Source organism: Colletotrichum acutatum (genome assembly GCF_030867785.1).
Source record: "Colletotrichum acutatum strain CBS 112980 chromosome Unknown BDZ83scaffold_75, whole genome shotgun sequence".
Lineage (NCBI taxonomy): Eukaryota > Fungi > Ascomycota > Sordariomycetes > Glomerellales > Glomerellaceae > Colletotrichum > Colletotrichum acutatum.
This window is the reverse complement of record NW_026849069.1, coordinates 1-127,474: the sequence shown is the minus strand read 5'-3', so window position 1 is coordinate 127,474 and position 127,474 is coordinate 1. Positions and strand designations below refer to the sequence as shown.

Genomic DNA, 127,474 nt, shown 5'->3' with positions numbered 1-127,474 from the left:
CGTTGATCGGGACTGCGTCTGGTGTGTAACCCATATATTCAGGGGCTTGGAGAGCGGTCAAAATCCCAGGATTCGGGCTTGGGACAGAGAGCCACCTTTGCGGCCGATGTTTGGCGTAGTGCCCAGGGAAGGTCTGCGAACAGGTTTTCCAGGTGGAAAAGGAATCTTGAAGCTAGCTTAACAAGCAGGTTACCTTCCTGGTCCCATTTTCATTTCAATGAACTCTGACTCAAACTGTGTGATGAATGCCAAGAATGACTGATATTTGTCGGTTGTCGTCGGCTCAACTATCGACGGAGTAACCCGAATACCACATACCCAAGTGGTTGAATCTACATATTTGGAGACCGACATAGTTACAAGACAGCTCAAGGTTTTCGGCCATGACCATGGCGGGGAAGCTGCAGTAAGACTGGTCAAGATGACGTAGATGGAACTGTGGAGGCGGCAAACATCTATGAAGCTGACCATTCTCTTTGCAGGTTTGAAGAATTTGAAATTTTCACTCTGACATCAAACAAACAAGTAGTGGAGTTCAATTTCAGTTAGTGTGAAATGGCACATAACGAACCACAAGCAGTTCAAGTGACCAAATCATCCGATGGTATTACCACCATAACCATCAACCGAGAGCATCGAAGGAATGCAATCGATGGACCGACTGCTCGCAAACTTACCGACGCCTTCTTAGCCTTCGAAAACGACCCTATCCAGAAGGTTTGCGTCTTCTATGGAGCAAATGGCACTTTCTGTGCTGGTTTCGACCTCCATGAAGTCGCAAAGTATGGGCATGGTTTTGGGAAAGAAAGCTACAATGGGCCCATCATCGACGACAGTCATCAAGTTCAGAGCCGCAATATCGGGCCCATCGGCCCATCGCGAATGCAAATCAAGAAGCCAGTCATCAGTGCCGTATCAGGGTATGCCGTTGCCGGAGGCTTGGAACTTTCTCTTCTCGGGGACATCCGTGTTGCTGAAGATGATGCGGTCTTTGGAGTCTTTTGCCGACGGTTCGGCGTCCCTCTCATTGACGGCGGCACTGTTCGCTTGCAAGCCATCGTGGGCCTCGGTCGAGCTCTCGATATGATACTCACCGGCCGCGGAGTATCCGCACAAGAAGCGTTGCAGATGGGCCTGGCTAATCGGGTTGTGCCCAAGGGCCAGGCTCTGGCAGAAGCAACAAACATTGCTCGACAATTGCTGGCGTTCCCACAGGCCTGCATGAACACTGACAGAACGAGCTGTTACTACTCGACTTACAATGCTAGCTCATTCGAAGATGCTCTGAGCAACGAATTCGACCAGGGAATCAAAGTGATCAACATTGAGAGTGTCCGGGGTGCAAAGGAATTTTCCAAGGGAGCGGGAAGGCATGGAAAGTTCGAAAAGGCCAAGATTTGAGGCTTTGGCTAGACTGACGGCAGATTGGAAACTGGCCGGGTTCTATTGCCGACATCGGAACCTGCAAGCTTTAAGGAGCTGAGACAGCACAAGAGCCTGGCTGTTTTGGACTAGTAAAGGGCGCAGAATGTCATATGGAGACCTTGTCAAGAGTGCACTCATTTCGGTGACTGGGGCGCCAAGTGGCCCACGTATGGAGCAGGGTGAGCAATAGCCTTGAAGTTGGGAGTCAACTATGACTACCATCCATGAGAAATGTTTGAACTCTTCTTCATTGATTGGTAAGAAAGGTAGAGTAAGCAGGCGGGTTTGAGAACTCGGACAAGTTTACCTCGCCAACGGGTTGGATTGTGATATTGTTGCGGAGTAGTCGGCGTAATCGGCGTAGAGTCAAACACGTAAGTAGCGAAGTCTTTGCAGGCTTGCACACCTGTAAAAAACTGAACTAGCTAACCTATCTGAGACTAAAAGTGTATCGTGAGTCTTATTGTCACATCATACAAGATTGCTTTGGTGAAGGCCATGTGGTTTATCTTTTGTCCAATTTCATGAGCTTCGAAATGCTATCTTGCAGAATCCCTTCAACATGACAGCCAACCAAGGTGGCTCCAATCACCGATCCAAGCGATTAGCTTCAGCTTTTAGGCCCAGTACTTCTGCCGCACTGTCAGGCGGCATATTCAATGAGAAAGAAATCATGCGAGCAATGGGAAATAGTATGATGTCCATGGCAAAACTGATCGGCATATCAACGACAAGTGAGGTGGAAGTTCACATCGACCATCATTACACGTCGAAGATATACTCCGCAGGATCACAGGTTTCTGGCACCGTCAAAGTCAACACGCAGCAGGATACGGCTTTCGGATTCGTCGAGATCAATCTCTTGGGCAAAGCCATTGTTCGACGGGAAGATGTCCACGTCATGACCGAAACGATACAGACACTCCTCAAGCTATACATGCCTGTACCCGAATCAGCTTATCCTTCAACGAGGGTATTCAAACGTGGACACACTTACTCAATACCCTTTAGGTTCATCATTCCACATCAACTCACCAGTAACGTATGCCAATACGAAGTCCAAACAGAAGCAGTGCGGCACCACCATCTCCGCCTGCCGTCATCATTGACCGGATTTGAGAAGGATGACCTAGCAACAAACATGGCAAAGATCCAATACAGCGTGAGGGCCAGGGTTTTCAACATTGATGAAGGTAGTCCCGTACAACTACCGGCGCCGATTCTTGAGTCTGAGCACCCGATTAGCATCCTCGCACCATCCTCGGAAGATCCGCCCCTGATCCTTGATGAGCACGACCTTCATTACGTTCTCGAGAGTACCAAACCTGTCAGAAAGAGTATGTTTTCTGCACCCACAGGTCAGATCACGGCCAGGTCATCCCAACCACAAGCAGTGCGTTTGAGCTCTGATGGACACCGGGCATCCGGCTCGTCAGCCTACATCGACATTGCTTTCCGCCCCGCGGCGCCAGATATGCTACCGCCGCAGGTCAAGATCAAGTCTACAAGGATATTGGCACAAACCTGGGTTTCTACGCGACCGGCACAAACTTTTCCCAACTTTGGCGGAAATCGACAGCCAGTCACACTATCTACACTTGCTAGCATCGACGCCATGAACATTACACCCTGGATTCAACACGTCCACATTCTGGAGGATGAGAAATCAGAAAGAACGAAGGGAGGCAACCGAGGATCGAGAGACATCACGGTGATACGCAACAGCAGTATCCCGGATGATGGTATACCAATCACACATACGTGTTCGACGCAAGTCGACTTCAGACTACCAACCTCAAGTCACGTTTTCCCACCGACCTTTCACTCCTGCTTGATTTCGCGGACGTATATCCTCGAGATTAAGATTACGGCGGGAGGAGCCGAGCTTTCTCTACAGGTGCCTGTCCAGATATTCATGGAACAAGAAGGTGGGCGCTCTCAGGCATCCACAGAGTCGGAGTTGCCTAGCTGGGATGATGTTGGAGGCGAAGCTGTCTACGCACGTTTAAGGGAGCATCGCCGAGCGTTGTGAGGGAACATGAATGCACTAAGCGGACGAAGTCAACCGATGACGACGGCTGTTCCGATTCAAAGAGGAAGATAATCCATAGCGAGTTTCTTTATTTGGAGTTCGAAGTGGTGGGACGAAAACCACACCCATGATACGTGCCAGAAAACCAAAAGGCGTGGCTTAGCAAATGCAAGAGATACCAAGGGCAATGAGGGTGAATGATGCTGTATTAATATCTTGTGCACGAGTAAGTATGTCGAGTTCTGTAATCCGTTCCTGTCCAAATACGCCAGAGTCATTCATGATATTCGTTACCATCAAATCGCTGTCACCATCCTATCTATACATTGCCTTTCCTGCGCTTCAGCTCGATCTTTGCGTCAACAGGAGGAACAACAGTGACGCCGACCCACTGGTGCTTGGGCCTCTCAGCCAGCGGCTTAACGTCGTAGTTCAGGAACAAGTTGGCAACTACCATCTTCAGCTCGTGGGCGACGAAGAAGCGGCCAGGACTGCATATCGTTAGTTCTATGACGATGGCGGCAATGTGTGTGAGAGAGAGAGAGAGAGAGAGAGAGAGAGAGAGAGAGAGAGAGAGAGAGAGAGAGAGAGAGAGAGAGATAGACAGATGCTTACCAAGCGTGTCGTCCGTGTCCGAATGGCAGATGAGCATCACTCGTTGTGACCATGCCAAGGTTCTTCAACCTAAGCCCCTCGTCCAAGTTGCGTTCTGACTGCGGTTTCGCCTCGTACTCTTCCCTCTTCCTGCTCGTCCGGAACGCGTCGTACTCCCGAGCGTTGGGGTTCAGTTCGTCGTCGTGGTGAAGGCCTTCGAGGTTCACGGTGAGAAACGTGCCTCTCGGCAGATGCCACCCCTCCTGCTCGTTGGTGATGCCCTCCTTGGCAATGACCTTGCGCTCCATCAGGGTACAGCTAAAGTTGCTGAGCCTCTGGCTCTCACGGATTGCGCTGTCGAGGCGATACAGCCGCGAAAGTCCATTCTTTGTCCAGCTGCCGCCCTCCTCGCGAAGAACGCGTTCTGCCTCTTCCCGGATACCCTCGATATAGCCCTTCGCCGGGTCGGAGCTCAGCAAGTCTAAGACAATGCTATGGCCGGTAATGACGGTCGTGTGGATCGCGGCGAACTGGATGGGCAACAGTCGCTTTGAAATAACGTAGGGATCAAGTTCGAAGAACTTCTTCTCAGCCTTTGCCATGCGGATATCCCAGGTGATGAAGTCTTCGGGGGCAACCCAGCTCTCGTAGGCCGGATCCCCTGCCTCCTGCTTTGCCATGTCGTCGAGTCGTTTCCTGATTACTGGTAAGCTATGCTTCGAGGCTTTGCGCCAGAGCCACCAATTGGGTAATGCGATCAAGGGTCCGAGGATGGGCAGGATGGTCTGGGGAACCATGTGCAGCGCAAAACAGTTGAGAATGACCTGGTCGACGAACGAAACCATAGCCTTGCAGAACTCTTTGGTGCGGCATACGCCCTCTCCCACGAGCATGCGATTCGTCACGGGCGGCACAATCGTCAGCCAAGCGTCCCACAGGTTTAGGGTCTTCCAGTCCTCGGTATCCGTGCCAAAGGCCTCGTCGACAGCGACGGAGACCTCTTCTTCAATCGCGGGGATCAGTGTGCTCAGGTGGCGGGCCAGACTCTTGTGGATTACCAGAGTATGCCATACATCATCGGCGTAAACCTTTCCAAGGAAGTTGTAGTCGCTGTAGAGGACATCGTTATGCGCTTCATGGGCGGAAACGACCGAGTCAGGGTACTCGAGGAGCCATTTCGTGAGGGACTGCGGGAGGATGATGTCGGGCGCCCTGCTTGCGGCAGCGGGGACTACGAATGCGCGGTTCTGCTTGTTATACTACATTGTCCCATACCAAGTCAGTGTCTCTTCTGACCTCGCCAAGTTCCTCGCGCCGGGAATGATAGCATACCTTCTTGTAGCCCTCAATAACCCAGTCTCGGTAGCGAAACATGTAGTAGTAGAAGTTCTTGAAGCGTGCGACGGTGCCCTTCCCATAACCCACAACGGGGATGTTCTCCGGGTATGTGGGCTTCCATGTATGATCGAGGATGAGCAAACCAACAAAGACGACGAAGAGGGAGCTGAAGACGCGCCCAGGCGTCAGCGACTCGGTGATTTGGGCGTGAAGACTGCCCGCCATGGTGACGTAGTGTACAGTAGAGCTATCGTTCCCTGAGCATCGTCGTCTCTAGCTTGCAGAGAAAAGGAACTGAAATCAACACAGAGTATAGGAGTGAGACGAAGATGTGTAGGTGGAACATCGGACCTTAACAACAGACCGCTCAGGAGTCGACGATTGGTAATGCCGGTTTGGGCTTCAGGGTCATGACGCACTGGCTGCATTGGCGGCTAGGCTAGAGCCTGTCATTTGGACGGGACTTGAGCTGCCGGCGGATACCTACAGGCTACAGCTCTACTTTAATCAGGTAGCTACATTTCTTTTTCAGCTGTTTCCAATAGTCTCTGTCAATAAACGACATCCCCTCCAAAGTTCCCTTATGCCCCTCGCTGGGCACCGTTTGCTCCCCACAAGAGCTCTTGATTGGAACTTTGGGAGCATGTCTGTCGGATCCTGCGTGCTTAAGCGAGGCACGCTGTGACCTGTTTCAGGTACGTGCCGTCTCATCTTTGCTCTCGGTCGTGAGATGACCTAACACGATGGCACCAGATTCACATGCAGATCATGTTAGTGCAGGTTCGTGGAGGGGTGGAATAGCATATGCAGGGTATCGCTTCCTCTTGTCTCGAACCTTGCTTAGAAAGGCTAGTTGTGTCGTGGTGGTCTCCGCCGTCGCACTCGTATTGGTTGTGTTTCCCAAGGGCAAAGAAGTGGAAAAGACATAAGGCCATCCTTCCCACAAACCGAGAACTGTTGAATATCGAACGACAACGAGTCTATTTTACTCAATGCCTGTCTCCCGTGCAACACAGGGCAGTCATTGGCGAGCTTCTGAAGAATCGAGTTGGAAACTTCTATCCCTCCATGGATTCTTCTTGAGCGGTGAAGGCCTTCATCATCTCTGTTGCATATGGCCGTCCGTCATCATCTCAACGAAAGCTTGCCCACCCTTCCGGCTGAGCCGGACGCCCAGCAGACTCGGCCGTCAACGCACTCGACAGCGTCAAACGAGCCTGTGTCAAATGTAACCCAGGTGTTTCCAGCATCAAGCGTGATGTCGGACCCAGATGGTCCAACTGCGACAGCCACCCCACACAGCCCCGGGGCCCATGATGAGCCCGATCGGTATCCGCCCGGAAACACCTCCGACGCGGTCCAGGTCTTTCCGCCATCCTCGGACCATGCTGATGTATGAAGGGAACCATTGACCACGTTAAAGTCGCCTCCAGTTGCAATGCCGTTTTGCGCATCTCTGAATCGTACCAAGAACACCCCAGCCGAGGCACCACCCGCAATCGCACTGCCCGAGACATCCCACTCATTACCGTTTGCGCTCCGGAAGACCCTGCCAGGATCGATGCCACCCGATGCAAGATACCACCGACCCGCTGCGGTAGAGATGCAAGTTCCGCTGGCTGCGAATCCGAATTCTCCCTCTAATGCAGAGGGCATGCCGCTGGGGTCCACGATAGTCCAAGTGTTACCCCCATCGAGTGTCTCAATCAATCGAAACTTGCCATCGACTGGGTCGCTTACGGCAATGCCCCTCTCATCGTCTTCAAAGTCGACGCAGTTGAAAAACGCCGATGCCTCCTCATTGGCGAAAGTCTGTGTCCACGACTTTCCTCCATTCTTCGTGATGTACATGCGCGAGTCCGCTCCTTCGCCAATACTTAGGATGATTGCCTTTTCGGCCGAGAAGGCCTGTACGTCACGGAACTGTAGGTCGGCGTCTTCGGTCGACAAGTCGGGACCAACTGATTGCCACGAAGCACCGCCGTCGGTGGTGCGAAGAACCGTCCCTCCTGTACCGGATACCCAGGCTATTTGGCCCGACACAGGCGATAATCCTCGAAATTGCTGTTGACTGTTGGTCGGTAGAATGTCCCATTTCAGAGCCAGGTTCACGTTCCGCTCGTGGACACCTCTCGTCACTGCCAGAGGCGACGCGCTCGCCACAATAGTCAAGACGAGTGCAACGAGGTGCCTCATCATGGCGGTACAGAGTTGGGATTGATCGGTTCGATACGGGTAAGAAGAGATGATCGCTCAAGAGAATTAGGTCCGTACCTCAAGTGCGTGTAGCTATCAAGGCGGGGTTCGGGTTGGTTTGTGGCACACCAGCCTCCTCATTTCGTTGATTTCCATTTCAACATCCTTCTTGCAGATCATTGACGACCTTCCAATTCGGGCCACATCGTTTTGCGATGTTTCTTCGTTCGGACCCACTCACCAATCCCGTGGTCCTGGGATCTGTCATCCTAGAATCACCATCGCTTGGGTCCGCGATGCACCTATCCCCAGCTTGCAGTGTGTTTTCAAAACACTTGATTTGGGTCGTGGTTTGCGATTTTCTTTAATCGTTTGTTCACTCATTGGCTTTGGCTATATACTTTACTATCGCTGCGCAAGCTCGATAACTTTGTGCTTAGTGAATGTATCCAACCTCGGCTTTATGAATTCTCAGCTACCACAGTCACCCTTCGAATGATAGTATGTACACATGCACCAGATATCATCAAGTACTAACTCCTTTCTGCTCCCTGGGAACTTCGGAAGGTCGTCGTCTATTCATCTTCCCTCATTTACCTCCGGTAGTGAACTCGCCGTTCGCAATAGCGTCTGTGATCTCTTCGTCGGCGCTGAAGTAGACGTCTAGATCACTGCGTTTCTCTAACAAGAGGTCAACTACCATGCGGCCAAAGACGATCTCGCCAGCTTTCCCTAAGTGGGTTCTATCGGTGCTAGCCAGATTATAGTACTGGGCATCTTCCTCCCCGATTGCGTTGACGTAGTCGGTGCTCGCCAGGTTGAGATCAAGCCACCTAACGCTACTAGCCTTTGCCGCTGCGATCATTTTGCCCCTCCATTCAGCAAGATCTTGGACCACTTCGCCATCTTCGAAGCGACGGCGAGTAAGAGACGTGATGAAGATCTAGACATAGTATTAGTCGCCAGATTAGGTATACTGCACATGGAATGTAAATCCACCGGAGTCGCCCCAGCGTCCTTGAGCTCGGCAGCAATATCAACCAGATTGGCGCGGAACTCATCCAAAGTAAGACTCTTCTGGTCATTGTGGCCAAACTGGACAGTGACAATTGGCTCGTAGTCTGCCCTGGTGTCGTTGATGCCCTGCAAGAGCGAAGCCCAGCGGCCGTTCGACTTCCAGGAGACGGTGGTAGAACCACTCTTGCCCCTGTTCTCGCCCTTCGCGGGGTCTTTGAGGTAAGAAAGAAAGCCGTCACCCCAACCTCCATTGACCGCAACGGTGGAATCGCCGATGAGAAATAAATACGGAGGCTTCTTGGCTCGAGCCACGGGCGATCCCATGGCCATCGTCGCCGCCAACGCGAGCATTGATGTAAAGATGGTGGATCTCATGACGCAAAGCTTGTAGGCTGGAAAGCTAGTGATGGCGAAGCAATTGCAGCTTTGTTGACGATGCCTGAATGTACTTGTTTCATCAAGCTTGATGACCTCTGAGATTCTGAGAGTTCTTCGATCTTAGTTTCGACATTTTATAGCTTTGATAGTCCCCAATACGTCTCCCATGAGCATCACGATCTCTCATTTTTGAGGTCTCCCGTGATGGCCACGGATAATATGATGGCTTAGTCCACCAGTTGTGTCTCGACCTTTCGGCCGAGAAGACATGTCGAGCTGAACTGACGCCATCTCATCCACATTTTTGCGCGTAAACGCGGGACTCCATGGTGAACTTGCCGGCATGAATCGTTTTTCTCGGAGCAAAGGAAGCTTTCGCGTCTACGATCAACGCCTACCCGGGCAGAATACATTACCAACCCTTTATTGCAGCATTTGCAACAAGTTGGGGTTGCCCGCGCTCTGGAGGTGACGCCCGCACAAACATTGCCCCGAGGTGGCATACACATACTGAATTACATCCCTGTGAATGCGGTCTTCGGGCTAATGCGGGTCGCTCCGTTCAACCATACCAGGTTCCTAGCCACCGAGTGTGGGTGTTTTCAGGTGAGCCGTAGTGATCGTCGTCTGCACGTCCAAATCTGCCGAACTGACGGGGCAAGTTTGTCGGATTTCAGGACCAGCATTGGAAAACAAATTTTACATTCCGGGCGAGATGTTCGATACGTGCAGTTCGTCCATGACAAGATTCCTGGTCTGGAACATTGTTCCCAACAAGGCCATCTCCATGACCTGATATCCCACATCACGAAGATGAGATGGAAATTGATTTGTGGGATACACCAGTGTTGATGATCTGAAGTATGGATAAAGTAGAAGTACGGAACTTTTCTGCTTCGCCCTGCTTGGAAGCAAAAAGGTCAACTACTTGAGGTATTCATCGTGCCGTTTCTGACAACCAGATTCACTCAGCCAGGAAAACATATACTACAATCATCTTCTCATCTGAAGAAGGCATAGGAGCAGGTAGGTCGAGGTAACATAGGCTCTCAGGCCACTATACCACATGGGGACATGCACTTTGGCGTAGGCCCAAGGCAGATGCGAAGCGATGAAGACGTATCTTAACTGAAACCACATCTAATTAAACGCACCTAACGTAAAGAGGTTTCACGGATAAGAATGAAAGGAAAACAAGGTTCAATGATTAAAGCATGGCGTCCTCGTGGCAGTAGGCTAGGATCAACTCCAAAGTTACACTCGTGCTCCAACTGTCAGCGTGTAAGCGCGTAGAAATGACAATTTTAGGATCCGCGTAACGCCTGTTTACTGCATTCTGATGGGTTTCACCAATACGCTAAACTTCTGAAAGCGTGACTGTCATCCATCGGATGCCCACCTGGGCTCTTGGCGTGGAGATGACTATACCTTAATCAGACTCAAACCCCTGCTTTAGGAAGCGTGCCCCCGTCTCAACAGCGGACTGCTCCGTCGAACACACACAAGGGGCATCAAAGGGATATCGAGCGAAGAGATCCTAAGAATCATGATGGATACATATTGAGCCTCGAGGTAATAACTAATGGCCCAGCTTGATCAATGTCTTCAACTTTTTCTTTCACTCTTGGTCTTTCACTTTTCAGTGTCGTCGCTCTTTACACCAGCCTGCTTGCATCTTATTCGCTCATTTGAGAACCGACTTAAGCCGATCTTTCTATTCTTTTCTTCAATCTTCCTTTACCTTGGCAACATGAAGTTCGCAAATATCTTGGCAGTTGCCGGTGCAGCTGGAGCCTACACCGTCACTATCGTCGACAAGTTCATGTACAAGAATATCGATCCTGTGGTTATACCGGGCCAGTATGCCAGCCACATGCATACATTTTTCGGATCTGATGCTGTGACGTTGAACACAACCACCTCCAAAGAGTTACAAGCGGGCTGTGCCACAGCAGTCAACCCCAACGACTATTCCTCTTACTGTAAGTCAAGCTCTGTCAGGGAGATAACTCTATATTGGAAATGTCCGTTTGTTAATCCGAAATCAGGGGTGCCTACTCTTTTTTACAAAAACGAAACCGCGACTGGCCCAGTTCCCGTCAGTCGATTCAGTGCCTACTACGTTGCGATCGAAAAGGCAGAAGTCGCCATTCCTCAAGACTACAAGGCTGTTGTCGGCAACGCCTCCGCAAAGTCCGAGGCTGATACCGAGCCTCTGGCGGGCATCCAATGGTTTTGCGAGGGCGGCCCTAGCGCAGGGAAGGACGTCAATGGTTTTCCATCCAAGACCTGCAACACCCATCTGCAGACGATCCTCCTGTTCCACGACTGTGTCAACCAAGAGACACTCGAATCCACATACTCTGGAACCCAACACTGGACCGCAACCAGCAAGCCTGCCAACCGCTGCCCTCTTGGAATGAAGAGGATGCCCCAACTGCGCTTCAGCATCCGTTATGATCTTCGCAAGGCTTTGCCTGACGGCTGGGAGGGGACTGCCCCTCTGGAACTGGCTTGCGGCCCCGCCTACTGCACACACGGCGACTTCATCAACGGATGGCTTCCTGAAGCTGCCGAGAACATGTTGCTTGCAAATTCAAAGCGGGATTTCGCCGGTGTAGATGGTCCTGCGGGCAAATACAGTGCTGGATCTGTCTGTGGTGCTCAGAACGCGACGGACGCTGATCCGGAGAACGGCACTTCCGACTATTTGACGAGCAAGCAGATTCTCCAGAAGCTTACAGACGAAAAGGCTTGATCGAGTGGATTTTGTTTCACTTGTTCGGTTTATTCAAGTTTTGGTGTGTGCACTAGAATGCCGACTTTTCTTTTTTTTAATCAAACCTACTATCGTCCGGGACGAGGAGAGCGAAGGGGGTCTTTGCCTCTAAAGTGCTAAGACCCCTCACATCTGTTGAGAGTCTTCTTATAGACTATTAGATTTAGTCCTGTACCTCGTAAGTCGATAGAGGTCTTAGTTTTGTATTCTTTCACTGCTCTTGTATTACTCCTAGAACATTACTTACTTAAACCAATAATGACTGGGCCCATCCTCGTTCCATCCCCGAACACAGCTCTTGCAAAGACGGTGTGTGGTGTATCACCTATGTAAACCTGTGATTGAACTCAAAACGCAGATCTTTATGCGAATTGTGCCGGTGAAGCGTTTTGAGACTGGAAAACCGGATTTGGCTTGGTCGCGTTTAGGGAAGCGCTGGTGCCATATTCACTGTTTTATTGCTTACAACCATTCAGTACATGGAAAGGTGTCACTTATCTGGTACCGTATGGCTCACCAAGCTTTACAGTGTTTGGAATGCGATAGACCATGATCTATGCCATAGAGTGCTGTACCCATGTGGCGCCTTCACCACAATTAACCGATACATGCGTAAACGAACCTTATCGTCGGAAGGAAACGACACGATATCATCCTGTGGGTCTCTATTCCAACTTTTTGTGCAATTTTGCCCTGCACGGTCTAGTGAGGGCGGTACTAGATTTATGGGAGAATCATAGATCATATAAAGCCCGACAAAATGAGCCTATTCGGAAAAGTTCTCATAAGGTAGGTCAAGTGTCTAAGTTGGGTAATAATTCCCCGGGAAGAGAGACGGCGGTCAACGGTGGAGAGCGGCGGAGAACGGCCGGCGGATCCCTCCAAGCAAGGGCTGCTAAGCTGCTAAACCCTGCGCGTCGGCTGTTTTTTCTCTCTTGTCTGGTTTTACTGTTACTCAATGAGCAAGCCCACATTTGATCAGAGTTGCCCTCAATTACTCTCATGTGTATGCGAAATCTTCGCCTTGTGAATAATTCAAAGGATTGTTTCCCAAAAAGGTGGGCATAAGTTGAGCAGGGAGCCATAGAGTATGGCCCTGATTAAATGCGCTGTTGGCCTATAGTATTGGGGTATTTTCCTTGTTCTAGCTAGGTACGTCGTTACAAAAGCACTGATGAGCGACGTGGCCATCTTCGGTCTTAGTGCTAGATTGGCGACGTACTAAAGTACTGGCGATCCAAAGCAGAGAAAGATATTTTCCAGTAACCAGATGGGGCCAAAAGGACGCAACACGTGCATGTGGACCCAATTGTATTCTTGCTGACATGGAACTCGAAAACCGATTTTGAGTCAAACCTATCTTCTTTCATTAACAGAGCGTCAACTTTGTCTACTCACCACCACTGCAGTAGAGGAAACTGGCCTTCTTCGACAACCCCCGTCCTTTACGAAAGCCAAGCCAACTCAGGGCTAAGAAGTGGTGCGTTTAACATTCGCCTTTACAAGCAATTGACAGGATCTGCACGGAAAATGTCGCAAACGGCTGTAAAAACATCGTCTATACAATTGAGAAACATTCATGGCCCCATAACATCCTCACTTTCTACAGATTTTCACGACGACGAAGACAGGTCAAGGTCAAGAGATAGATCCGACTATCTTGAACATGATGCCTCGAGTCTCAACGAACTGACCTTCCCCGAGGGCGGCTGGCAGGCGTGGCTGGTGGTCTTTGGTTCATTTTGTGCAATGCTTTCGGTTTTCGGCCTCATTAACTCGGCTGCCGTCTTTGAGTCATATTTCTCTGAAAACCAACTCGCTGATCATTCTTCATCTGAAATCGGATGGATATTCAGCCTTTACCTTTTCATTGTCTTCTTTGTTGGCATCCAAGTTGGTCCCCTATTTGACCAGTACGGTCCCCGCGGCCTTGTTGTCGCTGGTGGCCTTTGCATGTCTGCAAGCCTTCTCTTATTGAGCTTATGCAAAGGTTTGCCCCTTCCCACAGTCTAACTTATCATTGCTTCTAACAACGGGTCACACACAGAGTACTATCAAATCCTTCTGGCGTACTCAATTCTAGGTGGCTTGGGTGGTGCCCTGCTAAACTCACCATCTTATGGCGCTATTGCTCACTTCTTTGACTCGCGTCGAGGCTTTGCCACGGGCATAGCAGCCACAGCTGGTTCGATAGGTGGAATAGTGTATCCCATCTTGCTTCAGAACCTGTTTCCGACTTTGGGATTTGGTCCAACAGCACGGATTCTTGGCTTCATTCTACTAGGACTCACAGTACCCGCGACTCTCTTTATTCGTTCTCGGCTGCCAAAGAAGGAGGGACCTGGATCCATCTGGCCTGACTTCACCGTCTTCCGAAATCTCAAGTTCACCCTATCGGCAGTCGGAATCTTCTTCATGGAATGGGGTCTCTTCGTTCCAATAACCTACATCATCTCTTATGCCGCAACTCTGCCCGGCAGCAACGTTCATTCGTATACAATTCTCTCCATCCTCAACGCAACATCAGCAGTTGGGAGGTTTTTGCCAGGCTTAGCTGCAGACAAGTACGGACGATTCAACGTCATTCTCATCACCATCGCTCTCTGCTTCATCACAGTTCTCGGTCTTTGGCTGCCCTCGGGCAACTCTCAACCAATGCTCTTAGCTTTTGTGGCTATATTCGGATTCGCAAGCGGAAGTAACCTGGGGCTGGTTCCGGTCTGTCTAGGCCAATTGTGTGACGCGAGGGAATATGGGCGATATTTGTCTACGGCGATGATGATGGCAAGCTTCGGCACTCTGAGCAGCTTGCCAATTGCTGGTGCCATCCTCGAGGCAAGGGAAGGAGGCCAAAATTGGAAGGGACTGATCTTGTTTTCCGGTGTCTCCTACTTTCTTGCTTTCATTTGCTACGCTGCGGTCAGGGCGCTGGCCGTGGGGTGGAAAATCTCAGCAAGGTTTTAAGAGAGCAGTCAACATAACTGGCAATGTCCTCGAGTTCAAACAAGAGCGACATTCTTAAGACTACATGACATTGCTACTTACTATATCACAAAAGATTTCTCCAATGAGTTCAATTGTCTACTTCTCAGCTTTAGTATGTGCAGCTATTCCTACCTGTGTTAACTCCTATTGTTGCGGGTTTGGTAGGCTCTGGATACTGCCAGTGATCCGTCTTCATGGTTTCTCTACGCAAGATGGGTGAATGATCCATGATCTGCTTAAGGTACATGATCATGGCAAATTCGGGCCGAAGCGCCGCGGAAAAGCCGATGTCAGGGCTGTCAGGGCTGTCAACTCTTCTTATCGAGTAAAGGAAGCCAGAAGCTGGACCTCATCATGGCGCTTGTCTCGATTCAGCATGTAGTAGCTACATTACTATCGCTAGTGAGTTCTCACTGAGTCATGATATAGCAGAAAAGGTTCAATGGCTTTACGGTGTAACGCGCGGGGAAGGTCGATTTAACCGACTCTAAGCTTGACCAAGTACAGCATATGTGAGCGGTGACAGGATTGTGAGGAAGGCAAATTTCGCCTTGTTTTCTTGGACGAGCTGGTAGTGTTACTGACCTGGTACTTTCTTTATGCGCCAGCTATAATGGCAGCCGCAAATCTCGGCGAAATGACTCAATAATAAGCCGTATCTGCTCAACGTCCGACTCAATGTTTCTCTTAGACCCCATGCTGAAGACTTAGAGAGTGACATGTGAGGACATGGAAGTAAGGCCCTCCCGCTGTGGAGGCACCGTGGCATCTGGCTTGCGGGTGTTACCGCCGAATCAAGCTAGTCCAGTTAGCTGGTTGACCGGTCTCTTCCCAGAAGAGGACGAAGGTGATTGACGACAAGCTAATTACTGAGTGACTTGATTCGGACACTCTTGGTCCGTGTTCCTTGGCATGGCCCCATCCAGATCATATATGCAGCTGAACGCTCAATGTCCTAGAGAATGTGGAGGAGTCTGCTGCCAACCGTAGTCAATGTTAGATATCGGTGTATCTGTATGGCTCTTCCAGCTATTGTCGACGGATTCTTGAGTCAAACAAAGTGTGGCCATCGCTTTTCATCGTGTAAGGGATTCTTTGATTGGGCCAAAGTTGTGGCTGGTATAAGCTCTGAATGCATCGACGGCGGGCTGCTCTGTGCCTTTCTGTTCATCTATCTACGGCTAGCCTAGTGGTCTGTGATTCTGCAGTGCAAATGCCATTGGAAAGAATAATCCTGCCGCTCACGGCCTGCTGTGGCGGCCTTACCCATATCTGCAGGATTGGAGGCGGGAGCATTATTTCGACTTTCATCTGCTCAGTCATAGCTAATCAGGAGTTCTCCAACGTCATGAGCGATCTATTTAGACTTATTTCCTCACCTGTTCATGAGACGTGGTCGGATCTCGGCACAGGCACAGCCTCACCTAGCGTGCAATGAACACTGGCCGGAAACTCACACTTCTGACGTCTGACGGGGCAAGGCCCGACCTCCCGACAATGATCGCCGTCATGAGTTTTTCTCGAGAATAACGAGGTCTATGATTGTGGCCAAATGTGGCTATCAAAGAAAGCATCACTATTTCCATATGGCCCGATGTCATAATATAGCCGCAACTGCCAGCGTCCCCAGATAGCCGCGGTGGGTAATAAGCCGTGGGGAGGCGTTGGGAGGCGTGAGACGGCAGAGGTTGCGACTGGTTGGACTTTCCCATCAACTCAATTTACAGTAAAAGTCATCTTGATAAAAGACTAAAGGTTCAGACGACAGAACGATGGAGGCTTTGTGTGAAACTGGAGATTTCTGCCCTCCTACCACACACCCGACCCTGGCATGAGAATAACGCCACGGCCGCTCCCGGTTGTGTGTTAACCCGGCGAGTTTTGTCATCTCGGGATATCCGGTCAGGTTCGACCCCTCCTTACAAAGAATGCGTGAGGGTTCTTACATGACGGATTGGCTCAACGTAGTCACTGTGTGAGATATGAAACGACCCGACATGACAAGGCCCCCTTTTTGGGCGAAATGGCATATTAAGGCTAGCGGAATATGCAATCACGAATAACGTATGCGGAAATACATGGAACGACCAGTTGACTCCTCATCGTAATTACTATGCTCATCTGTGTGGACTCAGCCAGGCCCAATTAGTCAAATTAATGGCATATGGAGCGTTGTCGGAGGGGCCCCTTTGAACTAGAAACGTTGACGCTATGTTGCTGTAGGCAATTCCAGAATGCTTGATATTACCAAGACTTCAGATGAGAAGCTCCGGCACACAGCAAGTACGCTAGGAGCAGCATAAGCTATTCTTCAGGTAGCCAATGCAAGATGAGGTGGCTATAGATGGGGACCGTGAACTTTTGCCTGCCGGACACTTGCACCTAGAACTTTACTGGGGAAGCGAACCGGTACCCCGCGGGACTGACAGTTCCCCGCGCGACCTTAGCGAAGTCGCGAGGCACTGAGTTTTTGTTTGCGTCAGCTCGCCCAATTGGGCTTTGCAATAAACTTTTTACGCCCAGTCATATGTGATCGAGGATTGCTGTTTGGTGAGGCTAGCATCCAGGCCATCGGATAGGGCTGAGGACAATACGACCAAGTACGAAAGCGGGCAGAACAAGGCCAAGCCCGTTCTAGCTGGCATGGGCTTGGTCTGGAATCAGGCCACGATGGTAATTTGTTGTGGCAAACGATGCAATCGACAAAGTTTAACATTACCGAAGATCTACCAAGCTTCGCTAGTTTCGACCTCAGGAGACTACAAGCAAGGGTTTAGCCTGCTTCAAACCACGAATTGGGCCATGAAGTAGAGTTCGCGCACCTGCGCCCGAGTCAACGCATGCATATGTTCCTCGACACTTGAGTTGTGACCCCAGCGGGAGGTCTAATCTTGTCCAACATTCATTCGGATAACATCACGGCAAGTCAAAGTCAGGCCATTTGTGCACTGTTTGAGTTCTTGGCCCTAGCGAAGTAATCCGGCTGGCAGCGCTGATACCATTTCCCATGGCGATCATCGATGCAAGTTGCGATGGCGATGGTAACAATGAACATCTCTCTCGTAAGTTACTCGCCTCAGACACTAGTTCTGACATCATTCAGAACCAGAAATCTGTCCGGGGCGACAAGGGAAAACAACGCCCAGACTCGGGAGTACATACGAAGTGACGATTCTATATCAGAGAGATATAGGGAAGGGGGCGACGAAAGGAAGCCGGCCGCCGCACAACAAAATCCGAGTGGGTGATCATCTTGTGAATTCAGCAAGCCACGCTACAATAAGATGAACAGATATTAACCCAGTGAAGAGAAGCTTTTGAATGTTTGACCTTAAGGTGTGAGATGGAAATCCGAAGTTGATCCACAAGTTTCTCTCAGACCTGCGGGTAATGCTCACCATCTGGAATAGTCAAGGAAGCCTTCTTCGGATAAAAGAATCTTCTGAAACAGATCATCACAACTCTTTCTCCAATGGAGTTCCGTGGCTGTGGCACTGAGCTTTTCGATAGGAACACGAAGTGAACGATGCGGCGGGTGGGGCCGACTCCAAAGAGGGGGAACGGAGGCCTTAACCGCCAGACATGTCTCTCTCGAGATATGCACCCAAGCTACTAGTATCCAGGAAATAGGAACGGGCCTAGAAACAATGAGGACCTGAGCTGGTAGATAGGGAGGGGAGGGGGGTCAAGCCATCAAAGTTCGGCTAGAAGTCCAGCAGAATCCATTCCACGAGGCGTCTGGATGATTGCAGGACTCAAGCGTTGCCTGTTCAAGGTTCAGTAGCGTCCTCCAGAGACATGATATTTGTTACATGTAGGCCAAGAACCATGGCCGGCTAGATCTTTCAGGACTCATTGGACAGGGATCGGGCTACCAGCCTACCTTACCTCAGATGGTCCTCGCGGGATGATCTCCTGCATCTCAACTCGGAAATCACGGCCCGGGGTCTATCAGTGCTTTGAACTACGCACAGCTGTGATGAACACGAAGCGGGGATGGTTTACATATTCCAAGACCCCCACAGCAAACCATGACCCCGACGATATAAGCTCTCCTGTGTCTGTTTCCTCTGCCATCCCATCCATCATATTCCATTCCAAGCTATTTCATGCGATGTCTTCACCGACTTCAGTAAACACCACGGACGTTGGCGGGAGAGTATACAAACGTCGACCTGGCGCTTGCGAAACTTGCAAAGTACGAAAGCGAAAATGTGGGTTGGGATGCTCGAACAAATAAATATTTACAATGCCAACCTAACATTTTATAGGCGACGGTGGCAGGCCAAGCTGCGATAAGTGCCTGGTAAGTGTACTGGTGCCTTGATAGTACCACTTGATGAATTCTCACGATCTGCAGTCATCCGCCTCCTTCTGCTTCTATGTCACACCGAAGAAGAGAGGAAGATCCAGCCAAAACAGTAGGAAGATCCAACCAGAATGCGTTGATTGCCATACAGCAACTAAGCACACTCACCCAGGCTTGAACGCAACAACCAGACAGAGTGCTTCATTCGAAGACTTCAGCTATACGTCACAGCAGTCCACATCACCCCCATCACCAACAGACCATCTACGTTACTTTGGGCCATCATCAACTCAGTCATCACTATCAAGTGTGAACCGGCTTTTGGATCTTGGGCAATTCCCGACTCCTTTGACAACCGAATCCCTCGAAGAACACTGGGGACCGTTGTCAAGTGGTCTGTTGAACTCGCCTGAAGCTCTAGGAACGCAAAGCACGGAGATCATCGCCAGTCCAGTCTCTTCGGCATTGGAGTATTGTTGGAGCACACAACCTTTGTCCAATGGACATAGTATTTCTGGTATACAGGATTTTGACGGTCTGGTAACAGCCGGCTGGAATCTTTCAAATCTGCAGACAGCCAACGATGAGAACACTGTCAACCATCCTGTTCGTGGTATGGTTACGTACCATGGTTTTTGGGATATCTGACCTTAGCTGACAAGATGATCAGCAACGTCTGCGTACTCAACAACCGATATGGTGAAGCTCCTCATAGGACGGGATCGGAGTTCTTGCAATTCTAAACAGTTCGGACAGAGCCTCATGGATCTTGTAGACGAATCTACCACCTGCTGTTACAGCCCAAAGCTTCCGGAGAGCACCTATCAAAGGGTTCAGCCCAGCCTTGAAACACTAGTTGAGTTTCTTCATGGTACACTGCTATCAGTTCCAAGAGCAGTCTAGATAGATATGGGGATTGGGGCTAACTTTGAGTATCAGCTTTCACCGCATCTGAACCATATCTGTGAGTCATTTGAAATTACAGCATACGATTTGTACAGACTGAGTGTTCTCTAACAATTTTGTAGTGGGTTGCGATACATAGAAGAGATTGAAATTTCACGACTCTTCGAAGATGTGGTTATAAAGGGGATGTCGGACCATGTCAATAGTTCGATAGTGTACGCGGCTCTTTCTATCGGATGCTTGATCTCGATGAGGCGATCCGGGACGTCACAAGAGACGGAGTCGCACATGAGATGCTTGTATAGCAACGCAATGGTGCACGTCGAAAAATTGCACATGTGCCCTTCAACAGCTCTGAGCTTCAAGGTACTTCTACACCCCGCGCTACTCAAGTACAGCGAGTCATTCTGACTGAAATATATAGGCGTTGATTACACTTGTAAGTATAGTAGAGGATTTAAAAGGCTTCTAAACACTAGTATGTGAAGGTTTCTATAGCTGACACTAATTGCAAAGCTTGTTGCCTCGGCCTTGTGGAAACCAGCGGACGCGGATTGGTTGCTTGGAGCTGCAGTTTCCTGCGCTCAATCCCTTAGACTAAACAATCTGGCATGCTTGAAGACAGTTTGTCAAAGGAACGAAGAAGTCGAATCATTAAAGCACGCTTTCTGGCTGCTGTACACCATCGAAAAGCCCTACCGGTTGCGAAACGGACAAGCTTCGGTAAGCCTGCCAACTTTATGCACTGCATTAGCCACAGCAGTCATACGCTAACCTACATACTATTGCCTACATGTAGGCTTTGAGTGATGCCTACATCGACCACGAGCCGATATCTTCCGGGATCGAAGCTAGAAAGCCATCGATGCAAGCCTTTGGGGTTCATTACCGTCTAGCTCAATGTTGTGCCAGGATAGCTGGCGAATTCGACTGCCAGAAAGCTCTATCACAGTCTACGATATTCACCTCAGAGAATCTAGACAACTGGTTGGAACAGCTTCAACGGCTGAGAGTTGACGTTTTCACGGCACGGCATCAATCCGCACCAGCCATGACGTTGGATCCGAGAATCGCCTCACCAAACAGTCCGTGTATGCCGCCTTCAGAGGGGGATATATCAGCAAGTCTACTCTACTTCGAGCTAGTATTGTGTGTCTCTGGACGATTTTCAGCTAGTTCATTGGGTGACTCAAGCTCTGACAAGATAGAACAAAAAGTTCTTGAGTCTGCCATTGATATTTTGAAATTACTCGTCGAGGTCGATCCCACTAAGGCGGGTACAGATCAGTATGCCTCCGTCGCTTTGTCTTCTTTGCTCTTAGCGCTGACCTGACGCTCTTCCAGGAATTTGGTGCGCATTGCTGTCAGTTCGTTCTGCCTCGTTGCGACTTTTATCTCAAGGGCGAATGAGCGAACCACGATCTTCAGATATCTAGTTTCGACGCTCGGTTTCTTTGCTCGAATGACTATTACTGCCCCACTCATGACTCTGGGGAAATTCAGCTCCGTGGTAGACTCAGTGCAAAACGTACTCAAGAACGACAGTTGTTAAGCTAGGAACTAGAGTAGCTTCTGATTTCCAAACTCAATACCCTTCAATAGATAAAGATTTAAGTTACCTAGAGACTTTGCCTTGGTATGATATGTTTGATTTTGCCCTTTCTAGTCTTTCTGATGGGCAAGTGTTGAAATCCCGGTGGCATCCAAACACCTCGTTGTAGCAGAAATGTATCGGTGAGTGATTTCTAAATGCTTTCATCTGAAAAGCATATCAGAATGCTGGTACATTTCATACATCAGCAGTCCTCCTATCTTATACTTGCTCTACGACTCTTTAGGCTTCATTTGTCTTCAGTGAATCAGCTACTTGTTGACATTGCTCTCTTCCAGTCGGCATTGGAGGATGGAAATGTTGTGGTGTCACAGTACCTACTTGAGGCAAGTCTAAGCGCCCGGATGAGGTTAGCCATGCCTTCACTCGACTCAACCAGCTCCTCTGCGGGGTAAACGGAGCACACCCCGTGGAGAAGCCACACATGACGTTACAGTACGGCGTGGACCTGGGTTTCGCCAGTTCGTCTCATTCGACATAGCTCAGGGTCCGATCGTCGGCCTCACGAGCGTGTCCAAGCCGATCCATGCTCTCACCCCTCGCCAAAGTTATCAATGTGCTACTTATCCCTACTCATGTGTCCCAGAATAATCGTCATTTTGACCACGAAGTTGTCTCACGTAACACCCTTATAACACCGTGGTGCGTTACTTCAGAGGATTGCTTTCGTGAACTGCGAACGCGGGCTATCAAATATCTGTCGATTAGCAGCTGGTCTTTCCATACTTCCGACGCATTCGGCGACATGACAGACCCCGCTAGGAAATCGATCCCGCCTTATAGCGTGGCCGGAAAGACGGCCATCATCACGGGGGCTGGCTCAGGTATCAACCCAGCGGATCTGTCACCATCGCATTGAAGAATATTTAGTAATTCAATTCAACCTAGGTATCAACTTTTCCTTTGCTGAGTTGCTCCTTGAGCGTGGTTGCAATGTCGTCATTGCTGACCTCGCTCTTCGGCCGGAGGCGGAGCAGCTCGTTTCGAGCAAACAAGACAAGTCCAACGCCAGGCCACGCGCAGTCTTCGTCAAGACCGATGTGACTTCGTGGCCGGCGCTATCCAACATGTTCAAAGTCGCCATTGAGGAATTTGGGAGTTTCGACATCTTCTGCCCCGGAGCGGGTGTCTATGAGCCGCACTGGTCAAACTTCTGGCACCCTCCTGGATCATCCGAGAGCAAGGACAGTGTAGACGGCGGAAAATACGCTCTGCTTGACATCAATATCACCCATCCAATCCGTTCTACGCAGCTGGCCATCTCATACTGGCTTCATCCCAAGGAGGCCACGAACGCCGTCTTGCCACCTCCTATCAAAGCGTCGCCCGAGAACCCAAAGCGCATAGTTCACATCTCATCAGTAGCTGGACAAGTTGCAAACATCAATGCTCCTCTCTACGCAGCATCCAAATTTGCTATCACTGGATTTGTCCGTAGTCTGGCTCGCTTGGAAGAGACGGATGGGGTCCGCGTCAACGCTGTTGCGCCGGGTGTCGTACGGACGCCGCTCTGGACCGAGCATCCGGAGAAGCTGGTCAATCTTGACGAAGCGCAGGACGGCTGGGTCACCCCGAGAGAGGTTGCTGAGGCAATGCTACGATGTGTCGAGGAGGAGGATCTTGTCGGAGGATCAATATTAGAAGTTGGCAAAGATAACACGCGCTTAGTCGAAGCATTCAACGCGCCGGGTCCAGACCCCAACCCAAAGAGAGGCCTCGTTGCCAGAAACGGGTCGAGAGGAACAGGCATGGTCTTTTCCTGGTTGAGGGATGCCACAAGATGGGCTGTTGGCAGAGATTGATATAGTGCAGGTGGTCTTTATTCCATGGGGCGCTAGAATTACATATATGTATGTTGAAAACTCACCCTATGGTCGTCATTTTGCGTTCTGCATATCCCGACGTGCCCGTACTTAACGGCCCCGGTTTCGCGACAAATATGGGTTGGACACCACATGTAAGTTTTCAGGTACCCAAGGTAGGCTAATGTCAAAGAAGCTCGTCCAGCGATACTGCGCAACCTTCGACTGTCTTCGACTAACTCACTTGTTGAGGTGCCTGGCACACCGACAGACGAAATGAGTTACGAGATCAGTTTTGGGTCGCCACACGAGGACGTGGTGAACAAAATCACCACATCATTCATGATCGCAGCAAACCATACCACAAATGTGCAGCTTTAGGTCTGAACAGTATCCGTACTTGTATCTGAAGAAGCGCGTGCTCTAAAGGGACCAAGCTGGAGGTATGGGACCACAAGTGCGGACCTGTAAGCCGTTTGACTTTCGACCCCCGGTCTAGCGGGCCTACGAGAGATGTTCCCCTCCTACGGCCGTTCGAACGAACAAATACGGACGTCTCGGCGTGGCCAGACCGGAGCGGGTACAGCCATGTATGGTTCGGTCGCCTGTTTTCACAGTGGAAACGTGTCTGGGATCTTGTGGGTGTCAGCTCATCGCACGGAAAGTTTGCTCAAGCAGAAATCCAATCTCAGTTTCCCAAGTCAATGCCGCGTTAAAAAACATGGAAGCATGGTCTGGCCACGTCAAGTCTAGATGCAAGAATCTGAGAACTACAATGACACTGTGCGTACTGCACTCTAAGAGTTCAGGTTGTCACTGGGCCAAAGGACGAGTGGACAGAACAGAAATCCAGGGCCAACCCCTTTATGCTATTTCTGTGGCAAGGCGCAAGAAGCGCGTCGAGGACCGTACATTAAGGCGTACGGAGAAGTCGGTAATTGCGCCCAATTTGTTAGAGTTCGACCACTGGGCAATTCGGCTTGTACCGAAAGCGAAAGCCCGTATTGCACTCTACAGTAGGGGCCAAGCGATGGTCTGCGCGAGTCAGGGGTCTTTCCCAGGGACCTCAGGTCTTTTATAAGGATTGAGGCGATTATTGATAGTGGTCGAAGGATCACGGTTGGAATTTTGTGGTTTACTCAGCTGTCCGCCAGACCATCATGAAGTCATTCGTTAAGCAGGCTGCCTTCGCAGCTTGCCTCCCATGGTTGGTTGTCTCTGGTTACGATGACGCCTTTGTTGTTGAGTTTGATGCATCCGTGCAATTGGTAAAGCCACCCCAGTAAATCCCGAGAGCGTAGATGCCACTAACCTGGCAACAGAGCCCAGGAGATCTCATCAGCCGGACTCAGGCATCTCTGGCAGCTTCTGGCTTGGACTGCACTGCATCTTCGCGATATCATTTCACTCACGCTGTGTTCCAAGGCGGATCTTTCAACGTCGACTGCACCAACACTGGAGTTTCTCAGAAGGCGGTGCTGTCGACCATACAGTCGATTGATGGCATTCAGAAGGCCTGGCCTGTAACTTCAGCAGCACCAGCCGTCCACATGCCGAGGATTCCAGGCATTTCTGACGGCGATTGGGGAAGCCGCACGCATGGATCATCCAAGCGCGACTTGTCCCAGATCTTGACTCTACACGCAAGAGACGGTATCGCAGCCGACACTTTGCCAACACACGTTGATACGGGGGTGTCGAAGCTACACGCCAGCAATATCACGGGTAAAGGCATCCGGGTGGCAGTCATTGACACTGGCTTCGACGTTGATACTCCGGGCCTCAGCAAGACCGACATTGTTTATGCCCACGACATGACAGACGGCGACAATGATGTTCGTGACAACTGTTCCTTCCATGGCACGCATGTTCTAGGCATTGTAGGAGCCAAGGGTGACGAGGGCAGATTTGGCGTCGTTGGCGTGGCGCCTGATGCTACCTACGAGCTTTACCGCATCACAGGTTGCACTTCAGGAACCCAGGATGACGCGATCATCAATTCGTTCCTTGAAGCTGCGGAAAGAGGCGTCGACGTTATTTCATGTTCGTATGGGGGTGACCTCACTTTTCCTGAAGGTAACTCAGCCCTAATCTCATCCTAATCTCAAAGAACACGAAGTACTGACTGGTTCAAGACCCCTGGTCTATCGTGGCTACTCGACTGTTCAACAACGGCACCTATGTTTCTCTTGTAGCTGGAAACGGTGGCCCTGGCATCTTCACAGGCGCCAGCCCTGGAGGTGCAGATGCTGTCGCCGCCGTTGGGTCTACCGACAACTCGCAAACTCCTTATTACAATTGGGGAGGCAATTGGACTGCAGGAGGTGAAAGCGGAGCGCTTCGTTTCGTCCCTGGCATGCCGTTCGACTTCCCATCAAACGAAGGGCTGACAGTCTGGACTTCAGACACACCCAACACCAATGGTTGCCAGCTACTCCCTGATAAGTCTACTTTGCCGGCCGACTTGTCCAAAGTCATTTTTCTCTCTCAGTTTGACCAATGCTGGATGGCAGCCGATAACTCTACAGTCTCTCTAACGAAAGAATTTGGCATCCCGTATGTCATGTACTACAGCTCGAGCAATTACACGGTCTCTGAAGGCCCGCTATTCCTGAAGGTCTCTGCAGCAAACCAGAAAGGGTCTGTCACGGTGGACTATGAAACAGCAAAGCAACTACTGGATGCGAAGGCAAAGTACGGCTCCGTGCAAGTGTTCCTTGCCAATGAGGTCTCTGTTGCAGATGTCAGTCTCACTTATAAGGCCAATAACCGCTCTGGTCTCATGAGCTCCGTATTCACCAGCTGGGGTCCAACTCTTCGAGCAGGATCCATGCCCGCATTCCATGCCCCCGGAGGAAACATCTTGAGTACTTTCCCTGGATGGCTTGGAGGCTACGGAGTAGTTAGCGGTAAGTTAAACGTCTATTCGCGAGCTATGCCGAGCTGTTATTGATGAGTATGCTACGTTAGGCACCAGCCAGGCCACTCCGTTTGTCGCCGGCATCGCTGCGCTCGTCAAACAGCAGCATCCAGATTACAGCGCTGAAGACATTAGGAATGTCATCGCAGCCACATCCCGCCCCGTCAAATGGTATGATGGAAGGGGTAACGCAGGAGACTTTCTAGCGCCCGTCTTCCAACAAGGGTCTGGTCTTGTCGACGCTCGACCACACTACTCAGCGCCTCTGCCCTTTCATTCAATGACACGGCCAACCGTCCCAAAGAGCTAACCTTCACAATCAAGAACACTGGGTTGGAGACTACCACCTACGACCTGAGTCATGTTGGAGCCAGCTCTGGCTATGTTCTCGAGAAGGCGGATAGCTACCAACTCACTGAAGCCGTGGTGTACCCAGTATATGCCGAAGTCAATATTAACCCCACAACTCTCTCAGTCGAGCCAGGAAAGACTGCCATTGTCTCGGTTTCAGTCTCAAAGGAGCCCGCTTTGTTAGAAGCTTCAACTCGTGTCTCCTACTTTGGAGGATACATTAACGTTGAAGCCAAGGGTGTAACCGACGTCAACAAACTCTCGCTACCCTATACCGGCTTCGGCGCGCCCCTGACTACATTACACAGCATCAACCGCGATAAATCTTACCTCTCGTCATACAATGTAACTGAAGGCAAGGCATCGCATGCCGAACCGGGCCGTATTTATACCTGCACGTTGAACATCACCGCAGATGTTCCAGCTTCGTTCCCAGGCCATGAGTATCCCGGCATCGAGGTCTTCCTCTTCTTGCAGTCACGCAACATGAGCATTCACATGGTGGACGCAAAGACTGGAAAGATAGTAGCCAATTCCTACCAGAGTACGTCAGAGGTCCCATGGAACGGTTCAACTTGGTACTGGGATGGTTCCGACGACAACAAGGCTCCCGTGCCGGCTGGTACTTACACCTGGCGTGTCAAGGCTCTCAAGTTGCTTGGAGACGCGGCGAAGGAAGAGGACTGGGAAACCTGGGAAGCCGGCACATGGGTTCTGGAATACACTGCTGACAGTATTTTCTCTTCGAGTTTAACGGTTCCGAAGACGTGACCCTATAATGCTGGAACGCCGAGGTAGATAAGGTCAATACAAACACGAGCTAATGGAGTATGGCGAAGATATGCTTTACATCCAGTCGCATTGAACTGAATCAGTTAAAGTAGACTTGTGAGGTCACAAAAGAAAAAAACCCGGTATGACTTGAGCCTCCGTTCCCCTCTTGAGCTCTCCAAAACGTTGCCTACCTTAACCTGGCGAGTCGCGACAGATTGGTCAACCCCTGCCTGTTAAGCTCGCTTGCGATGATGAGCCACGCTTGGCACTGGCCAGAGAAGTAAGACCTAGCGGAACAACCTTGCTGCTTTGCACGTACAGAGGACTTTTTACTTCCTAATTCGGGCAAGTTTGTCTCAATGAGCCGGAAAAGATCCAATCATATTATTCTTCCGCATATGTGTGCGGCGAAGTGCATCTATACATCATGTGCTATGTCTTGTCTTCTAACAATCCTATAAGGATCCTCCTGCTCAGTTCTCGGGGTTTAAGCAGCCGCCATGCCATCCACAGAGCTGTCGGTCTCTGTTTCTCTTCTCGTGCGACAACACATCGCTTGTCCTCTATCTAACACACAAAGACTTAAGCAAGATATCTCCAGATTTTTCACGCGCTGCGTTCTATTCTCACTATGGGCTGGTATGAAATTACCGACGATTACATCAAAGACTCGAAGATCAACTTCCCAGTGTGTGAAACTCTCCAAGTCAGAGATGTTTACGGCGGAACACAAAGAACCATATATCGCGTTGATCAGAGCGGACGTCAATTTCCAGTGTGGACTGTCAACGAGAACAATGAAAACGGCGTACTTGCGATTGTCTCCGCCGACCCCAGAGCGCGGGACCCCGCAGGCAATGCCGTGGGTATCATCAAATACCACACCATGTCCTCAAGAACACAAATCACCCTACGCGGTTCAGAACTGAGCCTGGGGCTTACGGACTACAGCCATGGACACGAAATCAACTTCAACGGCTGCAACTACCGATGGGTTATGTCCAAAAGTACCATGTCGACGACCACGCTTTACCTCAAGACCGACGGTAATCGAATTTTAGCAAGATGGTCGGGAAAGCCCGAGGGTCGAGCGGGCGACTCAAGTCCCGTTTTTGAACTGTTTGTCCCGCCTCAAACGCTGGACATGGATTTATTGGTAGTCACTGGTTTGGCGGCTGCAGGGTACTGGAAGAAGGCAGACAGGCTCAGGAGCCCGATAAGCAAGATTCTAAAGATAATGGGAGGCCTGGGTCCATAGCAACGTGTGGAATTGTCCTGGCAGATCTTATAGAGCAAAAAGGTGGCATTGAAGCTCATCATTCTTTCTTCGTTTAATCTTCAATTAAATAGACTGTTGCTGATGCGAGAATATCAATTGTTTACTTTAAGAAATTGTTTGATCCCACTCTTGGTCAGGTTCTAGATTGCCAAAGGACGTCTCTTGATGTGCACCACCAAAGGTGGTTTCTTCCAGATGGCCCAGGCCTTGTGCTTAGAATATGGCTGTGTCCACTCGCTGGAAGATGCATCGAGTCTCATGTCGAATTCCCATAGCAGTCGCGCAATGATAACGCGCATCTCATTATACGCCAAGTGCTTCCCGATGCAATTGCGAGGGCCATACGAGAATGGCTGGATAGCGTCCCGCTTATCCGCGTGAAATGGAGACGTAGTGTCCTGGACGACACTGGGAAGCCATCGTTCAGGAGCAAAGCTCTCCGGCTCAGCGAAGTTGGAAGCTGAAAGACCGGCAGCAGAGTGATGAACCCCAACACGAGTCTTCAACACGCCTCTGTTAGCAAATTTGCAAGTTCGAACGAGTAGAAGGGTAAAGACTTTCAAGCACTTACTCCTGGAGGGAAAAAAACTCCTTCAATGTACGTTGGTTCTTTCGTGTCTGGGACAATTCTCTCAAGTGAAGTCGGCACGGGTGGATAGAGCCTGAAGGTTTCGTTGAGCACGGCGAGAAGGTAAGGCAGACGTGCTGTAGCATCCGTAAAGTTGATTTCGCCGGGTGACTTGAACGCAGCTCTGACTTCTTCGACTGCTCTTCTGTGTGCATGAGGCGTTGATAAGAGGTAGAAAGTGCAAGCCGTCATTAAAGTTGCCGTGGTATCACTACCGGCGACGAAGAGGGTATTCGAGTTTGTGACAATCTCTTCGGTGGAATTAATAGTCTTCTCGTCTCTCCCACGGAGCAGGCCTTGCATAAAATCTTTGCGGGTCATTTCAGAATCATTATCCAATCGTTTGTTTACGGCTTTTCTGGTGTAGTCGAATTGGTCCATGAAGCCGTTCTGAACATCCCGCGCTAAAATCGGCAGAACGATCCACGATAGCGGACCAAGCAGTGTGTTGAGTTCGAAGAGCTTTCTAGCTCGCTCGATAAACATGAGGACAGAGGTTACCACATGATGGAACTCGTTATTATCGAGACCACCCAAAGACTCTCCAAACGTCAAGTCGCCGATGATGTCGAAGGAAGCAATATGGAACCACCTTCCCATCTCTGTCGGCATTCGGGATTCAGCCACATCTGATAACCTGCGTACGAGCTTATCGACATAGTCGTGAATGATTGGCTCTTGCTCAGCCAGGGACCGTGGTGAGAAAGCGTGGGCTACTCCTCGACGAATTCGAGCGTGGTTGACATCATCGGCGTCGAGGATGTTGGAGTCAGGGTCGAGTTGCTTCGAGGCACTGTACTTTGGAAACTGCCCGTGCCCATGGCCGTAAATAGTCTTCCAGGCCTGGCTTGTCGTAAACGTCACCGCATCCGGTGAGTAGCGTACAACGTTGCCGTATTTCCTGTGAAACTCGCGAATATCTTGGTCGATGGTGCCGAACAGTATCTTGAACTTGGGAATGAATGGGAGTATCGTCCACAACTTGGGGCCTGGAACGTGGCTCAACCGCGAGAAATACGCTTGATGAATGCCTCGAGCTAGATAAAAGAGCAACCAAGAACTGAGTGTCAACAAAGCAATGTGGGCAAGCGGCTGAGTTCCCATCAGCAAGAGGGAGCTCAGAGCCATTGTAATAATGTAGACTGAGTTGTCGGTCTAAGTTGCGTCCACGACTCGATTAACGCCAGGTCCAGCGCTGGAACTGATAGTCTTTATGTCCGCAAGATGTTACCGCAGAAGCCCCCTCTTGACGCCCATAAAGTCCCCAGTGCATCTGTAACATCATGACCCCACTCTACTACTCAGTTTCTTGGCATATTCTCTGTCGCTTGGTAAGATAGCGACGTTATTGCATGATTCGTTCAGTTGCACTACGTCACTTTTGATTCCGCCGCTCCCACGAACCGGATACGCCCCGAACCGGATACGGCCATCCTTGATCATCAAGTGCCGGACTAGAGCTGGAAGACACTACGGACCGGTCCATAGCCTGCAAGTGGCTGATCATTGATCGCACGGAGGAGACCGCACACCGCATCGGGGTTTCCTGTTGGCCGCGAACCCGATGTGACACCGCCGAGAAACATAACATGCACGCTGCCGCGCCGTGCAGCCGGCAAGAACGCCGCGTCGGCGCCGAGCTTCCTCAACGGGAAAGAAGAGATGGTATATTTCTATGTGCGACTCGCAAGCAAACAAAACCCCGCACATTTTCCCTCGATAATTGCTCTCTATCCCTGTTCACTGGACGATGAAATCCTGGAGGCCCGTGTTGAGCGAGTCATTGATGCGTCGAGTATACTCGACGACGCCGCCAAGGAAGTTGAGCATCTCTGATATGAAGTCAGCGGTTGTCTTTGAGTACTGAGCAAAAAGGGGAGATAGAATAACCTCTTACCTTTAGGCTTTCCTGGAATATTGGTTCCCATATACTCAGACTTGGTCTGGGGCAGCAGAGTCTCGTCTCCAATACGGTTGACAAGATCTCGCCACTCTTGCTCAACACCCGGACGAGGGTCAATGTAGCGTTTGCCGTTCTTTCGTAGGTGAACAAGCGTGTCGCGGATCCAACCGCCCTGGAGCTCAGCACACGTAGGTCCGTTGCAGAACGATGTCGGTCCCTGAGGCCCGTAGACGAACAGTGCGTTGGGGAACCCAGCAGTCATCATTCCAAGGTGCGTTTTCGTGCCCTTCGCCCACTTCTCCTTCAATGACTGCCCATCCTCGCCTTTGATATCGATCGCCAAGATACCTCCCGTCACTGAGTCAAAGCCGGTAGCAAGAATGAGAACGTCAAACTTGTGCAGCTCGCCATCGGCGGTGAAGACACCGTCGGGGACAATCTCCGCGATGGCATTGGCCTTGGTGTCAATCAGAGCCACGTTGTCACGGTTGTAGACCTCGTAGTATCTCTGCTCGAGAGTAGCCCGCTTGGTTCCGAAGTAGTATGGCGGATTCTCCGGGGCAAGAAGCTCCTGCATCGCGGGGTTGTGGACGCGCTCCAAGACCTTGCTGCGCCAGAATTCGTATGCATGTTGGTTGGCTTCCCTGTTCCTGATAACATCTTGATATGTCCCCAACCAGAAAGACAGTCCGCCCTTTGCCCAAATCTTCTCAAAGAATGCCTGGCGCTCCTCTGCGGTTGTTTCGGCACAGGCCTGAGGATTGAATTCGAAGTCGAGGCCGGCAAAAGTGTTCTTACGAAGCTCGTAAAGCTCCTTATATGTCTCTTTCTTCTGGTCCTCAATGGAGAGTGGTGTTTGTTGCATGGGAAGGGCGTAGGTTGGGCTGCGTTGAAATACGGTCAGGTGGTCAACTTCGGGGGCAATCTCTTGAATGACTTGGAGGCCGCTTGAGCCATTACCGACGACACCAACTCGCTTTCCCTTGAAATCAATTCCCTCCTGAGGCCACTTCGAGGTATGGCACGACACGCCAGCAAAAGAATCAAGGCCCTTGAATTCTGGGATGTTTGGCTTTGCAGCGAAGCCAGTACAGAGAATGAAGTATCGAGCGGTCAAGACGGACTTGTCGCCAGTAGTGATGGTCCAGCGGGAGCCGATTTTGTCGAAGTCGGCACTGACAACGCGGGTGTTGAACATAACGTCCTTCTTGAGGTGTAGCTTGGACTCGACATGCTGGAAGTAATTTCGGATCTCTTCTCTTCCGGGATACTTCTCGGACCAGGTCCATGGCCTCCAGATCTCTTCTTCAGAGAACTCATAGAGAGGTACGGGTGTATCGACACGTGCACCAGCGTAGCAGTTCCAGTACCAGACACCGCCAAGGTCGGCTGCGTCGTCGATCACAAGAGTCTTGAATCCGGCCCTTCGGAGTTGGTCAAGGGTGTAACATCCGGCGAAGCCACCACCAACAATGATGGCATCGTATTCGGGAGAGGACAAAGAGCCCATCTTGCTGGGAAGGAATTATAAACAAAACCGAGAAGAGACTCGATAGGGTAGGAAGTCTAGCTAATGAGACCAATGATCATGCAATTGACTGAAAAGAGAGATATGGGAAAGAACCGCATGCGCCTTTATGATGCAGTTGAAGAATGGCGCTGAATGTGAGAGCTCATCGCCCCACGAACTTACGTAGGTGCGGGCAAACTTCCGCAGGTTTTTCTCGATTGGCGGGCCTATTTGGTCCATTTGTCTTGGCTCTCTCTGAGACTATTATTTTCTAATTGGTTCTGGCATGTTTTGAAGTTTGCAAGTGGCCGCGAAACTTGCGAATAGTTATTCGTACGGACTAATTCATGGCTAGAATCTGTCCGCGACTGCGCGGGCGGCATGGCTAACCGCGGTGGTTTCTAGGCTCAAGGCGAAGTCTAAATATGGAGACACTGCTCTCTGTTGTCGCTCCCTTTCCCGCTGATTGCTAAAGTATTCACAGGATAGACACAATTTCTTGATTACTCTGCAAGCACACTCAACATGAACGATAAGGGCTTTGTCGAAGATGCTGTCAGTATCAACGAATTCCACGCGAGCAGATGAATCTGACTGGTAAAAGAGCAATTATGCCGAAGTTCGGAAACAGATTGAATTCCTCCACATGCCAGGCAGCAAAGTTTGTGATACCGCACCATTGTAATCCCATAGACAAGGCCTAGGCTGACCTATGCACTGAAGTATCACAAAGAAGAATTAGCGACAGAAGAGCAAGAAGTTATGGACCAGCTTTACCGCGGCTGGTTGCATTACTGGAACAAGGAGTCGCGCGAAGACTACTACAACGGAATGGTGGGCGCTCGGCGATTCTATGATTTTGATGACATGCTCAGCTACGACATGTTCGGCAACACCATCCGGGGCAGCTTCAAAGAGCACTTTGACTCCATCTTTCCGTATTGGAACGACGGCAACATGGAGTTCAAGGACATTGAGATCACGGCTCTGTCGAAAGAGTTTGCCTACTCCACCATGATACAGCATACTTGGGGAACAGCTGGCGGTGTGCCCTTTGACACAGCTTTTAGAAGGACGGGAATCGCGCGGAAGAACACAGAAGGGCAGTGGAGGTGGATTCACGAGCATTTGAGCTTCCCCACCGATATGGCCACCAAGACCGCCGACTTCACCAGCTCGCTGGATCCATTGAAGGCAACCAAGATGAAGTAAGACTACGTTTAGCCACAGCTTGTTAGACTTGTAGCCTTTGTTTGGAGCCAAGGTGTTATGATAGAACACGCCATTGTGAGAACTATCTTTTTGGAAGACTGGCAGGAAGCGGTGGAGGTTGACAAGGGGTAGAAAGAGATGACTGGCGAGAAATTGAGCAACGGTGGAGATCTAAAGCTTGGGAAGTTCATCAGTGATGGAGCGTGATGTACCAAATTAGCCCGTATTAAGATATTCAGATGGTGCTGTTGAACCCACGTACTCAGATGCTGAAGTCTTCAATGGCCTCCTCAAGCATCGTGAAGTGCACATGTATTCTCACAATGCTCCTGATATTAGCTACTTCTAACAAGTACTACTGGGGTACAGAAAGGTGAAATCATCAAAACTCAGCATCGCGCTACGTTGACCCGTCTTGAGGCCGCATATAAGGTACTTCTAGTAGCATGAATGGTCAGCAGAACCTGCATTGGCGTGGTTGATATTCTACGTAATATCCACAAGAGTGAAACGTACCATTCTCAGGCTTGATATGTTACAGAAGCCGGCCAAGACTGAGTTTTTCAAGGGAGGAACATCAAGTCAGGCACCCACATCTAAGTGAAGAGCGAACGCCCTTGTCTCGGTATTTTCTGACTATTCTGACATTCTACTCTTCAACTGTGAATCTCATGTGGATTGTTACTGAAGGTGATGTCATGAAGGCGCTCTATCGCGACATGTAGGATTCCTCACCTGGTTAGAATGGCGTCTTCCGTTCAGGACATGACGTATTTACTTGTGCATTGTGTCTCGGAATCCGATGAGGGAATCGCGATGTATTATATGTTGGGTAGCGGCCGACTGACGGGTATTCGGAGGGTTTGAGAGTCTAAGACAAGAGACCCAAGAACGAGACACGCCTAACTCGGAACAAGCACCTAGACATCAAAGAGGCCAAGGACACGGTTCGATCGACAGCATACCTACCTGCATGCTATCCTGCTTTCAACAAGGTTATAAGAACAGATGCGCTAGCATATGGAGAATGCATTGGGGCTGATGTCTCATTAGTTATGGCGGAGCTGAACGATCCAAGACATCACCAACCCGTAAAGGGTTATAAGTTTAGCGTTCCTGATGGGGCTCATCCCGATACATATGCCCTGTTCCAGGCTCGTTGCATGAAATCCCTGCAATTGAATACCGCGTTACGCGCGGCAATCGTTCTGCTCGGCCAAGGGGAAGCCAGCTGCGTTATCAAAGTTCGCCGATCCACGGATTCTGAACACCCGGGCTGAGACCGATCGGCGATGCGGGGCCGGGTCCGGCAAACGTCCACCGTCCGAAGCCGTCGTCCATCACCACAATCACATGCCTTCTAGTAGGTGAGTAGTTGATAGAGCAGTCAAGAAACTCCCTGATGCTATCGGGTATCTTGCTTGTCCTGGAGTTATAAGAAGCAGCCATCGTCGTCCCAATTTAACGGTCTCACCACACGCGCTTCACATATTTTTAACCTACTGCAAAAGTCAGAGCTTTTTCTAGAACATCTCATCATGTCCACTTCATATCAAAGTCAACCCTCTAGGTTAGCCAAGGCTACCAAAGGAGTGCAGTGGAACTCTTGGTCCATTGGTGCTGCTACAGTACTGGCAGGCCTGACGGCGCAGACCTACTTTGCTTCTGTGCCTGTCCACAAGCCCACCCCCTCGATCGAGTCGTGCCTGAGCAACGTCTGTGCAGGAAGGTCAGATTGCGTCCAGTTTCCTAGCCAAAAGAATGCTGGAGAAGCTACGTGGATGGCCCCTTTCAATCTCGGTCGCACAGTCACACCCGCGGCCATCGTCAGACCCAAAGACGTCCATGAAGTTGCCAACGTTGTAAGATGCGCAGCCAAGCATGGAGTCAAAGTCCAGGCCACTGCGGGAAGCCACGGCTGGGGGTGAGTTTGACCTTCAATACAGAGGCTCAGAGTTCTGTTACTAACTTTGATGGCAGCAACTATGGTTCGCTATTCCCATGCCTTGCCTATTGCTGCGCGCTGGGAAAACGAAGTATACCAATTGCTAACTGCCTTACCAGGCCTTGGAGGCAAAGACGGTGCCGTATCAGTAGACATGGAACACTTCCAATATACGCAAGACTCCAGCTCAAACAACATCAGAGTTGGTGGCGGTACGAGACTCGGCCAAATCGATGAGCACCTGGGCACTTCCCAGCGAGCGATTCCTCATGGAATGTGCTTCGGCATCGGCATCGGAGGCCACGCTACCGTTGTAAGTAGCTCAAGCAGATCAAGTTTTTCAGACGAACATTGACAAATTGTGTTCAGGGTGGAATTGGCCCAATGTCCCGTATGTGGGGTACCACCTTGGATCATGTGGTTGAAGTCGAGGTTGTCACGGCAAACGCGACGGTTGTACGCGCGAGCTCTGAGAAGAACTCGGACTTGTTCTTCGTAAGTTTCTCCCAACAGTAATTTTGCATGCTCCAATTACTGACATCTTTCTCCAGGCTATGAGGGGAGCTGGTGCTGGGTTCGGTATCGTCACCGAGTTCGTCATGAGTACTCATCCAGCGCCATCAAGTGTTATCCACCTTAGCCAAAGTCATTCGTATAACCACCCAGCAGAGGTTGTCGATGTCTTGCATGCCTGGCAATCTGTTGCCACCGACCCTGCCCTCGACAATCGCTTCAGTACAGAAATGATCTTCAGCCCGTCGGGTGCTCGCATCTCTTCTACATGGGTCGGCTCAGAGACGGAGCTTGAGCGGAGTGGTATACTCAGTCGCATTCAAATCGCTGATATCCCAATCACAACTCGTCAAGAGACCTGGGAGAGTTCTCTTGCTCACCTCGCTGCCGAAGAAGCTCTCCATACGGCTTCCACCCCGAACAAGCTTTACTCGAAGAGTTTGGGCTTGAGTAGCAGTGACGTTCTTTCCAGGACAGAGATCGCCAGTATTTTTGCCAGTCTGCCAGCTGAGCTCATGAAAGAAGACTGGTCTATCAAGTTCCAAGCTGCTGGCGGTGCTGTTGCAGAGGTTCCCGTTGGCAGTACATCCTATGCCCACAGAGACAAGGTAATGTTCTATCAATCGTACGCCCCGGATGCTTCAAAGACGACTCGCACCAGTCTTGCAGACTTTCACAGGAAGCTGATGAACACTCTTCCTGAGGCCACTGGCACTTACCCAGGATTTGTGGATACGGAGCTTAGGGATGCTCAGAGGTCATACTGGGGTTCGAGTCTTGCTGCTCTGGAAGATATCAAGACACATTGGGATCCCGAGGATATTTTTCACAACCCCCAGAGTGTTTCTGCTCGTACTTGAAAACCCAGCTAGTTGCTTACTTTGAGTATCTATAACGATTAAAGGGGCTTTACATGTTTGAATCTTATTTCACTTTGTGAGGTAATCTTCATAGCTACATGTATCAGCAGTCATGAAACGACGACTGGTTGTTCAAACGGGCCACAGCACCAAGATCTATACTAAGTCTCATTACCTTATGACTATTGTGACTTTGCGTAAAAGCCATGGTGTGACACGATTGAGTTGGACATGTTCTCATTGTGCTTGTCGAGGAACTTTGTGAGATCATCTCGACAGCAGGCGGAATGTGAAGCTATTCGCAAGTTGATGAAAATTCCTTCGAAACCAATGTGCCAGGATTGCCTGGGCAACGATCATCACTGCCAACACTTTTGCCACCATATCTCAGGGCGCATGTATTCCAAACATCAGGTTCACCCTTATAAGCCTTCGGCACAGTGCCGACCGTATCCTTGTCCATGCTGATCACCTCGAAAGGCTCTCTTGCAGTCAAAAGGTCCGGTTTGACAACCTCTGTGCCTGCTGATTCCCAACGCCACGGCTGGGCAATCCGGACGACGGGAAGATGATCCCACTCCAGAGGCTGAGCCTCCAAAAAGGGCGACCTTGGCGTTCCATTGCACGTGCAGTTCTCATAACGGTTTCCTGTCAACCAACCGTCAAGCTAGCATTGCAGGCCGAAGAGTTGGCTCTGGCCATTGGCGGGCCGAAGCCCATACCTCGGGCTTGGGCCACTAACACGGCAAGAAAGTCTAGAAGCCAGGTCTATTCATTATAAGTGGCTAGTTTGATGTCAATATCAGACTCGAACTATGGGTGTCAGATGAGGTCAATACTATAACCGACCGGGGCTATTGCACAAGGTGAACCCATGGCCACAGTGAAGACGTCCTTTCGTATCACCTAGCGGAAGTAATTAACCGGCGTGCAAGGTAAGCGTCAAATGCCATGCGCGGCAAAGGTGCATCCAAGCGACAGACCAGGGACGGGTAGTATCGTGTCCCGGCCGAGGCCACCGACTCTCATGTTTACAGTGTAACGCATCGTCGCGGAAAGTCTTTCGCGGCATCGGGTCCAGACCCCGACATTGGCGAGATGGGCGTGAACATCAAGGTGGTTGGGGACTGCGGCAGGCAAACCGCCCGCGCGCGGGGGAGGAGACCGGGGGGGCGTTGAAAGAAATGAGACGCAAATGTCAAAAGAACCCGGCCTTTCGGTGGCCAAGGCCGCAGAGTCTGGGTCAAACTAGCCGGGCAGGCAGATGAGGGTTGACAGATGTCCCGTGCGATGCATGCTCGCAAATGGATCGGCGCCATGAATGCCACCGAAATGAATAGGTCTTTTCCCACGGCTCTGGGGTCGTTCCCCTGAAAGCTTCATGTCACCATCTGCTGATGTTTGAACCGTGCCAAGTAACGTCTTGCCCCTCCCATCTATTACATACACGTCAATAACCATTTGAAAGGAGCGGCCTGTCTTTTCGAAAGGACCACTATGGAGCCAAGGGCAGAGTTTGCCGTCGCGCCGTAAGGCCCGTTGGGAATCGGCCCTGCTTCTAGCGTAATGTTTCAAGCCTCGGAATCGCAGTCCCGGCAGGGCCCTGCCAACTTCCCCCGGGACCCCGGTCGTCTCGATCCGCACACACCCATGACGATCCGGCGGCGGCATCCAGCACCAGTCTAACTGCCAGTTGGGGTAAATGGGAAAGTAGGCGAGCGGGGGACAGGTGAGATGAGGGGTTATGAATGGAACATCAGTCTTGAGGTGTCTGAGTGACCGCTGACGCGAGACGGGAAAGAGAAGCAAGGCGACGGGAATAATGATGATGGGGGACGGTATAGTTGCGGTGAATATAGCTATATGAAGGCTAAGGGCAGTTGAGTATTGTCCTCATATGGAACGAGGGGAGCCAGGATCGGGGGCTCGACAACCCCAATCTGGAGCTTTCCGCCACTCCTCCGCCAATATAGGTGATCTTCCTGCCGTCTGACGGTCGTCTATTACCCGATCCGATCATTGCCCAGTTCTCGTGCAGATGCCGCCTTCAGCGGGCTGTCCACCGTAAAAGAAAGAAATTTCTGTTCTCCAGCCACTCCTGGCGTAGGATGCGTTGTGAAATCTTTAGTACGGCGCGGCCTGGAGGCGAGGCGAGCCCGCCCGTTGCGGGATCACTAGGGGAGTGAGCCAACAGTCTGGCGCCCGTCTGCACCGTCTGGGGTTAGCTGATGGATAGCTTACCAACTTGCATATGCTTATCTCTGCATGTCGCTAAAGCATTCCGGCTGTGATGCCTGTTCATTGCCGTCACAGGAGGTGCCACTATGTACCTACTGCCAGGAGGACTTTTGGTTCAGGTCAAGTCGTATGTACCATATACATCTGGTGCCAGGGCGGTAGTGTGTATGTAGCTTGAAAATGACTGGAGAGGCTGGCTGGACAGACGAGGAACCCATGTCTGGCTTGTATCGGACAATGGCATCAGGGCGATCATCTAGATGATGCCGGGTGTGGAATATGTGAGATCTCGTCGCGTAATAGAGTAGCCGGGGGTTCAAGACCAGAAAGCAAAAAAAAAGAAAATATTCATACGATGGAGAGACCGATGATGAACGGCGCCAGGGGCTTGGCGGGCGGACCCGAACGAGGCCTATCAAATCCCTCGTAGACTCTGGTAGATTGTTCTACCCGCCAACCATGAGCATACTTCAGCGAAGTTCGGTCTTGGCTCGGGAGTGCCAGCAAAGTCAATTGAGCTCAGACCAAGGGATCGGAACGTCTCTCTGAAAGACTGAAAGAGTATTTTCGTATCTAGAGATGCAAGGTCTGTGCTGCGGGCGTGGGCAAACCGTAAAGCAGGGCGCTGTTGTCGAGTTGCGGCGTACGGCCCGAACGAGCGAGAATCAGAACAAGCATAACCAGCTCCCAGGAGGTGCAGTGAACGAGCGCACCGTCCGCCAAAGCTGAGTATTTCCAGCCCTGCTGACGGAAAACTTGAAACTGTCGCATCTGCCCGCGATGCGGCTAAAAAGTGCCATCTGGTATTAAGACGCCTGAAGATGGGACGAAAATCATGTAGCACCTTAGGTCGACATTCAGGGAGACAGAATAGAGGCTTCAATCATCTTGAACAGCAGGGAACGGCGGGCGTTCGACGGGTTGCCGGCAAGCAGCTTGATTTGACAATTATGTCCTCTCGAGATGTCTGGTTTGGAAATCTCTGAGCCTAATTGAGTATGCGTCAAATGCCGGATTACCAATCCGGACATCTGTCCGCTCGGGATCGCCGAATTGGAAAACGTCCGACGGCAGACAGGTTCTCTGACCACTGGAGGCCAAAAAATGTCTATACGAGTTGTGAGGATTCCGAATGCTTTTTCGGTGAGTTCCGGGATCTTTTCCGGAGGTCTTTAGCATGGGATGCTTGTTGAGACCTTCAACCGATTGCAATCTTCCGGTGGGAGAGTTCCGAGTGTAGCTCGGCCCAGGCACCGATGATGTGGGGTTTCAAGGCCGAGGAAGTCCGGTCCGTCACCGGGTTCTCTCATTTGAAATTCCGACCTTTCGCGTGTCACACTATTCGATTTGCTCGACATCTTGCTCTCTATGATGGCTCAAGATTCTCACCTCAAACAGAATGTGGCTGGAGTCCCGAACGCGATGGGTGCTGTGCCAACATTGGACATTCGGAACACTAATATCCGGAACTGCTGGATTAACTTTCCCGCGTCTAATTTTAAGGCTCTTTGAGGAGCTCTCTATTGCAATTCCGGCCGGCAAAAGTCTCCCGGGAAGGTCTGTGTCGTCGTGACATGCCATGTGTGATCGTCCGGCTTGTAGCATCTAAGTCCATGCGCTTCTTGAATGATTCCTTACCTGTGCTTTTTGGATGCCACCTAAGATCTAGAGGCTGATCGGGGTAGGTGCACAATGCACCTCGACCAGATGATAGGGAACAGGATTTAATTGACTACAATGTGGTCTTTGAGGGCTTCTTAGAATCACTATTATGTCTAAATGTTTGGCCTGAAGCAAGATCGATAAATGCACATGTGTATTTCGACGTACCTAAAGTGTTCTATGGGTAAGGTAGGTCGTATAAAGAGTGGCCAGACGACGCGGCCATGCTACTGTCTATCAGTAGGGTCCGCCAGGAATTGAAATGGGCATAATGCGATATCACCAAGACTGAACATAATAGCATCGCACAATCATTTGCAGTTTCTCTTTTGCGACATATCTAGTCAATGTGTACGAAGCAGTTAACTTTGCTAAATTTTACATCAGCCGTGCGAATCATAAACAAGGGTGCTAGATTTACCCTCCAAACTCGAGCTGCTGGCCATTGGCAAGTTCTCACACCCAAAATCACTCAAACTTCCGTGAAAGATTTAAAGTGTGTCGAATAGTGTTTCCATCTTCCTATCTCCCGACTTTGAAGCGGAATCGTGTTCATGCCGTGCTGGCAACCCTGGCCAATAGGTCTGATGACATCAGTGTCTGGTGCAGCAATCCTAGCCAATATCGTCTTTGCAAAGTACAGTCACACATCATCAAGTCTTTATTCTTTGAATGGTCCTTTTAGTTGTGCGTACCCGATCTATGGGAAGATTTGTGTCAAGAGGCCTCTGCGCGTATGATCGTCCGGATGCTGCCTTTCAAATCCATGCACGCAGTACTCCGAGATCCGAGGGGGCAATCTGGGCGGCAAGGGGTACATGAGATTGAAATTCGGACGGGAAACAGCAAGCTCGGGTGGCTGATGTTTGCCTTGCTCGCTATGCGATTCGCAACTCCAGCAGGCTGTTCACATTACCCTCGTCCCCAACTAACTAAATTAGATACGTCTCCCGAGACCGTTCATTGAGCCACTGTGTCGCGATCGCGGGCAAACTCTTTCGCTTTCTGGACTTGCTTCCTCGGTCTCGGACAGCCGAACTTGGAATTGTCCAAGAATCTCAAGCTAAACTTTCCTTCGATAAAAGTCCCCCCCTCTGCCGTCTTATTTCCATATCATATGTGACATGGACTTCTACCCTAGAACCCGCGCAGCAAAGCGTTAATACTCCAGAGGAGACAACGCAGTGGTTCATCAATGTATGATCGACCGGATCCTGCCCCTCAGCATTCAAGTGCCTCGAAACGCACGTCATGGTCGATCGATATCCCATACGTTGATGGGGTGTTCATCTGGACATGAGACGAATAAACGGCGAGGGGTAGTCGAGACGCACAGCACACGCCATGGATAGTCCTCAAATCTCACCTTTCAAGCACCGGGTTTTCCGAGATGCCCTGCCCAGAATGTAATGCCATAGGAAAGCCAATCCTATAAAAGTTCCAGACGTGAGGCGCAGGGTGTCAGGATATTTGCGTGATCACCACACTTCCCAGCTGCAGATCACGGGTGAACGAGGTGGTGGTGGGTAGGGTGAAGTTTGTGGACGGGCATGGATGCAGGCCTCACGTTCCGGAGTTCGGAAACCGTCTCAGTGAAGAAATCGGGGGTAGCATCTTCGGTACGTCGGATCACGAAAGAGCCGCATGAAGGTCCCGAGTGTGATGTGTCGACCAGGTCGTGATTGATCGTCGTGATCTCCGTCGGGATGAGGCGGCTGCGCCATCCGGCTCGGGTTTGCATCTTGGTTCATGGGACGACGGCCGAGTGACAGGAAATCGCGGCATTTTTTCTCGCTGTCGCCAAGTCGGATCATGGCAATGAGAGTGACCCTGATGTGAAGCTTTTTGGAATGGCCTGCTATGAGACATTGATGAGATGCCGCAGTAGGAAGATGAAAGTCGTCATGTCGAGGTTGAAGTTGAGTTGGTGGTGTGGAGTGAGAGTGAGACGAGGTGCCGGGAACTGGGCATGTGTTACAGATTCTCTCTCCCCGCACACAAGGACCCCGCGGCCTGTCAGACGTAGCCCCGCGCCGCCCCTCCATTGTGCGGGGAGCAGCTGCCAACTGCCCGTATCGCCGCAGAACCTCACAAGTTGACTTCATCTCACGATGCTCCATTTCATAGTAAGAGGTTCAAACGCCCGTAACTCGTCACTTTTTTGAGTTGGCGCGCTGATCCTGCCGCGTCTTCATTCCCGTGGCTCACTCGAGCCCGTCTCATCTTAGTCTCACACGCTAAGGCGCTGTGATGTGCTTAACTTTACATGGCACACGTGCGTGCCAACGCCACAACCAAGTTAAACCGCCACACGGCTCACGATGAACACCAGGACTCTGGTCAACCCGCAGTGAGCTCGAACTCAAAGATAGTCCAAAACCAAAAGATGCGGCATCCGTCACACTCGCAGAATCGATCGTCTGGTTGCGCTCACCATGGGACTTTTTACGCATGGCGGCAATTGACTTTGGTGTCGTACCTTAGCCTCATAGGGCTGGATTTAGATGAACCCATCGCATGAAGGCTGTCGGGCAAAGATGCTTCCAAACTTTGTGTTCACCTTGTTTGAACCTCACGATGTTGGTTTAAACCGGCAGTCAATTGTAACCGAGTTCTACTGAGAACTGGATTCACATTAACTCATCCTGATCCCCCCGGGAATAACCTCGGTCACACGTGTGCAATCACCTTCATGATTGAAAAAATCCTTCACCCGCCCGAGCCATGTCGCTGAGCCGAGACCGAGGCAATGGCGTCTTAGACGAACGGAATAATTGCGCGGATTCCGTGGGCTAACTCGTCACTCGATGCTCATGCTCAATGTTACGTTACTCAATCGAACGTCAATGCTTTTCTTTACGTTACTCAGTACCTCCTAGGTAGAATGTCAATGTCCCTATTACGAAATAACGTCGCTCAGAGTCTGAGGCATTTCAAGGCCCATGAACAAAAATTTTCAGCACCCATCCGATATCTACCTTACCACCTTACTAGCACCGCACCTCATGTACCTTACTTACCTTACGTGAAACCCCCAATCCGTCAGCCCCAAAAACCACAGAACCAGAAAACCCGTGCCCCCACGAAGCAAACCGCGCGGGATATTTCACTCATCGACCCTTCATTCCCTTAGCCAATACCACACAGACTAGTATCAATCCGTCGAAATCTGCTCATACGAACGGGTCCATCCCCATTGACATGTCCACATTCCCCAGCATACCTGTAGGCACCAAGCGTAAGGTAAGGTAAGGTAAGACACACCGTGATGGGGCCCTCCCCTCTCCCCCCCCTAAAGGCCCCACAACCCCAACACCCGGCCGGACGCCCGGCCCTCCGAAATGCCGCCGGACAAGCCTTACGGGGACGCACTGCGGTACCTGCGCCGCAAACTGGCCGCAGCAGCAGTCAGTGAGCATACGCCAGTGAAGCAAAACCATGACACACCAACACACACACACACACACACACACCACTTACACCAGACACGATGCACCCTCGCCGATATCCGAAACGGCATCTTCCGACAATAAGACATACTCCGTACACACACACACAGACAGAGCACATGCCCACCTACTCTAGTCCGGATACGCCAGAATCCTGACACATTTTGACACCTCCCTTGAATGCTTGGCGCTTGATAGCTTGGCAGGACTAGCTCCTCCCTCCCTTTCTAGTCCCTGAAAGGCTGAAAGGCTGAGGGCCTGAACTCCAATCAACTCTCTTCACGCCCTATTCTGACATTGCCCTGCCTCCAGTACACACCCTGACTCCATGTACCTTATGCTGTTGTCTGCCGTAGCTTGTCTTGTTTCAAGTAGCACCAGTGCGGGGATCGCGGTCTCTGCTGTCTGCCTGCTAAGTACCAAGGTCTATTTTTCGTGCATTGTAAGGAAAGTTGTGACGGGCAGGGGTCTAGTACAACACACTCAGAAAGTCTAATAGCGCGCTCCGTAGATATTCGGCCTAATGGCGCAAGGATTCCTGTCGCAGGGCCGCTCCGTCGAGAAACCAGGGCCCTGGGTTCTTCGCTACCTTGCGCCTCTGCCAATGGTTTAGTTGCCTAGTCTTGGTTTTCCTGCACTTGAAAGGACTAGCCAGCACACCATGGAAGGTATGGAAGGAAATAACTGTTATTGCTATGGACAAAGTCTAAAGTGATGACTTGCTTGAGATTCCATGCCCCTCTATGCTCCTGCTGCGCCACTGTGCTACCAACCAATGCCCGTTGAAAGAATCCCAAGGGTATCTTGTTCTCTGTTGAAGCCTTCGAAACCACCAACGCCGGATCGACCCATAGCCAGCAACTGTGCCTGGTGTTATGCAATGTCGCTTGAAGTAATTCCGTCTTTAGACACTCCTCGTCAATGTGCACAAAGCCATACAATTAACCAAAATAACCACCATATTGATGTTCCCGCCCAAGTCTCATCTTGAGAGCGGTTGGGCTCTTGCTGTTCAGCTGAACTCCTTTGCCCTCAACCTGAACCTTGATCATAGCTCTAGCACCTTAGCTTTGGCTATGGCCATGTCCGTGACTGTTGATCCTACTATCAGGGTCTCTTTCCCAATATTGTTCAGTCTTGTAAGGTTGGTGAGATTGTGGAAAGAAGGTGTCCCCTAAGCTGTTTTGGGTTGCTGTATAATCGTAGAGGCCTGCGTCAAGCCGATAGTACGAAGGAGTCACCAAGTCCGGGCTCTGCGTAGGCGAAGTCGAGGGAAGCGAAGCAACAGACAGTCCAGAAGATGGCGTTGGTGGCGGATACACTGACGAATGCGGTAATTGCATGCCCATTATCCCTGGCATGGAATGTGCCATCAAAGGCTGTGGATGCGCGTAGCTGACCGCCTGGACTTGGTGCCGACTCGTCTGTTGCATTATTGCCCCGGCGGACGCTTGCGCGCTTCCGTGAGAAGACGATGCCGGGCTGGGAACTCCCGTCGCAGAACCCTGGTGAGAGAAGCCCTGCTGCTGTGAGAGATCTTTCGAGCGCTGGGCTTGTTGGGCTAGTTGAGCCATGCCTTGGCGTTGCCGCACGTTGCGCATTTGCTCAGAGTCCATGCCGTATTGGAACTGTCGTTTGCGATTCTTGACAACTTGCGAATCTTTTCGAATCCGCAGTCGGCAGCCTTGATCGCTGAGATGACGGGTCAAATCCGTTGACGAACTCATGCCAGGATAGGACCGCGCCGTATGAACTTGGAAGCCGTGGGATTCCATCTCTGTCATGAAGTACACCTCGCCGCCCTTCATGTTATACAGCGCAAATCTCAGCTTGAAGAGGCCCTCCATCTTGACAGAGAGGTCGGGAAATACAAAGTAGCCTTCGTCTTGGCCATCGATGCTCTTATACTTTTGCAGGGAGGAAACTGTCGATCCCACCAAGCCTTTGGCACAGGTTTCGGGGTCCATTTTGGTTTTCTTATCGCCGGGCTTGAGGTAGACCTGGACGAACAAGCTAGGGCCTATTGCACAGTTAGCGTCCTCCACGCTTGGGTCGCAAACAGGGTTCAGGAGGATGATCTCGCAGCTTACTAGACAGAATGAAGTTTGCGTAATTTTGGTTGTGGCTTCTTAGGTCGATTTTGAGAATCGGTGGAGGGTCAATAGGTTTACGATCTGTGACATTGCATTAGATACACATCAGGGAGGATTGTCAACCGCGGACGAACCTTTTTCTTTGCCAGTTGCTACTTTCGCGTGCTGCGGTGCTTGTGCAATTACCAGACGTAACGAGTCCCTATCCCTCGTTATGCTGGGACTTGTCAGCTTCTACCCAGTCTTTTCCCACCCATCATGATGTTGAGAGCCTTAGACATACTCTTGGGGGTCGGGGGCCGGACCCGTGTGCCAACTGGATTGGTACGACATTTGTCGTTGTGTCTGATTGGTATGCGTCGGATGACAATGTAATGTGTGGTGAGGTGTCCCGCGGTTCGTTGTTCCTTGGTAGTAAGATGAATATTTGGTCTTTTATGTCCAGAATGTCCTGACACGTCGGAGATAGGGGCAGTTCGTTCGATGTTGGCCCAGCGTAGCAAGGTAGGTTTGATACCCGGGAAGATGGCCTGCCGCCGTGTCGACGAAAGACTTTTGTATCTCCGAAACGGGCGGCGCGGTGAGAAAGACGATAGTTGATTGTTCGAGTGCGAGGAGCCGTTGATGATGGAAGCGATTGGGCGAGGCTTATCTGATACGATACGTGACAGCAACAAGTGGTGAAAGAAGTACAAGTGGTGGGAGGAGGAGATTTAATGCGACAAAGAAATCGATGGTTGTTGAACCCCTGCCAGATGATGGTAGCGCGAAGTACTCCGTACAGTACCAGGCGCAGATCCCTCGAGGTGGGACGCAGGACAGGACAGCAGCAGGGGAGACTGATCGGAATGTTCCTGTGCGGAGGGGCAACAAGAGGAGAGTTGGAGGGTACGAAGCAATGATATTGCCAGTGTATCCAAGAAAGCGGCTCTTTTCTACTTTCTAAGTGGTCAGCGACAGCGGCCTTTTTCTCAGCATACCCACGCAGATACAGCATGTGCTGGTGATATAGACAGGGTCTGGCCTACCTATGGAAAAGCAAGCTACACCGTCCCTCTCAGTCGAGGAGCACAGTGGTACGTCAACAGCGCCGCGGCCGAAATGGACAAGTCGACCTCCACGAGTGGTGCGTAGCGGGCGCACGAAGCGTTGCGCGTGTACTTGTCCGACTTTGCTACGGCCACCGAAACGCAACCTAAACCTCTCTTTTTTTGATATCGCTTGGTATGGAATCAAATATCGAGTGTTGAGTAAGATTGGCGCTGTTGCGAAGAGCAAGAGATGGGAAAGAGGGCAGGAGGCTTCGGGAGAGTATCCGAGATGATATGCCGTTGAACCTGATGTGGTAGATAGATGGTTGATGAGAATGCAACTAGGAGGTAAAGCAGTGATCTTGATATAAAGTCGGGCAGGCCAACTAGGTCTCAATGGCCCTGGAAGCTGTTGTCAGGATCAGGGAAAGACGGGTGGAGCAGGAGAGGGTACCGTACCTCAGGGGTCGCATGAAGGGGCGTGTACAAGATGGAGACGTTTGGAGATGGAGAGGAGGCGTCCAACGACGGGGACTGGAACTGGGTGTATGGGATGAGGACTGGGAACTCTGTGAAAAGAAAACGGTCAGCCAAGCTGTGAGCACTGAGGAAGAGAGAAGCTTGGGGATGGTGGGGGGTGCCCCGAGCAATAAGACATGTCCGTCTCCCCAACCTGCCTCGCCATGAACCCTGCCCCAAGAGACGGTTGACTTGGCCAATGCTTGCCTGTTTCTTCTCTGACAGGACTGTCCGTACGGATACAGCAGAATGAAGGAGCATTGGAAGTGGGAGTGTGAGTGGGAGTGGGAGATGGAAGAGGGGTGGCAGTTCAAGGTGGGTTAGGATGCACGGTGTCGTACCAATGGATCCCCTTTTCTTTCTCTTTTGGAGGGGCTCTCAGATTATCGGGGACTTCAACCGCGATTTGGAGACGATGACGATACACAGGGAAACTCCAAGCCCATGTCTAGGTGCCGGACTGTCTAACCCAGGAACGAACAGTTCGATCTGAATGCAACGGGGTTGGCCTTCAAGCTTCAAAAAAAAAAAAAAAAAAAGGTGGGCAAGGGCGTAGTTCGGAAGAAAGAGTCAAATGGTAAGCGGGCGTCCGGCTCTGTTCTCTTGGTTGACTGTGGGTTGTAGAGCAGGCACTTTCTACACTTATCGGGATACTTGGAAGAACCGGATGCCAAATGCTAGACTAGGCCCAGGCCTTGGTTGCCATCCGGCGGGGGTAGAAAGAGTGAGGAGGAGAGACCGATGAAGAATCCCTGTGTCGCTCTGGTCTGTGCCGTGAGGTTCGAGTCTCTTGGCGGAGGCGTCCCTGGTCGTCCCGGGTCTGGTCAGTCGACAACCTTCGGCAAGAAGCGACCTGTCAAGCGGCGATTTGGGGGCGGTCAAGGAAGCCAAGTTGGCTTGGTCTGGACTCGGCTGAGTTGAATCTCGTGCGGGAGTCGTTTAGCAGTGGGCGGGTTGTGCCGAGTAACAGATATTGCGAGTGTTCTTATTACCGATGGATGATGATTAGTACTAGAGATGGGTTTGGTGATGTTGTTGAGCTTGGGTACTCCGATGTATCAAATGTGGATGCAAGGCGGGAAGTAATCCGAACATATGGTACGGAGTAAGCGTTTTTGCTGCCCATATGAGTCTTGGTGCCGTCTTGTTGTTGATGAGCAATTGATGACTTGAAGATGAAAAACGACGTGATAAAGAACGTGGCCCGGCCCTGAGACGAACGCGCAGATGAAAGAGAGATCCGGTCGGATTTAGAAGCAATTTCTGACGGGTCCAGACTTGCTCTGTGCGTTCATGCGGCGAGAAGGAAAAGACGATGATGGACAAAGTCAGACACGGCACGAGTACCGGAGATGGTCGGGAGGGAACTTTTGACGGGAGCATTCGCAGAGGGCCTCACCAAATCAGTCGGGATGTCCAAGTGGATCTCATGTAAGGTTGATGCCGGCCAAGGTGAGGGCCTTGTAAACGACGAAGTGTCAGACCAGGGCACTGTGAGGAGGAAAGATGCAGAGGAGGGGAAATGAAGTGAACGGAACAGATTTGATATTCATCAGTAAGGCAGAAAGGAAAACAAGGAGGTGAGGCGCGAGGCGCGAGAGTCAACGTCAAAGTGACTTGGTACCTTTCCTTTCCTTTCCTTATCTTAGGTGCCCAAGAATACCTCAGTGTACCTCGCAGACTCTTGGATAAATACCTTGGCAAAGGGAAGGAGTTATCGATTGGAACGGGGGAAGAAGGAGGTGGACGGGAGAAGGTGAAAGGCGTTCACCTGGCTGAATTGTTCACCTGGGACCTGGTCTCCCGTTCCTACCCTACCTTACCGTGCCTCCCCATGTCCTTTCCGCTCAGTCTCTGTAACCGTTCCATGTCGGTATTGGCCATAACCCATGCATATCAAAAAGATGGGGAAAGAGACACTGGCAGGCAATATCCAGATGCATCCACACACCCATTGGAACTATGGAGCAATGGAGCGTGCAGGTTGTGGAATGGCAGGCACGTCTGGATCGACGACCTATTACACTGGGTACGTATTCGCACACCTACTGCGTAGAGGCAAGGACCGTAAGGTTAAGAGAGAAGGGGCGTTCAGATGGATCGCGGCGCGAAGGCCGGTTGCTTGCTGCGTACACAGGGAAGTAGGAAGGATATCCCTTGAAGGAAAGCGCTGATTGAGACGGGAGATGCGTGGACTACCTGAGTTAAAGGTACCTTGTCAGGCTAAAGTGACTTCCGTCTTTACGAGAAAGCACGGATGGCGGAAGTAGGGGATACTTGACCCGTCCTCGAGACGGGGTGCGGGTGTGTCGTCTGTGATGTGTCGATGGACGCCACAAGTAGACAGGTACCGCACCATGGTACTGTCCGTACATAGGTACCTTAGTCGCGACTTGGTAAGGCAGGGCTGGGCTGGGCTGGGAAAAAGAAGGCAGGTACGTCCTTCCTCGACCTACAGGTCAGTTGAGGATGGAACGGGAAACAGAGCAACAGACCACATTGGGAAAGATGGTCCTGCACCTGCCCTCCTCCTTCTGCCTCTCTCCACACCTCAAGGCCTACTGCGTGGAGTCTGGACAGAGGCGCAGACGTTGGCCTTGCCTTAAGGTGTCTCTGCTTCATGTGCTCCATGTGCCCGAGAAAGTACCGACACACGTGTTGGACCGTGTCGAGGTACACCACCATGCGTCAAATGTCTTGTCTCTGCCTCAGGTAACGCAGGTAAGGTAGCCTGATCTGGAGCTAAGCTGAGCTAAGGCAGGTGAAGGTGGGTGAAGTAACGCCAGCTCTGTGTTGGTAAGGGTAGGAGCAAGACTGGACAGGGCCAGCTGCGAGGTGCTGCATCTGTACCTTAGGTTGGCTCACCAAGGTAAGGTAAGGTAGGTACATAGGTACCTTATCTTAGCTACCTTAGGTAAGTCACCATGAGGTGGCCTGAGTGACGGGAGTGATTGGGTGAGTGACTCGAGACTTTTCAACCTGACTTCACTGTGCACGAAGTAGGTGAGTGCGTGGGAGTCAGTAATAAGTGAGAGAGTGGATGTCGGGAAAAAAAGGCAAGGGAAGATCATTCGGGCGGTAGGGCCTGCATACGGAAATCGTCTCTGCTCTAAGGTACCGTAGGTAGTCTCTGCGTTGTTGCTTCCCGGCTTGCTTCGCCTTGCACCTGATGGGAGGATCCCTGTTCTGTCCGGTTATTTTCTGCCCTGTACAAAGTGCAAAGTGCAGTGAATAAGAGACGGCGGGATCCGACCAAAAAAACCACAGACTGTGTGTGCCACCACATGGATTGCATCTCAGATGATTCAGCCCTGGCATAAGGTCCCCTAGGGGTTTACATTCAGCTATTACGTGAACGCCAGAGATGGGCCGATTGGGAATCGATTGAGACAATCTCTTGTCTGTTTTTCTCTCTCCCTTTTACACCATCTCGATTTTCCCGCGGCATAAATGATAACTCTAGCAACGCGTAGGCACATCATTGCCAATTCTTGACTATCGATGCTGCAAGTCACTGTGCTTTGGCCGTTTCTGCGGAGAGAAGAACATCATCCACGCCCGGGTCCTTTCCTCCTCCCCTTGTTCGCCCCTGGTCAACCCCCACCGCCCATCATCTTCATCTCTCCTCTGCCTAAACTTCTTTCCTCACAGTTCACTTTCTTGTGTCTCCTCTCCGACTTCCCACTTCCACTGCCTCCGTGCTTTCCACTTTCCCCCCTGTCCCCTGACGGGCAGAGAAGACAGCTTGACAAGTTCCTTGACGCCAACATCCCTGATCCCTGCTCCTCTTGATCTTGCCCCTGGGACCTTGGGTGCCGTGCCCGGACCGGAAGTCTACGGCTCCACCCTGCCGTCTGTGCGCGGCGAAAAGAAGAAGTCGTAGCAGGCATCAAGGCATGAATGGAAGCTTCTGAGACACTGCTTGGACAGACGTTGGCTTGACGGGTAAAACGTCTTTCCAAGACAAGACAAGATTGACGGTTCTGGGGGGGTTTTTTTTTTTTTTTTTAATTTTTTTTTCTCGTGTTTATTTTTTCTTCCTTCGCACTATCTAAGCTATCCGTATTGATGAAGCACATGCTTAATCCGAATCTTCAATTGCGCCCTGCCTCGGCCAACTCCGGGCTGCTCCACACGGGGCGGACTGGGCCACACGGAGGGAACGGGGGATTCGTCAAGGACCGTGAGTTCTTCCAAGTTCTTTGTCAGGACGAGAACTTCAGCTGGCAAGAATACAGCACAGACTGATGCTCCGTAAAGAATTCGGATATCTGAGATAGATAGCGCCATCTCACACCAACTTGGGTGCACAATGGTCACATACCTACACACTCAGGCAGTCGTAGTGTCGTCCTCTACGCCATTTATCCTTGACACTCCAATGCCCACCTTGGAGACTCGGGTAGGCATTCATACCTTAGCATACTGCGATATCCGCAATAATAGTCAGTTTCAATGCTGATGTTGGCAGGACCAGCATCCAAGCGGCACGTCGAGGGTCCTGAAGCTCCGGAGAGTGGCTCATTTGACAGCTGTCAATGATCCCAGCCTTGCTTGGGCTTCCATTGGTTGGACTTCGCCCTACCTTACCTCAAGGTACTTCACAGCGACAAGGTGCCTTGCGTATCCATCGACGTGCGGCCCAACTGACGAGGAACGGATTAAACAACCTTAGCTATGACCTGACAGATTTACTTTCGCCTTGGTATTGATGCTTTCGGCTACCTTGATCAGGGCAGGAGAGGTGAATCCAAGGCACAGATGGATACGATGCCCGCTCACGACGTGACTCCAAGTTTGCATTGTTCCTGCCTTGGAGGGAGATACTGTGCGAACATGAGCAGCCCCCAGCATAACACGGTGTTCAAGCACTACAAGTGGGCTTGGAACCACGGTGCGTAAAGACGGAGGAAAGATGGCACTACCCTGCTGCTCCCTTCCTCGCACCTCGCACAACGACTCGGTGCAGGGCACCTTCCACCACCTCACAATGAGTGGAGGTGTCGACGTGCGGATACGTACCCAAGTATCCGCAAGGTAGGCACTCAGGTAGGTATTTCGGACCCATGAAATGTGACATGTCTCCACTCTTCCTGAGGTGGTCCTCTGTGTCCATCCCGCTGAGGAAGTGGATGACTCCGCTGTCTGTTTGCGACTTTGTAAAGTCGTTCGTTCCTCCCATTCCCACTTGTATTTGCAGTACGCATCCGTACGTACTATCGCCCTCTTGCTTGTTGTCACTCTGAATTGATCGTGCGCAACATTCAAAAGAGGCAGGTACTCGTTGCGGAGATTAAGAGATGCATTTTCTTTCCATTGATATAATGCATGGAAGGTACCTGCCTCGGATAGAGAACGCAGCTAATACCTCAGTGCCTGAGGTGAGGAACTTGTCGCGATACGTCCCTCTTCCGTCTTTGGGTTGTCGTTCCTTTCCTTTCCTTTCCTTCCCGCCGTCCCTTTCTCCCTGAGTCCCTTCCCATCCCACATCCCCCACCCTCCTCCATCCCGCACCCGCATGAAGAAATTCGCCGAGCACAATCCCATTCTCTGCGGGACATATTCAACATGCACAATTGTTTCGCTCCCGGATCGACGCTACGGATACTCGACATACCTCTCCTTTTCCAAATCATTTGACACCACCAGCATTCACCTCCTGTTCTGCGACCTGCCTACCCAATTCGACATTGATGAAACAAATAAATCGTCGTCCTCCGCTCCGGTCCACCTCCAAACCCTCGTCCACTCCAACGCCCTGTCCGTCAGCGCCCGCCCATCATCATTCACCAGAACGCTCGCTGGGTAGACACAAACACTTCAGATGGCTCCGTCACTTGCTGTTATTTCGCATATCACGGCAATGTCCGATGTGTTCTGTTTGGGAGAAGCTTCCGTTGTCATCAACGACGGCATATCACCCTCCCTGGGCTTTCGACATGGCTGCGTTTGCGGCTTGCCCTGCATCACTCTGGCTATGCATTCGTCTGGAGTACGCTCATCGAATCTAATACGCCGTCTCACGATAGACATCGCTGCCAGCTAAAACGAGCAAAACCCCCCGTATGTGTACACGATGGCTGTCGTCAATGTGGACGACGTGTTTGCCACCCCGACCAACCTCCTCGCTCTTGACGTCGTATGTTGACCGGCGAGCAAGCTCTTCGGCGGGGCATCATGGGACGCAAAGGAGGATTTCCAAGTCTGTCAGCAATCATTTGCACTCAGCCCAGCAAACACCCCTTCAAACGAGCGCCGCAAGGCTATGCAATATCAGGTTCCTCCTGGAATTCTGCCCACTCTCTGCCCCTGCCAATCGCCGACACCTTTCCCCCTCTGCATCTGCACTGCACCACAATGACCAGGTCGCGCCGCACCAAAGTCCGAGGAGGAGGCACTGCACTGTCTCGACCAGCATGCCACTGGCCACACGACAAGGCTGCGAATTCTAGGAGTTTCTCGCAGCCGGACTGCTGTTTCGTCTCGGCTTGTCATTTATTTATCCCTGGATCGTCTAGAAGAAGAACTCACAACTCTATTCCATACCGATCCCCCCCCTGCACAACCTCCTCCGCCATAAGCGGGATGGCATCATCCCCCAGATTTCCATTTCGCGCCTGCTTATGCAACGCCCTTTTGACAACCTTCGTCGGCAATCTTTCTGGAATATTGTGAAACACCCCTGCAGCGATTTACGGCTTCCAAGAAAAGAGCCCTCTAAATAGGTTCCATGTCCGGCAGGGGATTAGGGGCCTACAGATGAAGAACTATCAACCGGGTTTCGCTCCACTGGTCAGTTTCTCTGGAAATGTCCTCACGCTGGAATGCTCGCAGAGACTGTCCCCTAATCAGGAGAAGTGTCATCCTCCAATCCAACCTGACGGACAAGAGACGAAATAAAGAACAGAAATCATGAGTAGGCATGGCACCATCTCCATACGACTTGAGACCCTCACAAATTCACCACCAGTTTTTAGTGAGACCAATGTGGCCGCTTTTTGGCTCGCCGTCTGCTCTGTCCGTGGGCCAAACTTGGCCCGTCGTCCAAGCGGCGTCCTCTTCAGCACACTCCGATGGTGTGGAGGCTGCACATCAACAATGCATCCAAGGTCCGTTATTCTAACTTCCCGGCATAGTTCCGGCCAACGGCTTCCGCTTGGCCATGCCGCGCACGGCATTGACACGGGAATTGGATACCTGTCAAGGTCGATCAGACCGATGGATAATAATATGTGTGGCTGACTGACCAGCCTCTGGGACGGATCGCATCAGAGAAAGAGTTCCAGAGACATTCCTCGGAGCCGAGGTTTACATTGGCTGTCTTGCGAATCAACCGTCCAAGTCGCGCTCCGTTGCCAATCTTAGATTCTACTCTCGGATTTGATCACGCTTCTCGAACTCAGAGTGAAGTGGGTGACAGCTTGATATGATTTGGCGCCTTTGCCTTGCACTTATGAGACACAACAGTCTTGTCGGATCATGATGGTCCATTCATTGAACCTGATGTTCCATGCGCACGTCGCGTGTATCTGGCTCTTCCTGCATGGCGGGACATGCTTTATGCGCTACTGGCGATCGCATCTTTTAGGTCAGATCCAGCAGCTATCCATCTTTCCGCTCTTTCTATCCGTACTTCGCTCGTCCATACGGAGCTTGATCACTGACTGCACTTGACTTCGATGGCGGTCACGTCGCATGGAGTCTTGCGAATGTCTCCTGCGGCATGGTGCTGATCGGCTTTGTGACCCACCGCTTCATTCCATTCCTCACCCACAACCCGAAGCACTTGCACTCGGCCGAACTGAACTAACGAGAGTCATTTCTTGATCATCGTTTTTTTGCAAGACAGCTCGAGATATTAATCAAAGAACGTCCTGCGATGGAAAAGCTCGGTTTGAGCTGTATACTGCCATCTGATGCCAGACACCTAGTCAGAGATCTCTTCGGTCTCACTATCAGCATACCCGATCATGTCTGGCGGTGGACAACTTGATAGTCAGCCTGCGAGCATCACCACCCTACAACTTGCTTGCGGAGAAATTGCCGGTTTGGACATGAAGAGATTGGCAATTTCTCCCATCTGACCGAGTGTCACGGCAATTATTATGCTCGTCCAGAGGTTTTATCGAGGCTCAGTCAGGGTCTCGGCAGCTAACATGTAAAACAGGCTGTTCAATTGGACCTATCTCTGTAATCGCATGACAAATCCGAGTCTGCCGCTGCTTATGTCCGCACATCTGGCGCACTCCTTGGACGATACTCATCGAGAACATTTGCATGATGCGCGGCTATTTGGGCGTTTGACAGAATGTCAGTGAACAGTCCAATGACGAGAATACCTCGGCCCGGCACGAACAAAACTAGCTATAACGTCGGTCGAGTCAAGTCTAGCTTTCGTCGGAATTTTGGTCTTCTTCAAGGTCTCAACCTTATTCGGACGACTTTGCGTTACCCAAGATCGTCACCAACGACATATTGAACAGTGGCGGCGGCTCAGTGGTGGTAGTGATTGTGCAGCTGTCTGTCGACTCAACGACTTGCGGGCTGTGGTTCGTTGCGCAGAACAAGGTCGCCCTTGCAAACTCAATCTCGTTTGGACGGTCTTTGGGGACCCATTTCACGAATCGCAAAGTTCCGTTGAAGAAGGGCCAATGGCCCAGGTCGTCAGGAACGTTTGACGCGGCCCACTCGAAACCCTGAGCCTGTCATCCGGTCTGTCAGTGGCGCACCCCCAATGTCACATCAGTCTGGCCAACCATGCTCGTCGCGCTTCACAAAGAGCCCACGTCGGTTCAAGGCTCCCGACAAATCTTCCGAGCGCGAGAGAAACCCGAAAGGCGGTTGGCTGGGGCGCCGGGGGGGGGGGGAGGATCGATTGCTGGGCGATGGACCACTACTCCGTACACACTAGCAGAGATGGCTGTTATCCTGTTGATGTATCCGTACGGATACGGACACAACCCTCAAAGGCGAAGTGTGTGTCACCTACGACGTTACAGGCAACATGGGGAAATGAAGACTGGGTCTTTGCGAAATTATATGATGGAACATGTGTGCACAGAAGACGGCCAAGAGCCAGCAATGGAAAGCTGGACCAGGTTGCAGTCGAGGTTGACAATCAACACCATGCTGCATCGCTATCGACCGGCCATCATCGCCAAATAGTCGAATCTCCGAACCCAAGCAACAACGTCGCTGGGGCTATGAGGACCCCAGAGAACCCTTGTTGCCTTTGTTCTAATGCGAGCCCCATGTTTCATGCACAATTGGGAATTGCCGCCATGTTTTGGCTATTTCGGGCCGCCTGATTGTTTCGAGTCACTCCTTCCACAGCGCGACTGTACAAATTATCGCGAAAAGACAAGCGCCCCTGCAACTGTTCGATATTAGATTGGAAAAGAAGTCGACGCGGGGGGGCAGAGAGAAGTGGCAGACAGCCTGGCTTACGCATACAATGAGATCGCGTTGGCTTCGCCATGCCTTGCAGTCACTCGGGGCGTCTGGCGTCATTTGCGAGGGTGAATGCCGACAGCGCGCCAGAACTGTGGATTGGCTGGTTCTACCACGGGCGCAATGCGGAGTGCAGCACTGCAGACATCCAAAGGGGCCATTCCACGCACAACTTAGGCGTCATCGGGATGATCTTCCTGTGTATGTAGGAACGAACCTCTGCGAGCCATTCATCAAACTCTACTGTGTTGCCGAGTGCATTGAGGATGCCACGCACCAACAGAATCCAGATCTTGTCAGCTAAGTCTTCTGCAGCCGTCAGTCAGGGCTGTCATGGACTGGAACGGCATTCTCGCACACAATCCCTCTCCAGTTGTGGCCTTTCATGTCTTCTGCGGCCACTGCTGCGGCCAACGGAGAACCCGCGCACCCGCGGTCCCCCTGAGTCAATTAGGGTCAAGCTCGCATGTTCGATATTGCACTGCAGCAGGAGCACGCCAGCTATCCGCCACCCCAATCTCCTGGCCGGCTCTGGCATCCCGCGCCCAGATTGCATGTGCTTTTCTGGCACTTCTTCCGAGCTTCCCACAGCGGAAGCGCACGTCAATACTGATATTATGCTGTCGGCCAGAACTTCGCTTCACATTTGAACCTGGATGGGGTCCGGGTCGCCGGGCGGGACACGGCTCGCTAGCAGGTGGCCCGGTCGACTAATGCCCTGTCATGCCAATCTTTGACGATGTCCTTTACCAAGGCAACCCCTTGGAGACCGTTGAAGCACAACCAATATTCACGGATGCTACGGATACCCTGCTCTTCTTGATCCTCCCCATCTACAAGTACTCCGTAGATTCTTCGCTTCGAAACCAGAAAGCCGGGCGAAGCATCGTATCCAGCCCAGGCTACCCACATCTTTCTAATCCCAAGGCTCAAGCTAAGGTAGGCAATTAGGTAGATCGACTCGGGCGTCCTAACTTGAAGTTGGTTCTCGCCGTTTCTCCACATCGCACACCGTGCGCACCCTCGATTGACTGGAGTCCCGATGCGTGCTGAGTGCTCTCCCAAGGCGACCAATTTCCTCATCACCAACCGAGGCGCACTCGGGGTCTCGAGCACCTTGTTGTTCGCCCCTCTTCTGGATCAAATACCGATGATGGATCCGGGGATTTAGTTGTTTCGTTTCGTTTGAACTCGGTTGGAACCATATTCTAGACCTAGACCAATTTGCACAAACCGAACTGTCTCCAAATCACCGCTTGTGGGACCAGACAGCATACATGCATTATCGCACGGCTTAGTAGGCGAGGCAGTCCGTCGAGTCCACAATTGAGGTCACAGTTGCACTTTCACGGCGGTTCATCAAGCCGCCGTTACATCGCGCTTAGAATCGGGTTGTCCAACAGAGAGCACTAAGGCGCTAACAATCTCACGAGCCCCAGACTCAGAGCACAGTGGCTACGGAGTAGAGGCACGAAGTACTCCGTACAGATACCGCCTATGTAAATAAATGGAGCACAATCGAGCCATGGCCAATACTGCATCTTCGGGTCTGGTGGAGATTGGACTCTAGGTTTGCAGGTTTACCAAGGCAAGATGCTGGTCCAATATGGTTTTCTCGTGTCAATGGAAATTTCTGAAAGTGTCATGCGGCCTTGATTATGCTGCCAATGACACTGCGCAGAGAGAAACCATGACAGGTTTGATATTCCGGTTGTACAGAGTCTAACTGCGTCAATGCATAGTTGAGACGACAGCGATCATACATACACGAACAATCAACTAGACATCGGCCCACGACTGATATCGAACGTCTAACAGCCGTTGAGACAAACCAGCCACCGATCAGATCGTCCATTGGCCACCACCGTGGAGTAGAAGGGGGCCCACGGCTCCGATCAGTCATCTACTAACGGCTTTTACAATCGGGAAATGTGACGAATCAAGGTGACGTGCTTTAGTAACTGCAGCGGAACATCCGCGGCCAGATTTTGGCGCAAGTCTGTGTGGTATTTTATGTCGCCTTGCCAAGGTGTGCCGATGAATAAGTTGGGACGAGATGTGTTTTGAGACTGAGCTTTGAACCCATCGTACTTCCACTCGGCCGCGTTGATCCGCCACCTAACTAGATATGCGGGCAGTTTCGAATGCTGTCTAGGTCCTCAGTCTCTCCCAGGAAGGACCATGCTGGGCTAGGGCCCAGCCACTAGTGACGGATTTCCACCATCACCTGGCCTGTACACTCCCCGGGGCGTGTTCGGCATAGGAGATTCACTTATCCTCTCTAGTTGTGACCTTGGCAGTACGACCAAGGCTTGCCTCATTCTCTTTGCAGAAGATCGCGGAACGTGGCGGTAAAATGACGACGCGGAAGTCAGTCAATGAAACACCCGGAGCACAGATAGCAGAGGAAGAGGCGGTAAAAAGGAAATGGGAAGTGAGGTGGTTGGTGATCAGGAGGTCCAAGGCTGAGGCAGTTATTCTGCCTCTGATCTGAATGACGAGTCTCTGGATGATGGGGGAAATGAGGGGGGATGAAGAAGGAAAGGAGGGGAGGCAGAGAGGGCCCCGTCTGGACTCTGGTCTGGTCTGGTCTCTTTGGAAGGTTTGGTCCGTAGTGCCACACCAACGATTCCGTAAAGGCTGAGGCTCTGGGTGTTCCGCAGAGTTGCGAGCCTTGGTAACGCATTTGTTTTGTGGCCATTATTCTGACGAGGAATTGTAGTCTTTGATTGTGTAGTTTGCTGGTTAGGATTCTATGGTTACCATGGGTCCTGGGAAGCTTAGGGACGGCTTTGGTTGGTCATGCTAGTGCGGGATGGTGTAGAGCCGGGAGCGGTGCGCCGGCTGCGTTGATAGTTTGGATGGGCGAGAGAGAGAGCTGAAATTTGGTTTGGAGGGCGAAAGATATTGATAGTATAGACTGAATGATGAAGTTAGACGGTAAAATTGAATACATATAACCAGTGAATTGCTTCCTCGCAATCGTTCTCTTTTATTTCTGATCCATCATCAAACGTCGTCGTCGCGATTCCCAGTATCAGAAACTTCCAGAGATGCCTAGATGGATCAATGGAAATGACAACAAATATCTAACTCGGCCCAAACACCTGCCATCCTATCAACACATGTGGAGTCAGCAAGGCCTCGATGGGACTATTCTAATGACTCGTAGTTCTTTATTCGAATCGTGCGACAAGCCGGCCGAACGGCTCGACGAAGATGCCAAGACCTATCCATCGAGTTTGAACGAAAGCGACGAAACCAAATCACGAGCCTAGACCACATCTCCATGCCGCGCGCGGAATGCAATGCCGTGTCTCGACCGAAAAAGATAAGGGAAAAGAAATATTACAGAGCTAAGAAAAGAGAGGGAAGAAAGATAGAGACGCAGAAAGGGGATGAAAGATGCCCAAGAGAAGGGTCCTAGGCGCTCAGAAGTTCGAATTGAATATTGGATGCCCGGGAGACTTGATTGAGGGCTCCATTCGTCGAAGACATCAGCTCGCTCACTATCTTTTCAAGGTAATTGTCGGCTTCGATACGACTGAGAGGAAGTATCACCCAGGCGGTTTCGATCGTTGCTATTACAGCTCGAGGGTCGCAAAAGTCGGCAACGGTTGAGACCCAACCTGATCCTTTTTCTCGGCTGATGAACAGTCAATCCGGACGCCGAATGAATGTGTATCAAGGTATTGTACTCAGACCGGCTGTATGGATAATAGACGCGTCTCTACGCGTAGTCTACTCTAACTTTGGGTTCTTCCACGATTTTCTACAGAGTTCTACAGGCTAGATGTTTGTTGGCCTCATGTGAGGCCATTTTGTTTCAAAGTGCTCCCCTCTCTGGTCGATGTTGCGTTGCTAATGGCATCTTGTCAACAGGTTTATTATTCGATCAGACCCTATCTTCTCGGCGCCACAACCCGAATGATATCTATCGATACCTTTGATATACTAGTAATTCTTCGAAAAATATGTCTCGGATGCGTTGTAGTTCCTTGGCTTGGGACTATTCCCAGAGTTGGGCTGTCCGCTGTCTGTGATTTTGCTGGACGTCGGTTTTGCTCTTCTCCAGTGCTGAGCTGCGAGGAAATGCATTCGCAGGCCAAGGCTACGCGTCTGAAAGTGACAGAGACGCGCAGAAATGATTCAAGGCTTGAATGAGATCTATGAGTTGATCATGAAGCTGGAGTTTGGTGGTGGGTTTTGAGGTTGACGAGTGTCATGGTCATCGAGTGATTACCCCAAGGTGGATCGCTTCCGTCAGCTGGACGACTTCATAAATCCTCGGAACAGCCCAGAGATGACGCCTCAAGAGTAATATGCTCCAAGCTTCAAGGAACGAAGTCCTTCATTGATGATCTCCTACTCTGGAGTTTACTCTGCTTGGTCCCGTCCGATCTGTGATGGAGGACTACCCGGTATCACCACTCCCAGTCTGGCGATGCGAGCAGGAAGGCTTTCATGAGAGACAGAGTGGTCTTCTGGTGTATAAATTTGTTTGGAATCGACGCCAGAGATGCAAACTCTCTGATACTCTCCATTTAGAAGTATAGGCCCTCTCTGTTCAACATGCCATAGCAAGTCGGTCGTAGGCATGAGCATTCATCCTTCTGCTTCAAGTGTTTCCCCTTTTACCTACATTACATTTCAAATGCGCTTTCGGTCTTGAAATGTAGCAGGTGTTTTAAAATGCGAGTTAGAAACGTTTACATTGTGAATTACTGTTTTTCTGTTCTAGCCTCCCACTTCCCCGCTTGACATCACCGTTCACCAATAATGATAAACCGTCAACCGGTGACGCCAGATAGGTGAATCTAGTTCTTTGATGTAAAGGAGCCGTAGATTTTGGCACTAGGATAGATTCGACGGAATACTTTTGTGACATTGAATTTCGAGAGTGGAAGTCCGCCGTCCTCGGCGGCTCAGTCCAAGCTGAGGGTGCCGCTTCGTTCTCATTCCACTTCTCTTCGATTTGCTACATCTATAGACTAGGTATTGTTGAGGATACCTCAGAATGTTGCTGGGTGAGTAGACTAGGCATTGATAGGCGTGTAGTTCTGTCTCAAATTCTCACTGAATGACCAAATCCTCCCAAGAGACTTCCTTCTCCCTTGGGGGTCGCCACCAAGCTAAGCTCTCCCATCCGAGCTTGGCTTTCTTGGTTGCGATGGCTTCCCCTTTCATGATGCCGTGAACTTGATCTGAAGTTAGCTGAGACTAATTGGTAGACAATGGATGATTGCAACTGACCATAAGCCTCTCCTACTAGTTCATATAGCGTCGTCCCATTTTGTGTTGCCCGCTTGTGTTCCCGCAGAACCAGGGGCAGGTTGCACCCAGCAACAACGAAGATCTGATCTCCTAGCATTGTTCCCTCAGGTCCAATACAAAGATAGCGCTGCGTCCCAGTGACGAAGAAGCGCCGGAATGCCATAGTCTCCCCTATGGCTTCTTCTTCATCCATCATACCACGAGAACCAGCCATCAGGACTCTCTTGACAAGGCCGGGCAATCCATCCTTCTCATCCTTGCTCCACCAAGGAGGCTTCCCATCAAAGAATGCGACCTGACTAACAAGACACGCATCATTTACGGTGTTTTTGACGCCAAGATCAGGTCTCGGCCCATGTGGAGGAGTGACTGAGTCCACTTCGTCGATGAATACAGCTCGAACATGTAGCCTCTCCAGGTCATGGCTGAACCAAGCAACAGGTACTGCGCTTGAGCAGGCCGTAAAGCCATGTCCATTGACAACAAGAGATTCGATAGACCCAGTGACGAAGAGAGAATGAATACGAGATCGGTCAACCAGAGGCTTCGGCCGTCCCTTGAGCGGGCTGTGTTCTCTACGCCAGTCAGGCACCCAGCTCGGCAATGGGATTTCTTCATCTTGTCTCTTTATCCTTCCAGCCGCCAACAGTATCTCCAGACTGGTTTTGCCACGGATGATATCTCTTGCTGCCCCGCAGAACACCTGCTTGACGGACCTTTTGTAGTCAGGTTTGGACAGGCCCCGCAAGCTACCGGCGAGGCTGAGCATCGCAAACACCTTGTCTCGAGGGTCGGCCGCATCTCTAGCCCAAGTGTTCCACAAGAGATCTGATAATTTCCCATTCTTGAGTCGTTCCTTCAGGAGGTGGAGAGCAGTGGCGTATCGACCCTTTAGGTCCGGCCAATCGCTGATGCGCCCATCTCCTGTCTCGATCATCGTCTTTCTCACGTCATCCCAGGCTTCCGCAAAGGGCAGTGCCTTTTGCAAGGTCCTCCACTTGATCGTTCGCTGCCCGCACTGGATGATTGCTCGATCATTGGCACACCAGACCTCTGGAACAGTCCACGTCCGGCTCCGCCATGGGTTCTGAAGAAGTTTGTCAACATACTCCCAGTCCGCTTTGTAGCGTTCCTGGAAGAAGTATTCCATGTGGTTCTCGTAAAGAACGGGTCTGCCGAAAGCGATATGGCCCACTCGTGACCGGTTTAGCTCCCACGCTGCCATAGCCCTTTCCCAGGCTTTGCTGATTCTCAAAGCTCGGTATGGGTTCCAGTAGCCGTAGACAAAGTAGTGTCGGTACTTGCTTCGAAGAAACCATATGATGCCAGAAAATACTTGACGGATTTTAGACCGGAGAAGTTTGGTAGGTAACACAAGCGGCACTGGTGTGTCGACCCTCTCCAAATAGGCCCGGGTATCAGATGAGACCGTGGAAGAACTGCTGTTATCGACGACGTCGGGGTCATTTTTAGAAAGGGATCCGCTCTCGTAGCCCTCATCGTCCTCTTCATCATCGTAGTCTCCCGCCTCGTCGTCTGATATTCCCGCCTGCCTCCCTACTCCACACTCAGAGCTTGTGTCGGAGCCAACCCTTCGACCATCAAGGTATTCGCCTCGATCATTGTATTTCCTATGCATCGCCATTCTCTTGAGGAACGTGATCGCGCGATCACTGCTGCCATCCCCAGCAGAGGGACCTAGCCAGAATATCACGCGTGCTGCGCTTTCAAAAGTTTGCCGCATGAGGTTTGTTTGAGTGCTCTTCTCGGATAAATCCGCCTGGTCGACGCAGACCTCAAAGATCCATAGTGTACGTGTGTCGACAGTGCTGCGAAGGAAGAACAGAAGAGACGCAGCCTCCGACGAGATTGGGATGACTTTGGAGCTTCCATTAGACGCGCTATCTTGCACAATCAGGCTTTCAGAAGCACATGATGCCTCTCGTGCATAAGAGACGGCCTCGAAGCTGGGAGGTGACTCCAGTGAAAGCTCTTGAAAAGAGCATGATAGAGGATCAAACAGGTCACCTGGATGGAGGTTCAGAAGCCGAATACGACCATGCCCTGGGCCCTGATAGATAGAAGACGTCGCCATGTCGAAATTCTGAGCTATCTCAACCCAAAAATTGACTTGGGAATATGGTTTTGTCCACAACTATGAGATAGGGACCTTTTCGTCGCTGTGAAGTGGGTGAGATCTGTTCGGTCAGCAGCCTTCAGATGGCTGCTGCCTGCACCAACAGGGGTCATTCATCAGCCCCGGCGAAGAGTCAGGCTTTGGTCGAGAGGCCAGCAATGTATTCAAGATTATTGACTATTACCATTGAACTCAGGATTCATCAATAGCATACAAGATGAACGCGTCTACTCTCATGTAAGGCGCAAGTTGACTTTTCATTAGCCGCGCACATCACGTTACCTTAAGTACATGCAGCACCATTGAGAAGCGCCTTTGAACTTTCTCCACTCAACAGCCCCGGTGCTAATCATGAGCGCGGCGTCTTGCCGGAGTGAATCCGGGGTGCGGGGAAAATGATGGTGTTGTCCACCTCGCCTGACACCAAGCTCAATGAAGCGCGGCTGACTCACCAGCGCTCCATGGGTTCCTCAAGTTTTGAGCGCATCTTCCTCACGGCACTCGTTCACGACGGCCAGCATTCAGCAGTTTGGTGGCCGACGGAGTTTTCGGCGAGGCTATAGAGTTGCTCTCCGGGGAGATGTCTGGATATTCCGCGGACGATCTCGGAAATGGCTATAATTCTGCCGCTATGCTTAGCCGGACACGCCGGCCGGCTTGTGGTTGGGAGGTTGACGCAGCGGGGTTCATAAGCCCTTTAGGGCTGAGCTGAGGCGCAGGGGTAGTACATGCGGATGAACTCTTTCCATTCATTTCCTCCGATAGGGGTTTGCGGACCTTCATCGTACCTGTGGATGTTGGAAAGAGCAATACTTCTGAACCATGGTTCTCTGGAAATTCTTTCAATGCCGATGATCGGGCCTATGAGGACTCATTTAGCTTTTACTGCGCTGAGCAGTGAGGATGAGGGGCCAGATGCTGGTGTCACACCAGCGACGCTCATCTTTGGCCGCTAGATGAGGTGTCAATATGGCTTATTCATCCCCTGTCAATTCGTGAGCGATGTGTACATGTATAATTCACCTTCCCATACCGATGGTCATGAGGGCCACGATTGTAGTCTTCTTTGCAAAATCATGAAAGCAGATTCTGCACATCCCCATCTTGGAAGACATGGTTCTAGACGGAGTGATCTGCCCAGCTCATCTAATCTCACTTCATCTCACAGGCTCACCTCGTCCTACTCTTTGAGATGAAGGCCCGTGCTTGTGCATGAATCCTGACTCGTCTCACCTTGAGTAGAGGCTTCTTACAGGCCACCAGCTATTTTGGGTCTTATTACGCCGTAATCTTCCCTCCCCCTCTTGACCGAAAACGAGTACAAAGTCCACAAAAACACGGCATTAGCGCAAACTCTGTCGGCATTCTCTTGCCTGCAGCGCTGGATTCGTGCACACTATGAGTTCTGTACTGCGCGTAGATAGAAGGCTAGATAGACGCGGCGAACTCCGCAATTACATCATTCTCCAATGAGACAAAACAAATTGCCCACCCCTCGGCCCGGGCGAAAACTCAACCCAAAGTCATCGCAACCCTCAGAGACAACAAGTCAAGAGACCATTATGTTTGACTGATCTACGGGCACGACGACATAATCGAATAATCAACAGCTGCCCGCTCGTTCGCTCGAGGGGCCGATGATTCCGTAAACGTAAACGCAAAAAAACGGTTGGAACCATGGCATCCGACGAACAGAAGCCGGACGCCGACCGGTACACCGAGTCTCAATCTCCAGAGACTGAGACTCACCCGGATGGCGCCCCGGCGCGGTCGCCGACGACCGCAAGTAAAGCGACAAAGAAACCGGCGCCGAAGCCGGGTCTGGCGGCGAGATTGGGCCTCGACGCGCCGACGCTCATCATGATGTTCAAGGGCTCATTACCGCCCCTGATCGGCATCGCCATCTATCAATCCACGCCTGTGGCACAGTACTTCACGACGTTGGGCTATCTCGTGCCAATTATCTCGGTGCTCGCACTCGCCATTCTCCCAAGAGGAAAATACCTCCAAAACCTCGTCCTCAATGTCACCGGAATCTGCATTGGCGGCGCCTTGTCGATGCTGGCACTGTGGTCCGGTGTTCAGGCGCGAAGGAACACCGCTTCCGCCGAGGAACTGGCCACCGGATTGCCCGTCTACAACTCAAGTCAGTCTGCCGTCTGCGGCGTCTGGCTGTTCTTCAACATTTGGATCTCAAATACCCTGAGAGCCAAATACCCTGCGATGAACCTGCCTGTCATGATCTACTCTATCTTTATGAACGTAGCCTGCACCTTTGGCCCGCTCATGGTGACTACCGCAGCTGCCGAGTCGCTTGTGAAGCGACTGACCGTGGCCATGCTTTGCGCCATGGGTATTGCGACCGGTGTCTCACTTTTCGTTTTCCCCGTCTCCAGCAGAAAGGTGGTGAGCGGTGAATTCAAGGGTGCCATTGGCCTTGTTCGCAAGTCCATCGTCCTCCAGCTCAATTACTTGAAGACGTTATCGAGCCCCGACATGCTCGAGCGTCATCAGACCAAGAGCAGCAACGTTTTCAAGAAGAATAAGAAGCAGAAGAAGCCCGAGGTGACGAAGGAGGCGAAGGCCGCGGGCGAGCTCAAGGCCACGGCTTTGGCGATTTCGGCACTGTTTGGAAAGATGCATGGAGACATCCTCTTCGCCAAGAGGGATATCGCCTACGGCAAGCTCAATTCCAAGGATATTGGCGAGATCTTCAACCGCCTGCGGAGCATCATGATTCCATTGAACGGCATCAGCACTATCGTCGACATCTTCCGCCGAGCTTCCGAAAAGCACGGATGGGGGGTCAACGATGGCAACGGCGACTCGGACGCGGAGAAGGAACGGGAAAAAAGAGTCTGGAACGATATCATGCTCCAATTGCTGGAGCCGTTCGAAATCCTGACGGAAGCGATGGACCAGGGACTCGACCACGTCGGTATCGTCCTCGAACTTACGCCCAAGCCGAAGAAGACGAAGGGCACCGACGTGGAGATGGATGCCGGTGCCAAGGCGACCTCGAAGCCAGGCGAAGCCGGGTTCGCCGAAGTCCTCGCTGAGAGGGTGCAGGACTTCAACGACAAGAAGGGAGAGCTACTCAGAAACTGGTTGAAGGAGAGGCAGCTCGCGACAGAACAGGAACGCCAGGATCTTCACCTAAAGAAGCTCGAGACCAGGATGCGGGAGCGTGACCAGACGCAGCTTTATGTGATGCTGTACATGGAAAAGCTCATGCTCGCCCTCGGCGAAGCGGTGCAGGATCTGGTCATGTTCGCAGACTCAAAGGTGGCTGACGGCACGATGGCAAAGAAGCGCTTGATCATCCCTTCTCAGAAGCGCCTCAAGAAATGGTTCAAGGGTATCTGCAGCACCGAGGACGCTTCTCCCGAGCAGACGCCGGATATCGCTGAGATGGGCGCGAATATCGTCTACGCCGGTGATGGGTATAACAAGAAGAAGGATCCCGAACATCTTCCTGCTCACGGCGTCTGGCAACACTTTGGGAACTCGGTGAGGGCATTCTCTGGCTTTGTCGGATCAGGTGAATCGCTCTTTGGCTTCCGTGTCGCCATTGCAACCATGACAGTCGGCATCATGGCTTTCCTGCAGAGTACCCAGACATTCTTCACTGAGCAACGCTTGGTTTGGGCCATGATCATGATTGCCATTGGCATGACCATCACGGCCGGCCAATCCATTTTTGGCTTCGTATGTCGAGTCGGCGGAACCTGCGTTGCTGTTATCTTTTCCTATATCATTTGGTACATCGTTGTCGAGCGGACTGCCGGAGTCATTGTCTTCCTCTGGTTATTCATCTTCATCGAGCAGTACTTCGTCTTGAAGTATCCGCGGTTTATGCCTGTGTGGCTCATCACGATTATCACCCAAGTCCTCATCATCGGGTATGAGCTCCAGGTTCAGAAAATCGGAGAAAAGGCCGCCGCCGCCACGGGACAACCGTACTATCCTACCTACCTCCTGGCACCCTATCGTCTCGCCTGTGTAGCGGCCGGTTGTTTTATCGCGTTCATCTGGACCATTTTCCCGGCTCCCATCACCGACCGGCGCTGGCTCCGACGGGATCTCAGCGCTTCGCTCTATCTCCTCGCTAACTACTTCAGTGTCGTCACTGAGACAATCAAGGCGACGATGGAAGAGACTCACGGTGACATCAAAAAGCCCGGCACACCTGCTCACAAAATGGAGAAGGAGAGGCGTCGCATTCTAGGCAAGCTACTACTGCTGCTCCCTAGCTTGGACCAGCATGCGCAATGGCAGAAGTGGGAACCCGATATCGGCGGCAAGTTCCCCAGAGCCACCTACGAAGACATTATCAGACGGTCGACTAGCACTATGCGGTACCTGACGCTGATTGCCTACACCATCACCTGGAAGCCGCGTGACAGGCCAGCCAGTCCCTCGTCCGACAGTGACCGGGCCTGGCTGCGCGCTCTCAATCAGGTCCTTGCGGGAATTGAGCCAACACAACACACCATTCTCTCAACGCTCACGCTGCTGTCTAACTCACTGCTGTCGGGCCAGTCACTGCCACCCTTCATGCAACTTCCGAGACCGAATGAGCTTACCCGCAAGCTTCTCCACCTCAAGGGCCCCGAACCGGAGCCGCGGACCATGCAAAGAAGAGGAAGCGAGCTCGAGCACAGGCTCGTCACGGTTCACACCCGGACAGGATCCGAAGTGCGCCCCTCAGGTCGGAAGCCCAGCGTGGCGGAGTCGCCAACGAGCGATACTTCGACGATTGCGAGCATGGCCGAGCTATCGGAGATGGTCAGTCCTCTTCGCAGCGGAAGCATTCTTGACGTGAGGAACGTCGAGCAACACGGATATACCGAGTTCGCAGTGCTGCAGGTTTGCAGCTCGCTTGTGTGCGATGACTTGGAGGGCCTGGTGCGGTCTGTGAGCAGTTTGGTTGGTGTTGTGGACTTCAGCTTCAGGATTAACCCAAGTGAGGCAACGCTGACGAGCAGTGATGAGGAGGATGCTAGAGGGAAAGGCAAGCGAGATTAACATAATACCCACGACCTTGTTTGGAACTACGGAGACATACCAAAAGGCGAATTGAGATAGAAGTAATAAGAATTGTAACTACGAGCATTCAAATGAAGCTCATAATCCCCTTAGACCACGTTATGAACCACGGCCGCCTGAGCAAAGTGCGGTACTTTAAATGTAAGTGTAATATTACTAGCACTAGCTTAATGGCCATATTACCGACCAGAACCGGTCATGTGTATGAAGTTTACAAAGAAAATAGCTGTTGCCAGGTCGAGATCTTATGCCCACGATCCTGCCAACGATCACCATGTCAGGTCTCAACGCAAATGACGCCGCTGCCACTACTATTCACCCGATGACCCGACTTGCGAGTGGTACTCGTCGTAGTAGTCTTGGTTCCAGATCGGCTCATTTCATGCATCTGCGCACTCATTCTTTCCTCCAACCTCTCCATCGCCCTGCACTTCTCCTCAAACCTCACCACAGCCTCGTCGCGCTCGCGATCCGCCGTGTTGCGCGCAGTGATGGCAGTCTCCTTCTGCTCCCTCGCCTCACGGAGCATGGTACGCATGGCCGAAATCTCGTACTCATAGCTGGAGCTTCCCTCCTCAATCTCAGTGATGCTCTCATAGGCCTCCTCGTACTTGACCTCCCACTCGTGGCACTTGGCCTTGAGGGCGCCGCACCTGCTGTTGAGCGTCTCGACCTCAATCTTGAGCACAGCCGAGGCGGACTGGTGGCTCTCGATCTCGATCTGGAGCTTCTCGATCTGCTTCCGGCAGTCGCCCAGGTCGGAGTCGAGACGCTCGATGCGTTCCGTCTTGGTATGGATCTCCTCTTGCGACTTCTTGAGAATGGACTCGGTGTGGCTGAGGGTCTCCTGCACAAGGAGAAGCTGACGATGGTTCTCGTTGGCGCGACCGACGGCACGCTCGCCCTCGTCCTTGAGACGCTTCTTTTCGATGATGAGAATTCGAAGCTCTTCCGTCTTCTTCGTGATAGTTTCCCGCAGTTCGGTGCGTGTAATCTCGATGCGGGAGATCTCTTCGCGGAGGGAAATGATCTCACGGTCGCAGTGCTCCCACTTAAGCTTCCACTTGCCACAATTGTCTTCGGCTGCCTCCCACCGGCAGTGCTCTTCCTCAAGCTCGCGCTTGAGTCTGATGATGTACTGTTCGAGCTCTTCCTTTTCGTTCCGAATCTTGATGATGATCTCCTCCTTCTCGTTCTTGATTCTGGTGATGGCTTCTTCCTTCTCACTCTTGACCTTCGTGATGGCCTCCTCTTTTTCGTTCTTGACTCTGATGACAGTCTCCTGCTGCTCCTTGACCTCGGACTTCTTCTTCTCGTACATCTCTTCTATCTCCTTGTACTTCCGCTTCAGCTCATCATGCTTGTGGTCGCACTTGCGGATATGGTCCTCAAGCTCGCCCCGTCTGTGGAGCCACTCGTGCTTCTCCTCCTTGAGTATCAGGTGGCTCTTTCTGATGTCTACGAGCTCCTTGTGAGTCGACTCGAACTTTGTGGTGATTTCCTCGTGCTTCGAGGTCAGTTCAGTGAGCTTCAAGTCCATATCTGCACGTTCGCCTCGCAGCTTGCCACACTGATCCTCAAGATCGGCACGGGCAGCTGTGGTAGCTACCAAGGTGAGTCTTGTCTGCTCCGAGGTCTTCTTCAGCTCTTCGTGTTCTTTCTTGATATAGGTGTAGGTATCCTTGGCTTCGGCGATCTCGTGCCGGAGGGTCTTGCACTCGTTGTCTCGTGCAGATAGCTCCAGCTTGAACTTGGAAGCACTGTTGATGGCTGCAGTGAGCTCCAAGCGCACTTTGACAAGCTCTTGCTTGTGGCCCTCACGCTCGTGGTTGTGGTGACTGTGCTCCCTCTCCTTGCGCTCCATCACCTCGGTCAACTCCTCGTAGCGCTCAGTCATGCGATGCATCTCAGAGTAGGCAGACTCGCGCTCGGTGATGATCTTACTCCAGACTTCGCGTAACGACATGCTTCGCCTCGACATGCTAGACATGAGTTCCGTGAGCGCCGCGAACTCAAGCTCCGCCTGGCGAGTGAGCTCCTTTGACACTTCGGAACTGAAGCTGGAGCTGTGGGAGCTTGAATGGAATTCATTGCTATAGGAACGACGGCTGACGCGACGCTTGGTAGTATACGCGCTCCTGACGGACCCAGTAGGGCTGCTTGTACGAGGAGATGTTGCGGATGGGTAAGACGGGAGAAGACGAGGTCGGCTTCGTTCATTGATGCTGAGACCCGACATCTCGCTCGTCAGCAAGTCCGATTCGCCCGGAGTGATCGGCGTAGGGATGTCAACGTCCACTCCCAAGTGAGTTTGGGAGTGGTCGTGGCTGTGGTCGTGAGTCGTCGCCATGTTGCCGTGCAGTCCAAAGTGTGAAGCAAGAGTAGAATCCAAAGACTGGTAGAAGCCCTCGGCCATGGGGTAAGGGGAATATCAACAAATTGATCGAGCCGGATTTGGGCAGGGCGAGAACGCACATGCGATGCGGGACTTTTAAGGCCTTGGACTCACCGGGCAAGCTCGTCCGTCACCTCAGCTTCTGCTATTCTCAAAGAATGGTCATCGATACCGCTCGTATGGGCATGATCAGCAAAACTTTCGTTCCTAAGAGGCTGAGACACGGCTGAAGTATGGCTGACTTCCAAAAGCAGCACCGAACCAAACTAGCAAGATCCCAATATCTATCCATTTCCTCCCAAAGAAGCCTATTGGCAAGTACGATGGCTTGCGATAGCGATGAAGCAGCATTCGCAGCTTCGTGATCTGCAGGGTGCCCGAGACCTGATGTGCTTGTTGAGAGAAACTAGACGATGTCGGTAAACGCCAGGGTCCTCATGCTTGCATCCCTAGCTGTCGTAGCTGAGCCAGCCACAGACAGCCCTCCCGCGTCGGCCGAAGAGTGTAGATGTGTCCGATTGGCTTCTGCGTGACGACCTAAACTAGCGAAGGAGGTGATTTCGAGACATATCCCGCGCGCAGGGCACAGGTTACCTCAAATGGAATGGCCATTGTTTCTGTCACGGTAACTCATAAAACTCCTCGCTTAGAATGGAGACAAATCTACCGAGCCATATGGCCGAAAGCGGTCACATCTTTCCCCGCGTGGAGTTCATCTCGACTTTGAGAATCACTGCCGGAGTTGCAGGCGTCTCCCCGCAGAAGACTTACTACCTAAGGCAGAGACACTCCCGTTTCTCGCCCAATTACGGTTCGGCTGGTAAACTGTCGTTGGCTGTTAGATGTGGAGTCTTCGGTACCAATGGTCAGGTTCCAGTAGATTCACCTGAGACCCCGACTGCATTCAGCTCCCAGACCCGACAGCTTGAGTGAAACATTTTGACTTAACACAGCGGAGCAACCTTCACAGACAACATTCTCCGAGCCCCTTATTTCCCAAGAAAATAAGATCAGCATTCGTGATGGGCATCATTTCTTGGATTCCCAATCTCTGGCGCGTTCCATGCGCCAAGAGTTAACTGCTAGACGGCGATCATCGCGTTCTTGACTGGAGCCGGTGAAGCAGAATGAAAGCACAGTCTTCAAGACATAACACCTCAACAATCGCGGGTGTCTTAGTATATATCGTTTTCATATTTGTCAGAAGTCTCTGGACACCTTTGGGCTACAAACCTTTACGCAGTAGATGAAATTGACAATCCGAGAAGATGGCGCCCTGTTTTCACCGGTGCAAACTGGCTAAATGCACGGCAAGCCAGTCAGACCTCGTCAAGTTTTCCTGCAGCAATTATGCTGAGAAATTCATAGGCCTTGTTCTATTGTAGGCGGCCAAGTTACTGTGGAAGACTCAGCACTATGGCTGGGGTGTTGGGGAGGGTGGGCGTTGACGAGGTCACTGCGGCTGTGATATGGAAGAGATAACAGCTGAAAGCTAGCTGACCCCTTAAATAGACGCCGCAAATATGAAAACGAACCCTTTTTCGGCCAGAGTACCATATAATGCCGGAGAGTCCGTCTGAATAACACCTGTTGATAAAGTCAACCATTCTCAGAACGCCCGCTATTTCCGAGTTGTGAACTTTATCGCTCTCGACAAGGGTACAGACGACCCACGAATGAGAGACACGGTGGGTCTACTAGGAGGATTCACGGCCCCTGGCAGATATCTTCACGAGCAAAAGTGCCTCATCAATGACTGTAATTGTTCAGATGCTGCCTCGTTGTTGTAAAGGCATCGCTAGGAATATTATTTGAGAGCTTTCAGAGCACTCTCCACCAACCATCTCTTCCCTCGTGGATATTCGCCGACTTCATGCCTTGTCGCACTTGAGTCTCCAGCTGCTCTGCGGCGAACAGACGACTGCACCATTGAACTTCAGAGTCGTCTTCGCCTGGCTGCTTCGTGCGTGGTTGTAAGTGATCCAGATACCATTCTGCGCAATGTCCCTGCCATCTGTCGATCTGCAGGCGGTGTTGACCTCATTCCACCATCCGGCCTTGAGCTGCAGCTCGTCTCTGCGGTTCTCCATGGCCCACTTGAGGTCTCCGAAGCTCAGGTCGTTTCCAGTCCAGAGACCGGAACACAAGAGACGCTGGGCCTTGGTTATAGCGCCAATATCGGCAGGCGCAGGCTCAGCAACTGCTTCCGGTGTAGGTGCGGCGAAAGCGCTGGCTGCGAGAAAGAGGATGGTTTGGAACTTCATCATTGTCGTCTTGGTGCCTTATGGGTCTCTTTTTGTGAGTCTTTGGTGTGAATTTTCAGGTAGGTGAAGGGCTGATTTCTGACTGGTGTATGGTGAGAAGCTTTAATAGTCTAAAGGACAAAGAGTTGCTGGCTTGGAAATCAGAGATGTTAGGTCAAATTGTTGACTCAAATACTCGCAGACGATGACTTCAAGGCCACTGCCCGGCCATGGTAATTTCTATCGATAGTATCCAAGAACATGCTATGCCTCACATGTTGTACATGACTTGTACCGGCGGGTCGATGTTCAACGCGACTGAGTCCCTGATTTGCTCACCTGTCCGTAGAAGCCCACTACAGCGAAGCATCCCACCGGTGAACGGTTGTCGGCAGGATAAACTTCGCGAACGATGATCAACAGCTTGATTGGCTGACCTCGATGCTATCGGCCATCTCGTACACCCTAAAATCACGGAGTAGTCCGCGTATTCGGGTACACATGATTCAGTACAACACAAGCCAAAGGCCCAAAGCTCTACCAAGTGGCCTTGGTGTAACTGGAAGTTAGAACAGGGTTATACGAAAGCGACTTATTCGGCTCCGAACCTCTGTAAACTGGGACTCGGACCAACGAATAGTCCACCAATACAATTAGGCCGCTTGAACCACGCAAGGTTTACAAAGCTTAAATGATTAAATACCGCTGCAATCTTCGCTAGCCGTTCGTATTACACGCGAAATGGTTGGAGCATATTGGGGAAGATAGATTCAGGGCAAATGATCTGTTGATCGCGAGACGGAGCTATCCTGAGAAATCGGCTAGCTTTTCCACGTTAGGGATGCGTTTCCTCCACCTAACATAGGTACACTAAAATCATCAGCGTTTGGACCTTCATTCGAAAGGAAACGTCAATGTCATAATATGGAACATCACGATCCGCCGACTTGAGTCAATCGTATTTCATCTCCGGATTGAATGTTGAAATTTAGTTGGGCAGAAATTCACTAAGACTCATTAGAACAGAAGCCCGATACTGAAAAATTACTCGGGTTCAGACTAGCGATGGGCGAATCGGATAATCGGGTGTCGCAAGTCATGCGGTGGACGACTTTGAAAACCAAGGAGGACAGCTACCACCAGAACTTCATCTTTTCCAGCCGTTCAATTGAGATGAAACATCTGAGTTTATGCGAGAGGATGTCATACCAAAGACGAGGTAGTCGACCTTGTGTAGCCGATGGTATCTCTAAGGCCGTTGTTCTTTGGAGTTCCCAAAACACAGGCTTTGTTACCTGTTTCCTTATCCCTGTACATGTGTTTCTCCACGCGCAATCATTTATAGTTGCTATGGCTTTAGAACCGCAACCTCCCATATCGCAGTACCCCCGCTGCGGCTGGGCTTGGTCTCCCACTGCGATTCTGATCACATCGGCTTTATCTCCTGTCAATTGATATGCTGGAGACTTCTATAATCATACTCGGTCTAGCGTAGTACGGTGAGGTGATCTGTTGGTATACGGATTGATAACGCAGTTCAAATTGTCGCAGGCACCAATGGGGACGCCAGCTTAGCGCCTAATCATGAGATCTCACCATGTGTACCGGGATTAGAGTATTATGTCTACCAACTAGACAATACACTGCTTGCTATCTTAGACCTTTTGCAATTCTCTCAGAGCCTTGACTGAGCCTCCTCTGCTAGGTGTCCCTTAACGCAGTTCATGGTTTACTGTACGTGTACTTCATAAGCACATGTGGTTGCCTAGGACCGCCTCTTTCACGGGGTTAAGTCCCATGTTGGACAGGACACATTCCCGACACAACATACCACTATGTTCTCACTCTCTCACTGCGTTTCTAAGCCCATCGGAATATCTATCATCTTCAGGGACGTTCCTCCGCACCGCGTCTTGGTGTCTTGCCACAATAGCCAGCGCCACAACAAAGCGCGAAACTTCCGCGGCAATGTTGTCGTCCATATCGTCTCCAAGGAAATACCGGGAGGCGTAGTGTGGCATCGCCCAGAACTTGCATCCGTTCTCCTCAGAAACCTGTTGGCCATAGTAGGAATACAATCAGCCTCCCAGGATACGCATCGTACGGTTTTGCATACTCACCGATTGCTTTCGGCGCAAGCGGCTGTCAATGAGCCACAGCTTTGAATTTCTACATCCACTCAGACTCCTTGAGGCATGCACCAACGAGTCATACTCATCGAAACGGTTCTCCGAGAGCTCCATGAATGACAGTTGCTGTCTGAAGCGGCATCTGGTAAGTTAGTGGGGATCACTCCAAGCTGTGATCCTTTCATACCGGAGGAGTTCCTCTACGGTCCATGTGGATTCGAATCCAATTGCGACGTGTCTGACTCCTACGAGGTCATCCTCCTTTGAGAGAAATGGCAACTCTTGACCCAACCGTATGAAGTCTGGGATGCAACAAATGGACTGCAAGACAAACAAGTCGGATTCAGAGAAAACAGAAAACCACTGGTCGCTCTTGCCGTCGCTGATTTCGAAAGTGGCAAGTTGTTTGACGGGAACTAAATTTACCTCTGAGGAGCTCCTCGGGTGGGATTACACCTACGGTGCATAGCTGCGCGGGACTCTCTGCAGGCGGTCCAAAGGCCTCCGTCAATAGCTTACGATGAATGGTCTCCAGCAGTTCAAGAAGGCGTATTCATGTCTCCGGTTGAGAGTGGCGCAGCTAATACCTGCTTTTGACCCTTGCTGGCTCTTTCAACAAGGGTATTTTGTTTGAATATCTCGGTCTCCGTAAACAAGGGGACAATGGAAATTTCTGCCACTGAGAAGTAGTGGACGCCTCGATAGCCGTGAGGCCGAACGGCGTTCTTCCAAACTAAGTCTCTAATCTCGCCTGGGAGGCGTGGAAAGTGGGGAAAGACGTTGGACATCGCGGAATGATGTCGGAGAGCCCAGGTTTCGCGTAGTTGTCAAAAAAGTATAATCGCTTTTCAAGCTGGATGGTGAAGGAGAGATGTTCCAAAGATGATTAGGATAGTTGGAAAAGAAATCAGCTTCCTACATCTCGTATGTTATATGTTCCTCCGACAAGCCGCATGATAAAACGCTGGAATAGCAATGACCGGAGACACGGTCACTGGCGACAAGGATTTTGCCATCTTCGCCACGAACAATGCCGCTATCACGTCAATAAATGTCCATTGAGGCATTGGAAGAATCGTTCTCGCTTGTTTTATTCCAAGGAAATTCTACGGTTTTTGGTTCGTTGGCCTGAACATTGCCAAAGTCTGCCCTTGTTTCTTCTTTTTCATGCTAGAAGACCAACTTCAATGTAGGATTTCATGCCAGAACGGAGACCTGCAATATGCCGCGACGTAAACAAAATGCCGTGGTTTAGAATCTAGAATTTTCAAAATACCACATTTCTGGAGTGGATAATGCGAGATACAATTCTCCTTGGTGGTTGCAATCGGTCAAGTCTACCAAGAACCGCCCAGGCAGGCCGCAAAGGTCGAGGCGGCACCTCACGACAACGCACCTTTTACCTCAAATAGGTCATCCACCGTGGTCTTCTCGAGGTCAGAGATTCGTTAGTTAAGTCGTGAGGCTGCCTGCTGCCTCAGAATTTACAGCTATCTTATTTACCGGACAGCGACGTCAAAGGTCTCACATGAGACCCGCCTACAGAGTAGATCACTGGGCAATCCGGTCAAAGTGAACCCCAAACTGACGCACTGCGAACGTGGATGGAGATGACGACATCAATAGCCATGCATAATCCCTGTGTTCGTGACATCTTGTCTCTTTTCCTCCCTTCAGAGAGGTGGGAGATGGCGCCACAGCCTCGGCGCACAACCTCTCACGAGCCCGGAAGATGTGCATTGAGTGACCAATATCTCTCGGATGTCTCAAAACATGTCAAACGTACCACAGCCACGATGGCCCGAAAGTTATAAGTCGCATGTAGCGATGGCCTGAGTCTTTTTCCAGTCGCGGGTTCTTGCTCTTCAATGACATTTCTAAAGTAGTCAAGATCTCAAGCTTTCCCCTTGGCAATTCAAAAACAAAGGGCAACTCACTCGAGTAAATTGGACCCTTGGAAGAACACTTCATCTCACGTGCAAAATCATACTTCTCAGGAGAAGCAAACATATCAACAATGATAGAACTACCATCAATCACCCTAGACACAACTCTCACAGACCTCTATCGCCGCGCAAACCCCCAAAATGCAGACAAGCGCATCGCCCAAGTCTTATGTCTCATCAACTCCGGCTCAGAACTCAACCCCAACGTTCCACGCAACGCAAAATACCTTTACCAAGACAGCCCCTTCAACGCAGTTCCACAAGATCCATCCAGCAGCAGACTGCCAGGTGATGATGGCGGAAGACAGCAGCAGCGCGCACTGGCTGTGAAATACCTCTCGCTGATCCCGCAACGAGACGCCTTCATCAGCGGCAACACAGCCGTCGTTCTCTTCCACACCATGAACTCGAAGAAGCGAAATTTGCACGATATACGCGAGACAGAAAAGACACTCTCCGTCCTGTCCAAGACCCAACGTCCAGATCTCATCTTCTGCCCCGGGCCCTCCGAAATCCCCATCAAAGAAGCCGGCATCGATCTGATCGCCTGTAAATTGTTCTCGACGGGCTGGAATCATACAACAACCTCATCTTCCCGCCCGAGACACACTGGTTCCTCAATTCCAAGGCTGGGCTCGCACGATCAGGCCTTCCTACCCCGAGAGCAAACATTCTCGAGGTCGATGGGTTGGCTGGTGATGCGTGGGCATGCTGTGCTTCATGCAGCAGCGGTGATGCAGCAGAGTTTATCATCCCGAAATCCTGTACATGAAGCCGGGGCAGATGGTTGAAGGAGCAAAGCGACAAGATTTACGCGGATCTCGAATCTCACCCCCTGCCGTTTGTCCTCAAGAACCAGCAGACCTTGGGCGGTGCGGGGACGTACATTATCAACACCGAGGACAAGCGTCAAAAGCTGGTGCAGGACTTCAGGAATGGCGTTCTTCGCAAGTTGCTTTCTTCGGTGACGGAGTCCAACGCTCATCTCCAGCCTGGACCTCTGATTGTCTCTGATGTGATCGAGGATCCCTTGGAAAACTATGGCTTGACTTTCTTCGTCACAGATGATGGCAGTGAGCCGGTTTTCCTGGCTGTATCGGAGCAGATGACGGATGGCGATAACGCGTGGATCGGGAGTACCATCAACTACCGCCGTCAAGAGCAACTGGAGAAGAAATTTGGGCTGTTAGTTAAAAGGGTTGCGACCTGGCTGAGAGGATATGGGTACATCGGACCAGCTGGAGCTGATGTCCTGGAAACAACATCGTCGACGGCAGTGTACTCTAAGACGAACGGTGTGGAGAACGGTGCTTCTTCCACCATCTCTAATTCAGTGAATGGTGGCCCCGACTTCTCCAACTTCCACATCGTCGACCTCAACGTCAGAACGTCAGGCTCAATGTGCCTCCCCCTCCTACGAACTCACTTCACCACCCGCGGCCTTTGGAGCGCATCTTCCTTCTCCATCAGCTACAAGAAGTCCCGCGACGACTTCATCGAGTCCTTCCAGAATGAATTTGAGACAGGGAGGATGTGCGTGCTTAGCTGGTATGATGATCCGGACACGGGCTACAGTCTGGCTGACGTGGCTGTTGGTGCCGAGGATGTGGATGGGTTGCGGACCGCAATGAAGAGGGTTCGAGATTTGACAGAGGAGGTGACCTTCTAGTGTTCGTGTGGAAGAGCTACGTCAGGTAGATTCTAACTTGCGGGGCCTGAAAATGTTTTCTGAGATACTGGACAACGAACAAAACCTTAGATAGAGGAACTTGGCCGGGATAAGTAGGTGAAGCTTTGCAAGCACGCGAGCAAGTAATATGGAATGACATTCACGAGCTTGAGCTCAACTAGAACTGTATCTTGACCACGTCCGTCCCATCCCAAAGTAAAGCCAGCATCAAAAAAACGATGCCTGGCTCGCCGTGCCCACGCCATTCATAAACACCCAATAGGTACGCCGACTCCCGAAACCTGCGGCCCTTTTGGTTCTCATCATGCCAACTACCAGTAGGGTTACTTGGTAGGTATACTATACAAACGGTGCATCTTCGTTATTAGAACAGACTTTCCATCCTTCAGCCGAGCGCTCATGCCTCAATCTCCATTGCACCGTCACTCTCGAGGTTGAGATCGAGGACACGAGCGTACTGAATGGTCAGTCGTTGTAGTTCCCTGAATTTACCTGAGTGATTGTTAGCGTGTCTACCTCATGAAAAGTGAATCAGCTAATCAACTTACCGAGAATCATGACAACGCCCTTCAGGAGCTCCTTGCGGTCCCAGCCACAAATCTCAACCTCCTGGCTAAACCAACCCCGGCCGCCCTCGCTCGGCTTCTCGTCTTTGTCTCTCAAGATACCGCCAAGCAAGCTGTTAAGGAGCTCTTCAACCTTGCCTCGATGACCCTCGGCACCAAGACGCTTTGCATACATGAACAAGTAGAGGCGGAACTCGTCCCTTGCGTCCAGGTGTAAAGCGGCCGCAATGCGGTTCTCAAGGTGAGCAATACTCACCGTTGATTCAAAGCCCTCAAAGCCGTCTTTGGTCAACAGCATTTTGACAATGCGCTGCAAGGTGTAGGCGCGACCCTTGAGCAGGAACTCATTCGTCGTGTGCCTTTCGAGGTAGGGAATGATGCCGGCGGAAACGTTGGCCGTACTGTCGTCCTTGGGCTTCGCGGGTGTGACGGGTCCAACGGCAGTCGACTGCAGAGCGCCAATCGATGAGTCGTTGCTGTTCCAGTACTGAGAGCCAACAGCCCACCAGGCTTCGCTGACCCGCTGCCATGTGAACATGTCCCGAGTGTAGCAGTAGCCGTCTCCGTTGGTCAGTGTCACCACAATGTGGCCAGCCGAATTCAGTTGAGCCGATGTGATGCCGGGACCTGGTGTCGTTGTATTGAGATTAAGCGATGTTGTCGCGAGTTCGAGAACTGGGCCTAATGACACTGGGGGATGCAGGGCTGCTTGTCTTTGCAGATCCCAGACGTGGCACAAGCCGACAGCGTTGATGCAAAGCAGATAATTATTGCGGCACTCAAGGATGACTGGTTGGGATTCCATAATGATCGGGTTCATCAATCTTCGTCCAGCGGGTGTCCAGGTGTAGATACTGCCATCTTCGCATGCCACTGCCCAGAAGTTCTTGTTGCCAGTGACAAGAATGACTGCTCTCGGCAGGTAGTCCTGCCAAAGAAGCGTCCCACGCTTAGTAGCAGAAATGAATGAGGGATCCCTGATTTGAGCAGGGTTTCGGGCTTCAAGGATGATGTTTTCGGGCACCTTGGAGGCGTCATCCGTGCTGCTTTCTGGGAGCAAGACACCTCGTTCGAGCGGCCTCACAATCTGAGATCTGACTTTGGGTACAGCCAGCCGAATTTGCGCAAAGGCAATCGATGGGTTCAACACCGCAGGCCTGAGATACTCGGGTGTGGGTACAACGCCGTAAGCAGCCGGCACGACTGAAGCTGGCTCGACGCCATCGACGCCGTTCAGTACCACAGGCGTTGGCCCTGTTGCCTGTCGCTTTGAGGCGGGATCCTCTTCTTCTTCGCCCTCGATGATTGGGGTCTTGCGCTTATTCCCGAGCAGCATGGCAGCAACACCGCCTTTGGGAAGACCCTCAAATGGTCTTTCGAGATCTAGAATGGTCTGAGGTGTATCGTTCTGCGCAGCCTTCGATGTCGATGTTGAGCCCACTAACTGGGTTTGAGGGAGAGACGATTGGCCGGTGCCGGATGAGGATACAAGGAGAGGCGCAACACGTTTCCTACCGTCCTTGCCAACCGTCACCCGGGACTTCAACTCCTTGACTCTCTCCCCCGACTTGTCGCCATTCTCTTCTGCAGGCTTCTCTCTCTCTTTCTCTGGCTCGACATTGCCGTTCGTGGGCCTCGGCGTTGATGTGCCCGTGGCTGTCCCATTGCCAACCGGTTTGGTGCCGTTGGTCGCAGGCGTTGCTCCTTTGGAGGAACCCGGGTCACCCATCAAGGCGCCCATCCTTGACTCTGCAGCTCGAGACTCACCAGCTTTACTTTGATTCTCCAGGTTCAGACCCTCTATGTCCTCTGCAATACCCATGCCTTTCCTTGACGCGCCGTACTTCTGAAGAGCCTTGTCATTTTCGCCAGCATCCGCAACCCAGCCGAGCTCCCCGTGATCGAACGAGATTCCGAGGAGTGTGCCGTCCAAGCTGGCGGCGAAAATGGTAGTTCCGTCGGGTGACCAAGCCAAGTCAGAAATGGATTTACTAGCTACATCCTGAAGAATGACTACAGGCCGTGATGTGTTCGTATTCCAGATACTCAGAGTCTTGTCTTGGCCTGCTGACGCTATAACAGTGACCAAGGCATTGTTGTCTGGTTGCTCCGCCGGGTTCTCCGTATGAAACAGGCGTGGCGAGAACATGCAGACCTCGGTCGGCCCTTCGTGGCCGATTAGGTTGATCTCACTGTCCCATCGTGTTCGCTCAATTATCGCGACTGAGCTGACAGGACCATTGACGGCGTTTGGAGCGGCAATGTGATTTCCATCAGGAGACCAGGAGCATCGCCGGAAGTATGTGGTCAACGGTGAACTCTTAAAGGGCCCGCTGATTGTTTGCTCCAGCACGAAGTTATTAACCATATCATGTTGCGTCGCATTCGGTGCAGGTGGCGTAAAACGAAAGATCTTGATTGTTCGGTCGTCGCTGGCGGTCGCGAAAAATTTGTTTGCAGGGTCGAACGTGATGCCTTTTACGTGACTTGAGTGGACGGTTATGGTCTTGAGCTTCTCGAAGCTATGTCCCGACCAGACCACAATCTTGGAGTCCAAGCCAACCGACACCAGTATGGAGGAATCGTATGACCAGGCAAGGTCCTGAACATCGTTCTCGTGTCCGACGAGTCGCTTATACGTCTTCCAGTTCTCGACCGGTGGGGGTTCGGCGCCAAGTCCTGTAATCTTGCATTAGCATCCGTCACGTCGAGGGCATAGTGCAGTGGGTTTCGGCAGGAGCGCATTACCAAATGAAGCGACTGGAGGGTTCTTGTCAAGATGGTAGACGCAAATAAGCTTGTCATCGGCACCTGATGCGAGATATCGACCATTTGGGGAGAAGCGAACAGAGTGAATAGTGCCGAGGTGATGGCTCATGTGGCAGAGCTGTCTCGGCTTGCCTTCTGCGTCACCATTCGCATCGCCATAGATGGCCTCGGTTGACCACACTCTGACATGGCCATCACCTCCTGCGGTCGCGAGTCGTTTCCCATCGGAGGATACGTGACAGCTGTACACCTCGAAGTCCTTTTGCTCGCCGGAATGGCTCAGCCACGTAGGCTTAATGACGCGCATCGCGAATGGCCCCCAGGGTCATTTAGACCAGGTCCACGGTCGAAGAGGAGGGTTGGTATGGGAATGCGACGTTAATCGGGTTGTTGCTGGAGCTCTCGTCGATAAATAAGGCGTTGCGATTGATGCGCCGTGATGTGGTTGGTGATAGTGAAGCTGGGGAACCTAAAGCTGAATACACAAAAAAAGGCGACAAGCTACACAGGTGGGCACAAATTGGGGTTGATTGAATCACAAGAAAACGCGTTTTGCGGAGCCCGGACGCCCTGGAATTCGCGTCCAAAGCTCCTGCTGCTGCGTACGCTAAATGAGCGGCCAATTGACACCGGAACTGCAAAGGTACGTCTTGAGCTGCTGCACAGACCACCTTCACGGTCCGACAGAGGCTCGGGACGGATTAATGACCCTCCTCAATCTACGTACCTCTACTGCACACCATACCTAGGTAGGTACCTGATGAACCAAGAAGGAGCGAAGGGCGAAAGATGAGGTAATCGCCTTTCTTCCGTCCAACTCCCCGGAGCCGGACCATTCTGGTGGAGCATCTTACCGGCGTTATCGCGGAGCGGAGTCGGCTAGCAATCCCTCCTTGAGTATCCACATTTCCGTGATAATTAGCCCAAAATCGGTCTTCCTGTTCATCCATCTTTGTACTCATCGCTCTACCTTAGGATTTTAGTCGGCGAAACATGCCACGGCAAGATCATAACAAATCAAGCTGACAAACCCTGCCCGAATCCCCCTATCCAGCGGTAACGTTATCCATCATTCATGACTGAAATATTCTGTTTAGGAACGACATAGCCTCAAATCTTTCGTATTTATATAAAGATATATGAATTGGTATCTTCCCCCAGATGCTTTCCAATCCATATCTGTATCACGCTATCCTTCTTGCATACTTGAAATGCCACGCCACAATCCAGTATGAGTTCACACGAGAAGAAAATCTTGGTCGTCCTGGGCGCCACGGGCAACCAGGGAGGCTCCGTAGTTCGAGCATTCCTGAACGACACGACTTTGTCCAGCTATTGGCACGTACGAGGTGTAGCTCGAAACCCATCTTCTGAGTCCGCGGTCAAATTATCAAACGTTGGAGCGGAAATGGTCTCTGCCTCTCTCGGCTCCGTCTCGGAGCTCAAGTCAGCTTTCGAAGACGCAACGGCAATTTTCGCAGTGACAGACTTCTGGAGCGCCATTAAGACCGAAGAAGTCAGACACAGGGTCCAAAGCGAAGGAATTGATCTCGCAATTGCTACTCAGGACCTAGAGGAGACTTGGGGCAGAAATATCGCAACAGCGGCAGCCGGCATATCGACCCTAGAGCGCTTCATCTTTAGCAGTCTCCCACCTGTCTCCCAACTCAGTCAAGGAAAGCTGAAGCATGTTCACCACTTTGACGGCAAAGCCAACGTTGTCCAGTACATTCAACAAAACCATCCCACACTCTGGGTTAAGACTTCACAGATTTTGGTTGGATTTTACAACTCCAACATCTTATCCGACTCATATTTCGGACCCAACTTCAATCCATTGACAGGAAAAACCGAGTTCGAGGGGCCCGTGAGTGACGACAATCTTATACCGTTCATCGATGCCCCGTCCAGTACCGGAAACTTTGTCAAGGCTCTGATTCTTGATGTGCCAGCGGGTACAATCTTGGCGGCTTACGACGAGATGAAGTCGCTCGGAGAATGCGTCGAGTTTCTACGTAGGGAAACGGGTCGGGACTTTGTTTTTGTGCAAAGAAATGTCGATGAAATGGCGGCCGAATCGCCGCTAGGTCGTGAGGCTCCTGAGAGCTGGGTTTGGCTCGCAGAATATGGTCTCTTTGGAGAGAAAGTTGAAGGATGGAAAGAGTTTCTGACATTACCCGGAGGTCTGGAAAGCCAGATTGAAGCGGTCAAAATGGACGAATGGCTTTCGGCACAGGACTGGAGCAAGGCCTTTCGATCGGCTTAGTGTAGGTATGCAGTCGCAGCATCTTTACTATTACAACGCAGGATACACAAGCTAGTACTTTTTCTTCTCATCTTCAAACGATTGATCGGTATTTTGTTCGAACCAATGTCATATAAACATGCCACGGCATTTCCATGGAGCTGACTCCTTGTTTTGCTCCTTGCGGCAGATGTCTTTGGACTTTGGCTTATCTGGTATCCATGGTTTCCATCAATCTTATTATCTTGATACCATCGCTTCCGTCTCTAGTCCTTGGACGAACCCATGCCTTCGCGATAACACGTTGGAAGATAGTATACATCGGCCGACGCCGACGAAGAAATTCGTGATATCGCAATTCGCTGGCAACCAATTCCTAAGCGAAGCATCCGACGTTGAAATGTCTTGCCTGATTGAGCACCAACGCCGATGCGGGCACAACGACCCGTGGCCGCACAGCATCACATGCGAGCCTGGCAACATGAAAAGCCAAGAACCCAAGGAGAAGGTGCAAGCAGGTCCGGGCGTCTCCGACAACAGCTAAAGACCACAAATAATCAGGTAAAGAGATATGCCTCGAATCAGATTGTCCGGCATCGGGTGAGCGGCACTTGATCCCTGTTTTCAAGGAGCGCTTCTCCCCCACTGAAGCTTGATTAAGGTTAAGCAAGTTCGCTTGGAAACCGGTTGCGAGAAATGAAGATGGAGCTTCGACAGCTAGGAAACTCTCAACTCTATTGATGTGGTGCAATCAATTTGGCTCGCGGCCGGATTGTTTACTGGCTTGTGCTCTGAATACCTAAAGTAGACTACAAGCTCCCACCTGGAACTGCTGTAGGTGATGGGAACAAATGGTAAATACAATCACAAGAAACCACACCGGATTCGCGTTGATGACTTCTCCACCCACTGAATGATTACCTACGCTGATCTCCCGGCGATGGGACGAACGCGCCACGGCTGAGCTGTAACCTCATGGAGAAGGTAGGTAACGAGGCAACCTGTAAGCTTCGCAGCAAGCGCTTAAGCTGAAAGGCGGCTTTGCTTTTGCCTCTTCCCCCGACAGATTGCAGCCCACCAGAGCGCAGACAAACCCCCGTGGCAGAATGATAGGGACAGCCCGAACGTTTCAAAACCCACTTCGAGGTTAAGCCTATTTTGACAGCTGGTTAAGAGAATGGTGGACCGGAGCTGGCCGCCAGGGGGGAATAATAGGCAATGGCGGGAAACCACAGGGAATCAGGGACTGAGAAGGGCGCAACTTCAGACTCAAATGCGGGGATTTCGAACGCCGTGTGGGACGGGAGACACGGGAAAGACTTCCTCACCCGGCTTAGGAACGCTTTTTGTCTTCTTGTTGACATTACACAGTTGGTGCTTGGCCCCGGATTGGGGTCGCAATGCCGTCGGTAGATGCGCCTGACTAGCGCACGACATCCATGTCCGCAACACCACTCAACGGGTGCCATGAAAGCACTGGGCACGACTTGATTTGTTAGTCCTTTACGTGTCAGCAAGCGCGCAAGTCTTAGCAAAAGGAACCCTACGGTTACACTAACGAAGCTGAGTGGGAACCTCTCAAAGCTCGAGTTGAACCAAGGCGGGCCGGACAGGTTTCCCATGCGTTATGACCTCTTTATTTTCCAGCCAACCACGTCGGCGTTCCTGGCCATGCGCGATAAGATCCCTAAAAACACCTTCCACATTCAGGACCGGGGATCGACAAGTGGACACGGCGGAGTCGCGGACGCGCTGACACCGCTACCCTGGGAGACTTGGGGACTTTGTGCTTTCGCTTGGCTGTTGCTTGCCGTACTGTAGCATCACACTGGAGTCGGGGTCCTCACAATAATTGGAAAGTCAGTTTGGCCTTTTATTTACAGACAGCATCCGTGTATAAAGACGATGAGGTTTCCCACGATGAATTAGGCTTGAGAGAAGCTCCTCAGGCCCAGTCATCCAGTCTTCGTCTCCCATCCCTTTCCCAACAACACCAACTACAACCGCCAAGATGCAGTTCTCCGTCGTCCTCGTCTCACTCTTCGCCCTGGCCGTCTCCGCCGCCCCCGCCGAGATCCAGAAGCGCTCAACCACCTGCGGCAGCACCACCTACTCCACCGCCCAGGTCAACGCCGCCTCCAGCGCCGCCTGCACCCACGTCAAGGCCGGCACCGTCGCCGGCAGCTCCACCTACCCCCACCGCTACAACAACTACGAGGGCTTCGACTTTGACGTCACCGGCCCGTGGTACGAGTTCCCCATCAAGACCAGCGGCGTCTACACTGGAGGTGAGTTGTCCCCCATCGTCACGTGCGACATGTTCGAGTGGCGCAAGCATCGCTCAAGTGGTGATACACTGCTTCAAACTGTTTACTGACTCTTTACCTAGGCTCCCCCGGTGCCGACCGTGTCGTCATCAACGCTTCTTGCGGCCAGGCTGGCCAGATCACCCACACTGGCGCCAGCGGCAACAACTTCGTTGGCTGCTCCGGTACCTCCTAAATGCTGGGTTAGAGGACTTCGTTGGGATTAAAGGGATGTGGTTATGAAAAGGCCAAAGGGCCTGCTTATGGGTTATGAAAATTCACTTCTGCACATATTAAGCCTGTCGAATATACATAACTGTCAAAATTCTACCGCTGTGGTGCCTGAGCATTTTGTTTCCTTGTGACGAATTCCTAAAGAAGTAATGACGAGACTGTTGCTCCAGTATTTAGCTGAGGTAGGCATACAGCCAGGTTCACTAAGATGAATCTGAGCGGCTTGTGGAAGATTAAATATTTGACTCCTACCATGTACCTTATTACAGAATCTTTGTCATTCCTGTCTTGATGTGTGATCATTGGGATTCATCACTACTAGTACGCGGTGTTCAATACCATTCACCCGGTTCGTCATTTTGATTATTTAGTAGGTAGTGAAGGCATGGAGAATGAACACCTCCGCTCCGCGCCCGGGTTGCTTTCAACCACTCACAGCCGTCTCGGCCCCGGAGCGCGGGCCGCTCCGCTGCGTCCCGACACGGCAATTAGCGTGGTGGGTGTGCCGTCCGAGGAGAGGCCGCCTCCAGACTTCCTCGGCTCAGCTTTGTGGCACATCTATATGGGGAACCGTGGTTCATGCTGACGGATTCTTGGAATGAATGTCCCCCTCAATCTCGATCGTTGTAATCCCAACACGTTTCCGGCTCACTGAACATCATTTCCGAGTGTCTCATATTCACGTCATTCTCAAAACCACTACTTCCAGCTAGGGCGAGGAGTGTCTCTCAACACCATTGCTGATGATTTCCCAAAGCAGACACAACTTTCAGAGGCCCTACTCATTATGGAGCAGACATTCAATGTGCTAGGCACTTGTCCCTGCCGTCGCTGAAAGCCCGCTGCTCATATCCGAATGGTTACGGCAAGGCTCGCTGGTATGGACAAACGCGCTTAGAGCTAACTTTAAAAATGTACAAGTCTCAGATCCCCGCGTATCGTTTGACATTACGAAGAAAGCTTCTTAGCATGTGAAAGACTGCCTCTTCGTCTCACAGCCTAACAGATTTGGCCCTTATTGCTATTGAAAAGTTGGGCGAGGTGGACTAGGCTTCACGGCGGCCGTATTCAACGACTTAGTGCGGAGTTGAATTCTCTCATCTACCTGAGTCTGATCTCAACCTTGAAATCAATTGAGACTATTTAATCCCAAATAATCATGGAACGCTTTCCATTGAATAGAAACTTCCAGGGGAGGCCGAAGACCGAAGACCAACAGGTGGTGAACTATGCCATTCCGTATGATCCTAACCCCATTTCTCTGAGACAGATAGAGAGCCATGGTAGATCATTGCTGGCGTGTGCAGTCGAAACTCCCAGACAGCCCAGACGGCGGCATGAGCAGCTCCGAAGCTTGTCTCAAAGCAGACAGCTGTGTAATTATGATTTTAAGAGATGGCAGAATACTTATAACAAGTGGCAGGGGACCATCCATCGAGCTTCTTGACCTGTCCAGATCATTCCCATCACTTGTCTCGAGAGAAACTCTGCCCTTAATCATGGCGTCAGCTACTAGTGAAGGTCAGCCGTTCATCTCCCAGATCCAGCCGCCTGAATCACAATCACGATCACAGTCCGACTTTGCAGACTGCGCCCACAGAACAGAGAAAACTACCAACACCAAGCGCATCATCGTCTGCTGTGACGGTACATGGAACAACTCGTCAGTCTTCCACGTATCTCACTACCCTTCTGTCGCTTACTACTATACTCCATAGAAACAAAAGGGGAGGCATTCCTACTAACGTGGCCCGCCTGTCGTCTGCCATTGCCCGCAAGTGCTGTACGGGTATGCCGCAGGTCGTCTACTACCACCGAGGAGCCGGAACCGAGGAATCAAAAGTTGCCCAGACTCTCGGTGGAGTTTTCGGGAAAGGCATAGTTCAGGTCAGTCTCTATTTGGAATATCCGTGGTAGAACAACGGGTGTCGCTAACGCTTCAGTGCGGTCGCTTAGGACATCGCTGATGTTTACCGATTCGTTTGCGATAATTACAACCCAGGAGATGAGATTTTCATTGTCGGATTCTCCCGCGGAGCCTTTACCGCGCGATCGGTCTCCGGATTGATTTGCAATCTTGGGCTTTTGAATCGTGTCGGCCTATCACAATTCGGGGCAATCTTCCATGACTACCAGACCTTCCCCAACTGGAAATATCCGGGAAGCTTTGACAAAGACGATCATTTGGTAGGCTTTACACTTACCAATTTCATGCGCCGTAAGAAGCAAAAGGCATCCGAGGACGACAAGGTCGAGGAACGTGAGAGTGCTGCTCTAGAGGAGGAGTTGAACGAGGATAAAAGAAAGTTCTTCGAGACAATGACCACATATCGTGAGAACAGGAAGGGTTACGGGCCGATGGATCTCCGCAAGATGGCTGAGAAATACAGAGACAGACTTGAAGAGGTAAGACGAAAGCTGTCACTTTGGTCTGGGATTCAATGCATTGACCATTACTTTCACAGCACGGCATGGTTCTCACCAAGTGGGAGACGCAAGTCCGAGATGGCCAGTTGGGCCTCTTCCCGGTCCCCACGGACGTCAATGTTAGAGCAGTTGGTAAGTCTTTGAATCCTCAGCCCCACAAAGAATAACAACCCAGTCTGATTGCCCTTAACACAGCTGTATGGGATACTGTTGGAAGTCTAGGCTGGCCAAAAATGCCCTGGGAGAAGGTCCGCATCGGCCGTAGCGCCGAGGAGGTGAGTTCACGCTTTCACAAGTGGCCAAACCTATTGACCTATTCAATGTGAAAAGCACGACTGACACAATCAGCTTCGATTTGCAAGTCTCGACGTCAATCCCAAAGTGGACTATGCCTTCCATGCCCTCGCACTGGACGAATGGCGCACCGCATTCAAACCGACATTGTGGGGCAAGGATAACAATACACACACGCAGCTTCGACAGGTCTGGTTTCCCGGTAGCCACAGTAACGTTGGTGGAGGTTTCGAGGACCAACAAATCGCCACTATTGCACTTGCCTGTAAGACCTCCCGGCGCCGAATGATTAAAAAACACCATCGCGGAAGTCAGCTAACAACATAAAATAGGGATGGCGGACCAACTTACCTCTATCGGTGTTGAGTTCAGCACGCCCGAGATGAAGCGGCTTTTCTACACCCTCGCTCCTGGTGTCGAACCCCGACCATGGGCCTTGGGAAAGATTTCCAATCCCGGGAAGGCCACGTCGATCCCTGACGAGGCATACAACGCGATTTGGTACCCATGGCAAAAGTTAAAGGGTGATAACACTGTCTTGGGCACGCGTACTCCGGGCTTATACAAGACCGACGATGGGAAAAACAGGCTTGTGAACCCTAATCAGCTCATTCATCCCTCCGTACGAATCCGATACCTTTACGACGGCAAAGGTCTCGATGATGCTGGCGTATGGGAATGCGCAGCCTTGATGCAAAATGGATTCAAACTCGAGAAGAGTACAGAGCCCCTCAAGATCGATGACCCATACCCCAAGACTCCTATTGCATCGACCTACGAAACACTCACGGGTACCGTCTCATCCGTTCACGGCGGCCATACAATGGACCTTGAATCCCACAAGGGACACACTCTTGTTGTCCACCAAGTGCCGTTCGAAGCCGACCTCTGCCTTCTGGAACAAGCCGAAAACCACTGGATTTGGACCCGAGATAACGCAAAGGAGGGTGCGAGGATTTTGCACGAGGAGCGCATCGGGATGTGGGAACGTCTCTTCATCGACATCAACCACAAGCTGGTTTTGCGCCAAAAGCATGAGGAACTAAAGAGGGCCAAAATCAAAGCTATGCAGCCTGAAGAGAAGCAGACTTGGGGACAATGGTTCAAGGAAAAGGCCGACACAGCCAAGGGAGCTGCTGGAAAGGCCCTCAACAATACCGTTGTCGGGAGATTCCTCGGGCCATCCGCCAGGCTCAAGCCCTTGGACTACCCCAAACATTTTGGATACCATGACTTCGTTTCTTGGCAGCGTGGCGATGTCAGAAAGACACGGCTGCAAAATCCTTGGGAGAAGAGTAACAAGACTGCGGAATACTAAGTCGACACCAAGTGATGAACGTAAATTAGCTATCTTGAGCTAGACGTAGGGGAAATGAATTCATCTTGCCGAGAAGCTCTTTCCATCCTCGCACATAGACAGCCCGAAAATCAAACGCCCTGTAGTAGAGCTTTTCAATTCAATTTAAGTGCCCTGTCGTAATTACTGTACATAGTGGGAACAGAGCCCTAGGTAAATCTGACAACTTCTACGACGCCCCCCGTCCCCTCCAAATTGAAGTGTAGATCAATCAAAGAGCCCATAGAATTGAGCCATTTCGTGTTGCAAGACCTTACGTTATGTTTTCTTGGCAAAGCTCACTCGACAAGGAAAGAAGCCACTCGGATTGGCTGCCCCCCCGCGGCTCACCAGATACACAGGATCCCCATGATACTTCTCTGCCCGCCCGGTCTCTTCATATGCAGGTTTGAAATCGAATTCTCTCGTAGTCAGAGCACACAACATCTTGATCTCAGCCAAAGCCATCTCTTGCCCTATGCAACTCCTGGGTCCTCTCTCGAAGGGACGCCAACCATTGGCAGGAGGTTGCAGAGGGTCATCTTTACCCTTCACCAACCAACGGTCTGGGAGGAACTCGCTTGGGCGAAACCAGTACCGTGGGTTATGATGGATTGCGTAGTGGCTGACATAGACGTTGCACTTTTCTGTCGGCAGGGGCTCCAAAGCTGCTACAGATTTCTCGCCCGGATGAGTCTTTGCAGCATCAGAGGAGGCCTCAATGAATACATTGAAATCTCGATTACCCAGTCTTTGAGTTGCTCCGGGAGGGTAGATACGCAAAGACTCTTTGATGACGGCAGTTGTGTACGGGAGCTGGTTGAGCAGCTTCGGCTGAGAGGCTATCAGGCCTGCTGTTGCCCCCAAGTCAGGGCCGAAGACGTCATCGTGCTCAGCTCGAACGCGTGCCAGTACTTCTGGGTGCTGTGACAATAGGTTGGTCATGAACACGATCGATGAACCGGTTGTGTCATACCCTGCAAGCATCATGAACTTGATTTGTGACCGAATAACATCGGGAAGTATCCGCAGGTGGCCTTGGTCTTGTGGTGAATTGGCGGTATCCAGTATTGAGATGGAATTTGCTTGTCTGGTTTTGGCAGCTTCTGAGTTCTCCTGTAATACTTTGTTGATGTACGAGTTCATCCGCCAAGTATTGTAGCATTGTACCAAGGGCCTGATGAAGTTAATGTCTCTTAGCGGCGAAGTGCCGCGATAATGCAGCCAGCTGAGCTGCGAAGCCATCGCGGCGGCAAAGTCGTTGTAGCCTGTTTGACAATGCATGTCGTGGCCCATGATAGCCTTGCTCGAAAAGTCCATGGTAAGATCGAGGGCCATCGGGCTCAAAGAAGCTACTTCATTCTTCTCTGCACATTGGCGCAGGCGATCACAGAAATTCCCAGCTATTTCGACCAAGCTCGGCACCAACGCCGTGATGTTCGCGACTCGAAAGCCGGGGCTGAAGATATTATGCCAGAATTTCCATTCCTCGCCTTCCATGGTGTCCAGGTCGTAGCCACCTGTCAGCGGTTTCAGGAACTCACGCTGACCTGGTTCTTTCGGGAGAGATTGGCCTTGGGTCACCTGTCGAGCTCCATCTGGTGACAGAACGACCAACATGGGCTTGAAAAAGGGCCACTGGTCCAAGTAGAACGCCTGGTCGAGATGTGGGTAACGCAGGCGGATTTCATGGGCTAGTGCTGCCGATGGCATGATGTCAGGTGGTAAATCTTTCAGAATAATTCCGATAAGTTTGAGATGGCCCCAGATTGGGTCGTGAGGGGGCATTGGTAGGCCTCGACGCTGAAGCGATCTGAAGAAGCTACGAGCGCTGTACAAGGAGTAAAAAAAGTAGAGGGTAGACACTAAACAGCCTGCCCCTAAGGCTTGCCAGGCCATCGATAAGCTGATTTTTTCCATGATGGTTCGAATGCGAATGTCAACCAGTTGTGAAAAGGTTCAAAAGGGCAAAGAGCTACGGCTGGACAGGTGAATAGAAGTGAGAAACACGCACCCTCAACAATCACTTGGCAACTTTTCAAACGGGCCCCATTTTGGCGACTATGACCAGACGTGCGTAGAATTGCGACCATTCTCAAGCCATCGGGAGGGGGTAAAGTTCATGTCGACCCCGCGTTGAAATCAAAAAGCTTAAGTTTTCCAACACCGAGTACCTTGTTCCGCGTAGCACCGGAAGCTCGTGTTCGGTATCGTATAAGGTGCTTTGCTAGGAGCTCAATCTGATTCGCTAATTGTTACTGGGTAAGTACTATATCAGATGAAGTCTTGTGAGACCGGCGAGGAGCGTTGACCACTGCCCCAATGTCCAACCACCCAGTCCCCGACTGTTGTGTATGGGAACAAAGAAATCAGGATGACAATTAGCGGTGGTATTCCGCCTACGGTGGTTCAGTCAAGCCTTTACGAGATTACGTGTATTTCAAGAAAAGAAACAAGAATATATGCAGATAATTACCATGTGGTGAATCGACCGATCATGGGAAGGACTCAAATACACGAGGGGCTTTAGACGGTACAAACCCATAGCATGAACAGACTCAGGTAGCAAGCTTCCTGAGTATTGTATTTCCAAAGATATCCAGAGTCGAATGTCCTATTCTGTGGCGTTTATATGAGTATATATAGGGGTATTGTAGCCATATTGAATTGTCTCACTGTAAAGTAGGGGATAAACATATGCCTTCAAATATACGAGATAAGATGGTACTTCTGAACGATTGAGGTTGAGAAAGTTCTACTCTGGTACAGTACGAACGGAGAAAATGCCTCTTTAAGCCTTGTTCAATACCTGCTCATGCACTTCCCGATTAATAAACGCGGAGTTTTGCCGAGATATCAAGCACGCCATTGTATGCCTGCCTTTCGCCCATATCATTGGTGTTTACGGACTCGCACTTACTCGCTAATTGTAGGTGCTTTGCCAAAAGAAATGATCCAACCCATGTTCCCGACATCGGTAATTCCTAAAGAGGCGTCTGAGTTATCGACATGGTACGCTGGAAGCCTGGCTACTCATTGGCCTCACGACAACTGGGAGGCGGAAGGAGGTTCTGTGGCGTTACATATCATGACTAGTAGACGCACTCTGACCTGACTGTCGATGTCGCCATGGGACCCGCAGAAGACGACAGTCAACCCGACTTCCGAGCCACAAGATCTGAACGAGAAGTCACAGACACTGCGCTTGTAGATAAACTCATAGATTCCCGTTGCGAAAATTTAGGGAGTGCAGATACATGCTTTACGTCACATTGATCTCACGTCGCATCTCTCGCTTGAATAAAATGACGCTTCCGGACGAAAAGAACTCCAAAGATGCCTTCATCATCGGCGCAAGCGAAAACGAGGCTCATGATGAAGTCAAAGTCCCTTATCATGCAGATACCGAGAGATCAGTCTACGTCGACTCTAAGAGAACATGGAGATCATTTTTCTGGTCGAGTGAGTCGCTGGAGATACGGAGCAATGAAGAAATGATCGAGGGTTTCAATTACTGACTTCAATGTTCTATCATAGCCCTTGATGTTCCAAAAGATGAGGCACGATTTCTGACCAAGCTCGATTTGACACTCATATCAGCATCGGCTCTCGGCGTTATGTGTCGATATCTTGATCAAGTCAATATCACGAATGCATTTAGTTAGTGTTCAAACCTAGTGTTCTTCCTGGGCTTTGCTAAATGTCCTCCTAGACAGTGGCATGAAAGAGGATCTTTCGTTGTTCGGAAAGGAACTCAACTACGCCAACGCTATTTGGAGTGCAGCATACGTCTTCGGTCAGATACCGTCGAACCTACTTCTCACTCGAGTGAGTCTTGACAACTCAGCCTCTCAAAAAGAGTACATAGTTGTTGATAAAATCCTAGGTCAATGCTCCTCTTTACATTGCGTTCCTTGAGTTTGCCTGGACGGTCTTCACATTCGCGACTGCCGGGGTCAAAGATGTCAATCAACTCTACGTGTTCCGCTTCTTGTAAGTTGCATCATTGCCAAGCTGTCGCTATCAGTATGCGTCGTAAACTCAATAATCCCGCTTTAGCGTTGGTCTGTTTGAAGCAGGACACTTCCCAGCCGTCATGTATGTATGTTCGAGCTACTACAAGCCACACGAACTGGCGCGGCGCAACACATTGATCCAAGTTTTCACTTCTGTCGGACCACTTTTCTCCGGCTTTCTGATGGCCGCTGTCTATGCTGGATTAGACGGAAAGAGTAGTCTCCCGGGCTGGCGATGGATGTACATGTAAGTGCAAAGAACCCCCTACACACAGCCAAGGCAATGTGCAACTTACATGCAATCATGCTAACAAAAGGTCAGCGTTTGCGGATGCATCTCCCTCCCTTGTGCGATATGGACGGCATTTGCCATGCCCCAACTCCCTTCTCGGGCTAAAGCGAATTGGTATGAAATATCCGAACCATTCCCGTAGATGGGCAACGGCATTACGGCAACTAATAGGATGATTTCTTCTCCCAGGATCTTCACCGAGAAGGAAGTTCAGCTCGCCCGCGCTAGGATGCCTACCGAAGTCAGACCTTACACTGGGTTATTCAAGTGGAAGGATATCAAGCGATGGCACACGACGTGGCACGTCTACCTCTGTAAGAGATCCATGCCGCCAACGAAGACATTTCGTCAGAACTGACAAGTAAAGTCCCGCTGTTTTTCACGTTCCTTGCTCAACTAGGCCAGTCTGGTGGATCGAGTAAGCTTTTGCAGGAATAAATTCCCCCATGAGAGAGCAGTCACTCACTGTCAGTACTTACTCTAGTGATCTTCTGGGTCAAAAGCTACAACGTAGCCGGAAAGCCACCACGCTTTTCCGTAGCAGAGATCAACATCATCCCGCTCGGAGTGAGTTTTCTGCACTTGAACTAAGGTACTACTCAACCATATCATATGTAGCTTACAGTCCGGCTAGATCAACATCATTTCCATCTTCGCCACCCTTGTAAACTCTTGGGTTTCGGACAGCTTACCCGGAGCAGCTCGATGGCCTGGTATGTTATTTGCCAGTGTCATGGCAATCATTTTCCCCATTGCACTAGCGGCCACGCCTGTGCATCCAGCAAACATAGCGACTCGATGGGCATTGTATTGTAAGTCTCTCCTCGTCCACCATGAAATCTATTTCACGTTACTTACTGTTCCCTTTCACTAGACCTTACCGCTCTTGCAAGCACATGCGCTGGCATCACATGGACATGGGTGAACGAGACGAACCGACACGACCCCGAAAAGCGGGCATATGTGTCTGCAATGGTTTGTCTTACTAATTTCAACTTGTATCTATCAATAGCATATCAATCAGAGCTAACGTCACATGTCACTCTCAGATGAATGCGTTCGCCTACATTTTCACGGCGTGGGTGCCCATCTTCACTTTCCCCGCCAACCTTCAGCCGTACATCGTTACTGGAAATTACATTACAGCTGGATTCGGAGCAGCGGCTGCAGTGACTGTACTGGTCATCCGCCACTTTTACAACCGGGACCTGAAGAGACAAAGCGAGCTCAAATTCTGAAAGCGCTTCACTTACAGATATCGAGGGTTGTAGAGGCCTGACATCCTTTGGTCAAGAGTCTTGCATTGACTCTTGTGGGACTACAATACATGTACCTAACTCAAGCGATTAGCACAGCAAAGGGCAGCAATGGACGCCTCTCTTTACTAAGAATAGAGTGTGCTGTCTCTTGGCTTCTATTTTTCACATCCGATACTCGCCAAGTCCAATGACAGTTTTTCGCAAATTATAGGCTTTTATTACCGGGCTGTACCTATCTATCGTGAGGTAGATCCGAGCCCCAAGACGCAGAAGCCGCATAGTCGCGTTACAGAGATGTAATCGGGATTGGCGCGCGTAGTCCCATTTTGTTTAGAATCTTAGCACCAACATCAAACATGACAAAGGCCAGCCAACGATGTTTTGCAAACATCAAGCGAACCCAATCATGAATGTACCGTTGTGGGCCAAGTAGTCTCAGCACTTGCTTTCCAGTGTGGCTCCTCCAATGCCGGGACGTCATCACACTTGAGCAGCATGCGATGACTGCATGCTAATTCCATCGACGCACGATAATTCTGCTGCAGCGTCCCCAGAATGTAAGACCTAAACAAGAAGAATTAAGCGCTCCAACCTCTGGATAACCCACGCTAGTTGCGCACGAGAGGGCGTGCCGTGTAGATCACTGGGGCAGAAGGAAGTGCTTAGCGCTACCCTTTTTCTTCCCGTCCGTGAACTTGACCTCCCCCCTCGTCCGCCTTCCGGCCAGCGGCCCCGTTGCCGATGTGAAGTTATTAGAAGGATGAAGTTACCCGCAAGAATTGAGATGAAAGTAGGTCTAAGCGCTGTCACTGGTGCAGAATGTAGGCATGACGCCTCATATGGCTTAAATCATCGGTGGCTGTGTACAGATGATGTTCATGTCTGGATCCATCTTGCCGGCGCTGGCCTTGGATCGCATGGGTCGTCGCAAGACAATGATGTGGGGATGTGCTGGACTTGGCATTTGCATGCTAATGATCTCGATCTTGCTGTCACGGGTAGGCTTTACCGGTGGTCAGGCTTGTGCTTCGGCATCTGTGGCATTCTTCTTCCTGTAAGTTTACCTGCTCAGTATGTACGCGACGTGCTTCGAGATATTCATTAATGGGATAATCAGGTACAACCTCATATTCGGCATGGGGATGAACTGCGTTCCATGGGTCGTTGTTCCCGAGATCCTGCCTCTCCACGCTTGAACCCGAGGTACTCCCGTAGGCATTAACTCCAACTGGCTGTGGAACTTCTTTGTCGTCATGATCACCCCAGTCATCATCAATCGTCTTCAGTGGAAGGCCTACCTCATCTTCGTGGTTACCAAACTCTTGTTTGTGCCAATCATCTGCTTCTTCTTTCCCGAGACGAGCAACTTCAGATTGGAAAATATCGACGAGTTCTTCGCATCTGGTGGCAATCCGGCCAAGATTGCAAAGGAAATTTCAAAAGCAGTGGAGGCTGAGAATGATAGCGAAAAGCTGTCAAGCGTTTCTGAGAAAGAGAAGGTAGAGGTCGAGCACTCGTAAAAGTCCAACAGGATCGAAGGCTCAGACCTGGGGGTGTGCGATGGCGGGTGAGACAGGTAATAACGTTATGCTTCAGTTCTCCAAGTCTTACTCATCAACTGGGGCGTGAGTTGGCTGACCCAGTGAACTCATTCCCGTCTCAGAAACTCATAACGTTGTGCCCCAAGAACTGGGCGACTGAACGGACTTATCAAAACAGCCAATGTGAAGATCACTAATGTTGAGTTGCTATAAAAACAACGATGGGAAGTCTGGGATCAAAAGGTGGCTATAATCACCAATCGTCGATCTACTCTTTTTCTAGCGACTTGGACATTTATCTCACAAACATGATGAAACCCATTAAGAATATTGCCGTATTTGGCGTAAGTCACTGATCTACTATCGTGATTACTTAGAGTCCCTAACCAATTGGAAAGGCGAATGGCGCATTAGGAGAGGTTCTTATCCCAGCACTTCTGCAAGCCGACTTTGACGTAGGGTGCATCACTCGATTCGGCAGCCAGAAGAGCCTTCCAGCCGGTGTGCACGCCAGACTCTCCGACTACTCGAACGTCGAAGCTCTCACAAAGGTCCTGGAAGGTAAAGACGCCATTGTCGAAGCTTTCAATCCAGCAGCCGCATCCTACCAGACCAACATCTTGCAAGCAGCCTTGGCTGCCGGGGTCAGACACATCGTCACCCCAGACTTCAGCGGCAATACGTTTCATCCCAACGCCAAGGAGACTCTCATCTTTGACCCGAAGTTGACAGCTCAGCGTGAACTAGAACGCATTGTCGCTGAGTCGAACGGGCTGTTGTCATGGACGGCAATCATTACTGGTCCGTGGTACGACTGGACTATCGAGCGCGGAATCTTTTGGATCAACAAAGAAGGACGAACCATTACTCGCTACGGTTCTGGAGACCAAAGATGCAGCATCAGTCGCCGTGCCCTCAACGGCGAAGCCCTTGTTGCTGTGTTGACTAATCCAGAGAAGTACCGGAATAGGGCTGCCTACTTTGCCAGTCATACTGTATCGACAAATCAGTTGATTGCACTGATCGATGATCTAGGCCTCGAAGGTTGGAAGACTGTCGACGTGCCATTTGACGGGTTCACAGAGAAGGCTCGTGCTTTGTGGAGAGAGGATACAGAAAGGGATGTCGAGGACAGACTCAATTCCAGGGCATATGCTGCTCTTTCCACCGTGGCACTGCTGGATGAGGATAATTACTACGGTTCCAACTTCGAGAATCAAGTCGAGCCCGGATGGGACGAGGGCGAGACCGCGCTGAAGGAGAACTTGAAAAGACTTGTTATTCATGATTAGTCGGTAGATCATGGCTACGGTTGAAGAAGAAATTTACAGAATTTCATGATATGTGCGCGTCAAATACTCTGGAGTAAGGCTGATGATGCTGGTTTCTCACAGAGAGCGTGATAATGACTATCGACACGAGGCGATGTGCCTGGTAACAATCATATTGATAATTACCTTACGCAGGGCTTGCTGACTAACAAACACAGCTGAGAACTTCAGGCTGTGGAGGAGAGACCACGAGCTGCGAGCCGCAAATGTAATTCGCTGATGGAAAGGTGATCAATCGCCTTGGGTTCATTCTTGGGCTTCTTGGCCAAAGGATGGCGTGTGGCAGCCAATACCGGGGTGACGAGAATGTTCGCAAGAGCTACAGGTTAGCGATACTGGATGTTCACCAGCTGGTAGACGAATCGCTGCGGCTTGAGGCACGCATGGCTCGTAAAGCACTGTCTAAGTAGCCAATCGGTTGGGGACCAGCATCAGACCTGAGGAAGTGGATTGGTAAGTTGTTATTAGCGAAAGAGCGCAAGTGAGGGAAGGCCGGAGATTGAGCTGCATCAGGAAACATCAGAGGAGAGGAGCTCTCGGGGAGAACCAGTCATGGCACTTGGTGGATCGTGTCTGTTCGGCCAAGGGGCTGATACGGGGCGTAGGAGAAGTTAGTCGCTGACATTCGATGGGATACGGTTGACTGGCGGAGCCATACCAGAGATGTTGGTGTCCTTGGCCCCTTGGCTGCTTGGCGGAGGGCACAGAATTTATAGAAATTCATATCGTTAAAGGAGGACTGGTTTCATGGCGCTGGCGACTCAGTTGCGATGTTGCAGATGAGAAGCTCTGGGGATGCAGCCGGAGGAAATCCACATGAAGGAACGGGACCCAGCACGTGGTGGATTCGGAACCGGTGATTCGGCAGGTGCGGACTCGGGAGTGGGGCCGCTGTGCTCCTGCCAGCAGCGCTTGGCGCTTGGCGCTTCCTGAGAGCGTGTGTCTTGGCGGTTGACCGCGCCAAGTCGCTTCGGGTGCGCCACACAAATGGATCTCGGTCGATGGTTTAGGAAGGATGCGGCGAGGATGTATCTCCTTCCCTCCTTGACGACCTGTCATCGTCCGTTTGTATTCCGGCAGCTTCTAACGCCCAATGTCCAAGTTTGCGCTTCGTCAATTGTCGGGCACCATCTTGACTGGGGGCTCGGCGAGAAAAATTCAATGCCCAGCCGTCACCGATTGTGTTGGCTGCCCTTGACCACCTAGGATGTTCTTGGATGGTTTTGTGGATTTCCTCCTCGCGTTTCCATTCTATCGCCTCCAGCAGTACCTCTACGATGCCTAGATTCTCCCAAAACTTCGATTTCTGCCAAACATACGACACCGGTTACAACACGTGGGACGCACCAAAATGTGCCTTGCTACTACTAGACTTCCTTGTCCGGCCCTTCGATACCTATCCATCCCGCCCCATGCAGGTTCATGTCAGCCAACCTCTCCACTAGGTTGAGTCTAGCATCTACTTTCTCCCACCCATGGTATGCTCACCATGGCTTTCCGTGCTGAAGGCTCACGGCTCCAGGCCTGCGGGAAAAGATGCAGAAAGGTGTTCGAGCAGCAAAATTTCAGAAGCCTTGGGAGTCTCGTCGATAACAAGTCTTCTCTGCACCGAATATTATCAGGGCAACAAGTAGTGGCAACGATAGACGTCGTCAAAGCAACACAGCAATAACCAATACTTCTCTACCTGTCGAAAAGGGACCTCTAACACCAAATTGGCTGCAGCGCACTCTGGAACCCATGCAACACTGCATAGGCAAATTCTACGAGGACTATTCCACGGGCCAGTATCATTGCAGATTATGGGTGTGGCGAGTACATTTGTGTGGGTAGGGTCGGTACGTCTCTCAGAATCGAGTGTGCCTCACCTGTCTTGCCTCTGCTGATGTTGGCGTGTAGCCACTTCCTCGTCTACGCCCGGGCTTCACACACCGAGAGTCCCCGTCGGGAAGGGGGCACACGTGCATCCTAGCAGGTGGACATGGATTCAATGCACAGAAGAAACGTCTTGGCTATTCTGCCTTCTGGTATATATGCCAGAGTCTATCCCGATGTCTCCCTTCCTGCTCCCATGTCGACTTCTTGAACACCATTCCCTCCCCGGCCTTGCTACCCGCGTCAAAACCAGGGTCTTCCATTTTTTCATACCACCCTTTGAGGCGCGTGGACCTAGTCCTCAGTCCGAATTATCATTTCGATCATCGTCATCTTCCCCGGACATCAGGCTTTGCACAACCTGTGCAAATAAAGTTGAGATGCCACTTCATCAGTACGACTATATTTTCGCCATTGGCACTATCTTCGCATTTCTTGATGCGTGGAACATTGGTACGTACTCTCGAGACTACAACCTGATTGTATGGCCATGCCCAAGCTGACACTTTGGTACTGGTAGGTGCCAATGATGTTGCCAATTCATGGGCGACCTCGGTCTCGTCGCGATCCATTTCTTACATCCAAGCCATGACCCTCGGATCCATCCTCGAGTTTGCTGGTTCGGTTGGTGTCGGCGCCCGTGTCGCAGATACCATTCGAACAAAGATTGGTAGGGACTCTGTTCTGTTGACCAGCAAAGACGTCCAGGCTGATCGTCTGATACAGTGGATATCGACCTATTCGAGAACGACCCGGCTCTCCTCATGCTTGGAATGACCTGCGCGATTGTGGCTTCCTCGATCTACCTTACCTTTTGCACCAAGATCGGTCTCCCGGTATCAACCACTCACTCCATCATGGGAGGTGTCATTGGCATGGGTATTGCGCTTATTGGTGCCGATAATATTCATTGGGTCTCCCCTAGTGGCGGCATCGACTCTGGCGTTGTTTCGGTATTTCTTGCATGGATCATCGCCCCCGGTATCTCTGGTGCATTCGCAGCCATCATCTTCACCATCACCAAATACGGCGTCATGTTGCGGAAGAACCCAGTCATGAAGGGACTGGCTCTCGTTCCTGTATACTTTGGTATTACCGCTTCCCTCTTGACCATGCTGATTGTTTGGAAGGGTGGGTCTATCAAGGTTACCTTCAACGATGCCGAAACTGCCGGAATGATCATTGGTGTCGGTGCCGCTTGGGCTCTCCTCATCACAATATTCTTTCTCCCCTGGCTCTATCGTGTGGTAGTCAAGGACGATTGGCAACTGCGTTGGTATCACATTGCCCTCGGCCCGCTTTTACTTCGCCGTCCCGAGTCACCTGTTCAGCCCGAAGGCTACGGCGGTGGAATCCGCGACTTCTACGCCGGGCACATGACTAAAGAGGAGCTAGAGGTCGCTCGCAGCGGTGGTGTTGTTCAAAGCCCCAGCAACGACATCGAGACTGGCTCTGCTGATGTCGAGAAGAAGGTCGTCCAAGGATCCACAGACTCCCCTGCGACCAGTACTCCCCGTAAAGACTACGTCCACAAGCCCATCGTCGGACCCCGTCCCGAAGGTCCCTGGCACAACGGCGATGTTCTTTTCTGGATGGTCAAGAAAGTCTTCCTGTCTGGTGTCGATCAGGACATTATCAACATGCAAAAGAAGGAGAGCGTACTCACTGGGGATTTGGAGGAGATGCACGCCCGTGTCCAACACTACGACAACAAGGCCGAATTCCTCTACTCGTTCATGCAAGTCATGACGGCATGCACCGCTTCGTTCACGCACGGTGCTAACGACGTTGCCAATGCCATTGGACCCTACGCTACAATCTTTCAAATTTGGAACACTGGTGTTCTCTCTGGCAGCAAGTCTGAGGTTCCGATCTGGATTCTCTGCTTCGGCGGTGCTGGTATTGCTCTTGGTATCTGGACATACGGATACAACATTATGCGCAACCTCGGTAACCGCTTAACCCTTCACTCTCCTGCCCGTGGTTTCTCCATGGAGTTGGGTGCTGCCTGCACAATTATCTTAGCTACGCGTCTCAGTAAGTTAACGAACCCCTCTTGACTAAACCAGAGTATTGCTGACTGTGAGACAGAGCTTCCTGTATCTACTACGCAGTGCATCACTGGTGCTACTGTAGGTGTCGGCCTTTGCTCCGGCACTTGGAGATCAATCAACTGGCGTATGGTTGGCTGGATCTACATGGGTTGGATTATCACGCTGCCTACTGCTGGTATTATCTCCGGATGTCTCGCAGGCGTTATCGTCAACGCCCCCCGCTGGGGCATGGCAAGCTAAAACCTTTCGATTATTGGAACTATCTGCTTACACACTCATGGTGTCGTCCGACATGTTTGACTGTGCCGTTGGAAATGGCAACAGGGTGAAGCTCGAATGTCAAGAGCACATGGAAACAGAAAGGGTTTCTTTCTAGTCTAAAAAAGACTCATACCCTCACTAGTATAGATAATAGTAGCAGTCAATGCATTACTTTTACAAAGACGCGTTGTGAAAAGTAGCAAGACTTCAGATGATCGGCTGAGGAGGTCATTCTCGTGTGCCTTCGAAGGGTGACACTCATCTTCAATCGGACCTAGCACGGTGCTAGAATGCCAGTGCGCGGGTATTACTGTATTACCTTTGATAGTTTGAATTGCTAGGTCATGTAAGCCTGAACCATGATTGAAGCCAACTTCTCGACGTTATTTCGCTGTGCTGCCAAAAACACGAGCTAGTCATGGAAACAGAGTTAAGCTTAGAATCATGTTGCAAACCTTCGTCCGATCTCTGACCCCCGCTTCGTTCGCCTCATTCGCCCGGCTGTCTCATGTAGGCGAGGCTAATGGTCGAATTATTCTTTAAATCAAAGGAGAACACTTTCGCTGGGAGTTAATCGGATCTCTTTGTTGACTTTAGGACTAGATTATGACAGGCAGTAGGGCGTTGTTAACATCGCAAGTCAAGATGCGCCATCTCTTTCTGCTGCCGATCGCCCTATTCATATCACTTTGTATTTGCTCACCATCCGTCTCGGGTCTAGATTGGCCAGGAAATAGAGCACTACCATTGTTTCCGGAGATTGCGAAAGAGATAGACTATGCCAAACTCACTGCACTTTCCGGCGATGAGCAGGTTCTCTTGGTCTCGCTTCAAGGACTGGTCAACAGACGGCAACCACGACTGTATCTTTATTGGTCGCAGGATTCTGCCTTTCCAGACGACGAGGTCAACGAAGCATGGTTACGGCAACTCGGAACTGAAGGATATCGGAGCGCCGATATGACGAGCACTCCTCTGCAACTGATTGACAAGTACAAGTCTGAGATTCGGGGCGCTATCATCTATGACACGAAATTGCCAGATACGATTAATCTGGCTTCGACACTTGCTGGTCTTCATGGCGCTGTCCTCGCAACTGAAGATCTGGCCCGGCGCCTCAACATCTCCATCACGGAAGACTTGCGAGGTCGGTTCAAAGACAAATTTGAGCTTTACGATCATGCGGCTCGGGAAGTGTGGCCCAAGGTTACTGATCGCATCATCACGGCTATTAAGCCACTTTCGACCATATTGTACGCCAACAGAACCTGGACCACACTTTTGAAGGCAAACTCGTCCGTCACAGATTCTTCCAACAACGGCACATACACTGCAGATTTATCATCGTTCATTAATGGCAACGGGACGGTCTACGTCAATATTACGGACGCTTTCCCCGCAGACGGCTATGGCCCTTCGGTCTACCGTGTCAAGGTAACTGGCGATGGAAACAAAACCATAGCAGACTTCACTCCTGGTAGTGAGGAAGAAGACTCCTTTCTGTTTGACGATGGAGGCTCGCATCTGGCAGACTATCCAGGAGGCTGGCGCTTTGCAGACGGCGCATCCGCAATGATTTACAAGTTTGACGTTCCACCTCAGACAACTCAACTTACGCTCACCCTTTCAATGTGGAATCAGTTTCTCGTTTCGGCATCGTCAGCACGCCCGGGTTACTACAGGATCAACTCAATCTTCCGCGACTACATCGTCAGTACAGCAGCTCCCTGCATATGGCTGGACAGTAACAGGCAGAGGGAAGCCGCGTTGCTCGACAAGCTCCTTCGTCAATTCCAGCCTAACACGGCATACCTCGGCTGGTTTCCAAACGGCGATGAGATGACCGGTGTTACGCAACTCGCAAGGAACGGCTTATACGTCGCCGCTGCGGACTTCTACTTCAACCCCACCATCTTCAGTGGTTTCAGCACCAAAAGCCAATCTCAGCAGTCTGCGATAGGGGGACCTCCATGGCGGCCTCCTCCGCCCCCTCCCCAAAAGACCCCGAAGGTCTTTCTGTCTCTGGTCTACCTCGAAGGCGACAACATCCAGTACGACCAGCGGAGCATGTTCCAGCACTGGAACGACTCCGCGAGGGGATCAGTCCCACTTGGCTGGACCATTAGCCCGTTGCTGCGCGATATCGGGCCGGGCATCTTGTCGTATTATCAAAGGACGTCTACGGAGAATGACTTGCTGATTGCCGGACCGGATGGCGCGGGGTATACGTATCCCGGCGTCTGGCCAAGACGAGCTCTTTCTACATTCTTGACTCAGAGCGGTGAGTATATGCGAGCGACACAAACGGACGAGGTCTTATTCGTGTACGACCGCATCAACGCCTCCGATAACCCGCTCACACCTGGGCTAACTCTCGACTTCCGCGACGCCGTCGGGAGGAATAGGTTGCGGGGGATATACTACGGGTCATTTGTTTCCACGGTGGATGCGCTGCAGGTGAATGTTACAGAGGGCTTCCCGGTGACGAACATGGTGAGTATCGGGAACGAGGAGAGCGGTGCGGCGACGTTGCGGAATATTTCGGATAATTGGAGGGGTCGTGGGCCTCTATTTGTGGCTGGCGCTGTGAGTGCTTTTGATATGACACCGACGAGTGTTACTAGTATGGTTAAGAAGTTGGGTCATGAGTTTGAGGTTGTGAGGCCTGATATGTGGTTTGAGCTGTTGAGAAAACGGGAAAGCTGGCCTGGTCTTGGGTAGGATGGCATTCTCTCGTGAGGAGACTAGTGCCACGAGACTTTAGAGCCTCTCGACGCCTCAAGATGAACAATAGAGATTACGAGGCGTTGTCTATAGCCTGTAACGGACGTAGGAGCAATGCAGCGGGGTTGCACCGGTGGGAGAGTGCCGGTGGGAGAAGGATCTTGCATTAGATTATTGATGCTAAGAGATTGAGAACTTCAGTAGACGCGCAACTGGAACTTACCCCCACTGATCTAGGACGCATACACCCTTATTGACGATGCGTGATACCTCGTTTGTTGTTGTATGTGCTTGGTTAATTCATGTCAGTATCATCAGCTTCAACTCATGTAATAAGACGTGGGCATTTCTTTGACGCTGGCCTCCATCACTGCTACGTCATAAATGCGCCTCATTATTAATATTAGTCCACTGTTTTAGGGGGAACTCCATTTCCCTGCATGCCAAGGTCCAACTTCCACGGCGCTTGCAGGCTGATTAAGCAGAGGAGAAAGACGACTACTATTGCCTCAATAATTCATGCCTGCTGAGGCTGACGTGCTTCAACTTCATATCCGATCCTCGCAAAAAGACTCATCACTTTGTGACATCGTGGGTATATATTCTGATACCAGTGAACATGGCCGGACAACAAATGCAAGCTCTCGTGACCGAGTCTTCGGCCGGCGGGTCGCCGAAGATGGTCAAGAAGCAAGTTCCGGTCCCCGAACCTGCCCCGCATCAAGCCCTGGTAAAAGTGTCACATATTGCACAAAACCCGACAGACGGTAGGTTAGAACCCGTTGGTAGTCTCGATCAAGAGATGAAAGCAGTATCGTTTCCTAACTTCTGTTCACAGTTCAATCTCTTGACGGCAATGCATTCGGTGACGGCGCCGTCCTCGGGTGCGACTTTGTGGGGACAGTCGAAGCGGTCGGCGACAGGTGCAGCAAGCTGTCCAAGGGGGACATTGTTGCTGGCCTAATATGGGGAGGTCAGGAATCCTTTATTAGCTGAGATCTACGAACAAGTTCTGACATATCACCAGGTGAAATCAAGGGTCTCGGCGGCTATAGCGAGTACACCCTCGCGGACGACCACATCAGCTTCAGAGTCCCCAAGAACATAAGCCCGGAGGAGGCTGCTACAATACCCCTAGCTTCCATGACGGCTGAGCTGGCCCTGTTCTCCAAGGAATGCCTCGCTATTCCTCGAGAGAGCGGACCGGAGACGGCGGTCCTTATTTGGGGTGGTAGCTGTAAGCTGCTCCAAGACACGCGCTGAGCAAGTGCGGTCCCTTGCTAATCCCCTTCTCAGCGAGCGTCGGCTTGTACGCCATCCAAATAGCAGCGATGCAAGGCCTCAAAGTAGTCACGACTTGCAGCCCTCATCACTTTGATTGGGTTAAGTCTCTGGGCGCGAAGCATGTCTTCAACTACCGTGATGACGACGTAATTGAGTCCATCAGAAAGACGACGCCCGGCCTCAAATACGTCTTTGACACCATCGGCAACAACTCCTCCTCCGGCCAGGCATCCCAAGCCATCGATGAGAGCGGCGGGAAGCTCTGCACCGTGCGCCCAGGGAAGGCGAACACTGAAAATGTCTCGAAGCAGACGACTGTGACCGACGTCTTGGTCTGGACTGCATTCTTGAAGGATCATCAGTATGCTCAGTTTAAATGGCCGGTAAGTTACAGTCGTTGCAGGACTCCTGGAAGAGTGATCACTGACTGCGGCTTAGGCTAGCGAGGAGGACCACAAACTCGGTAGCGAGTTTTATGAAAAGCTGCCGGGATGGGTAGAGGCTGGGAAGTTCAAGCCCAACAAGCCTAAGGCCATCTCTGGGGGTCTTGATGGTGTAGACAAAGGATTCCAAGTGTATCGGGATGGAGCAATCTCCGGCGAGAAGTTGGTGTATCAACTCTGAGACCTTGGGTCAATCTGCTGTAGTTCCTATGCACACGGCCAATTGCGCAAACGATGCAAGTGAGGAATTCTCGATGAATGCGTATGTACTACTCGCGATGTCAACCAAAACAAACATCGATGGCTAAGTTGAGAGCGAGAGGCTTTCCCCCTCAAAGGGAGTGCACTTTGTTACACTTAGCTTTTCTCGAGGACAGGTAAGCTGATTGCAGACAAGACAGCTGGTCTCGAGAGAGGATAAGCTTAACCTGCTGCTTGGAGACTCAGTGCCCCTAGTCAAGTCACGAAGACTGATGTCAGCACCTAACGACGGGTAAGCATGCAGCACTCACTGTTGTTAATGAGCGTCCAATTGCGATAACCCTATTTTGCATGACGGATTGACACTTGAAAGGATGACCCCGCCATGCCAGGAACCAACGGAACTCAGGTCAATCAAGGGCAGATATTTTTCGAGCTTAAAACGCGTCATGGCCGCGTTCTAGGTCTGCTAATCATAGCTAGTCTTATCGCTCGGGAATGAGAGACCGCGGAAGTACGGCAAACTTATCGAGGTTTCCCGAATGCCTCCCTCATCCCGTGGTGCCGGACCCGTCCGCTAAGAAAGGAATCCCTGGTCGCCTTCCAGAAGCAGACGGCGGATCCCCGCAGCGGCAGATGGAGCCAAGATAACGCCAAGATGCTCAATTGGCCAATGCTGCAGTTCCGGAGCCGCGGTTGGGGGGATCGGGAGAGTTTTTACGATTTGTGATGGTTGTGTGTGGAGAGCCATCATAACTGGACGAACGTGTAATCTGGGGAACTTTTCAAAGTCCCCAAAGGCACTTTTTTGAGAATCCTATCATCGGCTGACCACCGACCAGGGGCGAACTGATAAGCGGGAGAAGAGGTCTAGGAGATTGTCGTACGCGTCGGGCGCATAGCGCATCGGGCCATGTCGCTTCTATCAGTCGATGCGACTCTGTGCCTTTCATACTTACATTAGTGTAACCAGCATCCGCCCTTCATAATAGCCACGATGCCGCGCCGGGCGCTACTCTCTTGGCACTCCTGGGCGTTTGCTTGTTTTCGTCGCCATCGCATCGTCGCAAACCCGAGCCTTCATCAAGATGGCAACCGACATCAGCCATACGCCGCCAGAGTATGCGGACCCTGAAAAGTCACTGGCGCAGGGAGAGAAGCTCAACATCAAGACGGCGCATAACCTCCACGGCCAGGACATTGAACTCGAAAATGGACACCTCGCGGAGTTGGAGGTTGATATGCAGCGGGTGCTCGACGAGGAGGGTGAGGGGGACTACGATGCCGATACCTCGCCTTTCCCCCAGGTCAGAGCCGTTGTGCCGGAGACGGACGATACTGCGATCCCCGTCAACACGTTCCGAGCCTGGTTTCTTGGAATTGTATACAATTGGCGATCCAATTCATGGAGGAACTCAATGCTAACTCGCAGCAAAGGTCTTTGTCTTCCTCGGTGCCGGCGTGAACCAGTTCTTTTCATTGCGATACCCTGGTGTCCACATCGTATCTCTCGTCGCAGAACTGATTGCGTTCCCCATCGGTGTCGCGCTCGCCAAGATTCTCCCCATCAGCCGTTTTAACCCCGACCGGCACTTCAACATCAAGGAGCATGCTCTCGTGACAATCATGTCCAACGTCTCCTTTGGCTTCGGCTCAGCTGATGCGACCAACCTCATTCAAGCAGCCAGGCTGTATGGCTTCTACATCCCGCCAGGATTCTCCGTACTCGTTGTTCTATGTTGCCAGCTTAGCGGATACGCCGTCGCAGGTCTCGCTATGCCGTGGCTCGTCAAGCCCGCCAGCATGATCTGGCCTGGTGTGCTCAGCAATGTCGCCCTCCTCAGCTCGCTGCACTCTCGAGCCAACGCCATTGCTGACGGATGGAGAATCACCCGCATCAAATTCTTCATGATTGTGGGTGGATGCGCTTTCGTCTGGTACTGGTTCCCGGGTCTCATCTTCACGGGCCTCAGCTACTTCACCTGGATCTGCTGGATTGCGCCAAACAATCTGGCCGTCAACCAAGTCTTTGGCATGGTCACTGGCATGGGTCTCTTCCCTCTGACTTTTGACTGGTCCATGATTGCATACAACACAAACCCGCTTCTCAGTCCTCACTGGGCTGCGCTGAACGTTTTCTTCGGCTTTGCGTTCTTCTTCTGGATCATCACACCGGCGATCTACTACACTAACACATGGTTCACCTCGTACATGCCTTTCTGCACGGCTGATGTTTACGATCGATTCGGCAGCCTATACAACGTGACGGAAGTTCTTACAAACAACGAATTCGACCAGCAAAAATACTCCTCGTACTCTCCCCCGTATCTGCCAGCGACGTTTGCCTTTGTATACGGCTTGTCTTTTGCTTCAATCACGAGGTATGTGCTGAGGCATGTCAATCGCCGACAATTGTAGTCTAACCTTGTGACGATAGTGTTCTGTCTCACGTCTACTTCTTCCACTTCGACGAAATCGTGCATGCCATGAAGGGGACGCTCAAGCTCGACATCCACGCGCGCCTCATGCAGTCATACAAGACTGTTAAGTGGTGGTGGTGGATGGTCATTCTTCTGGTCGTCTTCGGCATGGCAGTCGGTACCGCAGAGGGCTACGACACTGGCCTTCCGTGGTGGGGAGTTATCCTCGCCTTCGTCATCCCCGCTGTCTACATGGTTCCCTGCGGCATGATCCAGGGCGTCACGAACGTGGACGCCAACCAGCTGAACGTGCTGTCCGAGTTTATCGGAGGATATATGTTCCAGGGCAAACCGATTGCCAACATCCTCTTCAAGATCCTCAGTACGGATGTCGTCGGTCAAGGTCTGTACTTCGCAGCCGATATGAAGCTCGGCCACTACCTCAAGATCCCGCCCACGACCCTCTTCTTTGCCCAAGGTTTTGCAACGATCCTTGGAGCATTGACCCAGACTGGTGTCACGCTTTGGATGCTTGGCAATGTTGACAGTATCTGCACCGAGGACCAACCCAATGGCTTCTCCTGCCCCAACGGTCGCACAGTTTTCTCGTCTTCGGTTATCTGGGGTCTCGTCGGGCCCGCCCGTCTCTACTCTGTTGGGGCCATCTACTCTGGTCTCTTGCACTTCTTCTGGATCGGACTTATCTTGCCGCCGATTACCTATTTCATCTTCAAGAAGACAAAGTCTGACTTCATTCGCAAGATCAACTGGCCGCTCATTTTTGTCGGAACCTATAACGTGCCTCCGGCCACGGGTATTAACTATTCTTCGTGGTACATTGTCAACCTTATCTTCAACAAAATCATCTACCGCAAGTTCTACGCTTGGTGGAGCAAGTACAACTACGTCCTCGCCGCGGCGCTGGACACAGGACTTGCCATCAGTGGTATCGTTATCTTCTTCGCTGTCACATACGGTAAGTCGGCACAGATAGGTACACTGGGTTTATAAAGGCACCCAACACTAACATTGACGTAGGCCCTAACGCACAATTTCCTGATTGGTGGGGAAACACTGTATGGAGTGAAACCGCTGATGGACAAGGCCTGCCATGGCTGCAGATGCCGGATGTAGGCTACTTTGGACCTGCGAACGGAACGTGGTCTTAGAGCAAGTTTGAAGAGGCAGTAATTGCATGCTTTACAACATAGTCTATTGACTTGTAGATAGAGGTGCTGGGCTCAGTTCGAACAGAGGCTGTCCATCCAGTAGGCCCTTGCCGAACATGCAGCTGAAGAGAACACAACGAACAATCTCACTCAACCCAAGCGCGTCGATCCCTCCAGAATCCCTGACTATTGTGATGGCACCCCGAACGTGTTTTGAGGCCATGTGCATGTCACAGAGCATGATCTACAAGCAGAATCAGAGCCCTTCCTAAGATAACGCACTTGGTAATAACAGAGATCCGGAAGTTATAATGAAGTTTGCCTACCTCGTCGAATGACAACACCAATGCTTTCGCAACACCAGTTCGTCGCAATGACATATCGTCGGAGGACAGGGCACGACGCAGATCGCTTATGTGCTTAAGCTTGAACTGAGCTGCCCAATTTCCCCACTGCTCCCCATGAAAGAGGGATAAATGACGGCTGGCTGCGAGCAAGAACCCCTGCAAGAGGTCAATATCGGTAGAGCCACAGAGCAACCAATTCCTCCGTATGTGATCGAAGTTTTCGCCGAGGTAGCACAAAGTAGGACATTGCGAATCCATGTTGGGGACAATGACTTGACCATCTACGACCGTCAGTGTCCAACACCCTTATAATGCCAATAGCTTCGCATAACCGGGCCTTCAAAAGTGGCATTGATGATGTTAGTACATCATGACTTACAGTAAAAGAATAGCATTTTCTCTTCGGCTGTGGAAGACTTCAGAAAGCTAGCCAACGGCTCATGCTCGAACGCGCCAGGTATTGTGCTTGGGATCGAAGGCTCAACCAGATGCTGTGATTCCACGACGTCTTGTTGTGGACGGCTCACTCCTTCTCCCTCTCGTTGCCTCAAAATCACTGATCGACCACGACCGTCAACTTGGATGTCCGGGTCTTGATTGCCATGGCGGGCCACCTGACGTTTTCTTGACCGTGCATGGGTCACTCGTGCTGCGTGAGCGTGAGCCTGTTTCTTCAAGCGCACTGATCGTCTCTGGTTAGGATGCACTATAACGATGAACTCCATGCTGGGAAGCGTAATAAATATCAAATCAAGTCTTTTTCAGCGAAATAATTTGGTTCGAGGATATTTCTTGTTATTCAACTGAACATTATCGTAAAAAGCAAAAGATATAACTGTCGTAGAACACTCAATAGGCAACTCTAAATAAGCACTACCATCAAATTTGTCAGCGGTGATGTTGGCGGCTTTGACATATGCAGTCAGCATTGCCAAGGTCTACTCCTACTCCATTGAGCTTAGCCGTTGATACTAGTCCGGATGAAGCTACCTCAATAGTTCAAAGCACCGTAGACTACATGTGGTACGGGATTTTGTCGACAATCTGCTCGTGCAACTCCTCGAGAGCAGATACCACATCCTCTGGAAGCGGTCCTTGTTTGATCATGTCGAGATTGGCCTCTAGCTGCTCAGGGCTCGAGGCTCCAATGATCACTGAGTCTTCGTGTTCCTTGCTGAGGACGCTGTGATATACCGTCCACCGAAGTGCCGCAGCATGGCCGCCGATTCCGTGCTTGGATGCGACATCAATCGCCTTCTCCGTCGCCGTCATGATGGATTCTTTGACATAGAATTTTGCGTATATGCTACCCACAGGAATCTTGGACGTCACAGAACACTTGGTTAGTCTTTCATACTTTGATCGAGCAAAGGCCAGTAGGAAAGCTTTACCGATGTATCGTATCGTCCACCCGCTTTAACCGTTTTATGATTGCCGGCAAAGAACCCAGCTGCGGCGGGGCTGTATCCGTAGAAGGCGATGCCATTCTCGCGCAAGACGGGAAACAAGTCCTTCTCTCCGCCTCGCACGAGCGGATTATAATGACCCTGGTACACACTGGGTTTGACGAGGCCGCGTTCTTGGCAGATGTCGACAAACCGCTGAACCTCTGCAGCGGAGTAGTTTGAGATACCCCATTTCTTGATCTTACCCTCCCCAATCGCCTGATTCATGGCCTCACACGCTTCTCCGAAGGGTGTCGTTCGGTCGGGCATATGCAGGTACTCAATATTGATCTGCTTGATTTTCAGCGCTCTGAGAGATTCGTCAATCTCCTTCAGTATATTGTCCTTGGTGTGACATCCCGGCGATCTGGACGTGACCTTGGTGTCAATGGTAAAGCGCTCGCCCGCATTGGCTGCGCCGAGTCTGGGCTCCGAGCTTGTTGGTGCTTGGGGTGAGTACATGCGCGAGGTATCAAGCTGGTTGTACCCGCGTCGAGCAAAAACGTCAAGGAATGAGTTCACTTGGTCGGGTGTGTCGTAGCGTGCCATGGGATCTGCGGATGAATCTCCGACCTGCGCATATTAGTTTTGCTCGAAGGACTATGCATCTCTCTCATTCGGTCGGCCAGCTTACGTTCGCCACACCCAATACGAGGTTGACGGGCTGCTTAGACGCGGACGACATTTGGACTATCAAAATTTGACGGCGGAATGGTGAAAGGCTGGCAATTAAGAGATAATAGAATTGTTGTTGATATAAATAACACATCCGGAAAAGCAGCTCATAATCTTCGATGGAAAGTGTTCTGCCTTTTATGGTTTCAAGGCCGAATGCTTTGTGAGGCTCATCAGACAATACGCCAAGAGCTACTCTTACTTGTTCGGGCAACTGCAACTATGAGCTCATTACTAAAACAGGTAGCAATTCGTCAGCCCAGCAAAGCTTACACTCTGGCCTTGCATCCGGGGTAACCTACTTGGGTCATAAACTACCTCACGTTGCGCTTTGACAGTCGAACTTTCAGATGGTCGGAGTTTCATGCCGTAGGTATTCCGACTGACTTGACGCAGTTGTTGCATCTGACTAAGCTCGATTAACTTGGAGGCATGATGGTAATAGAAGGCCGTCGAGTTCGGTAGCTTCAGCTCGTTGTGGTTTCGAATTAGTGCCTATTGCTAATAGCAGCATCATTCAAGCGGGAAAACCCCAGCAACGACATCACTTGCACACATAGATAGCGTTATCCCTAAAAAAGAGAAACTTCGGCTTCACTGAGCGACATTTTTGTCTTCAGCTTATTTCGGGTTTCTCATATACAAGCACTTCTAAGTTCAAGATATGCGAGTACGCTGAACTTTGAGCGGGGCTTCTTAAGCATTGTTACGTGCAACGGTCTAAGAAGAAGTCACAATCCAGACTCCGCCGAAGCAACAGCGGTATCGTCTTGGGGCTTATCAGATGGACGATCCAGTGCAGCACCGAATCTTCTACGGGACCGTTTAAAACCCCAAACAATAGACCTCAGACATGTACATCGGCGAATTTTGGTATACCTTTGGCTGTCATCAAATTCCTGGCCGCCAATACCGGCGCGTGTCTGCCAAGGTGTGGGGAAGTTGAGTCTCCTTCCAAGTTCAATAGTACTTGTCGTGAGCCGAGATGAATTGATGATGACGCCGGCGAGCTGGGCGAACGTCAGCGGACAGCCAAACAGCCGAGTAGGTCCCAAGCTTCCCAAGATCCGGTGAGAGTGTGCCACGGCTCGGCGTTTATGTCTCATCCAATCCGAAGCCATCTATGTAGCTTTTGATGGCCTTGTGGTCTTTAGTATTATGTTGAAATTTGGAAGGTCCTAATCTTGGACAAGACAGCCAAGATACTTGGCTGGCTTATCGTGCGCTCCAACGTCCCGGTTATCTCAATCCTTAAGCACAGCTCTGTGCCGGCATGCGCGACTGCTGTTAGCGCACATTATCCTGCGCTGCATTTCAATTGAAGGATGCCAAGAACGCGTAGATTAGTCCTCAGATAAAAATTCTGTCTTGCTTCATAATTGCTTGGCTAAGGGCTGAAGGATGCATCATACAAGAGGACATCATCGTACCGAGCTTGATGGCCGTCCTAATGCTTCCGTCAACTCCTCCCCTATTTTCCAGCCCAGGTAGAATTGTCCTTTGTGAATATGGTCAATTTTGGTAAGGAATTGTACGATCTCTTCGCGCCGAGTGCCGACAAAGGCGAAGATGGCCGTGATGTTTGGGGCTCTCGTATATCCTTTATCTTCGCCGCGATGGGGGGGGGGGGGCAGTCGGTCTCGATAACCTCTTGTGATTCCCCTCAATCGTGTTCAACAATCACGGCCTCCAATTCTTCATCCCCTATCTCATCTCACTTTGCTGCTTGGCCATACCAACTTTACTTCTCGAAATCAGCATCGGTCAAGCGTACAGAGGAGGCTGCGTCCTTGCGTGGCATCATGCAAACAAGCGTGCCGAGGGTGTTGGATTCGGCGTCGTCTATATCGGTTATGCGATTGTTATCTACTACGTTCCGATCATCGCCTGGATAATGACATACTTTCGGTACTCTTTTCACAATCCACTACCATGGACGGGAAGAAATACCGAGTTCTCCGAAGGAAGCGTCCTCCAGAATGTCGACCCTATCGCTGGAAACTTGACGGCAGATGGCAGCGCAGTTCAAGACTACACAGCTTGTCCAGGTTTGGGCATAGTCACGGAGACTACATTATGGAACCTCTTCACATGGTTTGGTGAGTAAAAGCCCCTCCTAATCTCCAAAATTTGCATGTACCACACTGTCTTGGCTGACATTTTCCGATGATACTGCAGTCGTTTGGCTGTGTATGTTCAAGGGCATTGGACTTACTGACCGAGTGGTGTATCTCACAATGGCGATGCCAATCATTCTCATAATCGTTCTTATCGGACGCGGCTGCTCTCTGCCGAATGCCATCGATGGCATCAGAATATACTGGACCGAGTGGCATGGTGAAAAGCTTGCCTCGGGCACCATTTGGCAAGAGGCTTGCGGTCAAATTCTTTTCAGCACTGGCATTGGCATGGGGTGACGTCCCACTTCCTTGACTTCTGTAAGAGTAATCTCCACTGATATGGGTATCAGATACTACACGAGTTATGCTTCCTACAACTCTAAGTACTCGAATGCAGTTCAGGACGCTCTAATCATCTGCATCTCTAACTCTCTTATCGAGGTTATTGGCTCGATGTCTGTATTCGGAATCGTAGGGTACCTCGGCATGCACCCCGACACCAGCGAAAGACTCAACACCTTTGTCGTCGGATTCCTCACATACCCGGAGGCCATCGCCGAGATGCCTGGTGCAAACGTTTGGGGCGTGCTCTTTGCCACTCTCTTCATTGTCGGGCTCGGATCAGCGTTTGCACTCCTGGAGACTTTGGTGACCATGGTTTGCGATACAGACTGGGGCAAGAAGTTCTCCCGGCCTTATGTGTCGTCCATCATAGTTGCTGCCTCCTTCCTCATCTCACTGCCATTCTGCACAGAGTTTGGATACATTCTCGTTGACGCGGCGGACACTTGGATCAACTACTTGGCTCTCTTCTGGATAGTATGGTGAGGCCGTGTGTGATACCACGCTCTACCGATACCGCGATGTTGTTGACCAGTGCGGCCTTCTATCTTGGCGCTTGGACAACATCTTTGGCTACATTGGAGGTACGGTGATTGGCCTCGTTATCGCCCATACGGTATCTCCTGAAGCCGGCACAGGTGCTGGTCTTGGGATATTTATCGTCAGCATGATCTCTTCAGTGCTGTCTTCTTCCGACCCTCCAGCCTACACACCTAGATTCTTTTCGAAGAATACTCCTTCAAGACGCTTTTGGTATTTGACATCCTACTCTGTACGTACTCGCGTTCAGCCTTCCCTGAACGGCGTTAACTCTCTTGCTTACTGTTGGTTGTAGGGCAATTAACTGCGCCGGGACCTTAATGCCACGATCTCCATCGGCGGTCAGTGGAAGATCCCGGCTATTTGGGGTTTCATTCTCAAGTATAACACGGCGCCGATTGTGGCGATCATTTTCTCCCTTTCCTATCCCAACTTCTATGCCAAGAACCGGATGGACCCGCTGCACATTGCTGGGTTTGCCTTTATGCATATTGTACTTGTCAGTTCCCTCGTTGGGCTGATCATGCCCCGCTGGTTCAATGTTTTCGTTCCTGAACACAAGAAGCTCGAGGGTGACTATCCCGTCATGCCTGGCATCATCTTCTCGAGAGCCAACGCAGAAGGAACATTAGATATTGATGGAATGCCGCACAACGCCCATGACACTATCCTGAGGCTCGAGGAATTAGCGGCGAGGAGAACCTGGCACGAGAGAGATCCTCGACCGAGGAAAAGATCGCTGACAAGCGCCAATAAACCGAGCATATACATGTATGTTCGGGTCTCACGTATGTACCTATTGACCCAGGTGAACAAGCGAGCACAATTGACAACCTGCGTCATATTCCGTGCGGGCACGAGCCACTGCATTTGTGCCTCTATAGGAAGGTGATGAAGACAATGAACGATTCGCGGGCTGGTAGTCCTTGGCATCAGCACCCAAGATGTGTCCACGTACTTCTGAAACGTAAGGAGGAGCGCCTTGAAAGACTAAGTTTCCGCTGGTGTGACTCTTGCTTTTGGGGGATTGGTCGCAGTAAGACAGCGTGGTTTCCCTTGAAGGTTGCCGCAATAGGACAAAATCAAAGAGGTTGGTGGCCAGTCGATACGGGCTCTCCGCAGTAGCATCCCTGCAAGCCAAGACCCCAATGCCGAAAAAGGATGGTGGTTTGTACACCGACGATTATGAACGAATGACGGTCGTCTTCCCGGGAGGAGTTGATCGCCAGTGGTGTTACCGGCTCGTGACTTCATAAGAGCTCGAGTGCGCTGAGCTGACCGTAGGACTAGTTTCTTTTGTCATCAAATTGCTTTCAGTTTCGTTCTGTGATACCATCCCACGTTTCGTCCATCTTTGATCCGCAAAGTTCAGAAGATTCAAGATGAAGGTGATCAACCAAGTAGCAACTCTCTTCTTCGCGTATGAATCCATCGATGTTCGAAATAAAGACAAATTGCTGACGTTGTTAGCGCGGCACCAATTGCAGCCCAGACAAGTTCGGAGTCGTTTCTTTACTCGATCCTGCCAACAGATTCCCTGACTCCTCTCCCTACCCCGATGCCGCTTCCTACCGTGGTGGAAGACGGGTGCCCCACGGCGACAGAGCTATCCCTGTGTCCTAGTTGCACCGGGGAGGCACCGCAATGCGTGACCGTGTCGACTCTGACGCAGTCATGCGGCTGCCCCAGTGCAGCTGCGACAGAGACCTTCACATTCGGCTGCGACAAGAGTGCCTGTCCTAGGGTGGGCTGCAGCACCAGCTACACCATTGTCTCTGGCGAAGAGGCATGCACAGGTAGTGCAAGTGTGTCTGCCACGGCGGCGACGACCGATGTGGTCACAGTGACGACGACGACACAAGCGACTACGGCCGCTACTGGCTCACAAGCCGGCACAGCATCAGGTGCTTCGGGCTCTTCAGCTTCTCCTAGTGCGACGCCGAATGCGGCTGGACGACTGGCAATTCCATTCAAGTTTTGGTAGAAAGCACTTGACGATTGGCCACACCGGGATGAGGTGTACCAAAAACTGCTGGGTGAACAGTGTCCGCAGCCTCTGTGTAGAATGATAGTAGTTTGGAACCCCAATCGTTGTTGCGTGTCGCCCAATCTCTGCGTGCCAAGTGTGTCTCCGTCTGTTTGATAGCCATCAGATCGATACTCAAGTTGCTGTCCACGTTTCAGGCGTCCAGGATTCAGGGCTGAAGTCTGGCCAGTAAAGCCCCTGAGCTCCATCATTGTAGATCGACGCATCTATGAACTGCAAGTCGAGCAGTGGCTGCGCCAGTAGCTCCTGCAACGATGGTTCGTTGAGCGCCATGCCAGCAGTCGTGTTTTGCTCCGCGAAAGGTTGATTAAGGTTGACTGCAGCATCTGTGAAAGCAGCTGTTGCGTCATTCAGCAAAGCCGCAGAGTCTCCCGTCACGGCGAAATCACCGCGGCGTACATGAGCTGCGGCCATTGTGGGCTTCATTGCGTCGATATGATGGCAAAACTCCTCGGCTGCATAGTTGCCATTATCCTTTAGCTGAGACAAAAACTGAGCAGCTTCTTCAAATTGTTCTCTATCATTGTGACTCTCTTTACCGCTCAGAAGGCTAGATGCAGCAAGGATGGTGGCCGCTGAGAAGAGGTACTGGGTGTAGAAGTAGTCAAACGTTGCGAAAGAACCGTCGATCCAGCATTCGGTCAGAAGTCGACAGGTATGACGAGCGCAGCGTATGCAAGTCTCTGCGAGAGTCATGGCGGTGGCCGGAACTCGCGGTTCTGGGGTCTCTGGTGTTCCCCAAGATGCCACATGCGTTCGCAGCACGTGGAGCAGGATCGGACGGGTGGTGCTGATTGCGCACTTGAACCGAAGTTAGCTTTATGATACCACGTGTGACAATCTCACTTATGTACTTGCCTGATTGAAGTTAAGATGTAGTGAGATGGGCTTTGGCATTCGTTCCGATGTAGGCTTCGAGTCAATATGAAGCTGCGGCGGGAGCTCTGCAGACCACCCACGAAGATCCTTCAACGCCTCTTGGACTCTGTGAGATAGAGAGGTATCTTGTAGTCTTCTTCGATAGATGGATGGCACCACCTTGCCCAGTAAACCAGCGAGCTTTACACTAGCAACAAAATATGATGCATCGGCAAAGTCATCCGCTATGTTATCGTCGACAACCGGGTTCGATGGCAGGTCCACTTCAATATCAATGTCTTGGACAGCAACTGGGTGGCTTAGCTTGGCTGCCCACATCCTGTCAAAGATGTATGCTGTCCACCAAACTCTAACCCTGTGCTCTCGGGCGGCCGCATCTCTGAGTTGCGTCTCAGGAACGTTGAGATGAAGGCCCATGACAACCGCAAGCCGGGTCGCGGAGCCGGCAAAAGTGTAGGCGGTGTGTCGCCGGTTGAGTGCAAGAGAGTAGAAAGACTGTGAAAAGTTTAGAGGCGATCGAAACTGATTAATTACCAAAGCGATCTTACCAGCAACAATCTCAACTCGACAACATCGATCCTTGGTCGTTCGCTCACGATGCGAAGGATGCGAGTTGCCCGTGCAAAGTAGCCCATGCCAGGAAAGTGCTTTTCAGACGTGGCAGACCGAGTCGAGTACATGGCGCCGATAGCAAACATTGCCCACAGCTTACTTTTGAGAAGTGAGTCGCTTTCAGCCGGGTTCTGGAGTGTCTGTTCCAAGGCATCCAGAATCGAGCTCTTGCGGATGATGTGGTAGCAGCGGCTGACATATCTCAGGGCAACCCCGACGAGAAAACGTGCTCTCGCGGGACTAGGCCAAGGGCAGTCTGTATCAGACAGAGCGAGCAGTCTCTCATCTGTGGCATAGTTCACTCGCGGGATATGACTGCTCTCGGCTGATGAGATTGCTTGGCGAAAGCGAGTAGCGAATGCAGCGTCTGAGGCCTCGCCGATGAGGATTGGCGTGTGCGGGATATTCATGTCGAAGAACCATGGTCGCTCATCAAGCGATGGCGCTGGGATGGCAGTTGCATTATTGTCTGTTGTCTCTTTAACCGGGACAACGACTGCAAGATCTGCGAGCAGGTTGGCTGCTCGAGTCTGACTTCCAATGCCGCTGTTGCTCTTCAACCGTTGGTTTTCGGCAATGAGGTCATCGATATAGCTATGGGAAATCGAATTAGTCCCTTACACCAGTCGCTCTTAGTGACGCAAGTCCGAAACGTGAAGATTGGTTCTTACATACCGCTGGCTCACTTTTACCATGCGGTTCCGCCGAGGGTATGTGCATTCTGCACCCTTGCTTGCTTGGCGGCAATTCTCACACGGTTGACCACCGGAACATCTTACTTTGCGCGAGTGACACCTACGACAACTGGCATGGCGGAATCGCCGTTGTTAACCACCAGAAACCCTTCCGCAGCTTTGCGGCGCGACAGGTTGTATTACTCACGCGGTAGGTTTGGTCTTTGGTCGGGATGAAGCCGATGAAGATACCGGAGCGGATCTCAGAGCAACCCTATCCTCCGCACTGGACGCGTCGCCTTCCGATGTCATGGTGGTCAATCGGTATGCCGGATTAGGATACTGCCCTCGTGAGGTCCGAAGCTTTCGGGAAATGTGTAGGGATACCGAGGGGCTCAAGGGATATTTGAAGACACCTCTTCACCTTCCAATGCTGCAATGACTTGTGACGTATTCCTATAGTGCTACCGCTGCGTGATAGTCATCAGCACTAGTTTGGTAGAGGTTTCTTTGTTGTCACAGCTAGACCTTTGGGGGAGCAAGCTCTAGCCCAGCCGAGATAGTTCGGCATAAATCGCGCAATACGCCGAGAAAATACTGTGATTTCCCCACATTATCGGCGCAATATGGACTTTGCCGAGTTTTCCGTCACGATCTTTACCCCACAAACTGTCCAGGGGTTTGACCAGGTTCTCAAGTCGGCTTCATGCCATGTTGCCGACTACTCAGACCAAGCAACCAACCACTGGCGCCCTATTTCACTCACATTTCCGTCACAAGTCCGGGCTGGCCTCGATCACGTCGCCTATGCGTACATCACGTCGCTCTACATGGCCCACTTAACGAAACATTTGAGTCAGAGAAGGTGTAGTGAAAAAATGGAAGAAAATTCGCCTGCCGAAGGCGTGCCTCCGACCGACGGAGAGCTGCAGGAGTTCTCGACTATATACATTCGGAGGACTCCCCGAGGCAGCATTCATCCTTTGACAATACTTTAGCTTAGAGATCAGCTTACTTTCCGTTCTTTAATGAGACTTTCCTCGCCATGGGTTCCCCAGATGCCGAAAAGCCGGACGGCTTGACCGCCGCTGTCCAGATCCCTCAACTCAGCCCCGATCCGCTTACCGGCCCCATTCCGGCAGCGGCAGCCCCTCTTCGGCCCGTAGCCGCAGCAGATGACGAAGTGATGGAGATGCCAACATGGAAGAAATGGGTTACGCTTGCGGTGGTTTGCTGGATGGCCTTGCCCGTCACCTTTTCCGGTAGCTCCATCTTGACAGCAACGTCCGAGGTTGCTGCCGACTTCAACGTCTCAACACATGCCATCACCACAGCTAATGCGGGCGTCTTCATTGCCATGGCCATGTCTGCCTTGATATGGCTGCCGACGAGTAACATCCTTGGTCGCAGGACGACTTATCTAGTAGCCAACTGCCTCTTGACCTTGTGTTCGATAGGCTCGGCGCTCTCAAATAGCTTTGCCTGCTTCACGACGATTTGGGTTATCGGAGGAACAACTGGCCCATTCTTCCTAGTTGCCGGGCAAACCATCTTGGCAGATATCTTTGAGCCTGTGAGTTCGATATCATGCCACTTCTTTCTAGAACATTGAGCCTAACTGCCTTTTAGACAACTCGCGGGACTGCAGTGGGTTGTTTCTTGGGCAGCTGCGTGGCGGCAAACGCAATTGGTATGTTGGTTGACTACTTTAGCGGTGTGCCCAAGAGTCTTTAGACTGATGATCTTTCAGCCCCGTTGACGGGAGCCGTCATCGTGACCTTCACCAGCTGGCGAGTCATCAATGGTGTTCAGGCTGGCATGACTTTTCTCGGTCTCATCATGGCCTTCTTCTTCGTGCCAAAAGCGAGCCAGCTGGCGCATCTCAAGATCGCTGTCGCAGAACGAGCTCCTACTCGGTCTTTGGGTGACTTGGCCCACGCGTTCAATCCGATGGGTGTTCTCCGCCAGTTCAAGTATCCCAACATCGTTGCAGCCGTGAGTTGCTCTTTGCCCAACTCGACTCTAGCCCGTATTCTGATACATCTCGCAGAACTTTGCCTGTGGACTCCTGGGGTTCAACCAGTATGGTCTCTTGAGTTCCATACGACGAGTCATCAACCCTCGGTTCGGCCTTACTACGCCTCTTATCAGTGGACTTTTTTATCTTGCCCCCGGAGCGGGCTTTCTCATGGGTAGCACAATCGGCGGCAGAGTCTCAGACCATACCGTTAAGCGATACATCCGGAAGCGTAATGGTCTCCGTTTGCCCCAGGATAGACTCAAGAGCAGCTTGCCAGCAATCTTCTTCGTTCTCCCTGCAGGTACTCTTATCTATGGGTGGAGCGTGCAGAAAGAAGTTGGCGGAATCGCTTTGCCTATCATCAGCTGCTTCTTTGAGGGACTCGGCCTTATGTGGTCTTTCAGTGGTCTGAACACATATTCCGCTGGTAAGCCTTCCATGGCATCTTGTTATGTCTTCGACGGTGCGACATGGACTAATACGTTTCATCAGAGGCAATGCCGGAACGCAGAACAGCTGTCATCAGCAGTAAATATATCGTTCAGTACAGTTTCGGAGCTGGCAGCGTTGGTGGTCTGGTGCCTATGATCGACACCATTGGAGTCGGCTGGTCTTTTACCATCAGTAAGTCCATCAAGATGACTCCCATCTTCTTCCTCGCATACTGACCTCGCCTTAGCCGCAACCTCTGCACTCCTCGCTGGCGTCTTGGTCTTGGGTATCTCCAAGTTTGCATCGAGGGCTCAAAATTGGGTGGAAAAAAGCAACAGTGATGATTCAGATTAGTGCCAAGGATAGCACTCAAGATTTACGGACTCAATGGTACTATCTATATGCATAGCATGCGGTGATTGTTTGGGACTGATTTGTTCTATCGTTTTTTGTTAGCCTAATCTAGGACATATCTCGCGCGTCGAATCTTATCACATGCCTGGGTCGGAAAATCTTACGACCAGGCTCTGCCTCAAGTCGAATGATACAGTCAACACATGGGAGCCAAGCCGGGTTGATCGGTTCGATCAACTGTGCGTCCGGAAAAACAAACACGACGCCTTAGACTCCGTGGATGCCTGCCTAGCCACCCCTTGCGCCCGCTGTCTTATGAGCTGCATGCATCCTTCAAAGCTGACTGGACGATATTTTGAACAACCAATGAGTTGAAATGAAGGCCTTGATGCAGTTACACAGCGGTCGCATTGAGGCACTGCCACCTAAGCAGTCCTACGGCTCGGTCTGACCAGCTCACCACGAGACCAGAGACCTTCCGTGTTGCTCACTTTTGTCCAACTTCCAAGCTTCCTCGGGGATTTTGCAGCCAACGCTGAACTACCATCTTCTCGCCCTGGAAGCTTCAGTCTCCATACCACTGCCTGATCAACACTTGGAATGATTCCAAACTTCGAAAAATGGAGAACATTTCAACGGCGGTAGCAACCGTAGGGAAACTGAAACCTGAGATTCGGCTGGCTCAAACCATCTCAGAATTCAGCGTTTGCCTCAAGCGCCATCAACATGACTCTCACATCCGCTTCAAAAACTTGCAGACAAGAAGCCCACCAAACGCCATGGAGGTTTTGCAATTGACAGAAGAGATCAATCGAGATGGGGCTCGTCGTCACCGGTCTTGGAGGCCGAACGCTACCCGTCTTGTCACTGTTCTAGAGAGAATTCGTCAATTTGCCCCCATTGGCGACGTCCTTGTTGGAGGCGCCCAGAACCTCTTGGCGTCTGGCGTGTGGGCCACGGTCAGGATGACTCTGGAGGTATGTTCTTCGACGTTCTTCTAATCTATTTTATTGCATGTTGTCGCTTTGATATTGGGGGTAGCTGACGAGAGTCATAAAAGATATCACTGAGCTTCCTTTCCTATTTTGATAAAGTCTCAACTCTTCTAATGAGGATTGGTAAATCGTCTTCTCTTCACAAGGATTTCGCTTTACTTTTTCCCACCTGTCGTCAGACTCAGGCGTACATGTGCGAGTATGTCATCGTCTTCATCAAGATATGCACAAAGATCACCATCGACGCCCATAAATCATTTGCGTCTCAACTTGCGACGTCTTTCACTTCCACCTTCGACTCAGCCTTCAAACCACTGGAAGACGACTTGCGATCATGGGGTCAGTTGATTGAAAATCGCGCAGCGATACTCC

General features: G+C 51.2%; 41 protein-coding genes across 41 annotated transcripts in view; 25 read left to right on the top strand and 16 right to left on the bottom strand.

Moving 5' to 3' along the window:
- The window catches only part of BDZ83DRAFT_414201 (uncharacterized protein), a 1,006-nt gene extending 638 nt beyond the window's left edge, over positions 1 to 368 (top strand). The window contains exon 3 of the mRNA XM_060502935.1: positions 1 to 368. This exon is cut by the window's left edge and continues 54 nt beyond it. Within this exon, the coding sequence (XP_060362784.1) occupies positions 1 to 181 (181 nt within the window). The 3' untranslated portion in view covers positions 182 to 368.
- A 187-nt stretch (positions 369 to 555) lies between these two features.
- On the top strand, positions 556 to 1,401 carry BDZ83DRAFT_582362 (ClpP/crotonase-like domain-containing protein; the record flags this gene model as incomplete). Its single annotated transcript, XM_060505546.1, has 1 exon — positions 556 to 1,401. One exon carries the CDS (start codon positions 556 to 558, stop codon positions 1,399 to 1,401), a length of 846 nt encoding a protein of 281 aa, XP_060362783.1.
- Positions 1,402 to 2,107: 706 nt separating this feature from the next.
- BDZ83DRAFT_582469 (arrestin) lies at positions 2,108 to 3,457 on the top strand (the record flags this gene model as incomplete). The annotated part of the gene is made up of 1 exon (XM_060505556.1): positions 2,108 to 3,457. The coding sequence occupies one exon, from the start codon at positions 2,108 to 2,110 to the stop codon at positions 3,455 to 3,457; it is 1,350 nt and encodes a 449-aa protein (XP_060362782.1).
- Positions 3,458 to 3,776: 319 nt separating this feature from the next.
- Positions 3,777 to 5,614, bottom strand: BDZ83DRAFT_582346 (cytochrome P450; the record flags this gene model as incomplete). Its single annotated transcript, XM_060505543.1, has 3 exons — positions 3,777 to 3,948; positions 4,073 to 5,310; positions 5,384 to 5,614. 3 exons carry the CDS (start codon positions 5,612 to 5,614, stop codon positions 3,777 to 3,779), a joined length of 1,641 nt encoding a protein of 546 aa, XP_060362781.1.
- A 903-nt stretch (positions 5,615 to 6,517) lies between these two features.
- BDZ83DRAFT_653688 (oxidoreductase) lies at positions 6,518 to 7,588 on the bottom strand (the record flags this gene model as incomplete). The annotated part of the gene is made up of 1 exon (XM_060510635.1): positions 6,518 to 7,588. One exon carries the CDS (start codon positions 7,586 to 7,588, stop codon positions 6,518 to 6,520), a length of 1,071 nt encoding a protein of 356 aa, XP_060362780.1.
- Positions 7,589 to 8,174: 586 nt separating this feature from the next.
- On the bottom strand, positions 8,175 to 8,953 carry BDZ83DRAFT_582361 (SGNH hydrolase-type esterase domain-containing protein; the record flags this gene model as incomplete). Its single annotated transcript, XM_060505545.1, has 2 exons — positions 8,175 to 8,528; positions 8,585 to 8,953. 2 exons carry the CDS (start codon positions 8,951 to 8,953, stop codon positions 8,175 to 8,177), a joined length of 723 nt encoding a protein of 240 aa, XP_060362779.1.
- A 1,808-nt stretch (positions 8,954 to 10,761) lies between these two features.
- On the top strand, positions 10,762 to 12,084 carry BDZ83DRAFT_628298 (uncharacterized protein). Its single transcript, XM_060508690.1, has 2 exons — positions 10,762 to 10,962; positions 11,029 to 12,084. Exons 1-2 carry the CDS (start codon positions 10,803 to 10,805, stop codon positions 11,736 to 11,738), a joined length of 870 nt encoding a protein of 289 aa, XP_060362778.1. The 5' UTR covers positions 10,762 to 10,802; the 3' UTR covers positions 11,739 to 12,084.
- Positions 12,085 to 13,012: 928 nt separating this feature from the next.
- On the top strand, positions 13,013 to 14,827 carry BDZ83DRAFT_628296 (riboflavin transporter MCH5). The gene is made up of 2 exons (XM_060508689.1): positions 13,013 to 13,749; positions 13,807 to 14,827. The coding sequence occupies exons 1-2, from the start codon at positions 13,290 to 13,292 to the stop codon at positions 14,721 to 14,723; spliced, it is 1,377 nt and encodes a 458-aa protein (XP_060362777.1). The 5' UTR covers positions 13,013 to 13,289; the 3' UTR covers positions 14,724 to 14,827.
- A 3,495-nt stretch (positions 14,828 to 18,322) lies between these two features.
- On the top strand, positions 18,323 to 19,103 carry BDZ83DRAFT_413972 (uncharacterized protein). The gene is made up of 2 exons (XM_060502934.1): positions 18,323 to 18,958; positions 19,016 to 19,103. Exons 1-2 carry the CDS (start codon positions 18,652 to 18,654, stop codon positions 19,069 to 19,071), a joined length of 363 nt encoding a protein of 120 aa, XP_060362776.1. The 5' UTR covers positions 18,323 to 18,651; the 3' UTR covers positions 19,072 to 19,103.
- Positions 19,104 to 19,901: 798 nt separating this feature from the next.
- BDZ83DRAFT_628284 (uncharacterized protein) lies at positions 19,902 to 21,577 on the top strand. Its single transcript, XM_060508688.1, has 5 exons — positions 19,902 to 20,325; positions 20,384 to 20,398; positions 20,476 to 20,682; positions 20,759 to 21,246; positions 21,304 to 21,577. Exons 1-5 carry the CDS (start codon positions 20,146 to 20,148, stop codon positions 21,509 to 21,511), a joined length of 1,098 nt encoding a protein of 365 aa, XP_060362775.1. The 5' UTR covers positions 19,902 to 20,145; the 3' UTR covers positions 21,512 to 21,577.
- Positions 21,578 to 22,316: 739 nt separating this feature from the next.
- BDZ83DRAFT_582464 (short-chain dehydrogenase) lies at positions 22,317 to 23,373 on the top strand (the record flags this gene model as incomplete). The annotated part of the gene is made up of 2 exons (XM_060505555.1): positions 22,317 to 22,395; positions 22,460 to 23,373. The coding sequence occupies 2 exons, from the start codon at positions 22,317 to 22,319 to the stop codon at positions 23,371 to 23,373; spliced, it is 993 nt and encodes a 330-aa protein (XP_060362774.1).
- Positions 23,374 to 24,533: 1,160 nt separating this feature from the next.
- On the top strand, positions 24,534 to 27,415 carry BDZ83DRAFT_721190 (serine endopeptidase; the record flags this gene model as incomplete). Its single annotated transcript, XM_060512360.1, has 5 exons — positions 24,534 to 24,641; positions 24,696 to 25,449; positions 25,509 to 26,282; positions 26,344 to 26,518; positions 26,554 to 27,415. The coding sequence occupies 5 exons, from the start codon at positions 24,534 to 24,536 to the stop codon at positions 27,413 to 27,415; spliced, it is 2,673 nt and encodes an 890-aa protein (XP_060362773.1).
- A 491-nt stretch (positions 27,416 to 27,906) lies between these two features.
- Positions 27,907 to 28,785, top strand: BDZ83DRAFT_628279 (uncharacterized protein). The gene has a single exon (XM_060508687.1). The coding sequence runs from the start codon at positions 28,050 to 28,052 to the stop codon at positions 28,674 to 28,676; it is 627 nt and encodes a 208-aa protein (XP_060362772.1). The 5' UTR covers positions 27,907 to 28,049; the 3' UTR covers positions 28,677 to 28,785.
- Positions 28,786 to 28,837: 52 nt separating this feature from the next.
- BDZ83DRAFT_582480 (benzoate 4-monooxygenase cytochrome P450) lies at positions 28,838 to 30,429 on the bottom strand (the record flags this gene model as incomplete). The annotated part of the gene is made up of 2 exons (XM_060505557.1): positions 28,838 to 29,197; positions 29,269 to 30,429. 2 exons carry the CDS (start codon positions 30,427 to 30,429, stop codon positions 28,838 to 28,840), a joined length of 1,521 nt encoding a protein of 506 aa, XP_060362771.1.
- A 636-nt stretch (positions 30,430 to 31,065) lies between these two features.
- BDZ83DRAFT_783041 (uncharacterized protein) lies at positions 31,066 to 32,738 on the bottom strand (the record flags this gene model as incomplete). Its single annotated transcript, XM_060515576.1, has 2 exons — positions 31,066 to 31,157; positions 31,223 to 32,738. The coding sequence occupies 2 exons, from the start codon at positions 32,736 to 32,738 to the stop codon at positions 31,066 to 31,068; spliced, it is 1,608 nt and encodes a 535-aa protein (XP_060362770.1).
- A 525-nt stretch (positions 32,739 to 33,263) lies between these two features.
- Positions 33,264 to 34,714, top strand: BDZ83DRAFT_732413 (uncharacterized protein; the record flags this gene model as incomplete). Its single annotated transcript, XM_060512896.1, has 3 exons — positions 33,264 to 33,293; positions 33,432 to 33,946; positions 34,182 to 34,714. The coding sequence occupies 3 exons, from the start codon at positions 33,264 to 33,266 to the stop codon at positions 34,297 to 34,299; spliced, it is 663 nt and encodes a 220-aa protein (XP_060362769.1). The 3' UTR covers positions 34,300 to 34,714.
- Positions 34,715 to 36,049: 1,335 nt separating this feature from the next.
- BDZ83DRAFT_582491 (uncharacterized protein) lies at positions 36,050 to 37,268 on the top strand (the record flags this gene model as incomplete). Its single annotated transcript, XM_060505559.1, has 3 exons — positions 36,050 to 36,208; positions 36,265 to 36,390; positions 36,447 to 37,268. 3 exons carry the CDS (start codon positions 36,050 to 36,052, stop codon positions 37,266 to 37,268), a joined length of 1,107 nt encoding a protein of 368 aa, XP_060362768.1.
- Positions 37,269 to 45,644: 8,376 nt separating this feature from the next.
- BDZ83DRAFT_413842 (velvet factor-domain-containing protein) lies at positions 45,645 to 47,348 on the bottom strand. Its single transcript, XM_060502932.1, has 4 exons — positions 46,994 to 47,348; positions 46,845 to 46,927; positions 46,708 to 46,791; positions 45,645 to 46,637 (listed from the first exon to the last, which is right to left on the bottom strand). The coding sequence occupies exons 1-4, from the start codon at positions 47,041 to 47,043 to the stop codon at positions 45,682 to 45,684; spliced, it is 1,173 nt and encodes a 390-aa protein (XP_060362767.1). The 5' UTR covers positions 47,044 to 47,348; the 3' UTR covers positions 45,645 to 45,681.
- Positions 47,349 to 49,226: 1,878 nt separating this feature from the next.
- BDZ83DRAFT_413868 (uncharacterized protein) lies at positions 49,227 to 49,769 on the bottom strand. Its single transcript, XM_060502933.1, has one exon. The coding sequence runs from the start codon at positions 49,641 to 49,643 to the stop codon at positions 49,272 to 49,274; it is 372 nt and encodes a 123-aa protein (XP_060362766.1). The 5' UTR covers positions 49,644 to 49,769; the 3' UTR covers positions 49,227 to 49,271.
- A 12,681-nt stretch (positions 49,770 to 62,450) lies between these two features.
- On the bottom strand, positions 62,451 to 65,338 carry BDZ83DRAFT_628255 (uncharacterized protein). Its single transcript, XM_060508686.1, has 2 exons — positions 62,964 to 65,338; positions 62,451 to 62,908 (listed from the first exon to the last, which is right to left on the bottom strand). Exons 1-2 carry the CDS (start codon positions 65,077 to 65,079, stop codon positions 62,784 to 62,786), a joined length of 2,241 nt encoding a protein of 746 aa, XP_060362765.1. The 5' UTR covers positions 65,080 to 65,338; the 3' UTR covers positions 62,451 to 62,783.
- A 1,299-nt stretch (positions 65,339 to 66,637) lies between these two features.
- Positions 66,638 to 70,304, top strand: BDZ83DRAFT_703505 (uncharacterized protein). The gene has a single exon (XM_060511479.1). It carries the CDS (start codon positions 66,799 to 66,801, stop codon positions 70,147 to 70,149), a length of 3,351 nt encoding a protein of 1,116 aa, XP_060362764.1. The 5' UTR covers positions 66,638 to 66,798; the 3' UTR covers positions 70,150 to 70,304.
- BDZ83DRAFT_628252 (uncharacterized protein) lies at positions 70,305 to 72,614 on the bottom strand. Its single transcript, XM_060508685.1, has one exon. The coding sequence runs from the start codon at positions 72,584 to 72,586 to the stop codon at positions 70,448 to 70,450; it is 2,139 nt and encodes a 712-aa protein (XP_060362763.1). The 5' UTR covers positions 72,587 to 72,614; the 3' UTR covers positions 70,305 to 70,447.
- Positions 72,615 to 74,322: 1,708 nt separating this feature from the next.
- On the bottom strand, positions 74,323 to 74,899 carry BDZ83DRAFT_783039 (uncharacterized protein). Its single transcript, XM_060515575.1, has one exon. The coding sequence runs from the start codon at positions 74,830 to 74,832 to the stop codon at positions 74,437 to 74,439; it is 396 nt and encodes a 131-aa protein (XP_060362762.1). The 5' UTR covers positions 74,833 to 74,899; the 3' UTR covers positions 74,323 to 74,436.
- A 1,750-nt stretch (positions 74,900 to 76,649) lies between these two features.
- Positions 76,650 to 77,725, bottom strand: BDZ83DRAFT_653669 (uncharacterized protein; the record flags this gene model as incomplete). The annotated part of the gene is given in 5 exon segments (XM_060510634.1): positions 76,650 to 76,862; positions 76,929 to 77,067; positions 77,125 to 77,353; positions 77,364 to 77,451; positions 77,525 to 77,725. 5 exon segments carry the CDS (start codon positions 77,723 to 77,725, stop codon positions 76,650 to 76,652), a joined length of 870 nt encoding a protein of 289 aa, XP_060362761.1.
- A 1,229-nt stretch (positions 77,726 to 78,954) lies between these two features.
- On the top strand, positions 78,955 to 80,552 carry BDZ83DRAFT_783034 (solid-state culture-specific ATP-grasp domain-containing protein; the record flags this gene model as incomplete). The annotated part of the gene is made up of 2 exons (XM_060515574.1): positions 78,955 to 79,562; positions 79,658 to 80,552. 2 exons carry the CDS (start codon positions 78,955 to 78,957, stop codon positions 80,550 to 80,552), a joined length of 1,503 nt encoding a protein of 500 aa, XP_060362760.1.
- BDZ83DRAFT_628249 (WD domain-containing protein) lies at positions 80,503 to 84,515 on the bottom strand. Its single transcript, XM_060508684.1, has 3 exons — positions 83,888 to 84,515; positions 81,122 to 83,818; positions 80,503 to 81,065 (listed from the first exon to the last, which is right to left on the bottom strand). Exons 1-3 carry the CDS (start codon positions 84,213 to 84,215, stop codon positions 80,971 to 80,973), a joined length of 3,120 nt encoding a protein of 1,039 aa, XP_060362759.1. The 5' UTR covers positions 84,216 to 84,515; the 3' UTR covers positions 80,503 to 80,970.
- Positions 84,516 to 84,736: 221 nt separating this feature from the next.
- BDZ83DRAFT_628248 (NmrA-like family protein) lies at positions 84,737 to 86,229 on the top strand. The gene has a single exon (XM_060508683.1). The coding sequence runs from the start codon at positions 85,140 to 85,142 to the stop codon at positions 86,172 to 86,174; it is 1,035 nt and encodes a 344-aa protein (XP_060362758.1). The 5' UTR covers positions 84,737 to 85,139; the 3' UTR covers positions 86,175 to 86,229.
- A 1,935-nt stretch (positions 86,230 to 88,164) lies between these two features.
- BDZ83DRAFT_653665 (ribonuclease) lies at positions 88,165 to 88,655 on the top strand (the record flags this gene model as incomplete). Its single annotated transcript, XM_060510633.1, has 2 exons — positions 88,165 to 88,441; positions 88,543 to 88,655. The coding sequence occupies 2 exons, from the start codon at positions 88,165 to 88,167 to the stop codon at positions 88,653 to 88,655; spliced, it is 390 nt and encodes a 129-aa protein (XP_060362757.1).
- Positions 88,656 to 90,160: 1,505 nt separating this feature from the next.
- BDZ83DRAFT_742488 (uncharacterized protein) lies at positions 90,161 to 92,819 on the top strand. Its single transcript, XM_060513115.1, has 7 exons — positions 90,161 to 90,356; positions 90,412 to 90,580; positions 90,650 to 91,099; positions 91,159 to 91,252; positions 91,316 to 91,395; positions 91,469 to 91,679; positions 91,747 to 92,819. Exons 1-7 carry the CDS (start codon positions 90,193 to 90,195, stop codon positions 92,730 to 92,732), a joined length of 2,154 nt encoding a protein of 717 aa, XP_060362756.1. The 5' UTR covers positions 90,161 to 90,192; the 3' UTR covers positions 92,733 to 92,819.
- A 64-nt stretch (positions 92,820 to 92,883) lies between these two features.
- On the bottom strand, positions 92,884 to 94,649 carry BDZ83DRAFT_703487 (cytochrome P450; the record flags this gene model as incomplete). The annotated part of the gene is made up of 1 exon (XM_060511478.1): positions 92,884 to 94,649. One exon carries the CDS (start codon positions 94,647 to 94,649, stop codon positions 93,030 to 93,032), a length of 1,620 nt encoding a protein of 539 aa, XP_060362755.1. The 3' UTR covers positions 92,884 to 93,029.
- Positions 94,650 to 95,986: 1,337 nt separating this feature from the next.
- BDZ83DRAFT_628237 (major facilitator superfamily transporter) lies at positions 95,987 to 98,611 on the top strand. The gene is made up of 12 exons (XM_060508682.1): positions 95,987 to 96,212; positions 96,288 to 96,410; positions 96,463 to 96,578; positions 96,637 to 96,743; positions 96,810 to 97,013; positions 97,089 to 97,172; positions 97,248 to 97,372; positions 97,426 to 97,476; positions 97,543 to 97,625; positions 97,693 to 97,870; positions 97,933 to 98,033; positions 98,108 to 98,611. Exons 1-12 carry the CDS (start codon positions 96,008 to 96,010, stop codon positions 98,294 to 98,296), a joined length of 1,566 nt encoding a protein of 521 aa, XP_060362754.1. The 5' UTR covers positions 95,987 to 96,007; the 3' UTR covers positions 98,297 to 98,611.
- Positions 98,612 to 99,570: 959 nt separating this feature from the next.
- BDZ83DRAFT_754107 (uncharacterized protein) lies at positions 99,571 to 101,150 on the top strand (the record flags this gene model as incomplete). The annotated part of the gene is made up of 3 exons (XM_060514441.1): positions 99,571 to 99,833; positions 100,142 to 100,202; positions 100,257 to 101,150. The coding sequence occupies 3 exons, from the start codon at positions 99,571 to 99,573 to the stop codon at positions 101,148 to 101,150; spliced, it is 1,218 nt and encodes a 405-aa protein (XP_060362753.1).
- A 2,123-nt stretch (positions 101,151 to 103,273) lies between these two features.
- Positions 103,274 to 105,537, top strand: BDZ83DRAFT_675422 (phosphate-repressible phosphate permease). Its single transcript, XM_060511153.1, has 4 exons — positions 103,274 to 103,517; positions 103,585 to 103,734; positions 103,791 to 105,101; positions 105,156 to 105,537. The coding sequence occupies exons 1-4, from the start codon at positions 103,445 to 103,447 to the stop codon at positions 105,356 to 105,358; spliced, it is 1,737 nt and encodes a 578-aa protein (XP_060362752.1). The 5' UTR covers positions 103,274 to 103,444; the 3' UTR covers positions 105,359 to 105,537.
- A 1,215-nt stretch (positions 105,538 to 106,752) lies between these two features.
- Positions 106,753 to 108,414, top strand: BDZ83DRAFT_628227 (uncharacterized protein). The gene is made up of 2 exons (XM_060508681.1): positions 106,753 to 108,263; positions 108,327 to 108,414. Exon 1 carries the CDS (start codon positions 106,952 to 106,954, stop codon positions 108,098 to 108,100), a length of 1,149 nt encoding a protein of 382 aa, XP_060362751.1. The 5' UTR covers positions 106,753 to 106,951; the 3' UTR covers positions 108,101 to 108,263; positions 108,327 to 108,414.
- A 142-nt stretch (positions 108,415 to 108,556) lies between these two features.
- Positions 108,557 to 110,455, top strand: BDZ83DRAFT_628224 (chaperonin 10-like protein). The gene is made up of 5 exons (XM_060508680.1): positions 108,557 to 108,870; positions 108,942 to 109,076; positions 109,131 to 109,340; positions 109,400 to 109,770; positions 109,826 to 110,455. The coding sequence occupies exons 1-5, from the start codon at positions 108,723 to 108,725 to the stop codon at positions 110,009 to 110,011; spliced, it is 1,050 nt and encodes a 349-aa protein (XP_060362750.1). The 5' UTR covers positions 108,557 to 108,722; the 3' UTR covers positions 110,012 to 110,455.
- A 664-nt stretch (positions 110,456 to 111,119) lies between these two features.
- BDZ83DRAFT_754103 (OPT family small oligopeptide transporter) lies at positions 111,120 to 113,620 on the top strand (the record flags this gene model as incomplete). Its single annotated transcript, XM_060514440.1, has 4 exons — positions 111,120 to 111,413; positions 111,469 to 112,412; positions 112,469 to 113,427; positions 113,490 to 113,620. 4 exons carry the CDS (start codon positions 111,120 to 111,122, stop codon positions 113,618 to 113,620), a joined length of 2,328 nt encoding a protein of 775 aa, XP_060362749.1.
- A 23-nt stretch (positions 113,621 to 113,643) lies between these two features.
- On the bottom strand, positions 113,644 to 114,781 carry BDZ83DRAFT_628217 (uncharacterized protein). Its single transcript, XM_060508679.1, has 3 exons — positions 114,347 to 114,781; positions 113,947 to 114,248; positions 113,644 to 113,864 (listed from the first exon to the last, which is right to left on the bottom strand). The coding sequence occupies exons 1-3, from the start codon at positions 114,690 to 114,692 to the stop codon at positions 113,664 to 113,666; spliced, it is 849 nt and encodes a 282-aa protein (XP_060362748.1). The 5' UTR covers positions 114,693 to 114,781; the 3' UTR covers positions 113,644 to 113,663.
- On the bottom strand, positions 114,782 to 116,193 carry BDZ83DRAFT_628215 (aflatoxin B1 aldehyde reductase member 2). Its single transcript, XM_060508678.1, has 3 exons — positions 116,047 to 116,193; positions 115,359 to 115,985; positions 114,782 to 115,287 (listed from the first exon to the last, which is right to left on the bottom strand). Exons 1-3 carry the CDS (start codon positions 116,179 to 116,181, stop codon positions 114,982 to 114,984), a joined length of 1,068 nt encoding a protein of 355 aa, XP_060362747.1. The 5' UTR covers positions 116,182 to 116,193; the 3' UTR covers positions 114,782 to 114,981.
- A 1,402-nt stretch (positions 116,194 to 117,595) lies between these two features.
- Positions 117,596 to 121,073, top strand: BDZ83DRAFT_721173 (uncharacterized protein; the record flags this gene model as incomplete). Its single annotated transcript, XM_060512359.1, has 8 exons — positions 117,596 to 117,720; positions 117,846 to 118,186; positions 118,266 to 118,500; positions 118,558 to 118,978; positions 119,028 to 119,321; positions 119,436 to 119,860; positions 119,974 to 119,977; positions 120,762 to 121,073. 8 exons carry the CDS (start codon positions 117,596 to 117,598, stop codon positions 121,071 to 121,073), a joined length of 2,157 nt encoding a protein of 718 aa, XP_060362746.1.
- Positions 121,074 to 121,161: 88 nt separating this feature from the next.
- BDZ83DRAFT_413280 (fungal-specific transcription factor domain-containing protein) lies at positions 121,162 to 123,936 on the bottom strand. The gene is made up of 5 exons (XM_060502930.1): positions 123,510 to 123,936; positions 123,303 to 123,431; positions 122,564 to 123,221; positions 121,995 to 122,510; positions 121,162 to 121,937 (listed from the first exon to the last, which is right to left on the bottom strand). Exons 1-5 carry the CDS (start codon positions 123,611 to 123,613, stop codon positions 121,251 to 121,253), a joined length of 2,094 nt encoding a protein of 697 aa, XP_060362745.1. The 5' UTR covers positions 123,614 to 123,936; the 3' UTR covers positions 121,162 to 121,250.
- A 410-nt stretch (positions 123,937 to 124,346) lies between these two features.
- On the top strand, positions 124,347 to 126,107 carry BDZ83DRAFT_721171 (major facilitator superfamily transporter; the record flags this gene model as incomplete). Its single annotated transcript, XM_060512358.1, has 6 exons — positions 124,347 to 124,874; positions 124,931 to 124,991; positions 125,052 to 125,296; positions 125,352 to 125,748; positions 125,814 to 125,945; positions 126,001 to 126,107. The coding sequence occupies 6 exons, from the start codon at positions 124,347 to 124,349 to the stop codon at positions 126,105 to 126,107; spliced, it is 1,470 nt and encodes a 489-aa protein (XP_060362744.1).
- Positions 126,108 to 127,474: the final 1,367 nt, after the last annotated feature.

Excerpts from the sequence above, each read along its gene's own strand:
- BDZ83DRAFT_628284 (XM_060508688.1), top strand. The coding sequence starts at position 20,146 with ATGTCGGACCATGTCAATAGTTCGATAGTGTACGCGGCTCTTTCTATC. Across the intron at positions 20,683-20,758 it reads TGCGAAACGGACAAGCTTCG|GCTTTGAGTGATGCCTACAT; the intron begins GTAAGCCTGCCA and ends GCCTACATGTAG. Across the intron at positions 21,247-21,303 it reads ACTAAGGCGGGTACAGATCA|GAATTTGGTGCGCATTGCTG; the intron begins GTATGCCTCCGT and ends ACGCTCTTCCAG.
- BDZ83DRAFT_783039 (XM_060515575.1), bottom strand. The coding sequence starts at position 74,832 with ATGATGAAGTTCCAAACCATCCTCTTTCTCGCAGCCAGCGCTTTCGCC.
- BDZ83DRAFT_628237 (XM_060508682.1), top strand. The coding sequence starts at position 96,008 with ATGCTTTACGTCACATTGATCTCACGTCGCATCTCTCGCTTGAATAAA. Across the intron at positions 96,744-96,809 it reads CTCTACGTGTTCCGCTTCTT|CGTTGGTCTGTTTGAAGCAG; the intron begins GTAAGTTGCATC and ends ATCCCGCTTTAG. Across the intron at positions 98,034-98,107 it reads GGGCATATGTGTCTGCAATG|ATGAATGCGTTCGCCTACAT; the intron begins GTTTGTCTTACT and ends TGTCACTCTCAG.
- BDZ83DRAFT_413842 (XM_060502932.1), bottom strand. The coding sequence starts at position 47,043 with ATGTCGTACCAATCCAGTTGGCACACGGGTCCGGCCCCCGACCCCCAA. Across the intron at positions 46,928-46,993 it reads CCGGCCCCCGACCCCCAAGA|CATAACGAGGGATAGGGACT; the intron begins GTATGTCTAAGG and ends GACAAGTCCCAG. Across the intron at positions 46,638-46,707 it reads CGCAAACTTCATTCTGTCTA|GCCCTAGCTTGTTCGTCCAG; the intron begins GTAAGCTGCGAG and ends ACTGTGCAATAG.
- BDZ83DRAFT_742488 (XM_060513115.1), top strand. The coding sequence starts at position 90,193 with ATGGCGTCAGCTACTAGTGAAGGTCAGCCGTTCATCTCCCAGATCCAG. Across the intron at positions 90,357-90,411 it reads GACGGTACATGGAACAACTC|AAACAAAAGGGGAGGCATTC; the intron begins GTCAGTCTTCCA and ends TATACTCCATAG. Across the intron at positions 91,100-91,158 it reads ACAGAGACAGACTTGAAGAG|CACGGCATGGTTCTCACCAA; the intron begins GTAAGACGAAAG and ends TTACTTTCACAG.
- BDZ83DRAFT_628296 (XM_060508689.1), top strand. The coding sequence starts at position 13,290 with ATGTCGCAAACGGCTGTAAAAACATCGTCTATACAATTGAGAAACATT. Across the intron at positions 13,750-13,806 it reads CTTATTGAGCTTATGCAAAG|AGTACTATCAAATCCTTCTG; the intron begins GTTTGCCCCTTC and ends GGTCACACACAG.
- BDZ83DRAFT_675422 (XM_060511153.1), top strand. The coding sequence starts at position 103,445 with ATGCCACTTCATCAGTACGACTATATTTTCGCCATTGGCACTATCTTC. Across the intron at positions 103,735-103,790 it reads TACCATTCGAACAAAGATTG|TGGATATCGACCTATTCGAG; the intron begins GTAGGGACTCTG and ends CGTCTGATACAG. Across the intron at positions 105,102-105,155 it reads TATCTTAGCTACGCGTCTCA|AGCTTCCTGTATCTACTACG; the intron begins GTAAGTTAACGA and ends ACTGTGAGACAG.
- BDZ83DRAFT_628215 (XM_060508678.1), bottom strand. The coding sequence starts at position 116,181 with ATGTGTTATTTATATCAACAACAATTCTATTATCTCTTAATTGCCAGC. Across the intron at positions 115,986-116,046 it reads TCGTATTGGGTGTGGCGAAC|GTCGGAGATTCATCCGCAGA; the intron begins GTAAGCTGGCCG and ends TAATATGCGCAG. Across the intron at positions 115,288-115,358 it reads GTGGACGATACGATACATCG|ATTCCTGTGGGTAGCATATA; the intron begins GTAAAGCTTTCC and ends GTGACGTCCAAG.
- BDZ83DRAFT_628224 (XM_060508680.1), top strand. The coding sequence starts at position 108,723 with ATGGCCGGACAACAAATGCAAGCTCTCGTGACCGAGTCTTCGGCCGGC. Across the intron at positions 108,871-108,941 it reads TGCACAAAACCCGACAGACG|TTCAATCTCTTGACGGCAAT; the intron begins GTAGGTTAGAAC and ends TTCTGTTCACAG. Across the intron at positions 109,771-109,825 it reads ATGCTCAGTTTAAATGGCCG|GCTAGCGAGGAGGACCACAA; the intron begins GTAAGTTACAGT and ends ACTGCGGCTTAG.
- BDZ83DRAFT_628217 (XM_060508679.1), bottom strand. The coding sequence starts at position 114,692 with ATGGAGTTCATCGTTATAGTGCATCCTAACCAGAGACGATCAGTGCGC. Across the intron at positions 114,249-114,346 it reads GAAAATGCTATTCTTTTACT|ATGGTCAAGTCATTGTCCCC; the intron begins GTAAGTCATGAT and ends TGACGGTCGTAG. Across the intron at positions 113,865-113,946 it reads TGGTGTTGTCATTCGACGAG|ATCATGCTCTGTGACATGCA; the intron begins GTAGGCAAACTT and ends TTCTGCTTGTAG.
- BDZ83DRAFT_628227 (XM_060508681.1), top strand. The coding sequence starts at position 106,952 with ATGATTTACAAGTTTGACGTTCCACCTCAGACAACTCAACTTACGCTC.
- BDZ83DRAFT_413280 (XM_060502930.1), bottom strand. The coding sequence starts at position 123,613 with ATGACATCGGAAGGCGACGCGTCCAGTGCGGAGGATAGGGTTGCTCTG. Across the intron at positions 123,222-123,302 it reads ATGGTAAAAGTGAGCCAGCG|CTATATCGATGACCTCATTG; the intron begins GTATGTAAGAAC and ends GATTTCCCATAG. Across the intron at positions 121,938-121,994 it reads TACATCTTAACTTCAATCAG|TGCGCAATCAGCACCACCCG; the intron begins GCAAGTACATAA and ends CTTCGGTTCAAG.
- BDZ83DRAFT_628249 (XM_060508684.1), bottom strand. The coding sequence starts at position 84,215 with ATGCGCGTCATTAAGCCTACGTGGCTGAGCCATTCCGGCGAGCAAAAG. Across the intron at positions 83,819-83,887 it reads CCCTCCAGTCGCTTCATTTG|GACTTGGCGCCGAACCCCCA; the intron begins GTAATGCGCTCC and ends GCAAGATTACAG. Across the intron at positions 81,066-81,121 it reads GGGCGTTGTCATGATTCTCG|GTAAATTCAGGGAACTACAA; the intron begins GTAAGTTGATTA and ends ACAATCACTCAG.
- BDZ83DRAFT_628248 (XM_060508683.1), top strand. The coding sequence starts at position 85,140 with ATGAGTTCACACGAGAAGAAAATCTTGGTCGTCCTGGGCGCCACGGGC.
- BDZ83DRAFT_628298 (XM_060508690.1), top strand. The coding sequence starts at position 10,803 with ATGTACAAGAATATCGATCCTGTGGTTATACCGGGCCAGTATGCCAGC. Across the intron at positions 10,963-11,028 it reads CAACGACTATTCCTCTTACT|GGGTGCCTACTCTTTTTTAC; the intron begins GTAAGTCAAGCT and ends ATCCGAAATCAG.
- BDZ83DRAFT_413868 (XM_060502933.1), bottom strand. The coding sequence starts at position 49,643 with ATGCTCCCGTCAAAAGTTCCCTCCCGACCATCTCCGGTACTCGTGCCG.
- BDZ83DRAFT_628252 (XM_060508685.1), bottom strand. The coding sequence starts at position 72,586 with ATGGCCGAGGGCTTCTACCAGTCTTTGGATTCTACTCTTGCTTCACAC.
- BDZ83DRAFT_413972 (XM_060502934.1), top strand. The coding sequence starts at position 18,652 with ATGATCTCCTGCATCTCAACTCGGAAATCACGGCCCGGGGTCTATCAG. Across the intron at positions 18,959-19,015 it reads CAAAGTACGAAAGCGAAAAT|GCGACGGTGGCAGGCCAAGC; the intron begins GTGGGTTGGGAT and ends AACATTTTATAG.
- BDZ83DRAFT_703505 (XM_060511479.1), top strand. The coding sequence starts at position 66,799 with ATGGCATCCGACGAACAGAAGCCGGACGCCGACCGGTACACCGAGTCT.
- BDZ83DRAFT_628255 (XM_060508686.1), bottom strand. The coding sequence starts at position 65,079 with ATGGCGACGTCTTCTATCTATCAGGGCCCAGGGCATGGTCGTATTCGG. Across the intron at positions 62,909-62,963 it reads ACTAGTAGGAGAGGCTTATG|TTCACGGCATCATGAAAGGG; the intron begins GTCAGTTGCAAT and ends CTTCAGATCAAG.
- BDZ83DRAFT_628279 (XM_060508687.1), top strand. The coding sequence starts at position 28,050 with ATGGGCTGGTATGAAATTACCGACGATTACATCAAAGACTCGAAGATC.